The 113,650-nt window shown below is 48.5% G+C and overlaps 10 protein-coding genes, 1 long non-coding RNA gene and 1 pseudogene across 13 annotated transcripts; 3 read left to right on the forward strand and 9 right to left on the reverse strand.

Annotated features, from left to right (window-relative positions):
• Positions 1–1,637: 1,637 nt before the first annotated feature.
• Positions 1,638–2,980, reverse strand: LOC310910832 (mas-related G-protein coupled receptor member B4-like; annotated as a pseudogene). Its single transcript, XR_014592780.1, has 2 exons — positions 2,907–2,980; positions 1,638–2,660 (listed from the first exon to the last, which is right to left on the reverse strand). The product of XR_014592780.1 is annotated as a mas-related G-protein coupled receptor member B4-like (transcript).
• Positions 2,981–13,465: 10,485 nt separating this feature from the next.
• LOC310910211 (mas-related G-protein coupled receptor member H-like) lies at positions 13,466–14,829 on the reverse strand (the record flags this gene model as incomplete). The annotated part of the gene is made up of 2 exons (XM_083862659.1): positions 13,466–14,505; positions 14,697–14,829. 2 exons carry the CDS (start codon positions 14,827–14,829, stop codon positions 13,466–13,468), a joined length of 1,173 nt encoding a protein of 390 aa, XP_083718785.1.
• Positions 14,830–28,462: 13,633 nt separating this feature from the next.
• LOC310910212 (uncharacterized protein) lies at positions 28,463–38,142 on the reverse strand. The gene is made up of 3 exons (XM_083862660.1): positions 35,787–38,142; positions 29,096–29,695; positions 28,463–29,065 (listed from the first exon to the last, which is right to left on the reverse strand). Exons 2-3 carry the CDS (start codon positions 29,582–29,584, stop codon positions 28,724–28,726), a joined length of 831 nt encoding a protein of 276 aa, XP_083718786.1. The 5' UTR covers positions 29,585–29,695; positions 35,787–38,142; the 3' UTR covers positions 28,463–28,723.
• A 4,900-nt stretch (positions 38,143–43,042) lies between these two features.
• On the reverse strand, positions 43,043–51,857 carry LOC310910905 (uncharacterized protein; the record flags this gene model as incomplete). Its single annotated transcript, XM_083863978.1, has 3 exons — positions 43,043–43,552; positions 43,857–45,639; positions 51,839–51,857. Coding segments are annotated over 3 exons (1,803 nt in total). The 3' UTR covers positions 43,043–43,551.
• Positions 51,571–56,032, reverse strand: LOC310910830 (proto-oncogene Mas-like). Its single transcript, XM_083863865.1, has 3 exons — positions 55,498–56,032; positions 53,871–53,959; positions 51,571–53,624 (listed from the first exon to the last, which is right to left on the reverse strand). Exon 3 carries the CDS (start codon positions 53,511–53,513, stop codon positions 52,602–52,604), a length of 912 nt encoding a protein of 303 aa, XP_083719991.1. The 5' UTR covers positions 53,514–53,624; positions 53,871–53,959; positions 55,498–56,032; the 3' UTR covers positions 51,571–52,601.
• Positions 56,033–58,240: 2,208 nt separating this feature from the next.
• Positions 58,241–60,221, reverse strand: LOC310910930 (mas-related G-protein coupled receptor member H-like; the record flags this gene model as incomplete). The annotated part of the gene is made up of 1 exon (XM_083864007.1): positions 58,241–60,221. One exon carries the CDS (start codon positions 60,219–60,221, stop codon positions 59,301–59,303), a length of 921 nt encoding a protein of 306 aa, XP_083720133.1. The 3' UTR covers positions 58,241–59,300.
• An 11-nt stretch (positions 60,222–60,232) lies between these two features.
• LOC310910931 lies at positions 60,233–62,745 on the reverse strand. The gene is made up of 3 exons (XR_014590425.1): positions 62,213–62,745; positions 60,579–60,667; positions 60,233–60,332 (listed from the first exon to the last, which is right to left on the reverse strand). It is a non-coding gene; the product is annotated as an uncharacterized lncRNA (long non-coding RNA).
• A 2,090-nt stretch (positions 62,746–64,835) lies between these two features.
• On the reverse strand, positions 64,836–91,732 carry LOC310910961 (proto-oncogene Mas-like). Of its 2 annotated transcripts, XM_083864068.1 has the most exons (4): positions 91,409–91,732; positions 84,278–84,324; positions 70,481–70,598; positions 64,836–67,908 (listed from the first exon to the last, which is right to left on the reverse strand). In XM_083864068.1, exon 4 carries the CDS (start codon positions 67,890–67,892, stop codon positions 66,939–66,941), a length of 954 nt encoding a protein of 317 aa, XP_083720194.1. In that variant the 5' UTR covers positions 67,893–67,908; positions 70,481–70,598; positions 84,278–84,324; positions 91,409–91,732; the 3' UTR covers positions 64,836–66,938. The 2 variants fall into 2 exon arrangements, with proteins under 2 accessions (XP_083720194.1, XP_083720193.1); XM_083864067.1 differs by lacking the exon at positions 84,278–84,324.
• Positions 74,590–76,108, forward strand: LOC310910213 (olfactory receptor 4S2-like; the record flags this gene model as incomplete). The annotated part of the gene is given in 6 exon segments (XM_083862661.1): positions 74,590–74,638; positions 74,641–74,978; positions 74,981–75,062; positions 75,700–75,733; positions 75,735–76,049; positions 76,051–76,108. Coding segments are annotated over 6 exon segments (876 nt in total).
• Positions 79,183–86,381, forward strand: LOC310910214 (uncharacterized protein; the record flags this gene model as incomplete). Its single annotated transcript, XM_083862662.1, has 3 exons — positions 79,183–80,100; positions 85,295–86,251; positions 86,367–86,381. The coding sequence occupies 3 exons, from the start codon at positions 79,183–79,185 to the stop codon at positions 86,379–86,381; spliced, it is 1,890 nt and encodes a 629-aa protein (XP_083718788.1).
• Positions 91,733–98,862: 7,130 nt separating the features above from the next.
• FTH1 (ferritin heavy chain 1) lies at positions 98,863–102,290 on the forward strand. Its single transcript, XM_083862969.1, has 4 exons — positions 98,863–99,137; positions 100,478–100,624; positions 101,066–101,191; positions 101,962–102,290. Exons 1-4 carry the CDS (start codon positions 99,027–99,029, stop codon positions 102,118–102,120), a joined length of 543 nt encoding a protein of 180 aa, XP_083719095.1. The 5' UTR covers positions 98,863–99,026; the 3' UTR covers positions 102,121–102,290.
• Positions 102,291–103,115: 825 nt separating this feature from the next.
• On the reverse strand, positions 103,116–110,096 carry LOC310911168 (bestrophin-1-like; the record flags this gene model as incomplete). Its single annotated transcript, XM_083864461.1, has 9 exons — positions 109,857–110,096; positions 109,607–109,701; positions 108,880–109,113; positions 108,123–108,277; positions 107,345–107,422; positions 105,800–105,952; positions 105,291–105,371; positions 104,578–104,729; positions 103,116–104,295 (listed from the first exon to the last, which is right to left on the reverse strand). Exons 1-9 carry the CDS (start codon positions 110,006–110,008, stop codon positions 103,116–103,118), a joined length of 2,280 nt encoding a protein of 759 aa, XP_083720587.1. The 5' UTR covers positions 110,009–110,096.
• Between the last annotated feature and the right edge of the window lie 3,554 nt (positions 110,097–113,650).

Genomic DNA, 113,650 nt, shown 5'->3' on the forward strand with positions numbered 1-113,650 from the left:
ATGAATAATATGAAACTATAAAACCTCTTGTTCTGGAGTCAGATGGCAAATTGAGGAATTCCTTGCCCTGGGTGTAGCTGGGCTTGGTCAATCCTTTATTGGTCCCTCCGGAGGTCCAGGCCCAGTGGGCTGCAGGTGCAGCTCCTGGTGCTCCTCTGGGTTTTTCAGTCCAGAGCAGGTTTAAACAGTCTCGAGACAAAGGAAAAAACCAGTCGAGGAAACTTCTTTGTCTCAGCTAGCTAAACTAACTAAAAGCAAAAACCCCTCTATCTGTCCACTGTCCATGCATGTGATGAACAACCCCATCCTGGGGAAGAAGAAAACACAGAGGAGCGAAGGCTGTTTTTCAAAACAAACTTCACGTTTCTTCTTTCCCTGCTTCACTCTCAGAACCAGTCTTAAAGGTACAGAACACAACTTACAGCACATACAGAACAGAAAACTAGGATAGAAGGATCATAGCCACCCTAGGACACCTGATCATGCCTTTTATTTCAGTTAAGAGCCATCCATAGGGTATTAAAAGCTATAAATCTTGTGGAAAGTGAGAAATGAGCCATTTGTTAACATTGTTCACCAGGGACAGGCTCTGTAGCAAAGCCCAGATGTTGTTTATTTAACAAATTCTGGGTTTGGAGTTACCACATTGGAAACAAACAAAAGACATAAATTCAAAGTTAATTTACAAGTAGTTACAAAGGGACAAAGATGAGTCCAAGATGGATTTTGGCTGAAGCTGCTTTGCAGAGTCCCTGTACAGCTCCTCCCTAGGGTGGCCAGGTTGAGGATGGAGGTGCTCCAGGGCTTCCTTGGACTTTGATGCTGGGGAAGCAGAGGATGGCCCCATCCTGCAGAACAGCAGCATAACCCCCTAATTCCTGTGAAATTCAATGGTCCAAGCATCTGGTGATGTGAATTTCCATATTCCATATTCTTTTTGGTCACAGGCACAAGGGTTCAATGGAGTTCACTATCAACCCTGCACTTTACTCAGAACAATTTAATTCTGGAATTCAGAAATGTGTCAAATTCCCACTGAAAGAATAAGGGAATGTTGCTATTCCTCCCCAGCTCTGCAGCCCTACCTGGTGTCTCTTCCCATCAGCTGGGAATGGAGGGCGGGCTCTGCCAGATAGAAGGGGAAGGATGCTCCCTGTGATCCCAACCCTTGTCCTGCCATCAAGAGGCACCAGCCCCGCAAGGATTTGGGAAATCACAGCCATCCCTTGCTGGATGTGTTCCCAGGGCTTAAGGTGTCACATTCTTTGCAGGCAAGAGATCCCTCCAAACACCATGAAACTCATCTGTGTAGCCAAAGGACATGGAGTTCATTCCCTGGGCCCGAGGCAATGAGGGTCATTCCATGGGGAATCGAGCTGGGGAACAGAACTGAGCCCAGCTGCTGTGCTTGGAGCCATGTGTATCCAGGAGGGAGGAGGAAAGCCATGCTCCAATGTGCTCCCTGCAGAGCATCCCTCAAAAATCATCCAAGGCAATGCCCCTGCTCCCTTCTCCTGCAGGAATACAGGACAACAGGAAGGGGGATGCCGTGGATATTTATTAATCAAGTGGCTCAAGGAAACCTTCAGCCACTCTCCAGGGGTCCTTCAGCAGAGCAGTGGAAGGGATAACCAGGCTCAGACCCCTGTGTCCTTGTGGGCAGCATTGCTGAGGTCAGCTTCTACTTCCTGTTCATCAAAGACCCTCTGGAGGGAGAGCCGGAGGGACCTCAGGGAGCAGGGCCTCTGGAACCCTCCTGCCAAGAGGTAGATGAAGGGTTTGATGCTGCTCTGGATGCAGGTGAGCAGGAAAAAAACCTGGAAAGACACAGTGGTGTAGCCAAGCTCCTGCAGGAAATTGCAGAGGGTGAGAAGGAGAATGAAGAGCACAATGAGGAAGAAAATGATGTCACGCCTCTTGGGTTCCTGCATTTTGGAGCCCCACTTTGCCTTAATGAAGTAGACTGTGGAGGAAATGACCGTGGGTGCAGCAAACAGGAGCAGGATGAGGGTGTACATGGAGATGAGAGCTGCCCAGCAGTGCTCCTGCTGGTGTGATGGGCACAGGTTTGTCACTGCAGGAATGACAGTGAAGAGAGCAAAGAAGGCTCAGTACTGGACACGGTACACCAACCATGCCAGGCGCTCAGAAATGTTGCAGTGGAGGCAGAGCCTGTAAATATTTGCCAAACTCCTGGTGTGTGTCAGCCTGAACAGAGTCCAGTAGCAGGAGAACACTGGCAGCTGGAAAAGGAAACGCAAGTAGAGCAGGGGCATGATAGGAGAGCAGGACAAGCCCTCCATCAGGAAGAGAAGGATGGAGGGGACTGTGAAGAACAGGAGGAGGAAGTCAGCAAAAGCCAGGTCAAAGGCGTAAGCATTATGGACTTTCAGGCTGAGGAGTTGGAGGACAGCCCCATTCCCCACCAGCCCACAGAGGCTGATGAGCAGTGTCACACTGTGTATGGCCACGTTGGTGACATCTGTCTCACACAGATCATCCCCTTCAGTGGGTGAGGCAGGAGATGGGGACACAGTGGTCACCTCCATGGATGGACACTGGGCAGGCAGTGGGATGTGGCCCCTGGCTGTGGTCAGAGTGGATGGGGAGTCAGTGCTTGGAGAATCCCAGGATGGACCATGTGGCTCCTGTGCAGCTCCCTGCAGTGGGAAGGATTGAGTGGGGAGGAGTGAGATGTGCAGGGAAGGAGGGTGGTGGAAATGGTGGGGTTGGAGAGGGAGGTGGGAGGGTTGGGATGTTGAGCAGGGGATGCAGAAGGGAAGTGCAGGGCAGAGGAGGGGGGAGCTGGGGAGGGCACTGGGGTTACCAGGAGAGGGTGGCAGGAAGAGAGCAGCTGCTGGCGGAGAGGGAGGTGAGGCAGGCAGGAGGAAAAACATTGCACTGACCTGTTCCCAGTGGGGCAGCAGTAGGAAAAAGGGGTCTGTGCAGACCAGCGGCACTTCCTGGTACCTTGTGCTCCTTTGGGATCAATATCCTAAAGCAGCTCTTCCCAGGTCAATAACATGAAGGAGAACGTGCCCAGATCACCAGGAGCTCCCCACTCCCATCCTGCTCACTCCTCTCCATTCCCTATCACCTGACAGGTTTCTACCATTCCTCCTTTCTCTTCCCTGAGGGGTCATGGTCCCTCCAGCAGCAGAGGGCTGCTGGTGGTGCTGATGGCTCTGGAATGCTGGCAGTGCTGGCAGTGCTGGTGAAGCACCTGGCTGCTTGGCAGAAACAACTCCCATTCTGGGAAGGGCTCCAGAATCCTTGCCAAAACCTGCCCTGGGCTCATGGGAGCACCCCTGGGCCATGGACTCCCATTTCTCTCATTGCGATGCAGGCTCCCACAGCCCAAGGGAAGGACAGCAATCAGTTTCTTGCAGCACTTAGAGCCCATCTGAATTACTGCCAATACCCTTGATGATGCAATGAAATCTATTAGAGACCAGGAGTGTTGGTTTGAAAGACAGATATCTGTTAAGGAGGGGCAGGGCCTCCCTTTGAATGATTCTAATTTAGAACATTAAAAGGGCTTTCAGGTAGGGGTATGGGAATAGGAATAACAGTTCTTTACTAGTATATACAACAAAGGCAAACAAACAACAACTACTACAGCAATAATAATGACAGAACCAGGAACCTCAAGGAGCTTTGTTTCACAAAGCCCAAGCCAGTCTAATCTCCTGGGACTCCGAGAGCACCAAGCTGGAACGGTGGAAAATCCTGGGCTGGTGGATGATCAGAAGCTCCACCAGTGGTATCTGGAACATCGGGGATGTCCAGGCATGGCAGGGAGTGCAGGGCTACAGAGTAGCAAAAAACCTCAAGGCAGCGCCCAAGAAACTGTGGGGTGGGACAGGGCTGTCCCAGCAGGGCAGGAGGATGAGAGCTCAGCGTTCTGGGGCCCACGAACAGATGGTGGTAGATTTTCTCAGGACTGGACCCGGTTGCGACAGTGAACTTCTCCCACAGCAAGCAGCAGCCTGCCCGTGTCCTCTCCGATGGGATGCTGAGAGGGAGAGAGCGAAGCTGCCCCCAGCCCTGTCCTTATCCCCCCCTCCTGAATTTTGGGCACCTCTTTATTTTGGTCAAGCACCCTAAAGCACTCAGTACTTAGTCTCCTAGTAACTTAAGGAGAAAAATTCTTTAGAGTGAAAAAGGAACAAACCTGATCCCCAACACAAAGTCACATCATGTAACCAGTATATCAGCACTAGTCATCTTAAGAAGTTGAGATAACACATTTCTAAACTATTATGTATTTATGACCTTAAGATAAAACAGAAAACCCCCACCAAAACCACTTACAACTACTGACAACCACGATGTAAAAATTGTATCCTTTTCCATTCACAAACAAGATTTTTAGTGTTTCATCACAGCCCTTTTAGTCCAAGCCGTCTTATTTCTAAGAAAAAAAACAACTAAGCTTTGCATATTAGATAAGCATATTTTAACAAAACCTAGGATAATTTAAAACCTACATGAAATAAAACTTTAAATTAATAAAATATATGTCTATTATCCCTTAAACTTTATAAATCTTAATTTTAGATTTAATTTATACTTTACTGTGCCTAGACTTAAATAAACTATACAGAAATTACTCCTAATATTAACAGAAAATACTCTTAATATTAACAGAATACTAAAACATAACTCAGACCTAAATATATTAAATGACTCCAATTAAAAATCCACTTCTATTTTGTGACAGTAGATCTTTTCCCTATAATGTATTGGGTTTCTGCACAACGAAAGAATAAATGATTATTGCTTTTATTTCGGGTCTTTTGCTTGCGATTCTGCACCTGCTTTGCAGACATCCAGTGATTTCCATATCTCTCCTTCTGAGTCCAGGAAACTTGTAACTTTGATTGATTTGTCGTCATAAATCAAACTGTGAGTTGACTGTTGCTGTACATTGGGAGTTTTAGAAGGTGCAATATAAGAGGCGGCCGGTGGGGGCGCTGCAGGCGGAGGTTCAATGTCTCTTTGGTCACAAGATGGCGCCGGCGGGAGCACACGGCATTGTTTACGGAAGTGCGGGGGCTCCGGTATCTGGCGGTGTTTGTGTCCCTCGGGCAATGTGTGCGGTCACTGCCTGCGTAGGCCTCGTAACCTGCACAGTCCCGCTCCTGATTTCTGTGCGCGGGGGAGCCCGCCCAGCTCCAAACTCGTTCCCAGTAATTCAGAGGGTTCCCTGTTTATCAGGATTGTGCCTTCCTTTGGTTGAGCTGCGGCTGGCGTTCTTTTAAAGGCTGCGGACTTTGTCTGAGCGAGAGAAGGCGGGGTAGCTCCTCTCTCCGCTTTTCGCCTTACAATTTGCGTCTGGGAACTTTGTAGCTCAGCGATTACGTCGCTGGGATTTTCGGCGTTTCCCTGCCCTCCTGTAAGCTCCTCCTGGCCCTGGCTTGTTCCCTCCGGGGTCTGAGGAGCGGGTGAAGCCACAGCCGTGTTTTGTGGTTTTAAATGAGGCTGTGGAAAGGCCGGGCGGGCTCTGCTCGCTCCTGGCGGCGCCGCTCCGCTTGACTGGCCCGGCGGGGGCTGCCGCGCCCGCCGCGCCTGCTCCGCCGGCTCCAGGCGGAGGCCGCCGGACACCCCTGAGGGGGAGTCGGGCCGCCCGCACCGGGGGCTGCGCCGTCCCGCTCGCCTCCTGCGAGGGGGTCCCTCCGCCTGCCCCGGGCTGCGGGGCCGCTCTGCCCGTTCCCTGCGGTGTCTCCTGGCCGGGCTCGTGTGAGGGGCTGCCCCGCCCGTCCCGCCCTCTCGGCTCTGTTGGTGCCGCTCGGGCCCTGTCGCCCCGCGCTGCGGAGACGATCCGCCCGCCGCGGGCTGCGGGCGCTTGGGAACTCCGCGCTGTTGGCGGCGATATTTGCGCTGTTTGCGTAACTGCGGCAGGATGTGATGTGCGGACAGCGGCCGCGCCGTTTGCCCGAATTGAGAGATTTCCTTTACTGCCGCTTCTTGCGGTCGGAGGTGTTCACCTGGTCTCGTACTCTGGAACGTTCTCTGGAATTTCATGGGGTCCTGTGTCTACGGGCAAAGCCTCCAGAAGTTTAGAGGATGCCTTAACGTCTGAGGTTGTCCCCACCTCTTGTTGGAGTCCAGGGCATCCCTCTGGGCGCCCTGGGAAAGTCACAGGCCTCGGTAGAGAGGCCTGGGACCCGAGAAAGAGGGTTTGGGGTCTGTGCAGGGGGGTTTGCCTGGCCCAGAGCCCAGAAAGACACAGTCTTTGATTTTAGTCCATGAGAAAAACTTCCAAGCAGAGAAGAATTGCAAGTCACAAATGTATGACAGATAGTGGTGTACTTTATCACTGTGTGGAAGATTTTGTAGTTTTGGATTTTTAAAATGTAGATGCAAAGGCACAAGATGGAGATTTTAGGGCGGTGCCCTGGCTTCTTCTCCCTTGGCATCCATCTTCTGCAGCGACGTGGGCACAAAGTAGTTTCAGTGGATTGGGTCAAAGTAGAAATGAAGCTTCTAGTATAGGTGATAGACATTGGCACAGAATTGTAAATAATGGGTACGTAGTTATCTGTATAAGAGGTAGCGACCTCCCATCACAGAAGGAGTCAACTTGTGTCCAGGCTGTTGTGAACATCTTGGCTGGACACAGGGGAGTCACCTCGTGTCCGAGCTGCTGTGAATATCTTGGCCGGACACAGAGAATTGTAAGATAAGAAATAATAAACAACGCGAGAAACCAAGAAAACCAAGACCTTGAGACTCCTCATCCTTCTCGTGCCAACCACCGAGCACAGAGACACAGAATCAGACTCAAATCCTTCAGAGGTCAGAGAGGGAAAAACATTCCCTCGAGCCCACACGAACCACCAGCCTTGGAATCTCGGGAAGTGAAAACCATAAAACCCGAGAACCTCTGGCTGGGTATCCGTCAGCGACCTTGTAAGTGGCAGTGACTGCGGACACTGGCGGGACAGAGGGAGCTCCCGCCCCTGACGGGATGGATGGAGCCGCTTCTTCCTCTCCCTGTCGTGTGGGCTCAGTGTAACCGGAGTGGTTCTGTGCTTCACTTCTGTTGGTAATGGATTCACAGACAACTCTGCAGACAGTGAGAAGTTTCACAGCCTTGCCATTCTTAAAAGTGGCTTCATTATAAAGCCTTAGGCTGACGGAATCCCACAGAAATGGATTAAAAAGCATTCTGCATCTGCCTTTGGAAATCGTTCTTGCACCCAGCATAGGAGATGTCTCAGTTGATGTTTTGAGACAGAGATGGGGTGATTTTTAATCATGGACTCCAGCTCGTCCATTGCTTCTTTCTGTGATTACGCTTCCCATATTTACACTCTGGATCAACCCTGAAGGTGTATTTGAAGAAAAAAAGAGTTCCTACCTGACTTTACCTCCAGTTTCTTTTCCTCAGTGTCCGGTGTTCTCGCAGCCGGCCCACAGATACAAGTTCCTGGATCCAAGCTGTTTATTTTCCCTGGGGATTATTTTTGCCTTTTTTTCCAGCTTTCTGCTGTCAGATTTTCTGCTGATTTCTTCCTTCAGAGAGGTCCTGACTTGGCACTAGCAGGTGTTTTCCTCACATGAGAGGTGCCAGTTGTTACACTTCTGCCTGCTTTTATCTCGGCCGAGGTCAGGATGAAAGACACGGGAAACGTAGAGTCGAGTTCAGTCTTGGTTGTTTATTAATCTTATCTATTTAGAGTTGTACAAAGCATGAGCTCCAACTTGCCAGTTAAAGAAATGAGAAAAAATAGCGTGCTTCTAAGTCTTACCAAGGCTATTTAAGGATAATTAGCCAATACCAAAGTGACACCTATATTATTTATACCTTTGACCCAATAATGACCACCAAAGGTCTGCAACGAGGACATTTTTCACCCACCCAAATCTGTGAGGAAGGATAAAGAAGAAGGTGAAGAAGGAGAACCCAGGCAACGCCTTGAATCGTCCATCTTGGCCCACACACAGTACTATATACCAAAATTTCAAAGCGAATTTTTCACCCTGTGAGATCACACAACCCCACTCAAACTACACACCCACGACCCTTGTGCTATCACACAATTTTGGAAGCCAGTTCAAGCCAAATGCAGTGACTGCCTGAGAGTCAGCACCCCTCAGCTCAAAAAGCCTGAAATTTTCAGCCCCCAGGATTCCAACAGGATATCAGTAAAACACAGGTTAAATATTTGTGTGTATTCAGATGCCTGTTGATAAATATGAAATTTAAAATGTTTATCCTGTAATGTGACAGTGAAAAGCCACCTCTGTGCGCCTTACCCCTCAGACCACCTTAAAAACAAAAAGAATCTGTTCCCTTCAAAGACGCCCGACACCGCGCCCCCCCCACTCTAACGACGGGGCGAGGGAGCCGCAGCGGAGCTGCCCGCCTCAACGCGGCTCCAGCCACAAAGCAGTGAGCCGTCCGGCACGGGGAAAATCCCGACCCCCGCAGCCAGCCGCCGCTGGAGCGAGAAAGAGAGAGGAGCCGCCCGCCCCCCAGGTTCGGCGCGGAGAAGCCCCGGGCCGCCGCAGCCGCCCCGTTTCAAAAGAAAGAAACCCACACCCGCCACGTTCCACCTCCCACCTCACAAGAAACCAGCCCAAACCCCCGCAACGTTGCCGCCGCTGTGAAGCAGTGCAAGACCCTGAGACGCCATGACTGCGACAGAACTGCCACGTGGCCGCAAAGAGCCTCCAACCGCCCGCTCCAGCTGATCCCGCATGCAAATAAAGGACTCCAAGAGCATCTCAGGATGAAGTTTAACACCAAAAAACCCTTATAAAATAAAAACCAAGTAAAATTAAAACGGATAAGAACTAATGCTAAGCCGTGTGGACCCTAAAGAATCAGAAGAGCTAATTTCTCCGGTTTTGCTTACTAGCCGTAAGTTAAAAAGACCAAACCAGAGATGAGACCACAGGAGAAAACAAAGAACTGTCAGGACTCTGGGGTTGCTCCCAGCGAGGGTCAGTCCTCCAGCTCTGTTGAATTGCCTGCAGCAGAGCTGATAAGGCCCTCCTCCTCCACGGCGACCACGGGCAGCCAAAAACCCCTCGGGCAAATATTAATAAGAGCTGATCAATAAAGGCGTTTATGGAGATTAATATTTTCTCCACCTATTTTTATTCATAACACCTGTGACAAAAGGACAGTAATGATAGGGTCTGCTGGTTTAGGATAAATTAGGGGAGACCCTCCAAAAGGAGTCCCTTAAACCTCCACCACCCCTCCCCCAGCCCTGGGTTTGGGAAGGAATTCCTCGGAGGAAAAGTGGAAAAAACCGGTTTATTGAAAAATGAGAAAAAAACACTCCCCAACACAAGGGAAAATAAAACAACCCCAGATGGTACTCAAGTTACTGTGAAGGGAGGGCGCAGAGTTTCTTTCGCGGGCCCTGGAGATCCCCAGAATTCTCAGGTTAGGTCCAGAGCTGGTCCAGTAATCTTCAGGGGGCGTGGGCGGGGCGGGGGGGAAGGGATAAAAGAAAAGGGAAAAAACAAACAAACAAAACAAAAACAAAACAACAAAAAAAACCCAAAACAAAACAAAACAACAACAACAAAAAAACAAAACAAAAAACAAAACAAAACCAAAACCAAAACCAAAACCAAAAACCAAAACCAAAAACAAAACAAAAAACAAAAACAAAAACCAACCAACCAACCAAACAAACAAAACCCCCCTCCCCCCAAAAAAAACCAAACAAAACAAAAAACACGGAAGCAGCGAAAGCCAAGAGCAAGCCAGCAGCAGAAGAGAAAGCCAGCAGCAGCAGCAAAAGCCAGCAGCCGAAGCGAAAAACAACAAAAAACAGCCCCGCCATGGCAAACAACCCGACGACCGGGGTGGGGTGGAGGGCAGCTGTTAGACATAACAATGTAGTCACGATTTGGGATAGGAGATACCATCAACTCAGGAGATAAGGGTAAAAAGGAAAATGGCCTAAAAGTTTTACAGCTCTCAAACTTAATTCAGTACTTCAATTATGCATTAAATTTAGCAATTCAACAGAGGAATAACACTCAAAAGCATTTAACCTAATTTATGCCTCCTACTCCCTTACAGGCCTGAGTTCCTCAGATGTCTCAGGTACTTAAACCCCTGAGAGAGCAGCATTTCTCCCACATTGGCCACAGCAGATGCACACATGTGTGCACACAGACACACAGACAGAGTCAGTGCAAGGTCCCTGTGAGGAATTCCCCTTGCAGGCAGGGAAATGCTCACTCTGGATTTGTTTGCATCTCCTCCCTGGGCCAAGGGCTGAGCCTGGAGCAGGGGGGCATCGGCCCAGGACCCGTCGGTGTTTGGGGATCCCTGAGGGCAGCAAACGGGAGAGATTCCAGCTCAGAGAGGCCCCACTCCCAGGGAGGTTCTGGTCAGCCCTGCTGGGGCCCAGGAGAGCTCCAAGGGTCTCCTTTTGGAGCGCTGTTTCCAGGGCCCCCAGCCATGGCCTTCAGTCACAACAATGTTTCACCCTGGCCACACCTCTGGGCCGGCAACTTTCTTTGGCAGTGTGGGAACAGGGATGTTGTGGCATTCGGGGAAGTCAACTAATTCCCAAGACTGTTCCTAAAAGCCCTGATGTGGTTGGAGAGCAGCAGCTCCTGGGAGCAGAGGGTGTTTGTGATCAGAGGCAGAGGAGCTGAGCCCAGGGGCTGCTCCTCAAGGCTGAGCCCTAAGGAGCCTTCCTTAGATCCCAGAGCAGCCTGGAAAGGGGCAGGGGATGGCCCAGCACAGGGAGGGGGACACTGCAGATATTTATTTCTTGGGTGACTGAAGGAATCCCTCAGCCACTGTCCCAGGCTCACTCAGAAGTGCAATGTGAGGAACCAACACACTCAGAGCCCTGTGTCCATGGCAGGATCATTGCTGTGGGCAGAGTTTTCTTCTGGCTCCTCAAAGACCCTCTGGAGGGACAGCCAGAAGGACCCCATGGAGCAGGGCCTCCAGCACCTCCCTGCCAGGAAGCAGATGAAGGGATTGATGGAGCTGGGGATGGAGGCAAGTAGGAAAGTCACCTGGGAAGGCACAATGATCTGGCTGAGCTCCTGCAGGAAATTCCAGAGGCTGGGGGCAGAGTGAAGGGCACAGTGAGACAGACAACAATGTCAAGCCTCTTGGGTTGCTGCTGATGGGAGCCACACTTGACCTCAGTGAGAAGGACTGTGCTGGAAATGACCACGGCTGGAGCAAAGAGCAGGAGGCTGAGGGTGTACATGGAGATGAGAGGCACCTAGCAGTACTCAGACAGCTGGAACAGGCATAGGGAAAGTATCGTGGCAAAGATTAGAGGGATGAAGAAGGCCCCAGACAGGGCACACATCACCTTTGAGAGGAGCTGGGGATGGTGGCAGCAGTGCCAGAGTGGGCCGTGGATGGACCTGCCCCTCTTGGTACTGATGAATGTCAGGGTGAACAGCCACATGGCACAGGACACCAGTGACACCTGGAAAAGCAACCACACACAAAGCAAGGGCAGGATGGGAGAGCAGGACGTGTCCTCCAGAAGGAAGAGCAGAGTGGAGGAAACCAGAAAGAAGAGAAAAAGGAGGTCAAAAACAGTCAGGATGAAGATGTAAATGGAGGTGTCTGTCCACCCCTGGACAGACACTCCTTCCCAGGACAGTGTCCCATTCTTCACCTTCCTTCCCTCACCTCACAGGTTTCTACCATTCCTCGTTTCTCTTCCCTGAGGGATCATTGTCCCTCCAGCAGCAGAGGGCTGCTGGTGGTGCTGGTGGCACTGGAATGCTGGCAGTGCTGGCAGTGCTGGTGAAGCACCTGGCTGCTTGGCAGAAACAACTCCCATTCTGGGAAGGGCTCCAGAATCCTTGCCAAAACCTCTCATGGGAGCAACCCTGGGCCATGGACTCCCATTTCTCTCATTGCAGTGCAGGCTCCCACAGCCCAAGGGAAGGACAGCAATCAGTTTCTTGCAGCACTTAGAACCTACCCGAATTACTGCCAATGCCCTTGATGATGCAATGAAATCTATTAGAGACCAGGGGTGCTGTGAACGCCCTTCCAGCCCTTCACCAGAGCTGCTCCTCCTCCTCCTCAGTCCTGGGAGCACTTGTGGTTGTTTTTACCTGATCCCACACTGTCCCTTTGCCAGCAGGGACACCTTCCACTGTGCCAGGTTGCTCCAAACCCCATCCAACCTGGCCTTGGACACTTGCAGGGATGGTGCTACCACAGCTTCTCTGGGCAACCTGTGCCAGGGCCTCCCCATCCTCACAGGGAAGGATTTCCTCCCAACATCCCATCTCAACCCAGCCTCTCTCAGTGGAAAGACATTTCCTCTTGTCCTATCTCTCCATGCCCTTGTTGAAAGTTCCTCTCCACCTCTCCTGGAGCCCTGTCAGCCCCACGTGGATCATGAAGTGTTTGCCCTTAAAAGGATTGGCCTGGGGAGGAGATGTGAGATTCCATAGCTGGGGACACAAACGTGGTGTCAGCAGGGAAGAGAGGTGACAGTTCTGGTCCCAGGGCCACCACACATGCCCGTTTCCCGCAGGAGCATCCCAGATCTCTGAGGCATGTCAGCCTGGTTAGGAATCATCTCACTTCAGCTTTCGAGGAATTCCGTGACATTCACTGTAGGCTGCTGTCTGACTCCCATGGGAGTGTAGAAGATGACTCAGATGAAACCTCTAACTTTCTAAGGGTTGTAGCCAAGGGAGCAGCATTGATTTGGCTCTTCTCAGAAGAAATGACATTGCTGGAATCCTAAATCATCCCTTTGCTGTGTGCCTGTGATCCAGCTCACACACAGAATTTATGATTCCATGAATCCTCTTGGAAACTGTGTGGTGAAGGTGAAGAAGCACAGAAATTGTAGTATACAAGTAGCAAATGTAGATTTTTACCAGAAATTATAGGTTTTGTCCTGCAGGGTCCTTAAAATCCACCTGTGGAATGAAAGAGGGCAATTTGAGCCCATTCAAAGACAAAATATCAGCATTAGTCTTGCTAAAAGGAACCTGACACAGAAAAAATGCTTTTCCCGAAAGGAATGATGAGCTCTTGGAACTGTCAACAGATGGCTCATTCCAGCCATGGCAGGCACCAGCCTTAGGAAGAGCTCCAGTATGAGACAGGAACTTGCTCTCCTCACAGACAAGCCAGAGTGTTTAGAATGGGTGAAAACTAAGGGAATGAGCCAGTTTTTGGCACTGTTTCCTAGGTACAAGCTCTGCAGCAAACCCCAGATATTTATTCCACAAAATCTGAGGCCAAAGTTCCCTCATTGAAAAGAAACAAAATGAATAAATCCAAATCCAAATCTGATTTAGGGGTCATAACAGAATGAAGAAGATCAACACATTAGAGTTTATTCCCTGGGGCCAATACAACCAGGGCCATTCCATGGGGAATACAGGAACAGGACCAAGCTCACAGCCGTGTGCTCCCATACTCCTGTCTGTCTCTGAGGTGCCACGTCTCTGGGTGCCACATGTCCAGAAGTCCGGCTCACAGAGCTGTCACCTCCAGCACAGTGTCCCCAGGCCCGTGGCTCCCGTTGTCACTCCCAGCTTTCTCCTCAAACACCCTCCACAGAGCCACTCTGACGGAGCGCTGAAAGCGGCGCCGCCGGCAGCTCCCCACCAGCACGTACATCACTGGGTTGAGGGTGCAGTTCAGCAATGCCAGCAACAGAGAGGGGTCTTCTGGGAATAAATCACCAGAATCAGAGAGATGGATGAAAACCTCCATGCAGAAAGGGATGCCAAAGGCGAAGAACAGCAGCACGTTGAGCAGGATGGCCACAAAGAGCTTCCCCGGCTGCCGCCTCCGGGAGCCACAGCGCAGCTTGAGGAGCAGGAACAGGTTGGAAACCAACATCATCAGGGAAAACAGCACCAAAATGGCGAGGGCTACACCTGCCAGGATGGTCTCAGAGTCCTCAGTGTAGGTGTAGGTGCCATAGAGGGAGGACACCAGAAGCCCTGCGAGGGCCCAGAGGGCCGCGCTGACAAGGGCTGAGAGGTGCCGGGGGCGGTGGCAGCGGGACCAGATGGGGCAGAGGACGGAGACACAGCGCTCCACGCTGAGGGCTGCCAGCAGCCCCAGGCTGCTCAGGTCAAACAGGTGGCACAGGAAGCCAAGGACAAACACAAAGTGCTGATAGTGATGAATAAAAGGCCACAAAGACGTGCAAAATGCTGCTAAGGTCAGAAAAGCCAACAGAAGCAGGAGAAGCAGGAGGAGCAGGGAGAAGTCAGCAACAGCCAGATTTAGGATGTAGACAGTGAAAGGGCTCTGCTTGGTGTGGAAGCCCAGGAACCACACGACCACCCCATTCCCTGCCAGCCCGCAGAGTGAAATCCCCAGGCACACTCCTGCAAAGGCAATCAGGCTGTAGGGAATGCTCGAGCATCGATCTGAGATGAATTCCTCCCAGTCCAGAGATCCATAAAGTGTATCATTCCTGGTGAAGTTTGTTGTGCTGTTCTCCTCCATGGTGAAAGATCCTGCTCCCAGCAGCTGCCTTTTCCCTTTCCCACCACGTCCTAGGGAGGGAGGGGGAACCAGAGAGAAATAAGGGACCTCAGCATTCCCAGCACTTCCCATCTGTCCTCACAGCCCCATGCCAGCCCCAGGAAGAACCCCCACCTCTGCAGTGCCCAGGACAGGCTCCCACCCCTCCAGCCCTGACCCTGGACAGGAGGCATCTCCCACCAGTCCATCTCTGCACTCCTACCTCCAGCAGGAGCAACGCTGTCACAGCAGCAGCAGAAGAAAGTACTTGGGGATGGCTGCTGGAACCACTGGCTGTGCTTCAGCCTCAGCCCTCGTGCCTGGGTGCAGCCCTTGGCCCAGAGATCACGTTCCATGGTCACAACTTCCTCTCACAATCTGCCCATATCGATGGCAGCTTCCCCTCACATGTCCCAGGGACAGAGATCTTGTCAGGAGGAGGTGGCCATGTCACTTGCTTCCTCTCCTCCCCCCAGTTCTTCATGAGAAGCTGCTGGTCTGTTATGATCCTCATTAATGCAGGCACTCAGACTTTAGACTCTTAAACATCATTTCCTGGATCTAAAACAACAAACATGGGAGGACAGCACAGGTAATATTATGTCCCTTCAGTTGCTGGGAGTCCTGGGTGAAAACCCTCCTCTGCTGAGGGCAGATCTATGGAAGGAGTACTCCACTATGACCCATTACGTTATTACAGGGTTATCTGAACCCTTCAGAAATTCCAGACCTCTTTAGATGACAACAAAGCTTCTGAGCAGCAGCCATGGGGATGAGCATTGTCCTTGTGTCCACTTGCTGTGAGAAATCACCACTGCCCAGACACGGGATTGCACGAGGGCTTTGCCCACAGCCTCTAATCCCATCCTGTCTAATCTCAACCATCAGCCTCATCACCCCTACTGGTCATGTGTCTCCTCAGAGATGAGGTCTGTGGGTACATGGTGCTGTCAAAGTGCTCTTATCTCCAAGTGGTTCCTGCCACACAACCTCAGCCTTTCACAGCACAGGGACTGGCATTTTACTGCTTCTTTTCTGCCCCTCTTTCACGTGTTTTCCGTCTCCTTTGGAGTTGTAGCCTGTGCTTGTCATCCCCAGGACTGATGGATATGGAATGCACAAGGTCCATGTGCTCTCCAGGGTGTCCAGCCTGGAGCTTCAGGATTTGGAGCTAGAGGAAGACTTGAAACAAGGAGAGAACTTAGACTCAGCATCCATCCATGAGAGGTAGATGGAGAAAGGTGCAACTCCTGGAAGTTTCTCCCAGAAGAAAGTTGGAAGAGACTTTGAGCCCAAGTTACATGTCACTAGAGGGACTGAGCAACTTGTACTGTTGTATGTCTGCACATTAGTGATTTCTCACTCCTGAAAGCCTCTGGCTCATCTCTCTCAGCCCTCTGCCATCCTCTGTCCCTGGGAATGATTTCTATCCCTTTCTGCATTGATGGATGGACCACCTGGCACACACAGTTGTTTTGGCTTGGACAAAGAAGTATCTGCCAGGGAAAGCTGGAGTTTCCCTTGGAATGGAGAATGTGAACTTGCCCACTCCCCTTCCTAATTTCAAATTTGCAGTTAAAGGCGTTCAGGCAACGTTTTGGGGACAGGAATAGCAGTTCTTTACTCGTATATATAACAAAGCAAACAAAATCAACGACTACAACATTAACAACAAAACAGTACCAAGAGCCTTGAGGGCTTTGCTTCACAAAACCCAGGGCAGTTTGGTCTCGGTGCCCCTGCAGGACCCTCAGAGCACCAGGCTGGAACAGTGGAAAGTCCCGGGCTGGTGGCTGGAACAGCAGGGTGTCCTGGCAGGCAGGGGCAGGGTGTCCCTGACAGGGTAGGCGGGTGTAGGGTCACACTGTAGCAAAAAGAGCAGCGCCGAAGAAGCCACGAGAGTGGGGCAGGGCTGGCCCAGCTCCAGCAGGGCGGGCAGAGGAGCTCAGAATTCCAGGGCAGGTGAGCAGATGATGGTAGATTTCCCAGGACAGGACTTTGTGGTGACAGTGAACTCCTCCCACAGCAAGCAGCAGCCTGCCCATGTCCTCTCTTTCTGAATGCCGAGAGCAAAAGGGCCAAGCTGCCTCCAGCTCTGTCCTTTACCTGCCTCAAAACTTCAGTTATCTTCCCTGCTGAGATTTGGCCACCTCTTTGTTTTGGTCAAGCACCCTTAAGCACCCACAACTTAGTCTCCTAGTAACTTATGGGGAAAAAATTCTTTAGAGTAAAATAGGAAAAACCTAACCCCCAACACTATCCACCCCAATTTTTTTCCCATACTAACATATTACATTGAGTTTAACCTTTTAAATTATATACGTATATACATGCAGATATGGATACAGACACAGTGTTGTTGGTAGTTGACCTTAAAACAAGGTCCCCTTGAGGTGTGCATCAGGTCTCTCCATCCTTTTGCATCATCCACCGGGTGCAACCTGGTCCTTGAGCGATGACAACCGCACAAATGGGATTGTCTTTGCTGGAGGCAGAAACAATCCAAACAGTTTTTCCCAGCATACCTCTCATGTGTACCACTGGAACCTTATCTCCATCTGTTGTTTGCAAGGGCTCAGATTGGGCAGGACCTACTCGGTTAGTGGAACCTGGAGTGTTCACCCACCATGTGGCCTTTGCTAAATTAATCTCCCAGTTCTTCAAAGTCCCCCCACCCAGTGCTTTCAAGGTGGTTTTTAGCAAGCCATTGCACCATTCAACTTTCCTGGCCACTGGTGCATGATAAGGGATATGGAACATCCATTCAATGCCATGTTCTCTAGCCCAGGATTCTATAAGGCTATTCTGAAATGCGTCCCATTGTCAGACTCAATCCTCTCAGGGGTAACATGCCTCCACAAGATTTGCTTTTCCAGGCCCAGGATGGTGTTCTGAGCAGTAGGGTGAGGCACAGGGTAGGTCTCCAACCAACCAGTGGTGGCTTCCACCATGGTCAGCACAGAGCGCTTGCCTTGGCGGGTTTGGGGAAGGGGGATGGAGTCAATCTGCCAGGCCTCCCCATACTTATATTGGACCACTGCCCACCATACCACAGGGGCTTCACTCGCTTGGCCTGTTGGATTGCAGCACATGTGCCACAGTCATGGATAACCTGAGACAGACAGTCCATGGTTAGATCCACCCCTCAGTCTTGTGCCCACTTATAGGTGGCATCTCTGCCCTGATGACCTGAGGCATCATGAGCCCATTGAGCTAGGAACAGGTCTCCCTTGTGTTGCCAATCCAAATCTATTTTTGACACCTCAATCTTTGCAGCCTGATCTACCTGCTTGTAGTTTTGCTGCTCCTCATTAGCCTGACTTTTGGGGACATGGGCATCTACATAGTGGACTTTTACAGGTAGCTTCTATACCTGAGTGGCAATGTCTTTCCAATCATCAGCAGCTCAGATTGGTTTTCCCCTACGCTGCCAGTTTGACTTTTTCCACCTTTCCAGCCAATCCCACAGAGCATTGCCTACCATCCCAAATTCAGTGTAGAGGTAGAGCTTTGGCCATTTCTCTCTTTCAGCAATGTCCAGGGCTAATCAAACGGCTTTGAGTTCAGCAAGTTGTCTTGACCCACCTTCTCCTTCAGTGCCTTCTGTGACCTGTCCTGTGAGGCTCCACACAGCTGCTTTCCACTTCCAGTTCATCCTTACGATGGAACAGGAACCATCAGTGAAAAGAGCATAGCGTGTTTCTTCTGCTGGCAGTTGGTTGTATGGAGGAGCTTCTTCAGCTCTTGTCACTTGTTCCTGCTCTTCTTCATCTGTGAGACCAAAATTTTCACCTTCCGGCCAATTTGTAATTATCTCCAAAATCCCAGGGCGATTTGGGTTTCCAATACGGGCGCACTGTGTGATGAGAGCAATCCATTTACTCCATGTGGCATTGGTGGTGTGGTGGGTAGAGGGAACCTTTCCTTTAAACATCCAGCACTGGGTGTGCCAGGAGGAGTTGTGTTTCTGTGCCTATTACATCTGAGGCATCTTGAACTCCTTCATAGGCTGCTAAAATTTCCTTCTCTGTGAGAGTGTAGTTGGCTTCAGAACCTCTGAAGACCCTCTCAGGAATGTGCATTTTCCAAAAGCCTATTGCACTTAGGAAAGCTTCTGATTCCTTCTTGTTGGTTGGTGGAGACATCACAGTGATCTTGTTGATGACATTGGTGGGAATTTGGTGCTGTCTGTCTTCCCACTTTATTCCCAGGAACTGGATCTCTTGAGCAGATCCCTTAACTTTGCTCTTCTTGATGGCAAAACCAGCTTTCAGAAGAATGTGGATGCTCTTCTCTCCTTTCTCAAACACTTCAGCTGCAGTGTTCCCCCACACAATGATGTCATTGATGTACTGTAGATGTTCTGGAGCCTCACTCTTCTCCAGTGCAGCCTGGATCAGCCCATGGCAGATTGTGGGGCTGTGCTTCCACCTCTGGGGCAGTTGGTTCCAGGTGTACTGCACACCCCTCCAGGTGAAGGCAAACTGAGGCCTCCATTCTGCAGGCAGAGGAATGGAGAAAAATGCATTGGCAGTGTCAGTAGTGGCAGACCACCTCGCTGCCTTGGACTCCAGCTGGTACTGGAGTTCAGCATGTCCGGCACAGCAGCGTTCAGGGATGAAATCAATTCATTCAATGCGCGGTAGTCCACAGTCAGTCTCCATTCTGTGTCAGACTTGTGCACAGGCCAGATGGGGCTGTTGAAGGGTCAGTGGGTTTTGCTGACCACCCCTTGGCTCTCCAGCTCACGAATCATCTTGTGGATGGGGATCACAGCATCTTGAGTTGTTCTGTGCTGTCGGCAATGCACTGTTGACGTGGCAATTAGCACTTGTTGCTCTTCCCCATTCAGAAGTCCTACAGCAGATGGGTTCTCTGATAGTCCAGGCAGGGTGTTCAATTGCTTAACACTCTCTATCTCTACAGCTGCTATCCCAAACGCCTACCTGAATCCCTTTGGGTCTTGGGAATACCCATTTTGGAGGAAGTCTCTGCCCAAAATGCATGGGCCTCTGAGCCAGTGACAATAGCGTGTCTCTTCAACTCATTTCCTGTCAGGCTCACATCAGGTTTCACCAAAGTAAAATCCTGTGATCCCCATTGTCACACCAGCAATAGAAACAGATTCTTTTCCCACATGTCTTGATGGGATTAGTGTGCACTGCACACCAGTGTCAGCCAAGGCCTCATATATTTGTTGTTTTGAATGTGCCAGGCCAACGAATCCACACAGTCCAAAAACCACAGTTTTCTCTAGCTTCTCCCTGTATAGAGGCAGGGTTTCTCTAGGCCTGGTTATCCATCTTTCCCGGGGTAACTGGAGCTGCTTCCTTTTTGGTAGAATTCCACTCTGAGTCTTGCCTTCCAACAATTAACATAGCCATTGTGCCAGATCATAATTTTCTATCCCATCTCCTCATGTCTTCTCCACAATCACGCAGGAGGGACCACAGCTTACCTTGTGGGATGCCCCCTCGCTCTCTATCTGGAGGACATCTGTGTTTGGTGCCAGAACCTCTGATCTGTGCTGCTAAGATTTAGAGAATGTCCTCTTTAATCTCCTCCCTGAGTTTCTTGTGGTTCTCCTCTATCTTGTCTTCTAATTTTTGCAGGCATGTTTCCAGAGCTGCAATTCTTCCATGTGTTGGACCATGCATGGCATCTGCATATGCTCAGAGTTCCTTTGCCATATCCAGCACAGTCTCCCCCATACCATCCTCTACCATTCTCCACACTACTCAGGATTTTCCACACCTGGGCCTACTTCTGGGTCTACTTCTGGGTAAGACGTCTCATCAGCCCCTCTGGAATTCTCATACTTCATTCTAGACAAGCTACAAACCATAGAGAGGAAGCTCACCAGATGAAATACCAGGAAGGTGATATTTTTAACATTCAGGGGACACTGAACATTCTCCAAGAGTGAGGTCACTGACTCAAAAGAGATGTTCTGGGTTGACGGTGCCTCCTATCCCATATCATGTACTACATTGTTATGTCTAACAGCTGCGCCGTGCCCGCCCCCCCCCCCCCCCCGCCCCCTGCCACTTTGGCAAGGGCTGCCACTTTGCTGCTGTCTCTGCTGGCACTTTGCTCTCTCTGCTGCCTGCGGCCGCTTGGCTGCTGCTTCTCTCTCTGCTGCTGCTGCTGCTGCTGCCTACTTTTGCTGCTTCTGTTTTTTCTTTTCTTTTCCCCTTCCCCTGCCCCCCTCCTGAAGATTTGGACCAGCTCCAGACCTGACCTGAGAATTCTGGGGATCTCCGGGGGCCTGTGAAAGAAGCTCTACAGCCCTCCCTTCACAGTAACTCATTTTCCCTTGTGCTGGGAAGTGTTTTTTTCTCGTTTGTGAATTTACCCTTTTTTTTCCACTTTTCCTCCGAGAGAAATTCCTTCCCAAACCCAGGGCTGGGGGGAGGGGTGGTGGAGGTTTGTTTGCCTTTTTAGGGAATTCCTTTTGGAGGTTCACCCCTGATTTATCCTAAACCAGCACACTTTTTGGTGCATTGGCTGGGAAAGGGCCAGAGAAAATGGAAAAAAAACTTTAATAATAATATTGGTGGTTCTAATTGTTTTGTGGGTGTATTGGAATTTTTTTTTCAGGACTCATAATGTCATTCGGGGTGCAAGCCTGCCAATATTTCTGGTCTCTAGGGTTTTTTTAGGTTTTAATACCTTTGTGGTACCTAGGATTGTTTCCTTACCCAGAAATAGCTCTTGTAGCGCTCCTAATACGTAGTTCTTGTAGCCGTGGGGCACTAACCAGAATATTCATTGGGCTGGGCTTGTTTTTGATGTTTTATAGGAGGGTTGTTAATATGCTTGAATCTGTTCCAGGAGTGTATGGTTCGTTGTTATGGTTGGGCACTCAGTTTGTTAGGGGAGAAGCAGAGGAAGAGTTTCTTCAGCCTGTGTTTTCCCTCTTCTCCTTTGAATTGTTTACATCTCTATTAGAAAATGTTCAGTTTCCCCTGAGTGTTAAAGAGACCATCTTTCTGGCATTTAATTTAGTAAGTTTCCTCTATACTGTCTGCAGTTTATATAAAATGAAAGCTGAGATTTCCAAAGGGGCTAATGAGACTTCTGATTTAGGGGCAAAGCCAAGTAGGAGAAATCTTGAGTGGAGTGGGAAATAGGAAGATATGGGCCAAATTTTAAAGGAATTCTCTGATCCTATAGTCTGGGACTTCCCATCTGAACAAATTCAGAACCCAGCTGAGGTGGCAAAGTACTTGAAAGAGAAGTGCCATGGTAATACTAAGGAGAAAAGGATTTTTTCAGTGAGCTGGGCCCTGGCATATGTTTATCGTACTCTGCTAGATACTGAAGGGCAGCAGATAGAAGAAAGGGAACAGGGAGATAAACTAGTTACCATCCCAGTCACTCAGGCTGCAGCTAATATCCCAGGCTCCAGGCCAGCAGCTGAACCAGCCAGTAGGCCTCAACCAAGGGCTGTTGCTGCTAATACAAGAGGTGGAAAGTGTAAAAGTAAGACCGATCGCAAGGTGGAGGATGATGATGATGGTGATCCAGGAGAAGGACCTTCACCAAAATCAGAAACCACATCGAGGGGTACAGATTCTGGAGCCAATATTGATTCCTTTTCCCTAAAGGACCTTTGAGGCCTAAGAAAGGATTACAGGCAACAACCTGATGAATCTATAATTAGTTGGTTAGTCTACCTCTGGGATGCTGCAGGGGAGGCTACAGTTCTGGGTGGCACTGAAGTGAGGCATTTGGGATCTCTGTCACTTGATCCTGTCATCAACCAGGGCATGATGAGGGAGGCTAGTCCTCACAGCCTCTGGGAATGGTGTAGCAAAAAGATGCCTGTGTGCAGATGACCTCTATTTGCAGCAGACACAGTGGAGGACCATAGAACAGGGGATCCAATGTCTGAGAGAGATGGCAGTAGCAGAGCTCATTTTTTCAGATGATATAACAACTAGGAATCCAGGCCTCGTACCATGTACACCTGTAATGTGGAGGAAACTTGTGCGACTTGGGCCACCTGAATACGCTTCTGCTCTAGCAATAATGAAGCGGGAGGAGACAGATGAGACTGTGCTTCATATGGCGAAAAAGCTTTGAGCATATGCTGACGCTGTACATGGCCCAACACATGCCAGAATTGCAGCTGTGGAAACACAACTGCAGAAATTAGAAGACAAAATAGAGGAGAATCATAAGAAACTCAGGGAAGAGATTAAGGAGGACTTCCTCCAAATCTCAGCTGTGCAAATTAGAGGCCCTGGTATCCAACGCAGGTGCTCCTTTGATGGGGAGAGAAGGTACACCCCATGAGCTGAGCTGTGGTTCTTCCTGCGTGAATCTCGAGAGAACATGAGGAGATGGGATGGAAAACCGACTGCTGCTCTGGCACAACGGGTACGCAATTTGAAGGAAGGTAAGATTCAAAGAGGAAGTCTCACTAAACAGAGAAGAAGGAAAGGTAAGGCTGAAAGGCTTCATCCCCTCTTCCTCCTCTAACAAACTGGGTGCAATTATTAACAAATCCCCAAAACATGCTGCTAGAACTAGGATGCAGTGTAGGACAAAGAGACCATCAACCAAATATACCTGGCACAAACTCCAGTACCTTTATAAACTTTCTATAAATCATGATCATGGAGTCCAACAAAACAGCAATCCTAATTCGTGCACCTCTAGTGTAAAAGCTAGAGGTGTTAGGGACAACATTGGAGCTATTTCTGAATAAGGAAACAAACCTAGGGACCAGAAAGGTGTTAAAACCTCAAAAAAGCCTCAGGAACAGATGCTAATGCTCTGTAGAGATGGCTGAATCGCTGAAAAAAAGCCAACTGGCAGCGCAGAGGGAAACCCATCTGGGCCGCTGACGTTTGGCAGGACATCGCCGCCCGAGTAGAGAGACTGACCATGAAGGTTCGACACGTGGACGCACACATACCCAAGAGCCGGGCTAATGAGGAGCATCGCAACAACGAGCAGGTAGACAAAGCTGCCAAGGTGAAAGTATCACAGGTGGATCTAGACTGGCAGCACAAAAGAGAACTGTTCTGAGCTCGTTGGGCCCATGATGCCTCTGGTCATCAAGGAAGAGATGCAACATACCAATGGGCCTGTGACCGAGGGGTGGAACTTAAAATGGACAGCATCTCACAGGTCATCCACAACGGTGAGGCCTGCGCTGCAATCAAACAGGCCAAGCGAGTGAAGCCTCTGTGGTATGGTGGACGATGGCTGAAGAACAGGTATGGGGAAGCCTGGCAAATTGACTACGTCACCCTTCCCCAAACCCGACAAGGAAAGCGCTACGTGCTGACCATGGTGGAAGCCACCACTGGACGGCTGGAAACCTACCCTGTGCCTCATGCCACTGCCCGGAACACCATCCTGGGCCTGGAAAAACAAGTCCTGTGGAGACACGGCACCCCTGAGAGAATTGAGTCGGACAATGGGACCCATTTCAAAAACAGCCTTATAAACACCTGGGCTAGAGAACATGGTATTGAATGGATATATCACATTCCTTATCATGCACCAGCTGCCGGAAAAGTTGAATGGTGCAATAGACTACTAAAGACTGCCCTGAAGGCACTTGGTGGGGGGACCTTCAAGAATTGGGAAATGAATTTAGCCAAAGCTACCTGGATGGTCAACACCAGAGGGTCTATCAATCGAGGTGGTCCTGCCCAGTCTGAACCCTTGCACACAGTAGATGGAGATAAAGTCCCTGCAGTACATATGAAAGGCATTTTAGGGAAGACTGTTTGGATTAATCCTGCCTCAGGAAAAGGCAGACCCATCCGTGGGATCATCTTTGCTCAAGGACCTGGTCCACACTTGGTGGGTAATGCGGAAAGATGGGGAAACCCATTGTGTACTACAGGGAGACTTAATTTTAAGTGAGAACAGTGTGTAACATTTTATTCTCTATGTGTATGCATATCTTTTTAAGAATATATTGATTTGGATATGATGTAGATAGTAATAGAATAAGGGGTGGATTATGTCCTGGGTTGCAGTGTAGGATGTACACAAAGTATTTATTCTATCACATGTTCATGAACTGTTGCAAACAGGTAGGCTAGTGTTTTCCTAAGCCCCTGCCTTTGGGGTGTCTTCTGCTAATGGCCCATCAACGCCTGGCCCATAACTCACAGGTAACTCCCTCCAGGAGTTATCTCTGTTTAATGGGCCATCAAGGACCCACTTCACGACTCATCATCCCATTGTGAGATGCTCTGCCCAAGGGGAGGAGCCAAGCATTCTCACCTGGATATAATCTAGGGTTTGAGACAGTACAAGCAGCCCTTACCTACTGGATTCCCAGAGGACCAGATTTACCAGACCTTTCTACAGGATCACTGCTTCAGGAAGACCACCTCATCTGGACTGCTTCCACCACCCTGCTCAGGTTGTATTCTGACTCTGTCAGTGATCCTTTGTGTTATTGCATTTATTTTATTTTATTTTTACCATTTTTCCTATTAAATTGTATTTCTGACTTGGATACTCTCACTTGTTTTGCTTTCAAACCATGACATCCGGGAAAAAACTTCCTCTGAAAAAAGTGGAAAAACCAATTTATTTAACAAACAAAATGCCTACAAGCATAAAGAATGAATAATATGAAACAATAAAACCTCTTGTTCTGGAGTCAGATGGCAAATGGAGAAAGTCCTTGCCCTGGGTGTAGCTGGGCTTGGTCAGTCCCTTATTCATCCCTCTGCAGGTCCAGGCCCTGGTGGGCTGCAGGTGCAGCTCCTGGTGCTCCTCTGGGTTTTTCAGTCCAGAGCCGGTTTAAATAGTCTCAATAATAAAATAAAATAAAATAAAATAAAATAAAAAAATCAAAATAAAAAAAAAACCACAAAAAAACACAAAAACACCCCCCAAAAAACCCAAAAAACCAGTCCAGGAAACTTCTTTCCCCCAGCTAATCAAACTAACTAATAGCAAACTAACGCCTCCATCTGGCCAATGTCCATGCATCCAATGAACAAACCCGTCCTGAGGAAGAAGAAAATGCAGAGGAGTGAAGGCTGTATTTCATAACAAACTGCACACTTCTTCTTTCCTTGCTTCACTCTCAGAACCAGCCTTAATGGTACAGAACACAACATACAGCACACACAGAACACACAATTGAGGTTACAAGTATCATATTCACCCTACAACAGAGCCACCTGGCTTGCAGAGCCATCAAGTACCTGGGAGTGTCCACAGATAACATACAATAGTTCTACAATGGCCTAGGCGGAGCTATCAGAGACATACAATAGGGATGGCTCGGACCTATTATGTGACTTGATGACAGCCATTAAGGGAAGCAGAGTGGGGGTGGATGAACACTTACAGAAACTTATTAACAAAAATTACAAACATTTTAGAAAACCCAAAATGCACACTGCAACAAGTGATGACAACAAAGAGGAAGGCCCAGAACAGGGCATGCATCACCACCCAGAACAGGTGCTCAGAAAGCTGCCAACCACAGAAAAACAGGCAGAGGATGGACCTGCACCTCTCAACGCTGATGAACGTCAGCCAATACAGCCCCAAGTTGTAGGAGAACAGCGACATCTGGAAAAGCAAGCTCAAATACATCAGGGGCATTATAGCAGAGCAGGACACGTCCTCCAGCAGGAAGAGCGGGCTGGAGGGGACCGTGAAGATGAGGAAGAGGAGGTCGATGATAGCCTGGTTGAAGATGAAGTCGGTGATGGCATTAATGTGGAGGAGCCAGACAACAGCGCCGTTCCCAGCCAGCCCATAGAGGCAGAGGAGTAGTGTTACAATGTGTATGGCCATGCTGCTGACATTTGTTGGGAAAGATGAATCAGGGAAACCTTATAAATATGATTGCTTAACAAAAGATTCTGAAAATATGAAACCTGTAATCGAAATGAAAGCGTACTTTGAGTTGTAGGATACCGAGTCTTAGTTACTATATAACCTAAAGACAATAGTCTAGCCAGCTGAAGGAGAATCCCTTTTGATTGAACAATACCTTTCTGCTGGCTGAGGGATCCAAAGGTCAATGTAGCAAAACAGAAAAGTCTAAAGAGTAGTTTTTAGAGTTTAAAATATAACACATGGTAATGTAGTAGTTCTTATAGGCTGTATGTAGATTCTATAGGGGTTTGTGTCTTGTATTGGTTGGTCACTGTAAATTAGAATATTCATCACAAAAGGAGATATAATGTATTGTAACCTGGACCTCGCTCTCTTCTCTTCTCTCTTGGCCCCTACGCTCTTGGTTTGCTCTTCTCTTCTCTCTTTGCCCTCTTCACCCTCTGGTCCCTGCTCTCTTGTCTTGGCTCTCCTACCTTTCGCCCCTCTTCTCTTCTCTCTTGGCCCTTATGCTCTTGGTTTTCCTCTTTGCCCTGTCCCCTCTTCTCTTCTCTCTTCCCCCTGCACTCTGACCCCTGCCACGTTTCTCTAGCTCTCTCCCCTCTTCTTGCCAGCTTACTCTCTTGCTCTCTCTCTCCCTCTCTCTCTCTGGGACTTCCCTTCAGCCGAGGCTGGTGGCTGAAAGGAAGGCCCTTTCTACCCATGACCCTTGCAATAAAACCACGTATTCTAGAATATCTCAGGTTTGCAGAGTACCTTGTCCCTGTAAGTCACAGACATTGATCCCACACAGACCAGGTTCATCGGTCAGTGAGGTGAAAAGAGGGGACACGGTGCTCACCTCCATGGATGGACACTGGGCAGGCAGTGGGATGTGGCCCCTGGCTGTGGTCAGAGGGGTGGGGAGTCAGTGCTTGGAGAATCCAGGAATGGACTGTGTGGCTCCTGTGCAGCTCCCTGCAGTGGGAAACATCCAGAGGAGAGAAGTGAGATGTGCAGGGGAGGAGGGTGGTGGAAATGGTGGGGTGGGAGAGGGTTGGGCCGGTTGGTAGAGGATTGATAAAAACCAGAGAACAAATGTTTTCAACTCCCCTGAAGTTGCTCAAGACCTTAGTGGCCAAAAAGATAAAAGAATGTAAAGATGTGGACCCAGGGTGATAAACATGGCTGCAGCCAGTGCAGAAACAAATTAAGAGGCTTCCAGTGGTTTTTGGGCAAGTTTTGTCACAAGAAGCAACAGTGCATGGGCAAAACAAAAGTTCCAGGCAAGGTCTCCTTTAATATCACAGCACTCAGGACTATGACCACCAGAGACCCCTCTGAATGATCCTCCAGGAGCATCAAAGGACTCCGAGTAGGAAACGGATGCATGGAAATTAGTTATAGGAAAATGGTGTTTATGTACTACATAAGAAAGAGTTTTTAATGACTATGTGTGTTTCTAATGCATAAACCCCTGTAGTAAAGTCTCACCACAATCAGAAATATGGTGAGATCCTTCCGTGTGTCCTGCTGCCTCATATTTCACATTAGAACTTCATTCCTTTGGATTTTTGGTATTACTCCTAATTCCCATCTCTGCCCCACTCCGCATGGCATGGCATAGCATGGCATGGCATGGCATGGCATGGCATGGCATCCCGTGGCTGCTCCTTGGCTTGAAGCCCTGTCCGTTGGACTCCACTGCTGTCCAGTCGGGACATTTGGGATCAGCAGCATCCAGACCCTTCCTGACCACTCCTGCCCCCTCCGACACACCTGGACCCCCGGGGCCGCCTTCCCCCCTCCCGACAGCCCCGTTCCTGCCCCGCCCCACCCGGGGCCAGGGACATCTTTGCTGTGACGCTCTCGGAGTCGCCAGCGGCGAATGCTGAGCCCCTGGGCCACCCTTGCAGTGCCAGCTGTGCCGGTGGCAGCCCAGCTTTGGGCACTTGGGATCAGGTTGCTCCAGGGAGCACAAGCCATGGGTGTGTCCCCTCCCTCCAGTCACATTCCCAGCTAGTAGCAGCAGCCAGAGGAGACCGGGAAGAATTAACGAAGCTGTTTATTGATATCAGACCACAGAGGGATGCAGGAACCAGGTACCAGGGGGATTTTGGGATCACAGCTGCGTGGGGCACGGTCTGTTCGGGGATTAGTGTGCTAGGAGGTGTGAGGGAGAAGGGAAAGCCATGCTCCAATATGCTCCCCACAGAACGTCCCTCCCACATGGCCCTTGGGAATGCCCCTGCTCCCTTCTCCTGCAGGAATAAAAGTGGGAGGGTGATCTGGTGGATATTTATTAAGAGGTGCCTCAAGGAATCCCTAAGCCACTGTCCTGGTGGGCTTCATCAGAGCAGAGGAAGGGATCAACAGGCTCAGACCGACGTGTCCCTGGTGGAATCATTGCTGCTGGCAGTGTTTTCTTCTGGCTCCCTAAAGACCATCTAGAGAGATTCCGACAGACCCCATGGAGCAGTTCCTCCAGTATCTCCCGACCAAGAAGTAGGTGAAGGGTTTGATGGTGCTGTTGATGCAGGCAAGCAGGAAAACAGCCTGGGAAGGCAGAATGGTGTAGCTGAGCTGCTGCAGGAAATTCCAGAGGCTGAGGGGGAAAATGAGGGGGAGAGAGAGGAAGATAACAATGTGAAGCCTTTTGAGCTTGCCCTTCTCTGAGCAACATGAGTCCTGAATGAAGAATACTCTGGAAATGAGCATGAAGGGAGCAAAGAGAAGGAGGTGGAGGGTGTACATGGAGATGAGAGGCACCTGGCAGTGCTGTTCATGAAACTGTCACAGGGAAGCCACTGTTGGATTGGGAGCAGTGACAGCAAAGAAGGCCCACAGCAGGGCACTCATCACCACACACGACAGGTGCTTGTAAAAGAAACAGCAGCACGAGCAGGACAAATTCAAGGCTACAGAGCCTGACCCTGTGATGTTCATGAACACTACATGGTGCAGCCCCATGCTGGAGCACAAGAGTGACAGCAGGAAAAGGAAGCCCAAGTATGCCAGGAGCACAATAGCAGAGCAGGACACATTCTCTACAATGAGGCTCAGTGTGGACAGGAGCATGAGGAGGAGAAATAGGAAGATGGCAATGGCCAGGCTGAAGATGAAGTCAGAGGTGAAGATGATGCTGAGGAGAGAGAGCACAGCCCCATTCCCAGCCAGCCCACAGAGGCAGACGAGCAGTGTCACACTGTGTATGGCCACATTGGTGACATCTGTCTCACGGAGATCATCTCCTTCAGTGATAGAGAGGGAAACTGGGGACACAGTGGTCACCTCCATGGATGGATGCTGGGCAGGCAGTGGGATGTGGCCCCTGGCTGTGGTCAGAGTGGATGGGGAGTCAGTGCTTGGAGAATCCCAGGATGGACCATGCGGTTCCTCTGCAGGTCCCTGCAGTGGGAAGGATTGAGTGGGGAGAAGTGAGATGTGCAGGTGCTTCCTGGCACCCCTTACTCCTTTGGGATCAATATCCTAAAGTAGCTTCTTCCAGGTGAGTAAAATGAAGAAGAAATTGCCCAGATCACCAGGAGCTCCCCACTCCTGTCCCACTGGCCACTCCCATGCCCTATCTAAGTGTTTTTTGCCAAGGCTCATTGTGGTCATGGGGCATTTGGAAGTGGTTTTACAACTTTGGCTCCCTTGGAGTTGCACAGCCTCAGGGTTACTGATCTTGATTATTTTTTTTTTTTTTAATATTTATATATATATTTAATTTTCTTTTCCCCTACAAATCAAGTAGTCTTCTTCCTGGTGTGAGAAATGACACTCCACTTCCTAAAGTTTTAAAACCAGGAAAAAAACAAGGTCCAGAGGCACGGCCAGATGCACCCCACCCACAACAGTAACAAGCCTTAAATACTCTTGGGAAGCCAACCCCACATCCATCCATATCCCACTCTTCCCACACAGCTCCTCCTTCATCCCACCTTCCCGGAGCTTGTGCACTCCTGCCTTCGGCTCCTTGCAGTGGTCCCAGATCAGCATTGCAGCTTTCAGCATTAACACAATACTCACATTAGAAACACTCCAAATCCTAACAAAGCTTCTTTTACCATTATAACACACATAATATTCGTTCAGCATTTGCAAAAGTCAATCACCATACCCACTGTTTATAACATTTGGGAATGGCTCCTCATTTCCCTCTAATTACAAACACTCCTTCCCAGGACAGTGTCCCGTTCTTCATCTTCCTTCCCTCACCTCACAGGTTTCCACCATTCCTCGTTTCTCTTCCCTGAGGGATCATTGTCCCTCCAGCAGCAGGGGGCTGCTGGTGGTGCTGGTGGCACTGGAATGCTGGCAGTGCTGGCAGTGCTGGTGAAGCACCTGGCTGCTTGTCAGAAACAACTCCCATTCTGGGAGGAGCTCCAGAATCCTTGCCAAAACCTGCCCTGGGCTCATGGGAGCAGCCCTGGGCCATGGACTCCCATTTCTCTCATTGCAGTGCAGGCTCCCACAGCCCAAGGGAAGGACAGCAATCAGTTGCTTGCAGCCAGGTTGTCAGCACTTAGAGCCCACCCGAATTACTGCCAATGCCTTTGATGATGCAATCACAGCTATTAGAGACCAGGGTGCTGTGAACCCCCTCCCAGCCCTTCACCAGAGCTCCTCTTCCTCAGTCCTGGGAGCACTTGTGGTTGTTTTTACCTGATCTCATACTTTTCCTTTCCCAGCAGGGACATCTTCCACTATGCCAGATTGCTCCAAACCCCATCTAACCTGGCCTTGGACACTTTCCAGGGATGGCGCAGCCACAGCCTCTCTGGTCAACCTGTGCCAGGGCCTCCCCACCCTCACAGGGAAGGATTTCTTCCCAATATTCCATCTGAACCCACCCTCTGACAGTGAGAAACCATTCCCCTACAGGGGGCAAATTGGCCACTGAATAACAGAACCAACATGATTCCAACAGAAGCCATTTATTGCTTACATAACATGGCAAATATTGATTCTTGGTCTACTGTCCACGTGGGCACACATCTCTGGGTTGGCTGAGCTGCTCCTTCATGAGGCTGAAGCATTGATTTAGAAGAATTAAAGACTTTAGTCAAAATAGATATTGCTGAGGTAATGTAGCTAAAACTTCCCTTTTTGTTAACAGAAGCCAGACTGAAGGAACTGATAAATCACGGAAGGAACTGATAAATCAGGGAAGCTGTCAAACTAGGCTTTTGCATACTGAATAATCAATAGACCCCATGAATACAATACAATCATAAATCAAACAGTCCTGAAAAAAACAGGATTTAGCTGTCACTAACACTAAAGGTTAAAAAGTCAAGGGAGGAAGACCCATCTTACTTCATCATTTTGGGACCCCACCCTATAAAAAAGAACACCGACCCATTTTAAAGAACAAACTACACATGCTTAATGGCTTTTTGGGCTAATTACCATACGAAGCGGGGAACGGGATGTACCAGAGTTATGAATATGCATTTGTGTTTTGGGTATTTGATACTCCTGTACATAAAAGACCCTGTGATCATCTGTAAATTGCACATGTGTATTTGCGACCTATCCCGCACGCTGCCCGGCATCATAATAAACATACACTTTCTAATTTTAAACTGTTAGGGAGTCTTTGTCTGTCATAGTTGGATATTGGTATTAGATCAATATCCATAGTTTTTTAATAATTCAAGTTAGGCACACATCATTATGGATATCCAATTGGTCAAGCATCCATCCTCGCGTTGTGCTTCCTCTGTCTAGGGTTTAGATATTTGCAGACATTTTCTCAGGCTCTCTTCATATTTGTGATCCTGTTGTTTTTTCAGTAACCTTGATGAATTCCTGAGAGCTCTAACAACAAAACTGCAGGTGGTTTGATAATATTACTCACAACCAGTTTGGCTTGTGCATCTGAATAGCCTGTTACACAGATACATTGCTACATTCCCCCTTGTCCTGTCACTCCATGCCCTTGTCCAAAGTCCCTCTCCACCTCTACTTGAGCCCTTTCAGTTCATGGATCCTGATGTGTTTGCCCTTAAAGGGATTGGCCTGGGGAGGGGATGTGACATTCCGTAGCTGGGGACACAACTGCATTGGCAGTGGGGAAGAGAGGTGACAGTTCTCGTCCCAGGGCTACCACATACTCCAGCTTCCAGCAGGAGCATCCCAGATCCCTGAGGCATGTCAGCCTGGCTAGGAATCATCTCACTTCAGTTTTCTAGGAATTCCCTGACATTCACTGTACACTGCTGTCTGACTCCCAAGGGAGTGTAGAAGATGTCTCAGATGAAACCGCTAAATTTCTAAGGGAATGTGAAGAGCAGGAAGATGAAGTCAGCAAAACCAGGTCAAAGATGCCAATGTTACGGACTTTCAGGCTGAGGAGGCAGAGGACAGCCCCATTCCCAAGCAGCCCACAGAGGCAGATGAGCAGTGTCACACTGTGTATGGCCATGTTGGTGACATCTATCTCACAGAGATTGTTATGAATAAAAATGGGCGGAGAAAATATTAATCTCCATAAACGCCTTTATTAATCAGCTCTTATTCCGTAGTCGCCGTGGAGGAGGAGGGCTTTATCAGCTCTGCTGCAGGCAATTCAACAGAGCTGGAGGACTGACCCTCGCTGGGAAGCAATCCCAGAGTCCTGACAGTTCTTTGTTTTCTCCTGTGGTCTCATCTCTGGTTTGGTCTTTTAACTTACGGCTAGTAAGCAAAACCGGAGAAATTAGCTCTTCTGATTCTCTAGGGTCCACACGGCTGAGCATTAGTTCTTATCCGTTTTAATTTTACTTGGTTTTTATTTGATAAGGGTTTTTTTATGTTAGATTTCATCCCGAGACGCTCTCGGAGTCCTTAATTTGAATGCGGGATTAGCCGGGGCGGGCGCTTGGAGCTCTTTGCAGCCGCGTGGTAGTTTTGCCGCAGCAATGGCGTTTCGGTCTCACGCTGCTTCACAGCGGCGGCAACGTTGTGGGGGTTTGGGCCGGGGCTTGTGCGGTGGGAGGTGGAATGTGGCACGTGGCAGGCGCGGGTTTCTTTCTTTTGAAACGGTGCAGCTGCGGCGGCCCGTACGGGGAGCATGGCAGCTGCGGGCAGACGGGGCGGCCGGGGCTCTTCTCCGCGCCGAACCAGGGGGGGCGCGGCCGGGGTTTCTCCACGCCGGACCGGCGGTGGCTGACTGCGGGCGGCTCCGTGGGCTGGACGGCCGGGGAGCATGGCAGCTGCGGGCGGCTCCGCAGACCCTGGGTTTTCCCCCCCGCCGGCTCCCAGCCGCGGACGGGGCTGGGGAGGGGCTTTTCCGCGGCGAACCGGGGTGGGGACGGGACGGCCGGCTCTCTCCTCTCTCTCTGTCGGTGGCAGAGCCGGCGGCTCCGCCGCAGCTCCCCCGCCCCGTCTCCGACCTGGGATGGGGGGGCGCGGCGCCCGAGAGTTTTTCTACGGGAACGGGCTCCCTGTTTTTAAGGTGGTCTGGGAGGAAAGGTGCCACGGATGTGGCTTTTAAACATTTTAAATTTCATTTTTATCAGAGATCGTCCCCGTCAGTGGGTGAGGCAGGAGATGGGGACACAGTGGTCATCTCCATGGATGGACACTGGGCAGGCAGTGGGATGTGGCCCCTGGCTGTGGTCAGAGTGGATGGGGAGTTAGTGCTTGGAGAATCCCGGGTTGGACCATGTGGCTCCTGTGCAGCTCCCTGCAGTGGGAAGGATTCAGTGGGGAGGAGTGAGAGGTGCAGGGGAGGAGGGTGGTGGAAATGGTGGGGTTGGAGAGGGAGGTGGGAGGGTTGGGATAATCATCAGAGGATGCAGAAGGAAAGGGCAGGGTAGAGGAGGGAGGAGCTGGGGAGGGCACTGCGGTCAGCGGGAGAGGGTGGCAGGAAGAGAGCAGCTGCTGGAGGAGAGGGAGGTGGGGGTAGGGAGGAGGGAAAACATTGCACTGACCTTTTCCAAGTGGAGCAGCAGCAGCAGGCAAAGGGGGTCTGTGCAGATCAGCGCCACTTCCTGGAACCTCGTGCTCCTTTGGGGTCCATATCCTAATGCAGCTTCTCTCATGTCAGTAACATGGAGAAAGTGCCCAGATCACCAAGAGCTCCCCACTCTCCTCCCTCTGGCTCCTCTCTGTGCTCTGTCCTGTTGCTCCATCCCAATAATCAGTGCAGTCACAGAGGAGTCAGAAACTTTGGCTCTGTCAGAATTTCACTTCCTCAGAGTCATTTATCTTGCATTTGTTTTTCTGCAGAGGCAGTGTCTTTTGTCAGAAGCTCCAAACGAAATATTTTGCAAATGGCTTATCATTTCCTCCTGATTAGAAACCTGCCTTCCCTGCAGAATGTCCCATTCTGCAACTCCTTTCACTCCCCTAACAGGTTTCTACCATTCCTTGTCTCTCTGCCCAGAGTGATCATGGTCCCTCCAGCAGCAGAGGGCTGCTGGTGGTGCTGGTGGCACTGGAATGCTGGCAGTGCTGATAAAGCAGCTAGCTGCTTGTCAGAAGTAACTCCCATTGTGAAGGGCTCTGGGGTCATTGCCAAAACCTGCCCAGGGCCCAACGAAGCACAGCTGAGCTGCTCCCTGTCCTGTCCTGTCCTGTCCTTTCCTCTCCTGTCCCCATCCCCATCCCATCCTGGCCCCATCTCTTCATGCCATGCTCACCCCATCCTATCACCCCACTCTGAGTGTGGCCTGCCAGGCTCTGCTCTCCTCTGGGTTTGCCGACATCCAGACTCCCTCCAACCTCCCTCCAAGACCCTCTCCTGACCCCTCCAAAATGCTCTGATACCCCAGAACCCACCCAAGGCTGATTTTTTCCCCCTGACAGCCCCTCTCCTCCCCCAATCCACATGGGACCCTGGCAGTGTCTCCTCTCTTCCTGGCCATAGAGTTCTAGGAGCCAGGAGGGAGGAAGAAAGCCCAGCTCCAATGTGCTCCTCAGGAGCACACAGGATGATAAATGTGCCTGGAGCCAGTGCAGAAACAAAGAAGGAGACCTGCAGTGGTTTTGGGGCAAGTTCTGTCACAAGAAGCAACAGCACAAAGCAAAAGTTCAAGGCAAGGTCACCTTTAGTATCACAGCACTCAGTGAATATGACCACCAGAGACCCCTCTGAATGATCCTTCAGGATCATAACAGGACTTCCAGTAGGAGGAGGACACATGGAAAATAGTTGCAGGAAAGGGATGTTGGTGTATTAGATAGAAACACATATTAATGTTTATGTGGGGGTACAATGGATAACCCCCTTGTGTAAAGTGTCACCACACAGAGAGATCAAGGAGAGATCCTTCTATATGTCCTCTGCAGGTAAAGAATTCCTGCTTCCTAATGCTTCCCATTGTGTTAGAAAGTTGATTTCAGCCGATTTCCATGTCAAGATCCAGAGGGGATGCAGAGGGCAGAGGAGGGGGGAGCTGGGGAGGGCACTGCGGTCACCGCAGTCACCAGGAGAGGGTGGCAGGAAGAGAGCAGCTGCTGGAGGAGAGGAAGGTGGGGTAGGGAGGAGGGAAAACATTGCACTGACCTGTTCCCAGTGGGGCAGCAGCAGGCAAAGGGGGTCTGGGCAGATCAGTGGAGCTTCCTGGTACCTTGTGCTCCTTTGGGATCACTATCCTAAAGCGGCTCTTTCCAGGCCTGTAACATGAAGGAGAAAGTGCCCAGATCACCAGGAGCTCCCCATTCCTGTCCTGCTGGCTCTCTCTGTGCCCTGTCCTGCTGTTGCTACCCAAGACTTGGTGGAGTTATCCGGAAGGAAGAAATTCCATGTTTGCCTGCATTAGAGTTTCATTTCCATTGGTTTGGTGGTTTTTTTGGGGTGTGGGGTTTTTTTTGTTTGTTTGTTTTCTGTTTGGTTGGTTTTTGTTTTCTTTTTTGTTTGTTTGTTTGTTTTTGTTTTTTGGTTTTTGGTGTTTTTTTTAACAACAAAGGAAGTTAGTTTATTCAAAACTGGTCTTGAATCATAGAATAGGTCCTCTTTTCACCCTGTTATATGTGTGTATTATAAAATTGGCTTTTCGCAAGATGTGTGCTATATGATTAATAACATAGTAAGGATATAGGATATAAGTTTATTTCTGCTATTGGTAAAATAAGATTAGATATAATGGGAGTAGTGATGTAAGTATGCTTAAACTGTCTGTTTGGTTGGGATAACATCCAGTGAACATGTAAAGAAGACTCTGCTACTGATACACCAACTATCAGCATCTACCACCTGCAGAAAGCACGGACCAAGGCCCAAACTGGAAGCGATAAAAAGGACACAGCCGCGAAACCCGCATGCTCTAAAAAGGCGGACCCAAGGAGGGGCCATGCAAAACAGTTCCTGGAATATGGAAACTAGTTTATGGAATTTTATGTATATTCATATATCGATATAACGGGAAGGGTATTTAACGAGTATCCCTGAGAAAGCAAGGTGTGGACTTGGCTGAATGCCAAGTCACCCGGCCGGCCGTTCTTGGTTTTTTTTCTCCTAATTGTCTTAATTATTTTATTAAACATATTCCTTAAAATTTTTACCAAAAAGTGAACCTTGTTTTTCACAACTCTGATTAGAAACATTTCTTCCCTGGACAATGTCCCGATCTCTGATCTCCTTCCCTCACCTGACAGATTTTTGCCATTTCTCATTTTTCTTTCATGAGGAGTCATTGTCCCCTCCAACAGCAGAGGGCTGCTGGTGGTGCTGGTGGCACTGGAATGCTGGCAGTGCTGGCAGTGCTGCTGAAGCATCCATGTGCTTTTTAGAAACAACTCCCTTTCTGGGATGAGGTCTGGGATCATTGCCAAAACCTGCCCTGGGCCCAAGGAAGCACAACTGAGCCAAGAATTCCCATTTCTTAATTCTAATGCAGGCTCCCACTGCCCAAGGGAAGGACAGGAAACAGTTGCTTTGTGTTGATTTGGCACAGACTGGCTTTTCGGTAGGGGTGGAGGCCACAGAAAGTGACTTCTATGAGAAGCTGCTGGAAGCCTCCACCATGTCTGACAGAGCCAATCTCTGATGGCTCTGAGGATGGACATGCTGCTGGCACAATTGGAGAGGTTGGTAAGGCCTTGGTGATGACACATCTCAGAAGAAAATCACAGCAGCCTGCACAGGGGCGGCTGGTGGAGAGAACATGGCGAGAGATTTCCCAACATGGAACCTGGACCAGATCAACCTCTCGGCACCGTGGAATTCTGGAAGACTCTTTGGACTGGTAGAATTTGTTGGCAATGGTACCCATGGGCAGCAGTTTTTCCTCTAGGCAGAGAAGAGAGGGAGGGTGACGACATGGAAGGGAAAACAACCTGGCAGCACCAAGGTCAATGGAAAAAAGAGGGGGAAGAAGTGCTCCAAACGTCCCAGCTGAGATTCCTCTGCCAGCTGTAGTGAGGACTATGATGGAAGAAACTGTCCTCCAGCAGTCCATGAAGTGCAGAGGGGATGCAGAAATCCACTTGCAGCCTGTGGGAGAAGTGCTGAAGCTGGAGTGGGTGCATGCCAGAGAAAGCTATGACCCAGTGGGAAACCTGAGTGCAGAGAGAGGGCTCCTGCTTCCAGAGAGAGAAAGAGGTCCCTTGCTTCCAAACTAGAGCAGCCTGTGTTTGGAGGACTGCACCATGTGGAAGAGTGACCCACGCCGTACCGATTCTGAGAAGACTGTTTGCCCATGGGAAGGACTCACATTGCAACAGTTTTGTCAGGAGTGCTGCTGGTGAGATTAGAGCCACACTGGAGAAGTCCATGGAGAACTGTCTGCTGTGGGAGAGCTCCCATGTCATGGCAGACAAAAAACTTCTCTCCCTGAGTGAACAGAAGAAAATCTCAAATAACGAACTGATCAAAGCCCCATGGCCTGTCTCCCTGCACTGTTGGTGGGAAGGAGGGAGGTGCTGGGCAGAAAGAAGGTGTTTTAAAGTTTTATTTTACTTCTCATTATCATCCTCCGACTCTGTTAATAATAAATTTACTTAATACCATTAAATGTGGAGCAGTTATTTTTTACTCCTAGGGTGTTTTTTCTCCCAGTCCTCATCTCAACTCACGAGCCCTTTGTTAATTCTTGTTTCCCTCTCCTGTCCTCAGCTGAGAGCAAGAGAAGGTGAGTGAAGGGCTTTGGTGGGTGCCTGGTGCTTGTCCAGTGTCAAACTATAACAAGCTTGCAGCCAGGTTATCAGCATTAGAGCCCATATTACTTACTACCAATACTCTTGATGATGCAATAAAAGCAATTGCAGACCAGATTTTGGGGTTCTGTTGTCCCCTTTCCAGCCCTTCACCAGAGCTCATCCTCTTCCTCCTCCTCAGTCTTGGGAATACTTGTGGTTGTTTTCACCTGATCTCACTCCTTTGCAAGCAAGGACAGGTTACCAACTTGTCCACTAGACCGAGTTGCTTTAAACCCCATCCAACCTGGCCTGGAACACTTCCAGGAATGGAGTGGCCAGAGCTTCCCTGGGAACCTGTGCCAGAGCCTCAACAGCCTGACAGGGAAGGATTTCTTCCCAATATTCCATCTAACCCTGTTCTCTGCCAGTGGGAAGCCCATTCCCCCTTGTCCTGTCACTTCAGGCCATTGTCCAAAGTGCCTCTCTAGTTCTTGGAGACTCCTGATGCTCTGGAAAGGGCTCTAAGGTCTCCCTGAAGCCTTCCCTTCTCCAGGCTGAACATCTCCAGCTCAGTGACTTCAGCAAAGCCACAGGGAGGGGGTTGATACCCCGTGGAGACCATGGTGACAAACACAGATGTCACCCTGCTCCTGGAAGGGGATGGCTGTGCTGAGGACCAGGGACTCCCCTTTCCCGTGCAGCTGCACCATCCTGTGGGAAACAGTAAAAGTAAAAAGGATTTTTAGGAGCTGAAAAAGCAAGCCTCAAACAGAAAAAGCTGAGAACTCAGAATATGCTGCCACTGAAAAAGTTTGAAACTAGAAGATGTACAGTAGCACAGCAAACAAGGATATGGGAAACAAAGGCTGAGTTTCTAGGTTTGGCTTGAAGAAAATATATGCCTGACAATATAGCAGAAGGTCTGAAGCTGAAAAAGGGTATTCTGTATTGTTAATAGAAAAACATACAAACGTACAATGTTCCAAGCAGGTGTATGTCTGCTATAATTGATTGGTTAGAACAGTTGTCCATAAGCTTTAACAATATGTTGTTGGCTGAACAACTTTTAAGATGTTTTGTAACAAAGAAATTTGTGGCTGTTGCTGGCAGGCTGTCAGCTGTTGGTTTTTCCAATTGTCTCTCCCCCTGTAATGAGACTGATGCTTCATTAAAGACTGAGAACAGCTGCCTCGGCAGGCCTGTCCCATTGGTGCCCAAAGACCCAACACACCATCCGAGCCTGCTGAGGGAGAGGCCACAGCCAGGGCAGAGGAAGAATTTCTGAAGGCACAAAACAATCAGCAAAGACATCAGTAAAACCCAGGTTTAATATTAAGCAACAGCACACCAAACTGTGTGTGTTTGTGTGTGTGTTCAGGTGCGTGTGCCAAAAGGACAGTGATGGTAAGGGTAAAAGGAAAAATGGTCTAAAAGCTCTACAGCACTCAAATTTAACAGTACTTCATTTATAGCTTAAATTTAGCAAATTGCAGAGGAATAGCACTTAACTGCATTTAACCTAATTTATGCCTCCTACTTCCTTACAGGCATGAGTTCCTCAGATGTCTCAGGTACTTAAACCCCTGAGAGAGCAGCACTTCTCTCACATTTGCCACAGCATATTCACACGTGTGTGCACACAGACAGACAGACAGACAGACAGACAGAGTCAGTGCAAGGTCCCTGCTATGAATGCTAGGAGACCAGCTATTTAGGGATTTCAGCTTTATTGGAAACAGTCTGGGAAAGGGGGAACAGCGCACACCCCCGCTGTTCCCCAATACAGTGTGGAGGAGGAGGATATGGAGGAGGATGTCAGCTCTGTCATCCGGCAGGTCTGGGCCATCCTTCCTCACGAGAATCTACACCAGGACAGCTGCTGGTTTCAGGTTCAGGGTCCCCATGTCACTCCTGACTCACTGTGGTTAAGGTAACAAAGGGGAGGAGTCCTGACTAGAGCCACGATGTTGTCCAATGTCCTTTCTGGTTAAGAGTGTTACTTCAGCCCTTTACCTGCATGGGGGTCGTGGCTCGTTGTTTTTAGGGGTGTCCACCAGACGAATTCCCTCTCCCCTAAGTCCCATGAGAATCTGATATTTGAATACTTGGTGATGTCATCCTCCTTCTCATGGTCTCGGATGATTCACTGTCTCGGAGGGGACGGGAGCAGGAGGGGCCGTACCCGACGGTAAGGGAATTTACACAACAACTCACCCAAACAACCCACCATCCTCATTAACTTATAACTTTGTTATATATATTTTATATAAAGTTGGCTTTTCGCAAGATGTGTGCTATATAGTAAATAATGTGGCAAGGATATAGAATATATATATATATATATATAATATAAGTTTTTAATTCTGCTTTTAGAAAAGTAGGTATAGTGGTAATAACTGATGTAATATGCTTAAACTGTCTGTTTGGTCGGGATAACATTCAGCAAACATGTAAAGAGGACCCTGCTATTGATACACTAACTATCAGCATCTACCACCTGCAGAAAGCACGGACCAAGGCCCAAACTGGACGCGATAAAAAGGACACAGCCACGAAACACACATGCTCTAAAAAGGCAGACCCAAGGAGGGGCCATGCAAAACAGTTCCTGGAATATGGAAATTAGTTTATGGAATTTTATGTATATTCATATATCGATATAACGGGAAGGGTATTTAACGAGCGTCTCTGAGAAAGCAAAATGTGGACTTGGCTGAATGCCAAGTAACCGGGCTGGCCGTAATCAGCTTTTTCTTATCTCCTAATTGTCTTAATTATTTTATTAAACATAGTTTTTTTAAATTTACCAAAAAGTGAACCTCGTTTTTCACAACTTTGTATCAACTGTCTAACATCTTTTTCTCTGCACACCGACAGAGCCTCTTAGCCCCCCCAACCCTCTCTCCGGCTCTAGTCCTGCCCGACAGCCACACATCAGCTTTGCGAGCCCAGTACAACCCCAAAACAACCCCGTATACAAACCTCTTTCGTTTGTCGTATTATCTTCGCCGCTGTTTCCTGCATTTAACCGGCTTTCTCAGCCTTTGTGCCCGCAGCTTCCTGCATCCCCTCTGGTACCGATGCAGTTCGCAGCCGCCCAGGCACCTTGCCGACCCCCACCGTTGCTCTAACACCGGCACACCCTCCCCACTTCCCTCCCCGGCACAGAAGGGGTTTGGAACATCTCCGTTCCCGGGGATTGTTCCCCGGCCCCGAGGCGGGTGGCAGCCGACTGTCCCCGTTCCCGGAGCTGCTGGCTCTGCTGATTCCTCTGCTGCTGCACCACTGAAACAGGGGAGGGAGTTGCCATTGTTAACAATGTGGGGAGTTTTCCAACTTTTTCTAACTCTCGGCTTGGACAGCCAGCCCAAGTGCCTGAAGCCACACCCCGAGTGCCTCAGGCTGCAGTCACGGCACAGACCAGCCGATGCTCACAGCACAGATGCCTGTCCCTGCTCCTGGCTCAGGAGGAGCTAAGACACTACACGCATCTTCTGCACAAATACAAGACACTGGAATAAGCTCAGAGGGTGGTCCTGCCTTACCTAACTCTGCTCCCACAAATTTAACACAGAGTCCTGATTTGCCCCAGTCAAAGCCAGAGGCTTCCTCAGTTTCTGAAAAAGCAGGGAACCCTCTGGGAGACAATTCCAAGACTAATTCGCCACGCTTAACTGATAGGTCTGATATCCAAGGAAATCTTAGACAAGATAAGGCTTCTGATTCCTCAAATGAAAAATTCCTAGCCATGCCTGTAAGATATGGTAGAAATCATCAAAATCCCCAATATGAGACCATGTCACATTGTGATATTACAGAACTTAGACAAGCAGCAAAGGATAGTGGACTGACTTCTCCTTCTTTTAATAATGTGGTGAAAAGTCTTTTTAATTCTTCTGAGCTTGTTCCAGCAGATTGTCACAATTGGCTCCCATGATTTTATCCAATTCACAGCACATCCTGTGGGACTTAGAGTGGAGGAAGCTTCTCAACAGGTTAATTGAAGATTATGTGGGTACTCCTTATGCTCGTTTTACCAGAGCTCACCTAGCCAGAGATGCTCTGCATGATAAGCCCAAAGACCAGGCAGGTGACCTGCCGAGGGTTGTGCTTGAAGATCTAAAGAATGCTGCTAGAAAAGCCTTGCTCACTGTTGAACCAGCAGGGAGTCACATCAATGCTCACTCCACAATAAGGCAAAGCAAAACTGAGGCCTGTGGTGCCTTTCTAGATTGATTAACACCAGCTCTTGAAAGGCAGTGTGCAGATGAGCAGACACACCCCTACATCCTTAAAAGCCTTGCTTTTACTAATGCAAATGATGATTTTGAAATCTCATTTTTCTTTTCTAGTTACGCCGTGTATTTCTCTAATTAAGCTCTTTGATTTTGTCCTTGTACTTTCTATATGAGTGGATCCAATGCTGTTACTTAGTCCTGAAGTATTTTTTAAGATTCCAGAAAGAAATATCTGAACTAGGTTGACAGCTTCCTATGAACTGCTAGTCTTGTGATTTCTTCCAGTGAGCATCTCTAGGCTGAAGGAAACTTCAGAGAAAATGAGATTCTGTATGATTTGATTAATTTTTGTCCTAGATCTTCTTTGTTTACTTTATACAAATGTGTTCTAACAGTTTGCTGTGTTATAACTGTTTTATAGTGTCTTAGTTTGAAAAGACAGGAGTCTGTAAAGGAAGGCAAAAGCCTCCTGTGAAGTGGGAAAGGTAAACCCCCTCCCTCCCTCCGAATTACCACAATTTCAAAATAAAAAAAACAGCTCTCAGGCAAAGGTATGGGAATGGGAATAATAGTTATTTACTAGAAAAAAACTAAAATAGAAAAAAGAACAACAAATGTAATTAGTACAAACAAAACTACTGAGACAGTCAGAAAACCTGACACCCTGAGGAGTCAGGGTGTTGGTAAAAGTCCAGTTGGATGGTGGCTGTGCCTCCTGCAGTGGCAGATGAAATGCTGCTGAAGCAGAGATCCTGTAGAAGGGTATAGTTCTCTGTGAAGGTCTGGTGATAGAGTAGATGGGCCTGGTCCTCCTCTGGGAATCCAGCAGGGAAGAAGCTGCTTCTCTGGGAATCCAGCGAAGATGGCTGCTCCTCTGGGAATCCAGTGAAGAAAACTGGGCCGATGGCTTAGACCAAGCTTATTTTATGCAGGTAGGAATACTTGGTTCCTCCTTCTGGGTGGAGCATCTCACAATGGGATGATGTACCTTATCAGTCATGCAGTGAGTCACTTAATGGCCCATTAGCAGGAGACATCTCCCCGGAGGGAGACATTGTTCTTGGAAGAGATAAGATAACTGCCCCCCACCTCCAACAGATGGCAAATAGAATACATTCTTATCTCACAAATCCAGGACATTATCCACCCCTTATTCTATTTCCATCTGCATCACAATGAAATCTTACACCCATTTCTCACTTAAGACTAGGTTTCCTTGTGGTACACAACGGGTTTCTCCATCTTTCTGCATTACCCACCAAGTATAACCAGGTCCTTGAGCAAAAACAATCCCACGGATGGGTTTGTCTTTGCCTGAGGTGGGATTAATCCAAACAGTTTTTCCTAAAATACCTTTCATATGTACCACAGGGACTTTATCTCCATCTACTGTGTGCACGGGTTCAGACTGGGCAGGACCAGCTCGATTGATGGACCCTCGGGTGTTGACCATCCAGGTTGCTTTTGCCAGGTTCATTTCCCAGTTTCTAAAAGTTCCACCACCAAGTGCCTTCAGGGTGGTCTTAAGGAGTCCGTTGCACCGTTCAACTTTGCCGGCAGCTGGAGCATGATAGGGAATATGATATATCCATTCGATACCATGTTCTCTGGCCCAGGTGTTGATAAGGCCGTTCTTGAAATGGGTTCCGTTGTCCGACTCTATTCTCTCAGGGGTGCCATGTCTCCACAGGACTTGCTTTTCCAGGCCTAAGATGGTGTTCCGGGCGGTGGCATGAGGCACAGGGTAGGTCTCCAGCCATCCAGTGGTGGCTTCCACCATGGTCAGCACGTAGCGCTTGCCTTGGCGTGTCTGGGGCAGTGTGATGTAGTCTATCTGCCAGGCCTCCCCATATTTGTACTTGGACCACCGTCCACCATACCATAGGGGCTTCACCCGCTTGGCCTGTTTGATGGCAGCACACGTCTCACAGTCATGGATAACCTGAGAAATGCTGTCCATGGTTAGGTCCACCCCTCGGTCTCGTGCCCACTTGTAGGTGGCATCTCTGCCCTGATGACCTGACGCATCATGGGCCCATCGAGCCAGGAACAACTCCCCCTTATGGTGCCAATCTAGGTCTATCTTTGACACCTCTATTCTTGCTGCCTGATCTACTTGCTCGTTGTTTCGGTGCTCCTCATCAGCCCGACTTTTGGGGACATGGGCATCTACATGACGGACTTTCACTGTTAGTTTCTCCACCCGAGAGGCAATGTCTTTCCATATATCAGCAGCCCAGATGGGTTTTCCTCTGCGCTGCCAGTTGGCCTTTCTCCACCTTCCCAGCCACCCCCACAGAGCATTGGCTACCATCCACGAATCGGTGTAAAGGTAGAGCCTTGGCCACTTCTCCCTTTCAGCAATGTCCAGGGCCAGCTGAACAGCCTTGAGCTCAGCGAGTTGGCTCGATCCACCTTCTCCTTCGGTAGCCTGTGCAACTTGTCGTGTGGGGCTCCATACGGCTGCTTTCCACTTTCGGTTTATCCCTACGATGCGACAAGAACCGTCAGTGAAAAGAGCGTAGCATGTTTCCTCTGCTGGTAGTTGGTTATATGGTGGCGCTTCTTCAGCCCTTGTCACTTGTTCCTGTTCCTCATCATCAGTGAGACCGAAGTTTTCACCTTCCGGCCAGTTCGTAATTATCTCCAAAATCCCAGGGCGATTCGGATTTCCAATACGGGCACGCTGGGTGATAAGGGCAATCCATTTGCTCCATGTAGCATCAGTGGCATGGTGGGTAGTGGGAACCTTTCCTTTGAACATCCAGCCCAGCACCGGGAGTCGGGGTGCCAGGAGGAGTTGTGCTTCCGTGCCAATCACCTCCGAGGCGGCTTGAACTCCTTCATAGGCAGCCAAGATTTCTTTCTCTGTTGGGGTGTAGTTGGCTTCGGACCCTCTGTAACCTCGGCTCCAGAATCCCAAGGGTCGGCCTCGAGTCTCACCAGGCACCTTCTGCCAAAGGCTCCAGGACAAGCCATTGTTCCCGGCTGCAGAGTAGAGCACGTTCTTCACCTCTGGTCCCGTCCTGACTGGGCCAAGGGCTACCGCATGAGCAATCTCCTGCTTGATCTGGGTGAAGGCTTGCTGCTGTTCAGGGCCCCAGTGGAAGTCGTTCTTCTTGCGGGTAACCAGGTAGAGAGGGCTCACAATCTGGCTATACTCGGGAATGTGCATTCTCCAAAATCCTATGGCACCCAGGAAAGCTTGTGTTTCCTTTTTGCTGGTCGGTGGAGACATCGCTGTGATCTTGTTGATGACCTCAGTGGGAATCTGGCGGCGTCCATCTTGCCATTTCACTCCAAGGAACTGGATCTCTCGGGCAGGTCCTTTGACTTTGCTCTTCTTAATGGCGAAACCGGCTTTCAGGAGAATCTGGATGATTTTTTCTCCTTTCTCAAACACCTCTGCCACTGTGCTCCCCCACACAATGATGTCATCGATGTATTGCAGGTGTTCTGGAGCCTCACCCTTTTCCAGTGCAGTCTGGATCAGTCCATGGCAGATGGTGGGGCTGTGTTTCCACCCCTGGGGCAGTCGGTTCCAGGTGTACTGCACACCTCTCCACGTGAAAGCAAACTGAGGCCTGCATTCTGCTGCCAGAGGAATGGAGAAAAACGCGTTAGCAATGTCAATAGTGGCATACCACTTTGCTGCTTTGGACTCCAGCTCGTACTGGAGTTCCAGCATGTCCGGCACGGCAGCGCTCAGCGGTGGAGTCACTTCATTCAAGCCACGGTAGTCCACAGTCAATCTCCATTCTCTGTCGGATTTGCGCACAGGCCAGATGGGGCTGTTGAAGGGTGAGTGAGTTTTGCTGACCACCCCTTGGCTCTCCAGCTCACGAATCATCCGGTGGATGGGGATCACAGCATCTCGATCTGTCCGATATTGCCGGCGGTGCACTGTCGAGGTCGCAATTGGCACACGTTGCTCTTCCACCCTCAGGAGTCCTACTGCAGACGGGTTCTCTGATAATCCAGGCAAGGTGTTCAACTGCTTAATGTTCTCTGCCTCTACAGCAGCTATTCCAAAAGCCCACCTGAGTCCCTTTGGGTCTTTGTAATAGCCGTTCCGGAGAAAGTCTATGCCTAGAATACATGGAGCGTCTGGGCCGGTCACAATAGAATGTTTCTTCCACTCCTTCCCGGTCAGGCTCACCTCGGCCTCCACCAGGGTCAGTTGCTGAGATCCCCCTGTCACACCAGCAATAGAAACAGCCTCTGCCCCCACCTGTCCCGATGGTATTAAAGTACACTGCGCACCAGTATCAACTAAAGCATCATATTTTTGTGGCTCTGATGTGCCAGGCCATCGGATCCACACTGTCCAGAAGATCCGGTTTTCCCGTGCCTCTCCCTGGCTAGAGACAGGGCACCTCTAACACTGGTTATTATTCCCTTCCTGGGCATACATACTAGAGGTTCCTTCAAGGGGATCTGACACATCATACCCGGCAGCTCGGTCATGGGAGGTCGAGGCTACCTTCACCTTGGTGGAAGTTCCTCGGTTAGAGTTTCCCTCTTTGAGCTGACGCACCCGTGCTGCCAGGACAGAAGTGGGTTTCCCATCCCACCTACCCATGTCTTCCCCATGGTCACGCAGGAAGAACCACAAATTGGCCCTTGGGGTGTACCCTCTGTCTCTAGCTGGGGAATGTTGGGCACTGAATTTGGGGCCTGTAACTCGCACAGGGGCTGCATTAACTTTCTTCATCTCCTCCCTTATCTCCCTCATCTCCTCTTTGAACTCCTTAATCACAGCTGAGATATGAGCCTGCATTGGGCCATTGATCATGCTCTCATAATTCCTCAGCTTGTTGGCAACAGAACCCACGGTCTCTCGGTTAGTATCTGCATCAATCGTTGCAATAAAAGTGGTGTATTGAGATGGCCCAAGGTTTGCTAGGCTCCACAGCATTTGCCCTGTGCACCTGACTTTGTCGGGGTCATTGTCATGCTGTCCATCCCTCCCGAAGAGTACCTCCAATATTGCTACTTCCCTCAGCTGTTGGATCCCTTCCTCAAGGGTCTTCCAGCGCATCCTATGGTGGTGCTCCTGCATTCTTTCCCTGTGGACAAACCTCTCTCTGACACTCATTAAAAGCCGCTCCCAGAGAGAAAGAGACCCTGGCTCCCTTACAAAAATCTGATTCATACCTGAGTCCTGGGTCAAGGGTCCCAAGTTCCTTGCCTCACCACCATCCAGCTGCACGCCTGTACCCATAAGATCCCAGACCCGGAGTAACCAGGTAGTATAAGCCTCACGTCCCCGTCGCACAATGTCTTTGTGCAGGTTACGGAGACTTTCGTACCTCAGGGACTCGGTGATGATTGCAACCTCTGGCTCCCCTGTGGGTTGTGAGGTTCCTCCATTCCTATCCTTATCTGGGTGCTCAGCTTTCATCTTAGACCTCCTTGTTTCTACCGGGGCAACTGCTGCTGGTTGTGACTGCCTTTGTGGTTCGGCTGGACCCTGGACAGTTGTAACATCTGTGGGTTCCACTGCTGTACTATTTGGCTGTCCCTCTTGAAGACAAAGTGAGGGTTTCTCAATAGCTGGGGAAATGCACTCCTTCAGCATTTGACTCATCTCCTTAACTAGAACCCCCACCCAATCTGGGTGGTTCATTTCTGAGACAGACTGTGGGGCAGGGTCAGGCTCTGGAACAGCAGCATCTCTAGTCTCTGGGGCAGGTGTCAGGGTAGTTCTCCATGTTAATCTTCCCTTATCTCTGAGTGCTAAATATAACAGGCATATCAACAACACCACCCATTGTATGACATCATTAGCATTCAGAGTGGATCTTAACCCTTCAAAAACTGGTGGAGCAGACCCAAAAAGATGGTTAAAAGGTTGGGAGAAAATCTCCCCTGGTGTCATTTCTTCACAATAGGTACCATTATTAAGGTAACCCCAAGAACACACAGTTAGTGTATGATAGCTCTGAATCCATGTACCTGCCTTCCAGAGGAAGTTAAAGATCCATGAATTCCTCACCTTATTAACCCATAAGCCAAACTGGATAACAGCCACAGTAGCCTTAGTTATAGGACCCATATCTAGATAAGGGCCTGCAAATGGGAGAAATACAGCCACGATCACGTGCCACCCAAACCAAGGTAAGCTAGACCACATGGTGACACTCAAAGATGTTTCTATATCAGTACACACAATTAGATTACTTAAGAACTATTATTCCCTTTTTCCTTTCAATGCCCTCGAGCCCCACGTTGGGCGCCAAGATCTGTCTTAGTTTGAAAAGACAGGAGTCTGTAAAGGAAGGCAAAAGCCTCCTGTGAAGTGGGAAAGGTAAACCCCCTCCCTCCCTCCGAATTACCACAATTTCAAAATAAAAAAAACAGCTCTCAGGCAAAGGTATGGGAATGGGAATAATAGTTATTTACTAGAAAAAAACTAAAATAGAAAAAAGAACAACAAATGTAATTAGTACAAACAAAACTACTGAGACAGTCAGAAAACCTGACACCCTGAGGAGTCAGGGTGTTGGTAAAAGTCCAGTTGGATGGTGGCTGTGCCTCCTGCAGTGGCAGATGAAATGCTGCTGAAGCAGAGATCCTGTAGAAGGGTATAGTTCTCTGTGAAGGTCTGGTGATAGAGTAGATGGGCCTGGTCCTCCTCTGGGAATCCAGCAGGGAAGAAGCTGCTTCTCTGGGAATCCAGCGAAGATGGCTGCTCCTCTGGGAATCCAGTGAAGAAAACTGGGCCGATGGCTTAGACCAAGCTTATTTTATGCAGGTAGGAATACTTGGTTCCTCCTTCTGGGTGGAGCATCTCACAATGGGATGATGTACCTTATCAGTCATGCAGTGAGTCACTTAATGGCCCATTAGCAGGAGACATCTCCCCGGAGGGAGACATTGTTCTTGGAAGAGATAAGATAACTGCCCCCCACCTCCAACAGATGGCAAATAGAATACATTCTTATCTCACAAATCCAGGACATATAGCTATTATTGTTGAGAGCCTTGTTTTGAAATATGTTGAGGGACATCCCTCTAGTTTAGAGCCTGGGTCTTGGCCACATCCTGACTCTACCTAGATGGGAGATTTACCAACAGACCCAGGGGTTTTCTGCATCAAAAATTATACGATTTATTTTTTGACCTGACAGTTGGACCTTATCAACATGACAGCTGCACTCAATTTTAAAATAACCTTGGAGCATCATGATCTGGAGATGATTCACCCGATTCCTAACTGATTTATGGTAAAGATTCAGCTGTTGCAGACCCTGGGTGACAGTGCAATATTTTAGACAGACTTTGATAATTATCTACTTTTATATGTATTATTCATTATGTGTATTATTTAACTTATCTTTACTTACTTTAAGTTTCTTGTTTTATTGCATATGCTTTTTTGTTTTAAGAACGCCTATAAAATGCATTGCATGTTCTTAATTTTTTGAACTTCTCCTTGATGGATTCTAATACCTCAATTGTGAGTCACTTCAGTAGTAATCTGCAACTACAGCCCAGGTGGAAACCCCTGATGTTGAAGCTAAACTGAAATGGATTCCAGAGAAGAAGGTGAAACCGTGTCACACACAAGAAGGCGCTGACAGCCCCTCGAGCAGAGCAGCAGGAACAGAGACGTGAGCGGCACAGAGAACACAGGTTACACAGGACATGCTGTGTCCCACCTGCAAGGACTGTGAACCTGGAGTTTGATGGGAATATAAAAAGTGTGGGAATGGTTGGATTCATAGAGCTCTTTTGGCAAAAGTGTGGTTTCCGTTGTGTTTATGAACCTGTCTGATCACTCTGAATCCATTCCCAAAAGTATACAAAAGCTGAAAGATTGAATAGCTCAAATCAAGGAAGATGATGGTTAGGTGATTTGTTCAAAGGATGGAACTTTGCACGTTGGTTGAAGGAACTTTGTGAAGTAGGTTTATATGTGTTGGTTATTTTAGTAGTGATACCAGTAGTGGTGCCTTGTATACTGCAGTGTGCTCAGACAGACAGAAGCATCAAGGAAGTTCTTGTCGTTCAAGGGAGAGATGTAGAAAGTGAGATTACAGAAAGTACTCAGGATCTCACAAAGGTAGTGGATGCAAGTATAGACATAGATTAAGGTTTTGAATTGAAATTTTGGAATGGAAAAGAATTACTAGAATAAATAGCAAGAGCAATTGGATTTGACATAAACCCCTTAGATTAGACTAGATCTTTTACAGCATTAATTGTTGTGCTTTAAAACTGCAATGCTCAAAGCAAGTGAGAAAAGTGACTTAGATGAGCAAAAAGAAATAGGTATTGTAGTAGAGCTATGTAACGTAAGGTAGGAAATAAGTGAAAAAGTTAAGAAAGTTTCTTTTTAGTTAAACCCAGTGGGGGAATTCTGGGAAACACTGAAAGTAAAAAGGATTTTTAGGAGCTGAAAAAGCAGGCCTCAAACAGAGAAAGCTGAGAATTCAGAATATGCTACCACTGAAAAAGTTTGAAACTAGAAAAGATACAGTAGCACAGCAAACAAGGACACAGGAAACAAAGGCTGAGTTTCTAGGTTTGGCTTGAATAAATCTTAACACTGCAGAAAATATATGCCTGACAAGATAGCAGAAGGTCTAAAGCTGAAAAAGGGTATTGTGTATTGTTAATAGAAAAACATAAATGAGCATTTTTCAGAGCAGGTGTATGTCTGCTATAATTGATTGGTCAGAACAATTGTCTGTAAGCTTTAACAATATGTTGTTGGCTGAACAAGTTTTAGGATGCTTTGTAACAAAGAAATTTGTGGCTACTGCTGGCAGGCTGTGAGCTGTTGGTTTTTCCAATTGTCTCCACCCCTGGATTGAGACTGATGCTTCATTAAAGACTGAGAACAGCTGCCCCGGCAGGCCTGTCCCGTTGGTGCCCAAAGACCCAACACACCATCCGAGCCTGCTGAGGGAGAGGGCAAAGCCAGGGCAGAGGAAGAATTTCTGAAGGCACAAAACCACCAGCAAGGACATTAGTAAAAACCAGGTTTAATATTAAGCAACAGCACAACAAAGTACTGTCCCTGTGTGTGTGTTTGTGTGTCTGTTCAGTAGCATCTGATGAAAGGACAAAAGGACCCTCACAGAAGTGAGGATAAGGATAAAAAGGAAAACGGCCTAAAATCTCTACAGCACTCAAAAATAACAGTACTTCAGTTATACCTTAAATTTAGCAATTCAACAGAGGAATAACACTTAACAGCATTTAACCTAACTTATGCCTCCTACTTCCTTACAGGCATGAGTTCCTCCCATGTCTCAGGTACTTAAACCCCTGAGAGAGCAGTAGTTCTCCCACATTGGCCACAGCAGATGCACACGTGTGTGCACACAGACAGATAAACAGACAGACAGTCAGTGCAAGGTCCCTGTGAGGAATTCCCCTTGCAGGCAGGGAAATGCTCACTCTGGATCTGTTTGCATCTCCTCCCTGGGCCAAGGGCTGAGCCTGGAGCAGACGGGGATCAGCCCAGGACCCGTCGGTGTTTGGGGATCCCTGAGGGCAGCAAACGGGAGAGATTCCAGCTCAGAGAGGCCCCACTCCCAGGGAGGTTCTGGTCAGCCCTGCTGGGGCCCAGGAGAGCTCCAAGGGTCTCCTTTTGGAGCGCTGTTTCCAGGGCCCCCAGCCATGGCCTTCAGTCACAACAATGTTTCACCCTGGCCACACCTCTGGGCCGGCAACTTTCTTTGGCAGTGTGGGAACAGGGATGTTGTGACATTCGGGGAAGTCAAATAATTACCAAGGCTGTTCCTAAAAGCCCCGAGGTGGTTGGAGAGCAGCAGCTCCTGGGAGCAGAGGGTGTTTGTGATCAGAGGCAGAGGAGCTGAGCCCAGGGGCTGCTCCTCAAGGCTAAGGCCTCACAAACATGTATCAGATCCCGGTGTGCACCAGCACATGGAGGGTGATGCTGTGGGTATTTATTCATCAGGTGACTTAAGGAATCCCTCAGCCACTGTCCCAGGGTCCCTTCAGTAGTGCAGGGGAAGGAATCAACATATTCAGAGCCCTGTATCCATGGAGGCATCATTGCTGTGGGCAGTTTTTTCTTTCTGCTCATCAAAGACTCTGTGGAGGGAGACCCGGAGGGACCTCAGGGAGCAGGGCCTCTGGAACCCTCCTGCCAAGAGGTAGATGAAGGGTTTGATGCTGCTATGGACGCAGTTGATCAGGAAAAAAAACTGGGAAGAAACAATGGTGTAGCCAAGCTGCTGCAGGAAATTGCAGAGGGTGAGAAGGAGAATGAAGAGCACCAGGAGGAAGATAACGATGTCGCGCCTGTTGGGTTGCTGCTTCTTGGAGCTCCATTTGGACTTGATGAAGTCAATCATGTGAAAAATGACCACGGGTGCAGCAAACAGGAGCAGGATGAGGGTGTACATGGAGATGAGAGATGCCCTGCAGTGCTCCTGCTGGTGTGATGGGCACAGGTTTGTCACTGCAGGAATGACAGTCAAGAGAGCAAAGAAGGCCCAGTAGTGGACAGTGAACACCAACCACGACAGGAACTTGGGCAGGTCCCAGCAGAAGCAGAGTTTGAACATATCCACTATGTTGCTGATGTACATCAGCCGAAACAGTGCCCAGTAGTAGGAGATCACTGACAACTGGAAAAGGAAACTCAAGTACAACTGGGGCACAACAGGAGAGCAGGACACATCCTCCACCAGGAAGAGGAGGGTGGAGGGGACTGTGAAGAGCAAGAAGAGGAAGTCAGCAAAAGCCAGGTCAAAGATGCCAATGTTAGGGACTTTCAGGCTGAGAAGGCAGATGACAGCCCCATTCCCAAACAGCCCACAGAGGCAGATAAGCAGTGTCACACTGTGTATGGCCACGCTGGTGACATCTATCTCACACAGATCGTCCCCTTCAGTGGGTGAGGCAGGAGATGGGGACACAGTGGTCACCTCCATGGATGGACGCTGGGCAGGCAGTGGGACGTGACCCCTGGCTGTGGTCAGAGTGGATGGGGAGTCAGTGCTTGGAGAATCCCAGGATGGACCATGCGGTTCCTCTGCAGGTCCCTGCAGTGGGAAGGATTGAGTGGGCAGGAGTGAGATGTGCAGGCGAGGAGGGTGGTGGAAATGGTGGGGTGGGAGAGGGAGGTGGGAGGGTTGGGATGTTGAGCAGGGGAAGCAGAAGGGAAGGGCAGGGCAGAGGAGGGAGGAGCTGGGGAGGGCACTGCAGTCACTGAGAGAGGGTGGCAGGAAGAGAGCAGCTGCTGGAGGAGAGGGAGGTGGGGTAGGGAGGAGGGAAAACATTGCACTGACCTGTTCCCAGTGGGGCAGCAGCAGGCAAAGGGGGTCTGGGCAGATCAGCGGCGCTTCCTGGTACCTTGTGCTCCTTTGGGATCAGTATCCTAAAGCGGCTCCTCCCAGGTCAGTGACATGAAGAAGAAAGTGCCCAGATCACCAGGAGCTTCCCAGTCCCATCCCTCTGGCTCCTCTCTGTGCCCCCTCCTGATGCTGTTTCCCAAGGCTCGGTGCAGTCATGCGGGAGTCAGAAATTGCATGTTTTGCTACATGAGAATTTGACTTCCTCAGACTTATTTATCTTGTTTTTTTGGTTTTTTTTTTTCTGCAGAGAAAGTATTTTGTCAAAAGCTATGAATTAAATATTTAGCAAAGGTCTCCTTATTTCTTCCTGATTAGAAACATGCCTTCCTTGCAGAATGTCCCATTCTCCAACCGCTTTCCCTCTCTTGACAGGTTTATACCATCCCTCGTTTCTCTTCCCTGAGGGGCCGTTATCCCTCCAGCAGCAGAGGGCTGCTGGTGGTGCTGGTGGCACTGGAATGCTGGCAGTGCTGGCAGCTCTGGCGAAGCAGCTGGGTGCTTGTCAGAAGTAACTCCCATTCCGGGAAGGGCTCTGGGATCATTGCCAAAACCTGCCCTGGGCCCAAGGACACTCAGCTAAGTTGCCCCCTGTCCTGTCTTGTCCTGTCCTGGATCCATCCAATCCCATCCCCATCTCTGCACTCCATTCCCACCCCACTCTCCATTCCCATCCCATCCTATCACATCCCAAAAGGTTTCCCACACAGCAGCCGCTCCCCCACTCTGAGTGTGGCCTGTCAGGCTCTGCTGTTCCTCTGGGTTAGCTGATATCCAGACCTCCTCCAACCCCCTCCGAACCTCTCCTGACCCCTCCAGACTGTTCTCACACCCAGAACCCATGTAGGGTTGATTTTTTTCCTCCTGACAGCCCCCTCCTCCCCCGCTCCACATGGGACCCTGGCAGTGTCTCTGCTCCTCCTGGCCATAGTGTTCTAGGAGCCAGGAGGGAGGAAGAAAGCCCAGCTCCAATGTGCTCCTCAGGAGCACACAGGATGATAAACTTAGCTGGAGCCAGCCAGAGCAGAAACAAAGAAGGAGACCTGCAGTGGTTTTGGGGCAAGTTCTGTCACAAAAAGCAACAGCAAAGCAAAAGTTCAAGGCAAGGTCATCTTTAATATCACAGCACTCAGTGAATACGACCACCAGAGACCCCTCTGAATGATCCTCCAGGATCATAACAGGACTTCCAGTAGGAGGAGGACACATGGGAAATACTTGCAGTAAAGGGATGTTTGTGTATTTGATAAGAAACACCTATTAATGATTATGTGCAATTATAATGGATAAAGCCCCTGTTGTAAAATCTCACTACACACAGATCAATGAGAGATCCTTCTATATGTCCTGTGCAGGTAAAGAATTCCTGCTTCCTAACGCTTCCCATTGTGTTTAGAAAGTTGATTTCAGCCGATTTCCATGTCAAGACCCAGAAGGGAATGGCAGGGCAGAGGAGGGGGGAGCTGGGGAGGGCACTGCAGTCACTGAGAGAGGGTGGCAGGAAGAGAGCAGCTGCTGGAGGAGAGGGAGGTGGGGTAGGGAGGAGGGAAAACATTGCACTGACCTGTTCCCAGTGGGGCAGCAGCAGGCAAAGGGGGTCTGGGCAGATCAGCGGCGCTTCCTGGTACCTTGTGCTCCTTTGGGATCAGTATCCTAAAGCGGCTCCTCCCAGGTCAGTAACATGAAGGAGAAAGTGCCCAGATCACCAGGAGCTCCCCACTCCCGTCCTGCTCACTCCTCCTGTGCCCTGTCCTGGTGCTGTTTCCCAAGACCCGGTGCGGTCACGGGGCAATCGGAAGTGGTTTTACAACTTTGCTTTGGCTCAGTTGGAGTTCCACAGCCTCAGGGTTACTGACCTTGAGGGGGTTTTTTTTGTTTGTTTTTTCTCTCTTTCCACCTACAAGTCGTCTTTTTCTCTGTTGTGAGAAAGGACACCTCAGTTCTTAAAATGCTTATTAAAGTACAACAAGGGACAAAATAAGGTAAAAAGAACACTGTTAAGTGCTCAGAGGGAGGCGGAGGCACGGCCAGACGCACCCCGCCCACAACAGTAACAAGCCTTAGATATCATTGGGAAGCCAACCCCACACCCATACATATCCCACTCTTGCCACACAGCTCCTCCTTCGTCCCGCCTTCCCGGGGCTTGTGCACTCCTTCTGCCTTCGGCTCCCCGCAGTGGTCCCAGATCAGCATTGCAGCTTTCAGCATTAACACAATACACACATTAGAAACACTCCAAATCTTAACAGAGCTTCTTTTAACATTATAACACACATAATATTCATTCAGCATTTGCAAAAGTCAATCACCATACCCACTGTTTATAACATTTGGGAATGGCTCCTGATTTCCCCCTAATTACAAACACTCCTTCCCAGGACAGTGTCCCATTCTTCACCTTCCTTCCCTCACCTCACAGGTTTCTACCATTCCTGGTTTCTCTTCCCTGAGGGATCATTGTTCCTCCAGCAGCAGAGGGCTGCTGGTGGTGCTGGTGGCACTGGAATGCTGGCAGTGCTGGCAGTGCTGGTGAAGCACCTGGCTGCTTGTCAGAAACAGCTCCCATTCTGGGAAGGGCTCCAGAATCCTTGCCAAAACCTGCCCTGGGCTCATGGGAGCAGCCCTGGGCCATGGACTCCCATTTCTCTCATTGCAGTGCAGGCTCCCACAGCCCAAGGGAAGGACAGCAATCACTTGCTTGCAGCCAGGTTTTCAGCACTTAGAGCCCACCCGAATTACTGTCAATGCCCTTGATGATGCAATCACAGCTATTAGAGACCAGGGTGCTGTGAACCCCCTTCCAGCCCTTCACCAGTGCTCCTCCTCCTCCTCTTCCTCAGTCCTGGGAGCACTTGTGGTTGTTTTTACCTGATCCCACACTGTACCTTTGCCAGCAGGGACACCTTCCACTATGCCAGGTTGCTCCAAACCCCATCCAACATGGCCTTGGACACTTCCAGGGATGGGGCAGCCCCAGCCTCTCTGGGCAAACTGTGCCAAGGCCTCCCCACCCTCACAGGGAAGGATTTCTTCCCAACATTCCATCTGAACCCAGCCTCTCTCAGTGGGAAGCCATTCTCCCTTGTCCTGTCACTCCATGCCCTTGTCCAAAGTCCCTCTCCACCTCTCCTGGAGCACTGTCAGCCCCACATGGATCATGAAGTGTTTGCCCTTAAAAGGATTGGCCTGGGGAGGGGATGTGACATTCCATAGCTAGGGATACCAACGTGGTGTCAGCAGGGAAGAGAAGTGACAGTTCTGATCCCAGGGCCACCACATGTGCCCGTTTCCAGCAGGAGCATCCCAGATCTCTGAGGCATGTCAGCCTGGTTAGGAATCATCTCACTTCAGTTTTCTAGGAATTCCCTGACATTCACTGTACACTGCTGTCTGACTCCCAAGGGAGTGTAGAAGATGACTCAGATGAAACCGCTAAATTTCTAAGGGTTTTAGCCAAGAGAGCAGCATTGATTTGGCTCTTCTCAGAAGAAATGACATTGCTGGAATCCTAAATCGTCCCTCTGCTGTGTGTCTGTGCTCCAGCTCACACACAGAATTTATGATTCCATGAATCCTCTTGGAAACTGTGTGGTGAAGGTGAAGCACCACTGCAATTGTGGCATACAAGTGGCAAAATTAGATTTGAACCAGAAATCAAAGTTTAGCAGCACATTTGTAATGCAGGGTCCTAAGGATCAATCCTAGGAAAGAGAGGGGGCAAGTTCAGGCAGTTCAAAAGTCACGATTTTGGGATTGGAGTTGCTTTTAAACGAAAGAGAAAGCTGACATGGTGACAATCTGGTTTTCCCATTGGTCTCCCTGCTGAGGCTCTCTCCTGTTGCTCATTTCCTGGAGAAAGTCAAGACCAGATCAGAAGCAGAGCCCTGATCCCATCAGAGGAGGTGAAATAATTCCCTGTTTGTGAGAGCCCTGGAGAAGATGAGCCAGCAGGAAGAACAGGGCTTGTGGCAGGAGCTGGGACAGACCCCGCTGTGGATGCTGCTGGGGCTCAGCCCGTTGGCTTTGCTCCCCTTTCCCAAGTGACCATTCCAGGGAACCTCTTGGAGATCCTGAGCCAGGGAGAGCAGCTGGTGTGTGTGAGGTGATGTGAGTCCACTGTGGGGAAGTTCTCCAGGCTGTGAGAGGAAACTAGATCAGACTCTTCCTCTTCAAATTACTCCGTACCTCCCTCATTGGGGTAGAAAACCTGGTCATGCCTTTTTTTCGCCTTAAGAGATATCCATAGGGTATTAAAAGCTCTAAATCTTGTGAGAAATTAGAAATGAGCCATTTGTTAACACTGATCACCAGGGACAGGCACTGTAGCAAAGCCTGGATGTTGTTTATTCAGCAAATTCTGGGTTTGGAGTTACCACATTGGAAACAATCAAAAGACATAAATGAAAATTTAATTTAGGAGTAGTTACAAAAGGACACAGATGAGTCCAAGATGGATTTTGGCTGAAGCTGCTGTGCAGAGTCGCTGTTCAGCTCCTCCCTAGGGTGGCCAGGTTGAGGATGGAGGTGCTCCAGGGCTTCCTTGGACTTGGATGCTGGGGAAGCAGAGGATGGCCCCATTCTGCAGAACAGCAGCATAACCTCCTCATTTCTGTGAAATTCAATGGCCAAACATCTGGTGATGTGAATTTCCATATTCCATATTCTTTTTGGTCACAGGCACAAGGGTTCAGTGGAGTTCACCATTGACCCTGCACTTTACTCAGAACGATTTAATTCTGGAATTAAAGAACAAATTCCCAGTGAAAGAATAAGGGAATGTTGCTGTTCCTCTCCAGCTCTGCAGCCCTATCTGGTGTCTCTTCCCATCAGCTGGGAATGCAGGGCGGGCTCTGCCAGACAGAAGGGGAAAGATGCTCTGTGTGTTCCCAGCCCCTCTCCTGCTATCTCAGAGGCACCAGCTGTGCAGGGATTTGGGAAATCACAGCCATCCCTTGCTGGATGTGTCCCCTGGGCTTAAGATGTCACATTCTCTGCAGGCAAGAGATCTCTCAAAACACCATGAAACTCATCTGTGTAGCCAAAGGACATGGAGTTCATTCTCTGGGGGCGAGGCAATGAGAGTCATTCCATGGGGAATAGAGCTGGGGAACAGAACAGAGCCCAGCTGCTGTGCTTGGAGCCATGTGGATCCAGGAGGGAGGAGGAAAGCCATGCTCCAATGTGCTCCCTGCAGAGCATCCCTCAAAAATAATACAAGGCACTCCCCTTGCTCCCTTCTCCTGCAGGAATAAACCACCACAGGGAGCGGGATCCTGTGGATATTTATTAATTCAAGTGATTCAAGGAAACCCTCAGGCACTCTCCTGGGGTCCTTCAGCAGAGCAGTGGAAGGGATAACCAGGGTCAGATCTCTGTGTCCATGGAGGGATCTTTCCTGCAAGCAGTTTTTTCTTTCTGCTCATCAAAGACCCTCTGGAGGGAGAGCTGGAGGGACCTCAGGGAGCAGGGCCTCCAGCACCTCCCTGCCAAGAAGTAGATGTAGGGTTTGATGCTGCTGTGGATGCAGTTGAGCATGAATAAAACCTGGGAAGACACAACAATGTAGTCCAGCTGCTGCAGGAAATTGCAGAGGGTGAGAATGAGAATGAAGAGCACCAGGAGGAAGATAACAATTCTGCGCCTCTTGTGTTGCTGCTTCTTGGAGCCCCTCCCGGCCTTTATGAAGTCGATTGTGCTGGAAATGGCCATGGGTGCGGCACAGATGAGCAGGATGAGGGCGTACATGGAGATGAGAGCTGCCCTACAGTGGTCCTGCTGGTGTGATGGGCACAGGTTTGTCACTGCAGGAATGACAGTCAAGAGACCAAAGAAGGCCCAATATTGAACACTGTACACCAACCATGACAGGCGGAGGTGAACATTGCTTTGGCAGCAGAGCATGCAGAGCATCTCCATATAATAAATGTCGCTGGCATACATCAGCCGGGACAGTGCCCAGTAGTAGGAGACCACAGATAGCTGGAAAAGGAAATGCCGGTACAGCTGGGGCACAATAGGAGAGCAGGACACGTCCTCCACCAGGAAGAGGAGGGTGGAGGGGACTGCGAAGAGCAGGAAGAGGAAGTCAGCCAAAGCCAGGTCAAGGATGCCACCATTACGGTCTTTCAATCTGAGGAGGCCAAGGACAGCCCCATTCCCAAACAGCCCATAGAGGCAGATGAGCAGTGTCACACTGTGTATGGTCACGCTGGTGACATCGATCTCACAGAAATCATCCCCTTCAGTGGGTGAGGCAGGAGATGGAGACACAGTGGTCACCCCCATGGGTGGACGCTGGGCAGGCAGTGGGACGTGACCTCTGACTGTGGTCAGAGTGGATGGGGAGTCAGTGCTTGGAGAATCCCGGGATGGACCATGTGGCTCCTCTGCAGGTCCCTGCAGTGGGAAGGATTGAGTGGGCAGGAGTGAGATGTGCAGGGGAGGAGGGTGGTGGAAATGGTGGGGTTGGAGAGGGAGGTGGGAGGGTTGGGATGCTGAGCAGGGGATACAGAAGGGAAGTGCAGGGCAGAGGAGGGGGGAGCTGGGGAGGGCACTGCAGTCACTGAGAGAGGGTGGCAGGAAGAGAGCAGCTGCTGGAGGAGAGGGAGGTGGGGTAGGGAGGAGGGAAAACATTGCACTGACCTGTTCCCAGTGGGGCAGCAGCAGGCAAAGGGGGTCTGGGCAGATCAGCGGCGCTTCCTGGTACCTTGTGCTCCTTTGAGATCAATATCCTAAAGCAGATCCTCCCAGGTCAGTGACATGAAGGAGAAAGTGCCCAGATCACCAGGAGCTTCCCAGTCCCATCCCTCTGGCTCCTCTCTGTGCCCCCTCCTGATGCTGTTTCCCAAGGCTCGGTGCAGTCATGCGGGAGTCAGAAATTGCATGTTTTGCTACATGAGAATTTGACTTCCTCAGACTTATTTATCTTGTTTTTTTGGTTTTTTTTTTTTTTTTTTCTGCAGAGAAAGTATTTTGTCAAAAGCTATGAATTAAATATTTAGCAAAGGTCTCCTTATTTCTTCCTGATTAGAAACATGCCTTCCTTGCAGAATGTCCCATTCTCCAACCGCTTTCCCTCTCTTGACAGGTTTATACCATCCCTCGTTTCTCTTCCCTGAGGGGCCGTTATCCCTCCAGCAGCAGAGGGCTGCTGGTGGTGCTGGTGGCACTGGAATGCTGGCAGTGCTGGCAGCTCTGGCGAAGCAGCTGGGTGCTTGTCAGAAGTAACTCCCATTCCGGGAAGGGCTCTGGGATCATTGCCAAAACCTGCCCTGGGCCCAAGGACACTCAGCTAAGTTGCCCCCTGTCCTGTCTTGTCCTGTCCTGGATCCATCCAATCCCATCCCCATCTCTGCACTCCATTCCCACCCCACTCTCCATTCCCATCCCATCCTATCACATCCCAAAAGGTTTCCCACACAGCAGCCGCTCCCCCACTCTGAGTGTGGCCTGTCAGGCTCTGCTGTTCCTCTGGGTTAGCTGATATCCAGACCTCCTCCAACCCCCTCCGAACCTCTCCTGACCCCTCCAGACTGTTCTCACACCCAGAACCCATGTAGGGTTGATTTTTTTCCTCCTGACAGCCCCCTCCTCCCCCGCTCCACATGGGACCCTGGCAGTGTCTCTGCTCCTCCTGGCCATAGTGTTCTAGGAGCCAGGAGGGAGGAAGAAAGCCCAGCTCCAATGTGCTCCTCAGGAGCACACAGGATGATAAACTTAGCTGGAGCCAGCCAGAGCAGAAACAAAGAAGGAGACCTGCAGTGGTTTTGGGGCAAGTTCTGTCACAAAAAGCAACAGCAAAGCAAAAGTTCAAGGCAAGGTCATCTTTAATATCACAGCACTCAGTGAATACGACCACCAGAGACCCCTCTGAATGATCCTCCAGGATCATAACAGGACTTCCAGTAGGAGGAGGACACATGGGAAATACTTGCAGTAAAGGGATGTTTGTGTATTTGATAAGAAACACCTATTAATGATTATGTGCAATTATAATGGATAAAGCCCCTGTTGTAAAATCTCACTACACACAGATCAATGAGAGATCCTTCTATATGTCCTGTGCAGGTAAAGAATTCCTGCTTCCTAACGCTTCCCATTGTGTTTAGAAAGTTGATTTCAGCCGATTTCCATGTCAAGACCCAGAAGGGAATGGCAGGGCAGAGGAGGGGGGAGCTGGGGAGGGCACTGCAGTCACTGAGAGAGGGTGGCAGGAAGAGAGCAGCTGCTGGAGGAGAGGGAGGTGGGGTAGGGAGGAGGGAAAACATTGCACTGACCTGTTCCCAGTGGGGCAGCAGCAGGCAAAGGGGGTCTGGGCAGATCAGCGGCGCTTCCTGGTACCTTGTGCTCCTTTGGGATCAGTATCCTAAAGCGGCTCCTCCCAGGTCAGTAACATGAAGGAGAAAGTGCCCAGATCACCAGGAGCTCCCCACTCCCGTCCTGCTCACTCCTCCTGTGCCCTGTCCTGGTGCTGTTTCCCAAGACCCGGTGCGGTCACGGGGCAATCGGAAGTGGTTTTACAACTTTGCTTTGGCTCAGTTGGAGTTCCACAGCCTCAGGGTTACTGACCTTGAGGGGGTTTTTTTTGTTTGTTTTTTCTCTCTTTCCACCTACAAGTCGTCTTTTTCTCTGTTGTGAGAAAGGACACCTCAGTTCTTAAAATGCTTATTAAAGTACAACAAGGGACAAAATAAGGTAAAAAGAACACTGTTAAGTGCTCAGAGGGAGGCGGAGGCACGGCCAGACGCACCCCGCCCACAACAGTAACAAGCCTTAGATATCATTGGGAAGCCAACCCCACACCCATACATATCCCACTCTTGCCACACAGCTCCTCCTTCGTCCCGCCTTCCCGGGGCTTGTGCACTCCTTCTGCCTTCGGCTCCCCGCAGTGGTCCCAGATGAGCACTGCAGCTTTCAGCATTAACACAATACACACATTAGAAACACTCCAAATCTTAACAGAGCTTCTTTTAACATTATAACACACATAATATTCATTCAGCATTTGCAAGAGCCAATCACCATACCACCTGTTTATAACATTTGGGAATGGCTCCTGATTTCCCCCTAATTGCAAACACTCCTTCCCAGGACAGTGTCCCATTCTTCATCTTCCTTCCCTCACCTCACAGGTTTCTACCATTCCTCGTTTCTCTTCCCTGAGGGATCATTGTCCCTCCAGCGGCAGAGGGCTGCTGGTGGTGCTGGTGGCACTGGAATGCTGGCAGTGCCGGCAGTCCTGGTGAAGCACCTGGCTGCTTGGCAGAAATAACTCCTATTCTGGGAAGAGCTCCAGAATTCTTGTCAAAACCTGCCCTGGGCTCATGGGAGCAGCCCTGGGCCATGGACTCCCATTTCTCTCATTGCAGTGCAGGCTCCCACAGCCCAAGGGAAGGACAGCAATCACTTGCTTACAGCACTTAGAGCCCACCCTAATTATTGCCAATGCCCTTGATGATGCAATCACAGCTATTAGAGACCAGGGTGCTGTGAACCCCCTTCCAGCCCTTCACCAGTGCTCCTCCTCCTCCTCTTCCTCAGTCCTGGGAGCACTTGTGGTTGTTTTTACCTGATCACACACTGTACCTTTGCCAGCAGGGACACCTTCCACTATGCCAGGTTGCTCCAAACCCCATCCAACATGGCCTTGGACACTTCCAGGGATGGGGCAGCCCCAGCCTCTCTGGGCAAACTGTGCCAAGGCCTCCCCACCCTCACAGGGAAGGATTTCTTCCCAACATTCCATCTGAACCCAGCCTCTCTCAGTGGGAAGCCATTCTCCCTTGTCCTGTCACTCCATGCCCTTGTCCAAAGTCCCTCTCCACCTCTCCTGGAGCACTGTCAGCCCCACATGGATCATGAAGTGTTTGCCCTTGAAAGGATTGGCCTGGGGAGGGGATGTGACATTCCATAGCTAGGGATACCAACGTGGTGTCAGCAGGGAAGAGAAGTGACAGTTCTGATCCCAGGGCCACCACATGTGCCCGTTTCCAGCAGGAGCATCCCAGATCTCTGAGGCATGTCAGCCTGGTTAGGAATCATCTCACTTCAGTTTTCTAGGAATTCCCTGACATTCACTGTACACTGCTGTCTGACTCCCAAGGGAGTGTAGAAGATGACTCAGATGAAACCGCTAAATTTCTAAGGGTTTTAGCCAAGAGAGCAGCATTGATTTGGCTCTTCTCAGAAGAAATGACATTGCTGGAATCCTAAATTGTCCCTCTGCTGTGTGTCTGTGCTCCAGCTCACACACAGAATTTATAATTCCATGAATCCTCTTGGAAACTGCGTGGTGAAGGTGAAGCACCACTGCAATTGTGGCATACAAGTGGAAAAATTAGATTTAAACAGTAATCATAGATTTTGTCCTGCAGGTTCCTTAAAATCCGCCCCAGAAATGTGAGGGGACAGTTTGAGCCTGTTCAAAGACATGATTTCAGGATTAGGGTTGTTAAGAAGAACCTGACACAGAGACAAAATGCTTTTCCCAAAAGGAATTAGGAGCTCTTAGAACTGTCAACAGATGGCTCATTCCAGCCATTGCAGGCACCAGCTTTAGCAAGAGGTCCAGTATGAGACAGGAACCTACTCTCCTCATAGACAAGCCGGAGGCTTTAGAATGGGTGAAAACTAAGGGAATGAGCCATTTTTTTGGCACTGTTTACCAGGGACAAGCTCTGCAGCAAAGCCCAGATATTGTTTATTCCACAAAATCTGGGGCCAGAGTTACCTCATTGAAAAGAAACAAAAGGAATAAATCCAAATCTGATTTAGGGGTCCTAACAAAATGAAGAAGATCAGCACATCAGAGTTTATTCCCTGGGACCAATACAACCAGGGCCATTCCATGGGGAATACAGGAACAGGACTGAGCTCACAGCCATGTGCTCCCATAGTCCTGTCTGTCTCTGAGGTGCCACATCTCCGGGTGCCACATGTCCAGAAGTGCCTCACAGAGCTGTGACCTCCAGCACAGTGTCCCCAGGCCCGTGGCTCCCCTTGTCACTCCCAGCTTTCTCCTCAAACACCCTCTGCAGAGCCGCTCTGACGGAGCACTGGAAGTGGCGCCGCCGGCAGCTCCCCACCAGCACGTACATCACGGGGTTGAGGGTGCAGTTCAGCAATGCCAGCAACAGAGAGTGGTCTTCTGGGATTAAATCATCAGAATCAGGGAGATTAAGGATCCTTGTACCATCCATAGGAAATAAACTTTGTTGATGAAGCCAAGATTGCAAAAATGGGCAGAGCAAGGGGTGCTGGGTTGGTGATGGTGGGATTTGGTGTGTAGTGGGTAAGAGATGAGTGAAAATTAAAATTTGGGGAAAAGGAAGTGGAAAAAAAAGAGAGAAAGGGGTGAAACAGAGAGAGAGAAAATAAAAAAGAAGGAAAGAACAAATAAAGACAAATTCAAGGAAAAAGAAAAGGAACCTAAACAAGAGAATGAATGGGGGAGAAACAAAGAAGGAAAGGCTGAAAGAAAATAAGAAAGTAAGAGAGAATTTTAAAAATAAAGATTGAGAATGTCAAAGGATTTGCTTGGACAGGACTGATGGAGAAGGATATCCCTAGTGTGCCAAATCCCAATAAATAGTTGAGTCAGTCACACAGGGGCTGGTCCTGCCCCCTCTGGAATCATTGGAGGAAATGTTATTCACCTAAATACAGCAGTGTTATACCAAAAACCACCTGGAATTAGCTGTTATAAAATATACTTGGCTTTTCTGTCCTTTTTCAGTAGTCATTGACTGGAAGGTTCTTTGTGTGCCTTGAATTAAAAAAAAAAAAAATCTGCTTTTATATTCTCTATGTTTTTATCACCTGATAAATCCAATAACAACAAAAACAACAACTTTCAATGCAATCTTTATCCCTTTGGATAAAAAAAATAAACAACAAGAAAAAAAGAGACTTCTGGTCTTTTTAACAATACAAAAATGTTTTGTTTGTCCCAATGATAAAATCATTTGAAGCATCAAAAAGAGAATATTTTGAACACGAATTTGTGAGGTTTTTCAAAGAAAATTAGCCACATTGACTTCTTGTAACAATTTTGGTTAAAAGAATAAATGTTAGATAGTCTGATAGCACAAATAATCCCATTTAGCCCTTCAAAGGATTTAGTTTAGAGAATAATTTGTTGCAAATCATGGTATTTCTTTACCTTTTTCTGTCTCCTGTATTTTTCTCACTATCCTTTGGTTCATTTCATTTGGTAAAGGTGATGTAAAAGCCATGGATTCTGATCTGTCCTTTTAAAGGAAGAAATAACAACATGATGTAGCTAAACGCAGAGACTCTGCCAAGGGCTGGAGGAAATTAAAATAACATGCAACAATATAACAATACAAAAAAAGTAATCTCCAGCCATGTATTTCTTTGAAATACAAGATGAGGGAGCATGAAACTCAGTTAATAAATTTTTAAAGCAAGTTGGAAGGAGCTGGAGCCCTTTTCTGCTCTGTCGTTTAGACAAGAAATGGACTTGGTGGTTGTGAATCTTTTCAGTCTTTGAAATTCTCACCATTAGGAAGCCCAGAATGGCTCTGTGAGCCACAAAAGGCTGTGTGTGTGCTCAGACATGGGAATTGTAAATTAAGAGGGATAGTTGTATTCTCCTTTCAGGAATTTTGTGTCTGCTTCCAACAGGAGGATTGTAGGTATCGATCTCATTTTCAGAGATCTGAGTGAAAAGCAACACTGAGAATTTATGAGTTTATGAATGACAAGAATTCATCCTGAGTGGGATTTCTTTGATGTAATTGAGACACCAAGGCATTTCAACCTTATCAAATGAATATTAATTAATAGTCACTGGAAAGAAACAGGAACTTCTAATACAGGTCAGGTAAATCCTGTGGTCCAGGTGTTGATGTGCCACACATGGTGAGTTAAAATAATGACCTAAAATATCTACAAAGAGGGTACTGAAGGTCAGGTGAGATGAACCTTCCCCAGTACCTCGGAGTTCTTCAGTTCCGCCAAGACATTCCAGGCAGGGTTTTAGGAGGACATGGTTATGGTGTCCCGGGTTTCCCGCTCATCCCTGTCATCTGCCGAGTCTTGGAAGGCCCTCTGGAACGCCTGCCTGAGGGTGAGCCTGAATTTCCGATCCCTGTAGCTTCCCACCAGGAAGTAAATAATGGGGTTGAGGGTGCTGTTGACACAGGACAGCACAAAGCCGATCTCCGGGGAGTACAGGAACTTGTGGCCCAGGAAGTCCAGGAGGATGAGGATGCTGAGGGGCACGGCAAAGATGAGGAAGAGGAGGATGGTGAGCATGATGACGGTGAAGAGTCGGCCCATTTGGAAGGTCTGGGAGCTGCACTTGACTCGCAGGAAGAGGGTGAGGCTGAAGAGCAGCATGAGGGGCGCGCAGACGAGGAAATCCAAGGCTCCGATGGCGACGAGCAGGCGCCGGCAGACCCCGGGAGAGGGACAAAGGGTGCACAAAACATATCCCAGAGTGTTCAGGAGCAGGGACAGGGCCCAGAGCAGGCCAGACACCACAGCAGACAGGTGCTTGGGGCGGTGTGTCCGGCACCAGATGGGCGACAGCACGGACAGGCAGCGCTCTATGCTGATGGCGGTCAGCAGGTACAGGCCCGTGCCGTACATGAAGAGATCCAGGAAGAGGAATATCCCAAATTGCACCCCCACATTGAACTGCATCAGGTACTGCACGGTCTCCACGGCGATGCACAGCAGGTACCCAAAGTCGGCGGCCGCCAGGTTCAGGATGTAGACGGTGAAGTGGTTCCTGCGGATGCGGAAGCCCAGGTACCACAGGACCAGGCCGTTCCCCACCATCCCACAGGCAGCACTCAGCAGGCAGAAGCTCTCCATGAACTTGAGGACAGTGTAGGATGGCTCTGGTTGTCCCATGGCCCCGCTCTGGTTGGTGCCAGGAGCCTGGATGGCCATGGCTGGGGGGATTGGTATGGTTAAGGGTCTCATAGTGGGTGATTCCGACCTGGGAGCAGAGAGGGTAGAGGTGGTAATTCCAGGGTGACTTTTCTAGAGGGGTTCCTTGGTTTGTTCCCAGGCTTTGTAGCTAGAACTCGATTTAATGGAACCTCAAAATAATTTGGTTTGGAAGGGATCAAGAGCCTGGAGTAACAGGACAAAGGGTAAAGGCTTCACACTGCCAGAGGGTGGGTTTAGATGGGATATTGGGAATAAATTCTTCCCTGGGAGGTGGTGAGGCTCTGGCACAGGTTGTGCAGAGAAACTGTGGCTGCCCCATCCCTGGAGGTATCCAAAACCAGGCTGGAGCAAACTGGGATATTAGAAGGTGTCCCTGCCCATTGCAGGAGGTTGGAACTGGATGATCTTTAAGGTCCCTTCCAACCCAAACCACTCTGGAATTCTGTGATTCCATGAGAACAACTGATAGTTTTTTATAATTGATGAGTTATTTCTGTTTTAATAAAGTGCCATTTGGTGTGGTTCTCCTGTACAGCAGAACCATGTACAGTAACAAATAAACATTTTGGTCTGGTAGAGCCCTCAGCTTCTCCCTCAGAAACTGCAGGAACCACACGTAAGAAACCACAGATTATCTCATCCTCACAGGACATGGGAGTTGTGTCTCTGATAACTTTTCCACACCATTCCATGAGTTAGGTCACTGTTTCCTTCCCCATTGTACTGAGATCTGATTGAGAATATTGAGAGTGAAAAAAAACTGGGTTTAACACGGTTTTTATGGTCTGGTGGGAAGAAATACAATGGTTCTTCTGCTGTCTCCCAACCAGCTGTTTATTTGGACATGGAAGGCAGAGAAGTAAAAAAGAGGACGGGAACAAAGAATGGGGTTTTCTGGGAAGATGTAAATCACTGAACCATGCAGCCAGCATGAATCCTCTGTTCTCTCTTTGTGGTGCAGCAGCACACATGGAGACAGACTTCCAAAAGCACCCAGAAGGTGACAGACTGAATCACTGCTGTTCCATCCCGGCACCTCAGGCACGCTGATCCCATGGGCAGAGGGAAAAGAAGGGTGAGGTGCAGGGAATTTGGAGAGGGCTTGGAGCAACCTGGGCTAGTGGAAGGTGTCCCTGCCCATGCCAGGGGATGGGCCTGGATGGGCTTTAAGGTCCCTCCCTTTCCACTCAAATTATTTGAAGATTCTAGGATTTCCTTTAGGGTTGATTGAAACCAGGGAACTTCTGGCACTGCAGAGCTGGATGATCCCGTCCTCAACTCATACAGAACTTTGAGCACTTCTAATGTGAAGACTCTGAGAGCAGCCCTGTGGCTGTTCCTCCCTCACAACCTGCTTCAGAGGTGGCTACAAAGAATCACATTTTTGCAGAAATTAGCAGAAACAGTCTCAAGTTCTGCGCAGCTTTTCTGCCTTGAGAACAGAGGAAGGCCCGGTGGTTAAGTGGTTTCCTGGCTTCTGTTTCCACTCGATCTGAACACACTGAGGGTGTGAACATTTGAGTGTCCCCTAAACTCTGTCTCAGCCCACTGCAGCCTCCACAGGTGCATCTCTCTCCACTGGGGGTTCAGGGAATGACAGGTAATTATTTCCCAATGTTAAATGGTTTTCTGCCAGGGATCATGTCACAGAATCATGGAATGGTTTGGGTTGGGAGGGATCTTAAAGCTCATCTTGTTCCAACCTCCTGCCACAGCCAGAGACACCTTCCACAGACCAGGTTGCTCCAAAGCCCTGCCAACCTGGCCTTGGACACTCGCAGGGATAAGGCAGCCACAGCTCCTCTGGACAACCCATGCCTCAGCACACTCACAGAGAAGAATTTCCTCCCAAAATCTAATTCAAATCCACCATCTTCCAGTTTAAAACAATTTCCCCTTGTCCTGTTACTCCAGGCCCTTCTCCAAAGTCCCTCTCCAGCTGTCTTGGAGCATCTTTAGGCACTGGAAGGTGCTGTATGTGCATAAAGACTGCCAGGAACAGAAATGGCTGCAATGGGTAACATCAATAGTCTTGCCTCCTGCTGTAACAGAAGTTATGAAATCCTTCTCTTACTTCTACAGACTGCAAAAGTCACTCATTGTTCTCATTTATTTATCATACTCCCTTGGAGAGACAGAATTCCTGTCTCCAAGACACATTCAAGACATGATTCTACTTCCTTATGTAACTACTAAGTGAAACTCTCCTCAAACAGCAGCAGCCTGAGTCCAGGTCTTTTTTTCCCTTGAGATTAAACATCTTCCCTGTGGTTTCTCTGCAAATCCTGCCTCTAGCTCCTGAGGCAGAACAACCCTGACCCCACAAAGATATCTCAGACTATGGACAGAAAGTTATGCTGTTGTAATGCCAGGTCTCTGAGTAATGACTTTTTACATTGCAGAGGTGTGTTTAGAGCAGCTCAAGATCACTTGTACAGGGAAAAGTGTCCCTGGAATGAAGCTTTCCTTATATTGAAAATGATTATGATGAATTCCTGACCTACATCAAATTTCTGTCCAGCAAAGGAAGTAAATTGTTTTCATTTCCCCTCCCTTCTCCAAAGCCTGACAGAAACCATCAGAGCACAGTGGCAAAGACCCACCTCAGAATTTCTCACCTTTGTGCCTTCCTGGGAATTTCAGCACCTGTACCTGGCAGTGTTGTCTCCTGGATTGTGTGATATAGGGTGCAGCTCGAGTCCTTGTGTCATCCTGCTGTGCTGGACTGGGCAGCCACTGTTTAAAAAGCCATGGTGTTTTCAGCGTGACCCTCCAGGCAGCCAATCACTCATGGGGGAAATACCTCCTCTGTGTGAGTATGATCACCCAGATTTGAACCACTTCCCCCTCCCCTCTTTGCAGTCATGGAAACATTACTACTTCTCCCTTCCTCAGCTGTTCTTGCAAGAGTTGTCCATAGAAACCTTGCACTGGTGTTGTGTCCTACTCGAGGCCCTGAGATGCTCTGATTTCACAGACCCCAAAGATGTGAGGTTTTAGTGCTGCTCAGGTGGAGAAATTTTAAGCCCTCTCCCATAACATGTTTGCTGGAGGTTTCACATCCTCCCTCAGCACTTCTCATTCCCTCCTGTCCCTGCCCAGCTGTCACACACCCGTCATTGCAGTGGGTCCTCTTCTGACCCTCAACCTCTCCCAGCACAGTTCAGCACCTTATGGAGCCCCTACTGCTTCACCCAACCTTGCACCCATACTTCCCACCTCAGCAGTTCCAGATGCCCAAACCTTGCTTGTGCTGTCCTCAATATGGAGCTCTGGGGTCAGGAGCACATTTCAGTGCACCTTCACATCTCACAGGCTTTCAGCACAGTCCTTCAACACCTCAGGCACTTCCAATTTCACAAAATTTCTCCAGCCCCAGGCCTTTCACTTCCAGTTTCACAACTTCCCCCTGGACAGAGCTTCTCCTCACCTTGTGTCTCCTAAACAGACAGAACCCTCCACCACCCACCCACAACATGCCAGTCCTGTCCATGCACACTCCATGTCCATGAGCTCTCCAGATCCACTTACAAAAGGGCATGGAAACCAGGAAAACACTTTTCTCCTTTCCTGACATCCTTACAGGGAACTATCTTGGGCTGGGCAGCCAGTTAGTCCCTTGGGCCAGGGAAATAAAGGGACAAGAGTATGATGCCACCCAAATTGCTGCCATGTGTGTCAGTGGGTACAGGAATGGGCAGATCCAGCCCAAATTTGCTTAGCAGGTCAGAAATGCATTTGTACATCTTCAGCTTCTGTTGTCATCTGTTCTTCCTCTTCCTTTTACAAAGATTTTAAGAAAGTTTTTACTTTATTACCCAATCCTATTTCCTATAGTGGTTACTGGCAACCCTCATTGACCTGGCCAGGACTCCAGGCTATGGTGTAAAATGATATTTAAATTAAAAGACTATTTTTATCCACAGCACTATTTAATCTCCTCATTAATTTGAGAGTTTCCATTTTCTCTGCACGGATTGCTGGCATTCCATGTTGGAGACATTCAAAATGCCTTTGTTGTTATTGGGCCATTCTCAATTTCAGTAAATGTCAGCAAAACAAAGGGATGGGTAGTGGATGAAAATATTTATTGATGCACCTAAATCACAAGTTGAAAATACACAGTACACTTCAGGGCAGTGATGAGTTGGAGTTGAAGTAATACACAAATTCATTGAATTCTGGAATGGTTTGGGTTGGAAGGGACTTTAAAGCTCATCTAGTTCTACCCCCAGCCATGGGCAGGGACACCTTCCACTATCCCAGATTGCTCCAACCTGTCCTGGAACATTTCCAGGGATGGGGCAGGCACAGCTTCTCTACACAACCTGTGCCAGGGCCTCACCACCTTCCCAGGGAAGAATTTATTCCCAATTTCCCATCTAAACCCACTTTCTGTCATTTAAAGCCATTTCCCCTAACTGATTAGGTGAATAGATCTGTTTCTTTCCAGAGGAAAGCCTGGAATGCAAAGGCTCAACTCAGCTGACTCCTGCAGATGTACAAAAGCTGATTTCCCTCCCTCAGTTTTCCCAATATGTAAAATAAGGATTTTTTTTTTTTCTTTTTAACTTACTCTTTACTTCACTGACCTTTGCTGAAGCATGCAAGTTCTTGCAAAAGTCTTTATTCTCTGGGCTGCAAGCAATGAAATTTCAGGGAAAATAAGGAGTTGGAGGGTCATCAAGAAGTGAGCCAAGCCATCTTTTGTCTCTCTTCTACGTGGGTCTAGAATCCTCCCAGATTTTTTTTTTAAATTTTTTTTTTTTTTTTTTTTTTTTTTTTTTTTTTTTTTTTAATGAGGGCTTGTGGAGTTTTTATGGGGATATGCATTGATTTAAAAATCCTCACAGTTTTATTATTACTCACAGTGCTATAAAACCTAAGCTGTGGGATCTAAGGGGCCTTTACATTTGGGAAACACACAAAGCATGGATTAATGGCAGAGTCTGGGAATGTTAACTCAACCAGATCACATCACAGCCTTGCCCAATTTAATATTCAGCTAATCTACTGGCTGTTATTTCCAAGAATCATGGAATTGTTAAGGTTGGAGAAGCCCTCCAATGTCATTGAGCCCAACCATTCCCCAGCAGTGCCACCACTAACCCATGCTCCCAGGTGCCACATCCACATGTTTTAAATCCCTCCAGATTGATGGTGACTCCACCACTGCTCTCAGTAAACTGTGCCAGGGCTGGACCACCCTGTAAGTGAAGAAATTTCTCCTAAAATCCAATCTAAACTTCCCCTGGCAGGATGGGATTAATTTCTTCTCATTCTCACCACGGAGCATTCACACCTCCCTCCTCCAGCCCCAAGAGCCCTTGAGCTGGGAGATTTCCTTGGAGAGGGTGGAGGAGGTTTGCATAAACAGGGAATTAAACCCCGGAGGAGGACAACTTCCCTGGGGAGCTTTGAAGAAAGTTACTTAAACAGGTTTTTTTCCCTCTGGTTGCTGGCCTCTGTGTGCACCCTTCTCCCATACTCCCATGGGAGTGCCCATACTCCCTCCAAGCAGCTCTAGCATGGGCAGGAAAAGTCAGGTTACAGGAAAGCAAGGAATTAAATGAGGTGGGATTAAAAAAGGCACCTCCTAAGCAAGTGTTGAAAGCTTTTCAGAAGCTGTTCTATGTTCTTTAAAGCCTCTACCAGGAAAGGGAGATGTTGGGGACATAAAATCTTACAGCTCTTACACAAAAATTAGATCTCCAAACACAGAGCAGGTAAGTTTTCCAGGATCTTTTCCCTTTCCTCTTTTCTTTACTATTCCTGATTTCCTTTCCTCTTCCTCCTCCCTCCCTGCCTCCAGCCCATCTTCTTGACAGATATGAAAATACAAAGAGAAAATTCCCCTGAAGTTGTCAACCATCTCTCGCTCTCTTTGGCTGTAACCATGTGCAGAACTGGTTTTGAGGTCCAAAATAAGGTTATAAAATTCTTTTTCAATTAACCACCTGAGATTTTAGAAAACCCGTGCAATAAGAGGATAGTGCAATTCCTTATTCTTTTTTTTTTTTTTTATAACAGTCCACGCTGTATTTATTTCCTATTGCAATTGATTTCACTATATCTGTACCTCTAGTCACTGACTGAAAAGATGATTTTAGGAGTAAGACCTGCCTTTTATCCCCTTTCTTGAGTATGTTTTACCTCCTGCCAGTAAAACTGCAAGCACAAGAGAAGAACCAAGCTTTCCCAACTTCCTCTTTAGCCTTCACTTTTTTGAGTTTGAGAGCAATTTTGGTTTTTCTACATTTCAGCATTTCCTGTGGGTGCTTGACCAGCTTTTTGCCTCTACAGGAGTTTCTGATTTTGCTCCATTTTAAAATCATGAAATAGGAGCCTGGATCAGATGGATCCAATCCCAAAGGAATCCAATGGATGACATCCCTGCCCATGGTAGTGGGGTTGGAACTAGATGGTCTCTAAGGTCCCTTCCAACCCACACCATTCCAGGAGTCTATGATTCTATGGCTGTGTCTCATACAAGGCAAATTAAATTAAATGTAAAGGGGGGAGAACCAAACAAAAACCAAAGCTAATTTTAAAAGCACTAAAAAACTAAATTCTAATCCCATGTATTTCTTAGAGAGAATGCACTTCTGATAAAGAATTAATTCTTAAGAATGAACAAACTGATGAATCGTTTTGTCTTTATCTTCCCACATTTCCAGGCTCTGCACTGCACATTGGCCAGTAGACTGGCAAGGAAAACTCCAGCAGCATGAAGGAATTAATCCTCCTGGGCCTCTCAGAGAATCAAGGGGTGCAGAAATATATTTTGTGGTGTTCCTGCTTTTCTACATGCCCACAGTGGCAGGAAATCTCCTCATAGTTCTCGTTGTGATGAGCAGCCAGCACCTGAAGTCCCCCATGTACTTCTTTCTCTGCCACCTGTCCTTTGTAGACATTTGTTTCTCCTCTGTCACAGCTCCCCAAATGATTTCTGGCTTCCAGGTGGAAAATAACACCATCTCCTTTGCAGGTTGCATAGGACAGCTCTTTGGGGTTGGTTTTTTTTTGGCTGCACAGGGGGTTTTCATCCTGACAGCCATGGCCTACAACCACTACATGGCCATCTGCCGTCCCCTGCACTACCCTGTGCTCGTGTCCCCTGGGCAGGGGGCTTCCTTCATGCCACCCCCCAGACCCTTCCCACCACCCTGCTCCCTTTCTGTGGCCCCAACAAAGTCGCCTGTAGGCCAGATTGTAGGAGCATCCCTGGACGGCAGGGAGAAGGAACTCTGCAGACCTGAGATGTTCGAGAAATACGTGGTTTTATTGTGGGGGTCGTGGGTAAAGAGGGCTTTGCCTTCAGCCACCAGCCTGGGCTGACGGGAAGCCCCAAAGAGAGAGGGAGAGAGAGAGGGGTATGAGGTAAGGGAGATAGCAGGGGTAAGGGAGGTAAGAGAGCAAGGGCAGGTAAAAGTGGTAAAAGAGCGAGGACCTTGTTACAATACATTATATCTCCTTTTGTGTTGAATATTCTAATTTACAGTGACCAACCAGCACGAGATACAAAACCTACAGACTTTGCATGCAGCCAATGAGAACTACTATATTACCATATCATCCTATATTCTAAACTCTAAAGACTACTTTTCTTATCTACTTTTTCCCTGATGCCTTGGCAAGGTGGAGAGGGGCTACATCTTTGGGTCCTTTTGTTTTCTATCCCTCAACCTATCTCCAGCTAATCACCATCTTCCTGCCTGCCATCATCACATCTCAAAGCTGGCCTTCATTTCTATTTCACTCACAGGTTTTACATCTCCAGTATTTCCTGACAGGCAATCACATCTGTAAGCTTTTCCTGTCCCACCTTTCCCAACAGTCGCCCACTACTTCTGTGATGTCCATCCCCTGCTCCACCTGCACCAACACGTGTGCTGACCACCTGGCCACAGCGGCCAACAGTGGAGTCATCTCCCTGAGCTGCTCCCTCATCCTGGTCACGTTCTACGTGGTCATCCTGGTTTCCCTGAGGGGCCAAATGCTGGTGGGGTGGCACAAGGCCCCATCCACATGCAGATCCCACACCATTGTGGTGATCCTGTGCCTTGGGCCCAGCACGTTTGTTTACATCCACCTTGTTTACATCCCATCTCCAAGGACAAAGCGTGCCTGTGCTCTACACATCATCACACCCATGCTCAACCCCTTCATCTACATCCTCTGGAATGAGGGGAGCCATGAGGAAACTGCGCAGGAGGAAAGTGGGAAGCGGAAATGAGAAGGCGTAGGGCTGTGGTCATGTTCCCAAAGGATTGGAGAAAACCAAGCATGATTTGCTATCATTTCTTCTGATACAATGCCCCAAAATGTGCCTTTGAAAAAACAGCTGGCTGTTGGCTCCTGCTGCAATTAGGAAGGCACTAAAAGTTCTTTTTATGATGGGAAAGACATTAAGAACTCTGGCATTCCCTTCCTATTCCTTGTCAATGAGCACAGGCCCAGACCACAGCCTCCTGAGCAACTGCAACACCAGTGTTTAAATGCTGTTAAAAATACTGAAAATGTTGTCCAGGTAGAGCATCCCATAAGAAAAAAACCCCAAAACCCCCTAAGAGCTAGTTGGGTGGTTTGCTGATGAAGGAACAGGAGGGGAAACTTCTCCCCTTCCTTTCCCACTTCAACAAATCCTTTCTGCTCTGTTCCAGGCTGGCCTGGATGGGGCTGGGAGCAACCTGGTCTAGTGAAAGGTGTCCCTGCCCATGGCAGGGGGTTGGAATGAGATGATCTTTAAGGTACCTTCAAGTCCAAACAGCTATTCTGCAATTCCATAATTATCCTATAATTCATTCTACTTCACCTTTCCTCTGCCTAAGACAGCACTAAATAAAATAAATGTATTTTTTCATTCTTTGGAGGTGAACACCAGTGGGGTTTTTTTAGAGGTCTCATTTCTAGGTGCTGCTGAGCAAATATTCACCCACAGCTTATGGAAGGTGTCACGGAAATAGTGTCAGGCTCCTCTACACTTTGCTAAGAATTCTTACAAGAATTTCATACTTGAGCTCAAAAGTTGCTTCTGTGCTTTACCGTGTCAGTAAAAATACCTGGTGAGGGAGGAAAGCTCACCACAAACCTTTGTGCATTTTTTGAAGTGATTTCCTGAGTTACTTCTTGTTTTGAAGTTTTAATTCAGGTGTCTAAGGGATAACATCAGTGATATTTTTGCTTTGTGCTGTCAACACGTAAACTAGAAAGGAGTAAGACTGTAGATGAGAAATACTGGCTTAGGACAGAAAGCAAAATTTGTATCAATTTATATTAATTTATATAAATGTCCTGTGTAAAAGACATATTTACTCTGACATCTCTCTCCAGGGACTACATTAATAACTACCCAAAGAACAATTTTAGCTCCTTAGTCACTGATGATTTCTGACAAAACTCCCTTTGCCTCTGGGATCTCATTACGCCTGATAGTCTTGTGCTTCTGTTGTGTGATTTACTTGAACTATTTCTGCTACAGAAGTAATTATACTTGAAGATGCTCCTGGAGGTTGGTGTTGGTTTTTTTGCAGAATGGGAAATACAGAAGGTTGGGCTGTTCTTTTCAGGGCTCAGAGTTGGCAGAGACACAGAGCTGCTTTCATAACTTCTGAGCAGCACCTTACAGAGAGTTTCTGATGGAGCTGAGAGGTTCTGATGGAACCCCCAGAAGTAGTTTGGGGAGGTCGTCAGAGGAAGGACAGCAAGTGAACTCTGTGGAAGTGTTCTGGGATTGTTCCTTTGTTTTGACCAAGCCCCACTGAATCCTGCCTTTGCAAAGCAGCATTGCTGGTGAGTGACTTTTGTGAGGACTATTTTATGATTTAGAAAAAGGACTATTAAAGAAATCAGTTACACATTTAGAATCCCATAATGGTTTGGTTGGAAGGTGCCCTAAAGCTCATCTTGTTCTGACCCCCTGCCATCGGCAAGTCCATTGACCAGGTCGCTCCAAGCCCTGTCCAGCTTGGTCTTGAGCATTTTCAGGAATATCACACACTAGTGATTCTTGTGTTCTGCATGGGAATGCTGTAAGGGTGGATTTGTGGGTGTTTGTCAGTAAAGGAGGGCCACCAACATCTCATTAACTACCCCAGTGTCACTACAGGTGTATTTATAGGGTGTTCCACACCACAACCAGGACGGGTATTATTTCTACCACCCTCTTCAGCTAAATAATCAGAGCTTATTATTACACATCAGGGGCATATTGTGGCTTGGATTTCATTCTTAACTCCTTCAGGAAAGTGTTGGCTTTCAACTGAAATTGTCCCAAAAAGACAGCAGAAGAAATGCAGTGGATATTCAACATACCAGAGGACAATGTGTGTGTCCTATTAATGTCCCCTGTCTAATGATTTGGCCTTTCAGATCTTTTAAGGCAGGTTTATTTAATGCTGTTAGCATCATAGACATCTGGCTTCTTACTTGTAACCCCCTGCTTGCTGAGTTATAAACTCCTCACCAGAAATGAGCAGAGAAGGAATTTCCTGGAGGGATTTTAAATGGAGAAATTCATTCCTCTGCTGGTCCCACTTTAACCTCCACAGGAGTGTATTTGTCTACTGAAGAACTTCAAAAATTCCTTTAAAAAATAGAGAGGTGGAGAAACCATGGAAGGTTTTGCAGCTTCTACTGTGTTAGAAACCCAGATTTCTTTGGAACCTCCCAAACCTGGTTTCTGTCCATGTATTCCCAGTTTCAGAGTGGATAAGCTAACTGGAGAGTCCTTTCCTTAATTTAGAGGAGTGCCATTAGGATCAGAACACGGAACAGCTCATGCTTGAGAATGGCAGCATTTGCTTCAGTCATGGCACTTCAGATTTCCAGCAGGTAAAAGTACAGCACAGCATTTTTCCAGCATTCATGGCTCTTGTTATCTGAGAGCAGGATGCCCTGGAATCACCATTCCTGAAGGGATTTAAAAGCAGTATGGATGTAGCACTTATGGACATGGTTTACTGGAGGGCTTGACAGTGCTGGGGGGATGATTGGACTCAATGGCTTTTCCAACTTTAATAATTCCATGATTCTGTGATTTCTCCCTGACAGAACGGGAGCACAACAACTACATTGCAGGAAAATAGTGCCCAGAGTGAATTCAGGAGAGAAGGTCAATGTGGAGGGGCCAGAGACTGAATAGGGACAGAAGAGTGGGTGAGTGCAAACTCTGCTTTCTGTCATTTATAACACAACACTGTGCTTTCTCCAGCAGCAAATGCATCCTGCTCACACCGTCCATGAGCCTTGGAGCTGTAGCACATTCCCTTCTCTTCCTGGCCAGACCCCCACCTGTGCCATGGGAGCCTGAGCTGCAGCAATGGCACAGGACAACTTCTCCCAGGTGACTGAATTCATCCTCCTGGGGCTCTCCGACACCCAGGAGCTGCAACTCCTCTTCTTCACCTTCTTCCTCCTGGCCTACGCCATGGTCCTACTGGGCAACATCCTCATCATCGTGACAGTCAGGACTGACCCCAAGCTCTCCTCACCCATGTACTTCCTCCTCTGCAACCTGTCCTTCATTGACATCTGCTACACCTCTGTCACCATCCCCAGGGTGCTGGTGGCCCTGCTCTTGGGGCACAAGGCCATTGCCTTTGAGGGCTGCATGGCCCAGCTGTTTTTCCTGCACTTTGTGGGCTCCTCAGAGATGTTCCTCCTGACGGTGATGGCATTCGACCGCTACACGGCCATCTGCAGGCCCCTGCACTACACAGCCATCATGGCCCGCGGGGTCTGCTGGGCTCTGGTTGCCGCCTGCTGGCTCGGGGGTTTCATCCACTCCATTGTCCAGACCGTGCTCATGCTCCAGCTGCCTTTCTGCGGCCCCAACACCATCCACAGCTTCTTCTGTGACGTGCCACCCGTTGTCCGCCTGGCCTGTGCCGACACCACCCTCACCGAGTGGCTCATGGCCTCCAACAGCGGCCTCATATCCCTGGGCTCCTTCCTGGTGCTGGTGGCCTCCTACACCCTCATCCTGGCCAAGCTCCGGGCTCACATCTCCCAGGGGAACGGGAAGGCTCTGTCCACCTGCGTCTCACACCTGATGGCCGTCACCCTGCTCTTCATGCCCTGCATCTTCACCTACCTGCGGCCCGCGGGCACCTTGCCCACTAGCAAGTACGTCTGTGTCATCTACACCGTCTTCTCACCCGTGATGAACCCCCTCATTTACACCCTGAGGAGCAGCGAGATGAAGGGATCCATGTGGAGACTGTGGAAGCGCTGTAGAGCCCTCTGAGATGAGCTGGGTTGGCAGGACCCTGGAGTTACACCCAGAGTTAAACCCTGGAGTTACACTTGGAGTCACATTCCTACACAATAATGACTTAGTGGCTGAAGCCTACAGACTTTAAATTATGTATATTTATATACCCATATTATCAGTGATTAAAGGAGAGACAGGAAGACTGATTCATAATCAGAATCCGATTTTACTCAGGTTTTCCAAGAATTTATATACCATTTCAGTAAGGTTAGTAATTTCTACTACAATAATTAGGTTAAAAGATCATACAAACAACTCATGCATTTTACAACATCTTCATCTTAGGGGGTTGATTGAATCTTTTCCTTTAAGCAGGTTTAATCCCATCTTCTCATAAGCTCAAAGTTTTGTTTGTCTTTGCCATGGCATTCTAGTCACCAGACTAGTTATGCTAATTAAGTCTGTCTCACTCTCAGTCTTGTGTATTCCCACACCATATAACTGTTAATATTAAAAATAATAAAAATCCATGCTGAAAACCCCAAACTTCCCAAGCACTTTCACTCGTGTGGGATCATAATCTTCAGATAAATAAATGAATCCAGGATGAGGTTTGTTCTCCCTCTCTGACATGCTTTTCTTGTGCTGTGACACATGGTAGAGGCACATGCACCGTGTCCCCAAATTCACCCACTGACACTGGAAGATAGACATGGCACAGATTCTGCTTGTAGGGTTTTCTTTAGAAATTTTTAGTCATAATCCTCTCAGAGAAGTGAATTACTAAAATCATACAAGGCACAATATATAGAGGAAGGAGAAGGAGTGGAGAAGGACTCTGGACAAGGGCATGGAGGCAGGACAAGAGAGAATGGTTTCACACTGATACTGGGTGGGTTTAGATGGGGTATTGGGAAGAAATTCTTCCCTCTGGTGATCTGGCATGGGTTTCCCAGAGCAGCCATGGTTTCCCTGTTCCTGGAAGTGTTCCAGGCCAGATGGGATGGGGCTTGGAGCAATGTGGGATACCGGGGATAGTGAAAGGTGTCCCTGCCCATGGCAGGAGGGTTGGAATGGGATTGTCTATAAGGTCCCTTCCAACCCGAACTGCCTCTATGAGGGCAGCAGTTACATCACCAAATCCATTAGGGATAAAAATTCAGTGGTTGCCATGAGGGGAGCACCATCAGTGAATGATTTAGGATTGAATTCATCCCAGCTAAATAAAATCATGGAATCACTGAGGTTGGAAAAGTCTGCTAAGGTCACCAAGTCCAACCATTCCCCAGGGGTGCTAAGGCCACCACTAACCCATGTCCCCAAGTGCCACATCCACATAGCTTTTAAATCCCTTCAGGGTTAGTGACTCTACCACTGCCTTTGGCAGCCTGTTTCAGGGCTGGAAAACCCTTTCCATGACTGAATTTTTCCTAATATCCAATCTAAACTGCTGCACAGGAAGTAAAAGGATTTCCACTTTGCCTGTCTCTCTGTGCTGTCTTAAATTAGCCCTCACTCCTATACCTGTAGAAAGAGGAGGATTAGAAGCATCAGTGAGTCATTGATCCTGGTTAACAGAGATTTCCAAACATCTCCCATTCTTCTACAAATGAGATTTCTTTTTAATAGTGAATTTCTACTCAGGTTCATCATAGAATGGCTTGGGTTGGAAGGGAGCATTTTTTTAATATTAGATGAAAATGTTGAAAAATTAAAATGTTCTTTAGGTCAATTAGGGTAAATTTTAATTGAGACAAAATGCATCACTGTGATAATTTTTTAACATTCCAATAAAGCTTTTATAAATATTTTATTTATAAATCAATGCAAGGCAAATTGGAGCTGTGGTCCAGTTATTTTGCTGTCAGTTTGTTCACCAGGTATAAACTGAGGATATCAACAGTGAACTGATTTGAAATAATTGCTCCAATTTTGATAAAATAATTTTAAAAATCCATACTTTTGGGAGCTGAGATTTCAATACAAGGAGCTTGAAGCAACCTGATCCAGTAGAATATGTCCCTGCCCATTGCAGGGGATTGGAATTGGATGAGCTTTAAAGTCCCAACCCAAACCATTCTATGAAGACGAACAATTTAATATAATTGATTTTTTTTTTTCCCCCTGGAAACATCTTAGGAAGACTTTAACAAGGCCTCAGAAGATGCTGTTAAAAAGTTGGTGCCTGACAAATTGCAAAGGTGAAGCTTTGGCAGCTGAGTTTGGCCCTCTGTGTAAATTGGCTCCACTGCACACCATTAAAATCCTGAGTTCTTTCTCTCCTGGAAATTATCATCTCTATGAGCTCCCCCTCAGATTTACTGCCCTCACCCAGAGGACAGGGAAAAATGGCCTCAAAGGGGAAAAAATCCTTTGAGAACTCACAGGATCTCAACAATACTTTTGTTAAATCCCAAGAAGCCTGAAGAGATCCCAGCCTAATCAATTTTATTTAAAGACTATGAGACTGAAACACAAAGGACATCAGAGAAAAGGGAGCATTTTCAGCAGATTCTAATCAGTCTGGGCTCATCATAAGCATTCCTAGATGGAAATCTCAAACAATGACAAAGCTGGGTAGTCTCAGAAGTGGACAAAATCAAATCACTTTGGTTGTATTACAGTGGGGATGGCACAGGGGGGTGGGCAACAGGGCAAGAGGGGTCTAGTCCATCAATAAGTGTACATCTGGATTCTGAAAATAAAGATATTTTTCTTCTTGTTTGTTTGTTTGGGGGTGTTTAAATGAATTTTTTATAATAAAATATATTTCAATATAATTTTTATTTATTTACCCTGAGGCAGAACACTTATCTCAAAAACTATCCTGTGTTTCTACTCCTAACAACCCAGCTAAGACTATCCCGGCAAATAAGAAACTTAGATGCAGAGTTGAGAGCCTGAGTGACTGGCACCTTGATGAGGCAAACGGATCCCACCCCAAAAGAAACATGTAAGATTTATGAGAGAAACAGAATCACAGAATGGTTTGGCTTGGAAGGGAGAGGTGAGGGACGGATCTCTTTGCTGTATCTCTTTCTGGCATCTGGGTTAGTTACAAAATTCTTTGTTGCAAAACTTCATGGGAAGTGTGACACCTAAAGGTCCTTGGGCAAACTGCAGCACACAGGGAAAGGTCTGGATCATGGGGATTTATTCCAGCCACAGCTCTGCACCCCCATGGCAGGACAGGCCTGTGCTGTGTGACCCTTGGAGAATTACAGTTTATAGAATCTTGGAATGGTTTGGGTTGAAATAGACCTTAAAGTTCATATTGTTCTACCCCCTGTTGTGGGCAGGGACACCTTCCACTATCCCGGGTTCCTCCAAACCCTGTCAACCTGGCCTCGGACACTTCCAGGGATTCACAGCTTCTGTGGGCAACCTGTGCCAGGGCCTCACCACCCTCACAGGGAAGAATTTCTTCCTAATATCCAATCTAAATTCCTCATCTTTTAGTTTAGAACCGTTACCTCTTATCCTATCATTGTTTGCCCATGTAAGACACAGAATCTTTAATTTTCCAGGATTTTGCAAACAGGCTGGAAGAAGGATGGCCAGCCAGAGTCCTTTGTGTGAACAGTGCAGAGTTTATGGTCAGGTATTGCTGGAATATGAACAGGCCTGTTCCCAGTCCTGGACATCGCATGGGAAGTGGCACTCCTATAAATCACACATGGATGCTTAATGGAACCAGAGGGGAATTTTGTTACCTTCAAATAGTGCTGGTAATTTAAATTCCTTGGATTACAAGCCTCTTTTGGCAATGTTCTGTAAAACCCCTCATACACGCAATTAAGGGAACATCCAAAAAAAGTGTCAGACACACCTGTCCCCAGACACTCCCTCATATTTATAAAACCTCATTAAAGAAGAGAGGTGCCTACTCCTGCAGCCAAGCCAGCCCTTGTGCCAGTGCTGGTAGGTGTCTGTGTGAATATTCCAATGCTGCTCTATCAGGATTCATCTCTTCTTCATGAGTGAAATCATTCCTATGTCATATGCAGAAAGAAGAAAAAGGATTGCTTTGTTTCCTGAAGATACAGACAATCATAAATCATCTGTAATTAATTCTGTGCAGCAGTGAGTATTTCTATGTTGTTTCTGTGCTATTTCACCCAAATGAGCCCCCCATTTTATGAAAAAGTGATGTCCCTTTTATTTCTGCTGAATTAACTATTTATGTAGTTTAAGCCCTGACCTTGCTCCCTCTCAAGCTTCAGGAAGAATTTGAGACCACAGAGGAGCCTGGGCAGATGAAATATTTCATCAATCTATTTATCCCTGCATCTCTTACAAATGAGAATGTAGTACAATATTCCCATCATCTCAAAATCAATCCCAAAGTCTCCCAAAACTGAGGCATTTGGACTGAACTTTGCTCTCTCTCCCTACAGGGCTGGTATGTAAAGGACTTACTTACTGTAAATACTGAGCTACATTCCATGGAACAATGCAGGCTAAATGGAAAGATCCTTTAATGCCACATTTAGACTTCTTTGAACTGGGGAAACGGGATGGGAGGGAAAGTCCAGGTAGATGCTAGAGTTATTAATGGTATTGTGGAAGTCTTTAGGGTAAAATTCATAGAAAACTGGAGGGTTTTAGTGGGATGCCAAATTGTAACTTTTTTTATTATAGACTCATAGAATGGTTTGGGTTGCAAAGCACCTTAAGTTCAGCTGATTCCAACCCCCTGCCATGGGCAGGGACACCTTCCAGTAGACCAGGCTGCTGCAAACCCCATCCAAAAGCTGAAAAAAAGCCCTAAAATGCATCTATCTGCTTATTATGAGGGATTTAATTATTCTCTGATAGCATTACTCCCTCAAAAAGTAAGTTTTAGCTTCAGTTGCTAATCTAGATCTTTCTCACGATATTATTAATACTAAATAATTTATGTTGAAAGGAATTTTAGGGATCTATACCATGCTCCCCTTGCTCAGAGAACCTTTGTGTTGCCTGAGGCTGTGTCCAAGCTGGACAACACAGGGAAAGTAACTTCAACTTTCAGCTCTTCAGTCTGAGGTGGCAATCTGCAAAAACAAACATTTTGGGTTAATCACTGTGAAATTTAATACCTACATTTTGCCTTTTGCATTAGGAATATGCGGGCTTGGAAATTGTTTTGAACTTCAAAACAGACCAAAAAAAAAAAACCTGACAAGCTTTAAAATGGGAATGAAATTGTGATTAAGTTACATCTTCTTTATTCCAGAGAAACCTCTGTCTCATTCCCACAATGAGAGGGAAGATGCAGATGGCCAACCTCTCAACAGTATCCGAATTTGTTTTCGTGAGTCTCTCTGATGCTCCAGAAATCCGTTTGCTTCTCTTTGTGCTGTTTCTGCTCATTTACTTGGCCACCTTGGCAGCCAACATCATGCTCCTCGTTGCCATTAGCACTGACTCCCACCTGCACAGCCCCATGTACTTTCTCCTTGGCAACTTATCCCTGCTGGATCTCTTATGTCCCACCATCACTGTGCCCAAGATGCTGGGGGCCTTGCTGCTGGAGCACAAGAAGATTTCTTTCTCTGGCTGCCTGTTCCAGCACTTTTCCCTCATTGCTGTGGTGGGCACGGAGATTTTCCTCCTGGCTGTGATGGCCTACGACCGCTACGTGGCCGTGTGCCACCCCCTGAGGTACCCCAGCATCATGAGCACCAAGCTGTGTGCTCAGCTGGCCATGGGCACCTGGGCAACAGGGCTTCTGAACTCCCTGCTGCACACCTCTCTGGTTTTCACACTCTCTTTCTGTGGAGCTAACAAAATCCAGCAGTATTACTGTGACATTCCTCCCGTGCTGGCCCTCTCCTGCTCGTCCATCCAGAGCAGGGAGTTGGTACTCCTGGTGGTGGCCGGGGTGCTGGGGGGCAGCGCCTGCGTGCTCACTGTGGTCTCTTACATCTGTATCCTCCTGGAAATCCTGTCCAGGAACTCCCCTGGGCTCTGGCACAAGGCTTTGTCCACCTGTGGTTCTCACCTGACCGTGGTTTGCCTTTTCTATGGGACCACTATCTGCACCTACGTCCGCCCTTCCTTCACCTATTCCCCGCACTGGGACAGGGTCGTGTCCATGCTCTATGGGATGCTCACCCCGCTCCTAAATCCCATCATCTACAGCCTCAGGAACAAAGAGGTAAAATGTGCCCTAAAAAGAGTGATCAGCCAGGTAAGAAGGGCTTTAACAAGACAAGAAAATCTCGCTCAGCCTCCACCATCAGCTGGGTAGAAACTACAGTTTATGACTGATCTTTTCTAACTTTCTGATCTTCTCTAACTTTCAGACATCTAAAAATTAGATGCTGGAATTCAAATTCATTTCTCTGGGCTCAAAACTCCTCCTCTGGGCTGAAAACTCCTTCTTTTGGCTCCCTCTGCAGTTAGAAGGGAGAACTCTGCACTTCCAGAATTGCACGGCACAGCTTTAGGTCATTTTCACAGGAGGAGAAGCGTCCAGCTGGGAATGTTGTTCTCCACTGAGGAAGCTGAGGTGAGAGTAGGCAGGTGTTGTTGGATGCATATTTTAGGGCAAGAGTTCTGGGAATTCGTACTCGGGTACACTTAGATACACCATATGAAAGCAGTTTATATCTCTTTCAAAATTCAACTTCAAATACATTAAATTATGTTTTATGGCCCAGCCCTGAAATCTCTCCTCTCTCCTTGTTGGGTGTCTGCTGTTTGCTGGAATCTCTAGAGTTCCATCTCTGGAGTCATGTTTGCTGCTACCTTTTTCCTTTTTCCCATTTTTTTCTCCTTGCTGCATCAAGTCCTAATGGAAAAGAGAGGTGATGCTGCTTCCTGCAGCTCACCCCTCTCTTCACCACCTCTCTTCTTTGTGGGGAAATAATAAGTCATCCCGTAAAAACGCTGAGATTATTGTCCCTTGATTGACCTCAAAAGTTTCTGATGAGACAGGTTTAATAAAATCTCTTTTATTTAGCTACAAGTGGCTCTGAATTTTTAAATACTTTCATTTTGTGACAAGACTTTGCATTAATTGTAGCCTTGAGGTGTCTGAAATGCAAGAAGAGTCATCAGTGTGAATGAGATTACGACTGTGAGCAGGATATTTATGAAACAATTCATCTGCCAAAAAAAATTTCTTGTTCCAGCTCTTCCAGGGCTCTGAATGGCAGCACAACCAGGGCACAGGAGATGGATATGTCTTTATGCACACCTTTACTCCTGACTAGAACCCCTGGAACCCAGAATCTCTTCCAGGCTGTTGATGGCCCCCTTGGAATGTCGCAGGCACTTTCACAAGGTTCTGAGGGTCTTCTGCCAACCACAAGTTGTTGTCCAGGGGCAGCTGCTGGTGCAGCTGGTGAAGGATAATGATGAAGGCTCAATTATCCTTCAAATTCTTGCCACAGCTTCTGCACCAACCAAGGGGGGGACTGGAGAGGTGTTGGCCAAGCCATGAATTCTCCAACCAAAGTGTGGAGAAGTTGTGACAAACTGAACTGCTTTGGAAGTTTTGATTTTCTTTAAAAAGGAGGAAAGTTTCCTTCTCCTCAGTGCCTGTGAAGTTGTCCCCAGGGACTTGTTAGAAGGATGAGGGAGGTCCACCAGGAGCTTCCTAAGGAGGTTTTTAAGATCATTAGAGGATTCTTCAGGATGCCCAAAAGGGTTTGTTAAGATGAAGGGCCTTGGGTAGCTGCTCCCTGCAGGATTGAACACTCCTCTTCCCAAAGGTCATGGAATCTAAATGTAGCTGAGTGGACAGATGCCTAAGGATGGGCATCAGCCTGTGTGCAATTCCAAACCCCGGATGTCTTTTAAAAGACAAATCTGAATTCCAAGGTAACAAACTAGAGCCTGGTTTCCAATATGTGTCCAGATGGGAGATTTTTCACAGCCTCTCCTGGCTTGTGAAGGTGGAAAAGTTGGATAATCAAGTCTAATTCTGCTACAGTTTCCTCCCTCTCCACCCACACAAGACCCATGTGTTCCCAAAAAGATCCACTGTAAGGAGCTGTTTGCTGCCAGTGGACCAAGCAAGGCTCACAGCAAAAGCTGGGATAGAGTCATTGGGTAACTCAGCAAGGAATATGTTCCTTCTTTTCTCCTTCTTTCCCAGAGAAGCTGTGGCTGCCTCATCCCTGGAAATGGTCCAGGCCAGGCTGGATGGGTCTTGGGAGCAACTTGGTCTGGTGGGAAGTGTCCATTAGAGTTTCACTCTTTATCATCAGCTGCATCATCCCTTCACAAATCGAGGTGCTAATCACTAAATATTCCTCAAAACCATTACATCCTCTTTCATTTTCCTTCTGCCCAGTAACCTCTAACACTGGAAGGAGACAGCTGTGATTTTCTTTGGCAGCACTGGAAAAATTTAACAGGGAAGGATCGTAATTCACTCACTCAGTTTCTGCTCCTCTGTCTCTGAGTGTCTATTTTTGGCTATTCTCAGAAATCAATACCCCTGGACTGACTCATCACCACAGAGCGCCTCTCCTATTCCTAGAAATGGAGCTGCCCTGTTGGAACGGGGAGTGGGAGTACAGGCAGCACCAAATAAATCAAGGAAAAACACTCTATCAATGAAATTCCCATATGAATGATCCTCTGTCCATTTACACTTTGCTTTTGCCACTGAAAATCAGATTTCTCCTATTATTTGGCTAATCTCATGCAACTAGTGAGAGGCCATTTTTATTTTTTCAATTTCTAAACATAAAGGTTTCCTGAAATTCTCAATGTGCCTTCAAAAAAAAATTTAAAAAAAGAAAAAACACACAAAAAAACCACAACTTTTTTTTTCTTCCTTAAGCAAAGTTCAACTATATTATTTATTTGTGGATTTTATTACTTGCAAAAGAAACCAGGGCAGATTTTCCCTTTTCCTTTTTTTTTTTTTTTTTTTGTTGTTTTTGTTTTTGTTTTTGTTTTTTTGTTTTTTTGTATGGTGCTGCCAGATATGAAAACATGCAACATAAAAGAGGATGTGATGATTAGAGGGTGATTTATTTTTCTCCTCTAAAAATAGCATCCACTTGTGAAATTCAGGTTGGGCTACAGTTCTGGCTTTAAAATTCCAGAAATTTGGAATTTAAAATTCCAGGACTTTGGGAAGCAAAAAACAGTTGCATTTGGCATGTCAGTGCTATTTTCTCCTCCCTTTCCTCCCTATTTTTTAATTCCTATACAAAAAAAAAAAAATAGATTCATAGAATCAAGGCTCCTTGTGAAGAGACTTTGTCCTCTCTGTGGCCAGTCTTTTAATATTTGGCTTTAAATGGCTTTAAGATAAAGGAGGGAAGGATTAGATTGGATATTGGGAGGAAATTTATCCCTTTGAGGATGGTAAAAATCTGGTTGTTTATTACTCCCATTTTTGACAACTTTGTGTTATCTCATTCAGGGGTAACCACCTAAAATTCTGGAATTTATACTGCTCATCCAGGCTTCCTTTCTCTGCCCTGCCTAAAATTTATCCTGGCATCAGCAGAAATGTGTATGAACTTTTGCAAAGTTAGAGGTTAAATTATATGCTTTTTCTTGGAACGTTAAACTAATACCCAAAATTCCTTTTTTAGCAGACTGAGTCAAATTCAAGTTTCTGGTAAAAAAGAAGTGTAAGGACAATTGCTTGGAAAATCAAAAGGTATTTGGGGTTGAATGTTCAAAACCATTCTCATGGCTTGCTTTCCATCAATTACGTAAGAATTAATCAGCCTCAGGAAAATAAATGCACAAAATATTTATGAGAAATCTCAGAATCAGATGCAACATTTAATTTTTTAACTTGGAAAGCTAAAAGATTTGTATAGGGAAAACAGTTCCTTTGTTTGCCAGCTCTGTCATACCCTCTATAGAGAAATGAATGTCATTTTTATATATTTTATCCTATTTTTATAGCCTGTTCTGCTGTCACCAAACATCTTCCAGGCCTGTTCTCATCCTGCTTTATTTACAATTCCCCCACTTTCGTATATTTTTCTATTTTCTCTTTTTGCCTCTAGACCACGAGCCCTTGTTTCCCTTCTCACAACACAATTAGGTTTTTATTTCTGCTAAATTGTGTAACAAAATGCTCCTTGCTTGTTATGGGAATGTGCAGCCTGGGGAAGGGAAACCTCCAGGGAAACTTTAGTGATGAAAATTCCAGTGATGAAAAGGGCTCAGGGAGAGCTGGGAAAGGACTTTGGACAAGGGCCTGGAGTGACAGGACAGGTGGGAACGGCTTCAAAGTGACAGAAGGTGGGTTCAGATGGAATATTGGCCAAAGAAACCTTCCCTGTGAGGGTGGTGTGGCACTGGGATGGATTTCCATGGGAAGCTATGGCTGCTCCATCCCTGGAAGTGCCCAAGGCCAGGCTGGATGGGGCTTGGAGCAATTTGGGACAGTGGAAAGTGCCTCTGCCCATGGGATGTGATGGTTTTTAAGGTCCCTTCCAACCCAAACCAGTCAGTGAATCTGTGGTAATCAGGACTTTTACAAACACAGGAAATGGCGATTTCTCAGAGGAAACAAATATTGTGTGTGTGTGCCTGTTCCTTATAAAATTTAAGACGCAATCTGACTCTTCTGTTGCGACATCTTGTGTTCGGCACAGGCTGCACCGTGCTTATCTCGACGTGCGCTCCTCTTTACACAGCCCCGGGCACCGCCCTCCCTCATTCCCCCCGCTGAGGGCGTTTGTGAGCGAACCACTCCCCCCCGGCCATGACACCTCCCGCCGACGTCATCCCCACGCGACACCGGTGACGGAAACCCGCAGCGCTGCGGACTACAACTCCCGGCGTGCCCCGGGGCAGCGGCGCACGCAGCGCGCTGACTGGCCCGCGGCGCGGGCGCCCCCACGTGGCGGCTCGGCCACGCCGGGACCCCCGGGACAAACCCGGGATAAACCCGGGATAAACCGAGACAGCCCCCCCGCTCCCGTGCCACGGGCCTCGCCCGGGCTACCTGGAGGGAGCTGTGCTGAGTCTGGTGGCTGGGAACGGGGCCAGGTGCTGCAGTGGTTCCCTTCCCTTCCCTTCCCTTCCCTTCCCTTCCCTTCCCTTCCCTTCCCTTCCCTTCCCTTCCCTTCCCTTCCCTTCCCTTCCCTTCCCTTCCCTTCCCTCCCCTCCCCTCCCCTCCCCTCCCCTCCCCTCCCCTCCCCTCCCCTCCCCTCCCCTCCCCTCCCCTTTTTTCTCTTCATTCCTTCTCCCTTCCTTTCCCTTTCCTTTTCTTCCCAGTTCTGATGTCCTCTGCCTGGAAAAGGCAAATGGCTCCAGATGCCTTTCCTTTCTCCTTCCACTCCTCTTCCAGCTCTCTGCCTGTCTCCTGACACCCTAGGTCCAGGATTTTCTTTCATATTCCTATTCGTCTTGGTACCTTCCCTTATCACACTGAGCAGGAGGAGCTCCGGGACACAGCAGAGAGATTCCACCCTTTCCAGGCAGCCTCTGGCAGGCAGGGGAGGTGGAAGTGTCACTTGGAAAGGTGCTGGGAGTTGTGACCAGCCTCTCAATGCCTTGTTTGTTGACTGTAATCTTACCGCTGGAACATGATGAAAATGTTAATAAAGTTCCTGGAATCTTCATGGAGAGAGCTGTAAGGGACAGCATCCCTCACAGAGCAACTGATCTGAAATTACACCTAATTAACCTTTCGTTTATTCCCTGATTTATGTTATAACACAAGTTTTTTGCGGGTGAAATAAAGATGCTTTTTAAAAGAATCACGATGTTCTTTGTTTGGTTTTTGTAGATACCAGGCAAAGCACGTTGTCTGAAAATGGAATGTTACTTCATTCCCCAGGAGGAGGATGAATAAAATTCATATTATGGTTGGGAAGAGATCCCACCCACTTCCCAATTCCTCGCCCTCGAGGTCTGGTTGCTTTTGGAGGTGCTGTTGCTCAATCCTGATCCTTCCACCTGATGGGAAAGCAGGAGCTGCCTGAAACAGGGATCTGTCTTGTTTTGGCAGAGGGTGATATTGGGAAAGGAGCAGAACTGGCTTCTCCCAATTACTTCTGGAAAAAGCCACTTCTGAAGGACCTGGAACAAGAAGAGAAAGTTTCCAGCTGATGTAAAGCAATGGTGGTGTCACTTTCTCTTCCTATTCCTCAGCCTCTCTATGCACTGGTGCCTCTCATGCTGGATTGTGGCTGTAAAAACACAGATTCTCAGTCCCCTTCCACCTTCTTTTCCAATCTCTGCAATTCCCTGCTGTGTTCCCATCCTTGTCACTGTGGGCCTGTGAAGTAGCTGTGTGATAGTTTAGGTTGAAATAAGTTTAGGAAGTGCTGCTTTGTCTGGACTTGGGTGCTTTCCTGACCTCTGGAATACAGCAAGAAAAGATTGAACCCTTCCCACCTGAGGAATTTTGTGGTGACAAAATTTTTCACCACAGCATGGCTGGTGATTCGAGGAGAAGGGTTGCCAGCAGAAAACTCTGAAAGTGGATATTTTCTCCTGTCCAAGGCTGACAACCTCCCTGTTCCTCTTGAAATCTTTGTATTTATGTGGAGGGAAGTAAGGCCTGGTGACTCCAGAGCAGATCAGAGTAAACACAGGCAGGGAATAAAGTAGGAATTGCCTTTTCCTGGCAGAGTCCACTGCTAGTTAAACCAGGCTGAGGCAGGGATACATACACTCAGGAATTCCAGTAAAATCCTGGTAGATTTTTTTGTGTGGTCATGCTGAGCCTGCTGATCATGGATTAAGTAACAATGCTGCAATTCTGGCTTCTTTTTCCTTCTTAGTCACAGACTGTTTTCCTTGGTGACCTCAGAGTTACCCTCGTGGTTTTTGCATCCCTCTGTCCCCTCCCAGGCTGTTGTTTCAGCTGGTGTCAGCCCATTGCTCAACCTGCACCTCCTGACTGAAGAAATGCTTTGTCAGAGAACTCTTCCCCTCTGGGCCTGACTGCTCCTCCAGGTCTTGGTATCTCGGTGAAATTCTCTGTGATAGCATTTTGCTGAGCTCCTCCATGTGTCTCATAACTCTGGAGCTTTTAGACCCATCCATAGGCCAGCCCAGCCCAGCCCTACAAACTGGTCAAAAATGCTGTTTTCTGCTAAGTTCATGGCCTGCAGAGACACTCTAAGGGGTTAGCAGGATGGCTGGAGACAGGGAAAAGAGACAAATGAGGTGTGGGGGTGTTTGTGTAAGGAATGCAGCCTTTTTGGCTGTTTAATCTTCTCTCCTCTGAGCCTGCTGTGGGTTGTGTCCCTTCTCAGAGGCTTTTAGAAGGAACCAAGAGCACCAAACACCAGACAAGGAAGGGCCTGGCCTTTGGCTAAGTACGTGTGGAACAGATTTTTTTTTTTTTTTTTTTACTTGTCAGACTGGAAAGTTCCTGATTTTAGTTTCAGTCTTGGTCATCGCTGCCTATTTAGACATGACTGAGCAAGCTACTCATAGAGCAACTGTGTGGAAGATTCCTGAGGCCAGGCAGAGCATTCCTCTGGCTGCTGTTTGAAGGGGAGGCTGAGGGCTCTTTGCCTCCACAGCTTTTAGTAGGAGCATCTTCCCAGGACACTGACCACGAGCCCAGGTGGCCAAGGGGGTCTGCCTGGGGTTAAGGGTTCTGCCCAGTCCAGCAGAGCACCTGAAACAGCCACGTGTGATGGCTGAGGGGTTCCTGTGGCTGCCCTTCCCTGTTATCTCCCTGTCCCACCGAGTGAGTGGCCTCTCTGTCACTGCTTTATTGCCTGCTGGGATGCTGATATCTGTGGGCATGGCCCAACATCTGCTGAGCTGAACACAACGACTTCGACACGGTGCTGAAGTCCAGCCCCAATTTAAAGCATGTCAGTTATTCCTTGCCCCAACAGAGATGATTGTCCCTGTTTCATTTCTCTCTCTGTACAATTTCCTTGCTTTTTTTTCCCCTCAGTCTGTTCAGTGTGCAGGGAAAGCACCATCAGATCACACACCCTGAGGAAGGAGCCGTGTCCAGCTCATCCAGAGGTGACTTTGCAGGATAACACTCCACACTTCAGCACTGCCTGGCTGCTCCACAAGCAGCACACAGAGAGTTAGGCCCAACTTGAGCCCCCTGAGCTGCTTTTCAGTATTTTTACTTTGATGCCAAAGGCCTGAATGTGACTTAGGAGGAAGTCACACCCAGCAGGAAAGGTGGATGTGGGTGTGGAACCTGTGGAGTTGTGGCTGCACCTCTGCGTGAACCACAGGAGTGTTTTCAGTGTCCCCTCACTGCACAGCACAGCAGGAGCCAGCTTTTCCCAGGGAAAACTCTCCCTGTGCCTCACCTCTGCTGAGAACATCCCTCCACATAGATTTTGAATCGATGTCTCCCTTCATTTCTTCTGAATAAACCACGGAATGAGTTCCTGGAGAGACCTGTTTAGCAGTTTGGGGGGTGCCCCCCCGCCCATCCTGCCCAACAGAGATCAGCCATGGGGCACTGCTTGTTCTTGTGGTGTTTTATCAGGCTGCTGCATGTCCTTTAACTGCCAGCTCCTTGTAAAAGCTTGTTTCTTCTCCTCATGCTTGAAAGCGTTTGCTGCGAGTCCCTTTTTTGGGTGGCCGAGTATAAAAGCAGCCTCCTCTGAGAGATTTAGTGTCTGCTCAAACTCAATTCTGCATTAAATCCAAGGAACACCTTTGTGCATCCTCACAAAATTACCTGATGAACTCAGGGGGGACAAAACTGTTTGTCTCTTTGACTCCCAAATAAAACTTCTTAATTTTTTTTTTTTAAATCATCCCTATATTTAGAATCAAAGCTGCCTGGTGATCCATGAGGGCTTGCACACTCACCAGTGTTTTCCAGGGGAATTCATGCTCAGAATGAGGTGACTTTTGTGGTGTATTGAGAAATTTCCCCGTACTTGTTGACTTTAGATGGGTGGTCTATTTGCAATTTTTGTACAGTATTTGAGGAAAAAGTTCAATACAATGGAAATGGGACAGGAATGATCCTCACCCCCTTGTTTTTAACACTCTGATCTCATAGAGAGGGAAAAAAGGTGGATGGCGCCATGAGAGGATCACAACAGTAGAGCAAATGTTGTGGATTGTGGCCTGTGGTGGAATGTCAACATCAAACTTATTGTAGCTTGTGCAGCTTGGCAAATCTGTGTTGTGAAAGCTCCTGTTATGTGCACCTGGGGCACAGGCTGCCTTTGGAGTCAGGGATGGACCTTTTCCCTCACAGACAGTGGAATCTGTCTGGAAATCAGTTTAAAAAGGGATGAGACATCCAAGTAAATTCACCAGATCCTGCTTCTGGCTATGCTGACAGAATTACTGTATTATTAACATTGTTCTTCCTCACTCTCTTGGCTCTAGGTGTATTTTTACAAGTTTTCTAAAAGATATAAAAATAAAGGGTATTTTGGACAAATTAGAGAATTGCAAATCTCCTACAGCATTTGTTTAGACTGGGTGTAAAAACACTCCACAGAGAAAAATTCCCATGTCCCAACTTAGTAGAAGTTTGTCTAAAGAGGGTTTTATACTCCATGTATAAAACTTGGGACTTTTTTTCCTGTATAAAAACAGCTTCGTGTTCGGTCTCCAAAGCAAATTTCCCAGCAGAACTTCAAACATCCTTTGTCTGTCTCCCTTTGGAGACAGGAACCAGCAGCTCTGTGCACCCCAGTCATTTGCATTCTGTGCTGTAAGTACCCAGTGAGAACTCGTTGCCTAAATCCTGGGTTTCCCACTTGGAAAAATTTGGGCACCTAAAATAAACGAACTGGAAAGTTTGCGCCGAGTGTTTCGCCCAAGGAGCAACGAGAAGGAGTTTTCAGTTAAACTCCCAGAGCAAGTGGAGCCCAGATGTTTTTAGTAAACAGCTTTCAAAACTAACAGTTGAGAGCAATGTCAAATTTCCAGACGCATGATCGACCTTGGAGCCAAGTTTAGAGTTGCTTTTGTGTTGACACAAAGCCTGGAAGCTGAATGACACTGAAGTTTGTGGATGGAGTGGAGGTTCTCCATAACAAATATTTGACTGGGTGCAATTTCTCTTATTTACAGGACTTTGAGCTTTGAGGGGGGAGAAAAAAAAAAATGTTACTGTATTTTTGTTGATTTTACATTTGAGGCATATTCAGCACTTTCTTGCTCACTGGAATTGGAACAGTTGTTGATTTTTAACTGGGATCTGTTATTATTCTGGCCATTAAACCAGCAGAAAAAAAAAATCAAGTGTTTTAAAACTCGAGGTGAGCCATTTCTGCAGGTGAGAAATGGAATTGTGCACTCCTGGGCATTCTGGCTCTCTGCTCACACCAAGGCATCCCTCTCACTGAAGGTCTAATTTGATGCCTAAACCACATGCCAAGGTTTTTACTCAGGGACTGTATCAGCAAAAAATCTGTCTCAGAATTTACTTTGGGCAAATACTGTCCAGTATTTGTTTAGGAGTCCTGTTTTCTGCCCCTTTAGAAAGGCCATGCACGAGAAGGGCACGGGTACAGTCAGGATAAAGGATATTAAAGTGGGGGTAGGAGTCATGGAAACTTTCCCTTTGGGTATATCTTGATCTCTGACCTAATAATCTTCTGTATCATATGCAGACACCCACCAAAGAAGCCAAAGAAGCTCTGATTAGTTTTGCATGCTTAAAACTCAGCTTTACCATCCCTAAATTGGCGGATTTTGGGGTCTGTGCCCTGTGTCCAGTAGCTAAGCTGTAAACAAGAGAGCTTGCTCCATTGTTCCTGATGGGATATCATCCAAGGGAAAACAAGGGCTGTCTTCAACAATTCCAAGCTTGTGTAGGCAGACAATACACTGGCTTTGCCTGTGGGCAGTACGAACATGCCTCTACTTCAGCCCAAGAAAGCAGCTGAGAGGGACATGAATTCAAAATCCTCAGCTTGGGGGAATATTGGGGGATAAAAAGGTACTAAAACAAGGGGAGAACTTCTTTCTAAACGGTAAAGAATTTTTTCCTAAGGAACTTAACAGGTGTTCTTGGGAAGAAGCCTGCTAAAAGCATCACCTTACTCAGGCTGGGCTTTCCATCAAGTGACTTTAATACTTAGGAGGGAATTCTTCCCTGTGAGGGTGGGGAGGCTCTGGCACAGGGTGCCCAGAGAAGCTGTGGCTGCCCCTGGATTCCTGGAAGTGTCCAAGGCCAGGTTGGATGGGGCTTGGAGCAACCTGGCACAGTGGAAGGTGTCCCTGCCCATGGCAAGGGTGGAAAAGGAAGATGTTTAAGGTCCCTTCCAATCCAAACCATTCAGGGATTTAAATATTTTAAATAAAATTTTAATGAAGAGCAGCACAAGATAAAAGGAGGCCTGAACCGAGCCATGAGGAGACAATATGAAGTAAAGTCGAAATTAAAACAGTAATTTGAGGCAGGAAAGATTTGGGAATGGCTGAACCTAATCCCGTATGAGAGCAGAGCATTGAATTCTTCACCTTGGTCACCATGACATGACCCCCATGGCTGGGCAACCCCGTGTTTCCTCTCCTGACCACGTAAATCTGCTGCCATCAAAAACAACATGCATTGTGCAACTCCAGAAAGCAGAATTTAGGACTTCCCTAATTCTACTGACGTGTGATCATGGGGGGCACAGACTGTCCGAGCTGCAGAGGAAATATTCCCGTAACCTGCAAAACTTTGCAGCTATGGAGATTTGTTTGATGTTCCTGTTATGAAGACTGTCCCCTGTGAACAAACTAATAAAGAAAAAAAAAGTCTGCCCAGCAGCCTTGTTTTTTTTTTTTTTTTCTTTTCCTTTACATAAGCCTTTTCTGTGGGAGGAGAACCGGAGATATGAAATGTACCTGGCAGCCTGCTGAAGCATAGGTATGACCCACATTATCGTATAGATCTTAATTACTTGTGATGGTTAACCGACAGGAGCAGCAGAAAACCCCGAAACAAAGGGAGGCTGAGGCTCCCCGATCCCTGCAGGGCATTTGGAGTGTCTGGAGAAGTTCCCTGGTGCTGTGCCCTTTACCCACACACAGGCACTGGTGCACTTAGGCGTGGGGCAAAGGGTCAAAGGCCGGATAAAAATGTGTAGGAAGAACTGGTGAGAGGAAAACAAGTATTTAATCTGAGTTTATGGTCTGAGTACATACAGGAAAAAAAAATTGAGTTTTCAGGCTCAGTAAATTGAATTTCTGATGGATTTTGACAGGAGAAAATTTTGACAGGTTTGGGAAAAACCAGGGTTGAATGTTGGCTTGGGAAAAACCAAGATTGGGGCGTCCAGTGCTATGGGATAATCTCAGTTTAAGCAGTTTCTATTCCCTTGTATTCTGGTTAAGAAGGCAGAAACTAGAAGACTGCAGTGCTGATTGTAAATAAATGACTGAACTGAATGACTGAAGAATCCGATATTCATTGAAAAAAAGGAAGACATGCACCGACTGACTGGGATAGCACTAAAAGTAGCTGAAATAGTCATCTCATTGCCAACAGGTTCATTTTTTGACATTTGGCCTTCACTTTCTGGACTTAACTTGGATTTTAGGAACTTTTTCTTCTGACGGGGAGGGCGGTCAGGCATTGGCACCAACCACCCGAGGCAGCGGCGGAGGTCTCGGCCCCAGGAGGAGGGATGTAGGACGTGGGACACGGTTTGGCGGCAGGCTTAGCAGCGTAGCCGAGGGGAAGTGGCCGGATTTGGTGATTTTTGGGGGGGATTTCCCAACAATCACGGGCCATTCCCTGAGGGACGGCGGGCGCGCGCGCGCGGCGGAAGACGACGGCGTGCAGGCCCCGCCCCTTTTTATGGGCGTGGCTTGGGCGGGTGCTGAGTCACACCGGGGCAGCAGACGGGCGCCATGAGGCCCCGCCCCCTTATGGGGCGTGGCCTTGCGCGCGGCAGTATAAAAACCGTATCGGGGGGCAGGCGGTCGTCACAGTGTGTCGGCGGTGGAGCAAAGCGGGTTCCTGCGTCAACAGTGCTTGGACGGAACCGGCTGCGCTCGGGCCCGCCGCGCCTTCCCCCCCCCAACAACACCGTCTATACAGTCACCGCAGCACCCACCGGAGCACCCCAGCCATGGCAGCGCCCCCCTCTCAGGTGCGCCAGAACTACCACCAGGACTGCGAGGCCGCCGTCAATCGGCAGATTAACCTGGAGCTCTACGCGTCCTATGTGTACCTCAGCATGGTGAGGACAGCGGGCGCGGCGGGGTGAGGGAAGGCTCCTACGAGGGATGAAGGGGCTGCATGAGGGCTTTGCCCGGCGAGGGGTTCCTGGGTGCCGGGCGGTGCCTGCGGGTGCAGCTCCTCCTCCTCCTTTTTCTCCACCTCCTCCTCCCCCCTCAGCCTTCAGGCCCGTCTGGGCCGTCCCCTGGGTGTAGGTGAGGCCCTTTTATCTCGCCTGCTCGGCCGTTGCCCTTGGCGGCCCCGTTATCAGCGGCGCTCAGCGCCTCGCTGGCGGCTCTGCCCTTGGGGCCCGGCCGGGCGGCGGGAGGTGCCTAACGAGGCGCTTGGCACCTTTCCCGCAGGCGTGCTCGCCTCCCGGGCTCGGGTTTATCTCCGGGAATCGGTAGGAATCCGTGGTTTCCTTGGGCCCTGTATTTACATGTCTCCTCTGGCCCGAGGCGCCCGTTTTAGACGTTCCCTGACCTCTGTGCAGCAATCCTGGTGCTTTGGGCGTGCTGGGACTTTGAGACTTCCTAGTGACAGTGCCCTGTCCTTTAGCACTTTCTTGTAGCTTTTTTTCTGTGTTAATTTGTTTCTGAGCCCTGTTTTGAGCTTATGATGGTGGTACACAAGCACCGGTGCCTTGCCTTGAACCTTCAGGCCGTTGCTCTAAGAGCAGAGAATTCTGTAGTAGGTTGGTAAATAATTGGCAGTTGACACAAAACTTTCCATTGAATCCTGCTAATGGCTCTGACTAAGGAATAAACAAGCTATGTGACGGCTTCTAACTGCTGTTACAGGTTTCTTTTTGGCTTTCAGAAAAATACTTGCTGTTGAATTCATATTGTAGCTCAATTTATCTCTAGTATTTTAAATGTGACTTTCTTTCCTGCCCCCCCAGAAAAGTAGAAAGTGTATTCCTTAGGCTAATCCCTGGAAAGCCCACGGAAGCAAGAGAGTTTTATTGCAAAAGTAGCTAAAAGTTCTTGGCTCACCTTACCTGATGATGCAAGTCATGACCCTGACTTGCAGTGCGATTATTGTAAACAAGCTCAGGTCAACAAAGGGAAGATTTCTCCTTGAAAAAAGGCTTTTCAAGGCTGCAGTTAAATGGTGCTTAGAACAGGTATCTGAGGGCTTCCAGGTTTTTTTTTTGTTCTTTGTATTTTCAGAACTGAGCCAAGGACGCAAGCACCATTTATTTGTGCCCTTGGTAGGGATGCAGGTTAAAATTTAATCCTACCTGGAAAAATCAAATGATACTAAGAGGAGAGTTGTTCTGCACTGCCTTCCCAGTCTGGGCTTGGACTGCAGCCATCCTGCAGCAGCGGTTTAGAGCCTGTGAACTCTTTTATTTTTCAGTCCTACTATTTTGACCGGGATGATGTAGCCCTGAAAAACTTTGCCAAGTACTTTCTGCATCAGTCCCACGAGGAGCGGGAGCACGCTGAGAAGCTGATGAAGCTGCAGAACCAGAGGGGTGGGCGCATCTTCCTGCAGGACATCAAGGTGAGCTGGGGGCTGCAAAGGGATGGATTTTTCCTCTGGGTCCTCCCCAAAAAGAGCAGCAGCTGACACTGGAGAGGCACAGTGATTTGAGATGTGGAGCAATTTGATTATTTGTGCTGTTTGACTAATAAAAAAGTACTTCTTGTGTAGGGAGAAGGTGCTGAGCCTCAGGTTGTTTGCTGTGGTGTGAGGGCAGAACCAGAAGGCAGCTGGTTCATCACCATCATGAAATGTAACAGAGCAGATGTGCTCTGTGCACTGTTTTGAGAAGTGGGACTTTGAGGGTTTGCTCAGTTCTGTTCAGAGGGTGCACTTCAAATTTTTGACTTTGCATAAGTGCCTAAACTTCATCTAAACAGGCTTTGAGCGTGATCTAAAGGTTCTCCACCAGCTGGTGTGTGGATTCTTACAGCAAACATGTCCTGTGCTTTCCCCTTGCAGAAGCCAGACCGTGATGACTGGGAGAATGGCCTGACTGCCATGGAGTGTGCCCTGCACCTGGAGAAAAACGTGAACCAGTCACTGCTAGAACTGCACAAATTGGCAACTGAAAAGAACGACCCACACGTAAGTGCATGCTGAGCATCAGTGTGGCTGTCCAAGGACCTGTCATTTAATTGTGTGGTTTTAGAGCAGAGCTGTGTGCCCCTGGTGTTGTTAAAGGTGAAAAAAGGTGTGAGCCAGGGGTGCAGCCCTTCTAGAGTCCTTTGGTGGGGTTATTGCTGCTCTTCTAGGAGCATTTTTAAAGTGGCAGGGACCTGCTTTATTCCCTCTGAAGTGTCTGTGAAGAGTCTCTATGGAGACCGTTTCTGAGGGGGTTGAGTTCCATCTTTTTAAAGCTTTTTGTCACAAGGCTTTTTTTGCCACAAAATTCCGGAATATTAAAAGCCCTGATGTTTCAAAACAGTGTCTGAAAACACAGAATTGTTCTCACATGGAAGTTTTTCACAAGGCTGGATTGAGGTTGCTTAGTATCAGGAGGAGAATTCAAGCACTCTTGGGAATGTCCTGCCTAAGTTAGAGGGACTTTTTAAAACAAAACCAGAGGTGTGAATCCTCACTCCTATGAGTTTGCTGTGCAGTGGGAGTGTCTCGGTCTATTCAGAGCTTGGCTAATGCTTCCTGCTGTGAGGAAGAGGAGAGGCTTCCTGAGCTGCCTGGCTCTTTGGGGTTCTGGAGCAAGTGAGCTTACATAAGCCTGCCTCACTTTGATCTTGTTCTGCAACAAAACTAGAGGCTGCTTCCTCTCAGCTTGAAAACTCTGCATCCTCTCTCTTTCCTTAGAGAGCCTGGGTAGGATTTCAGGCCTGAACTTAAACCTCTGGTCTCCCTTTCAGTTGTGTGACTTCATTGAGACCCACTACCTGGATGAGCAGGTGAAAGCCATCAAGGAGCTGGGTGACCATGTGACCAACCTGCGGAAGATGGGGGCCCCCAAATACGGCATGGCAGAGTATCTCTTCGACAAGCACACCCTTGGGGACTGTGACAGCTGAAGCCTTGCCACCAGCCATGCTGTGGGTTTCACTGGGACTCCTACTTACTGTCCAGCCATGCATGCAGCTTCAGCTACCTAGAGAAACAGTTCTGTACTCTGTACCAAATATCTCCCTCTCTCTTTGTGTTTTGTGTACTGCCCTCCAGCCAATAAAGTGACTTGGTTCCAGCTGGCTTTTCCTGTTTAGTTTGGAGGGAGAGGCAGGCAGCTGTAGTGAAGGCAGTGGGAGGTCAATTCATTGTGTGACATGGGGAATTTGCAGCTATTGCTCAAGGCAGAAGTAGGAAAACATCTGGTTTCTTTAAATTCCTTGCAGGGAACTAAAATGAGGAAACAAAACCAAAGTCCTGGGTTTGAGCCTCACTTTTATTTTCTGAGGGTGGGCAGTAAAAATCAGCTGAGTGGTGGCTGCTGCCATCCAGCTTTCTCTGAGCACTGTCAAATCTGTGGTGGGGAATGTGGAACTTCAGAAGGAAGCAATGTGCTGGGCAGATGCTGCAGCTGCCTGTGCTGGCAGGCATCCTGGCCTTATCCCAGTACTTCCCCAGTACTGGAAAATACCAGCCAGAAAGGACTGGAAGAGGCACCGTGGGTCTGCATCACAAATGATGGGACTTTGTTCAGTCCCTTACTTTTCCCTGGAGTATCTTGTGAGGAGTGCAAGTCCTGCCTGAGGAAGGATTCAAGTTCTCATTCTTGCTGTGAGGAGGAGGGAAGCATCCATATCAAGTGTGCTCCTGTTCTGGGCTATGCCTGGCTGGTCAGGCTGGTATCTGCAATATTTAACACTCAAAGTCTTGTGCTTTTGCTACAGATTGGGTTTTTTGGTGCTTTTGTTCTTGTTGCAACACGAGTTGTGCCTGCTGCTGTATCTGAGGCCAGGAGCAGTGTGTCCTTAGTGCTGCTTTCAGCCCAGGCTGGGCTCCAGCTGTATGTCCAGCACCTCTGTTTGGGTGAGTGCCAGGATAAGGCAGGTATTCCATGGATTCCCCTTTAGCTGTACTGGTCCATCTGCTCCTCCCCTGGGCTTTCACTGGCCTCCAGGATCACCTCCATCAGCCCCACGTAGTCACCCTCAGCTAAGGAGATTCCAGAGTCATTGGGGGATGGACTCTCTGCTCTCCTGGGCTCTTTGGGAGCTGGGGGGTTAGTGTTTCCATTCCCAATGTCTCTCATGTTCCTGGAAACCTCTGGGAGCTGGTCTGGAGCACTGGCTGCATCTTCCAAACTCAGGCTGCAAGCCTCAGGGCCCAGGCTGCCCTTGTGGGACCTTTCCAGCACTGGAGAGGTGACAGGGGTGAAGGAGAAGCAGAGGGAGGTGCTGCCTCCGGGGGTTTTGTTACTGGGGGTGTGAAAGGCACTGGAATGCTCCGAGTTGGGAGTGGCCGAGGCCGTGCTCTCCAGGTTTAGCCAGGGTGGGTGCGAGGCTTTGGAGCTCTTCAGGCTTTTGAAGCTGCCTTGCTTCTCATGGTCAGGGGGCTCTGGCAGGAAGGGGAATTTGGGGCTGTTGGATGCTGTAGACTGCACTCCTGGGCTTCCCGTGATAGCAGCTTCCCTGGAGCTGCTCCTTCCTTCTTCCACTGTCACAGCCATGGAGTCGGGACCTTTGCTCCGCTCTGTTGGCCAAACAAAGGTTTCCTTTGCAGCAGAGCCCAGGGAGCTCTGGCTCTTGTCCACATCGCTGGCTCTGGAAGGGGAAGCATTGACAATGACATCCCGGAGGGAAGTGGAGCATGCAGCAATGCTGGAGAGCGCCGGCGGCTTCTTGCGCCCTTGGCGACGGGAAGGGAAAATCATGGGGATGGAGCTGATGGGCGTCTGTGGAGCGCTGTAGAACCCAGGCCTCTCATAAAAGGGGGTGGACATGAAAGCATCAAACTCCCTGAGTTTTCCCTCTTCGCTGTCCCACTGCTCCTGGGAGTCTCCCCTTGGCTGATTGATGCCACAAGGGCTTCCCACCTTCCCCATGTCCTGGTAGGTGTAATGGGAGAAGGGTGATGTGGGATCTCCTCGCCGGCGCAGCAGGTTCATCCGGGAGGAGGACCTGGAGAAGTTCGGGGACTGGACACCCAGGAGGCGGCCCAGGTGTCCCAGCAAGGGAGTGGAGTGGTTGGCCTCCTCATTCTCTTTAATCTGCTCCAGCGGCTGGAACTCCATCTCTTCTTTCTGCATGCTGGGAAAGGCAAAGTGGATTGTTACACAGCCACAGAGGGAGGGGAGGGATCTCCTGGAGAGGCTGGGAGCACTGGGAATGCAATGGCAAGCCTCTCCCTGTATTGCCATTAACCCCCCAAAACAGGGATGCTCATCATACAGATGAGTGATGAAAAGAGGTTAGATTTATCCTTTTCCTTGGAGAATGTTGCCTGTTGTGGATGAGCCTAAAAGCTCCTCAGGTGTAGTGCCCTACACAAGACCTGCTCCAGGTGTTATGAGACTTTGTCCCTGCACTCACCTGATGTCAAAAGTGGAGCCCAGGAAGGATGGACGCTTGTACTCAGCAGTGGCTGCAGTGTAGGGTGGTTGGGGATCAGACTCATTCCAGTACAGGTCCTTCTCCAGAATGGGCAAATCCTGGTGCATCTCATCCACTGCCATGAGGGAGACCTGCAGGGAACAGCAGGAATGTCACAGGGAGTGAGCAGCCTTTTGTGTGCCTGTTATCATAGGACAAATGAAGACAGAGCTGGAGGAAGTGGTACAGCACAGTGGCCAGGCAGCTGGCTGGGGTTGCTGTGGTTTCCTGTCATTTGGGTTGTTTCTCACACAGAGATTTGATTATTGGAAGGAAAACTGTGCTGAAGGAGACTAGGAGAGAAGGGCAGGAGGTGTGGAGTTACTGCATGGCAGAAAGTAGAGGAGGCAGTTTTAGATGGACACAGGGTAGGAAAGCAAGGAGGGCAGGAAGGACATGTCATTCAAAGGTGGCAGAGGCCTGAAACAAGCCTAGATCCATCCCATGAGCCAGAGCATGGACTGAAGCTGCACTCAGCCTCTGTGTACAAAGATAAGCCAGAAGCCCCTAATTCCCTAGTGTGGACTGGGGAGATCTCTCCCATTGCAGGCAGGGAGGTGGGGGCAGAGGTGTTGCAGGAGAACTTGGACACTGTCCTGCCTTGGTGTTCTTCTTCAGATGAGGCTCACTTGGTGTATCTTCCTCCCCTTTACCTGCAGGTTCCTGTCGATGAGCCAGTTGGCTTCAAAGTCATCATCGTCCTCCCCAAAAGGGTTGATGAGCTGCTCGGCCACCTGCATGTGGAGAGCACACAGCAGAGGTCACTATTGCCCTTTTCCCTACAGGGAGAAGTCAGGTGTGATGTCCCTTGAATTCCAAGCCCTATTTATCCTCCCAAAAGAGGGTGGGTTAAAAATGGAGGCATCCCAGGGGCTGGGAGACATTGGACTTTGTAATTTTCCCCCTGCTTACACAACCCTCCTGCAACTTAAGGAGCTCCTTTTTTCCCCTCTAGTAAGGACCAAAGCCTAGGAAAAGTGCAACTGGTGTCCAGAATGAGACAGTTGGAAAATTAGAAAGTCCTGGCAGTTCCCTCAGTCCTCTTGGCTTCCTATTGTTGCCTGTAGATCAAAGAACACAGCTGGGTTCCTGGTGAGCTCACACTGGGAAAAACCCTTGGCTGGGTCAGATTCCAGCTCCAGCCATGTTTTCTTGGACTTACCTTTAACCAGCCAGCATAGAAGAAGAATTGCAAAAATGTAAAGACAGGCACGAAGAGATCCAGCTCATGGCCAGGATACGCTTTCTCTGGATCCAGGAATTGCCTCCCAATCAGACAGGCCAGGAAGAAACTGTAAACAGCCACAGTCACCACCTGGGAAGGATGCCAAGGGACACACCAGGGCAGCATGAGTTCCCAGCATCTCCCTTCAGTCCCACCCCACACAGCTCCAAAGCCAGGCTCTCTAGCCTCTGGAAAGCATTGGATTCACTTCTAACAGACTTTCTGCGTTTCCCTGCAGAAAGATACAGGCATTCCCTTTTCCCTTCAGCTTTTACCTATACTGTGTGCTGTCTCTGGAATGGTATCTATGCAGGTGTCACAGGCTGGTGGGAGCAGCAAGCACATGACATCCTGCATGGGCTGGAAGCTGTCTCATGGCTCAGTCCATGCTGGCAGGCTGTTTCAAGTCCAGGAAGGGAACCCTGGCATTGCTGTTTGCTCCTTTCTTCCTGCTCCTCATGCTGAGCTTTTATTAATATTTGCCTGTCTGGATTTCAGGCTGTGCTGAGCTTTGTGTTTTTCCCTGTCACCACAGAACTGAAAACTTCTCCTTTTCAAGTTAAAAGTAACCAAGACTCTCACGTGGTCCCTTGATGCAAACAAGGGGGTTCAAAACAAGAATACTTGTTCCTCAGTAACCTCTGGAGCTGCCAGAGCAGCTCCTGTTTCATGGTGAAGGGCATCCTTGTTATCTGAGCAGCTGGATTGTAGGAGACAAAGGAGCAAGGTGGTGCCAAAGTGTCTGCCTGGGCTGATAAACAGCTGAGTACACGCCTGGCACAACCTTCCTGGGATCTTGCCTGGGATGTGATCCCTGAAAGGTGGTGCAGGGAGTGCATCCGTGTGTTCCTGTGTTTTCCATGGATCTCTGTGGATTTGTTACCCCTGGATAGAGGTTATTTCTGGAGAAGTGGATGTGTCTGAGATAGGGAAGGGAGGTTGGGCTGGGTGTGTGCTGAGGTTCCAATGGAAGAGAGATGATGTGTGCAGGTGGGGATGAGGGATTCAAGAGTATCCTGGATTTTTCATGGGTGGGTCAGGTGAGAAGCACTTCTACAAAGGCTGAGAGAGCTGGGGTTATTGAGCCTGGAGATGAGAAGGTTTTAGGGAGGCTGTGGCCTTCCAGTACCTTAAAGGAGCTTATAGAAAGGAGGGACAGGTACTTTTTAAACAGGCAGATAGTGACAGCATGGGGAACAATGGTTTTAAACTGATAGAGGGCAGGTTTAGATTAGATATGAAGGAGGAATTCTTTACTGAGGGTGTGAGTCCCTGGCATAGGTTTTCCAGGCTGTCCTATCCCTGTAAGCGCCCATGGTCAGGTTGGACAGGGCTTGGAGCAGCCTTGACTAGTGGAAGGTGTCCCTGGATGAACTTTATGGTCCCTTCCAACCCAAACCATTCCAGGATTCCAGGTGTGCGTGTAAGTGGGGATGTGCACAGGCAGTGGTGGAGCAATGGGTGTGGGGATTCCCTTCTCACCTGGGTGTAGACCAGAGGGATGCTGATCCAGTCGTATCCATAGAGTTTCCCGCACTGGCTGCGCAAGGTGTTGAGCTCCTGCAGTGGGGAAAAGGGAATGGCATGTCAGGATAACTTCCCATCTCCTTGCAGAGCCTCTCCAGCACCACTGTCCTCCACTGCTCCAGCCCTTTCCCTTCTGCTTATACCTCCTCTGGAAGTGGGGCTGAGTCCCAGCCTTGGAGGAATTCTCTGCTGCCTGGGTGTCTTCCCCTGAGCCCCCTTCCTAGCTCAGTTCACAGTTTTTCCTCACAGAATGAACAGCCAACAGGTGAGGCAAAGAAAAGAATGCCCTCAGGAGCATCCATTTCTCTCTCCTGTTTATAGATAAATATCCCAGAGGGATATTTCTCTCCCTGTGGGCAGATGAATCCTGCTCCAGGCAACAGAAACCACATGACTTTCTCTGCACATGAATACCAAGAAGGATGAGCTGCTCCAGAGCCTTTCTGTGTGCAGCTGGGCAGGGATTGTTGCCAGGTCTTGCTTGTGGAGCATGGCTTGTTGCCCAAAACTATCTAAGAGTTTTTAATAGCAAAGTCTTCTACAGGACCTCAGTTGCTGAGGATGTTTTTGACCCCTCCTAGACTTCCAGATACATTCTTCCTTGTGGCTTTCCACCTGTATCCTATAAACCTCCACTGGCCTTGGCTGTTCTGGAATGTGTCAAGGACCTGCTTCACAGGTGCCTCCTGTTCCCCAGGATGTCACAGACCTGCCTGTCCCCTCTGTCACTCACGTTCAGGATGCCTTGGAGCAGCACACTGTCCCGGATCCTCCCATCATTCCTTGCCTTTACAGCCAGGTTGGAGAACCACACGCACGGGATCCAAAACTTGTTGTGGGGGGAATTCAAGCTCTCAAACTTCTTGTGCTCTTCTGGTGTCATGAGGCCTGGATGGGAAAGAGTGCATGGGAGAAGGATGACAGAGAGGGCAGAAGGAAGTGATCTGGTCCAAAATTAAAACATCTGAATCTCAGGTGGATGCCTTGGTTCTCCCTAAAAATCCCAGTAACGAATCAGAATTTCAGGAGACAGGCAGAAGGACAAGTCTCCTTGTTAAAACATTGAGTCATGGAGGTGGGATAATGGGATTTCACTTTGGATGTCTGCAGCACATCAGATCAGAGCCATCAGGGAGATAAAGCACTGCTGAGGGTGCAGCTGCCTGATGTCCATAGATACTTGTTGAAAATGGGATATTTTGTGTCCTGAAGTGGCTTTTCTTTTCAGGAGGTCAGCACTAATCACATCTCTGTGGATTGCCAAGGGAACCCAGACAATGTGGGCAGACTGGGAACCGCTGCACCTTGAAGAGCAGCTCCCAAGAAGATTCACGGTGCCCAGCAGTTAAGCTCGGAGACCCAGGGCTCCAATTCCCACCTGCCCGGGCTCCAATTCCCACCTGCCCTGAGGGAACGGCACCGCCCCATTTCCCAAGAACCTTTCCCAGGGCCAGCTGCCCCTAGAGGAGCAGGCAAGGAGCAGTGCTGACCTGCCCTCACGACGTGCTCCATGCTGGGGAAGCGCTTGTAGACGGCGGTGCTGACGGAGCGCAGGATCAGCACGCTGACCAGGTTGCTGTAGCGCATCAGGGTGCGCCGCAGGAGCCTCCCATACTCGTCCTCCCCATCCACATTGCAGGACACCAGGTTCATGATCCGGTCTGGCCATGGGATGCTCTCGTACTGGGCCCACCAGCGGGACACCACCAGGGCCACATAGAAACCTAGAGGGGAGCTGAGAGAGTCAGGCTTCTGAAAAGAGTTTCTTCCTGCCACTCTGTCTGCTCTCTGTGGGTGCAGGAATGTCTGGAGGGGAATTCAGTCCTCCATGCTAAAAGTAAACTAGATTTCCTACTTTGCTTCATAAGGTCCCTTCCAACTTGAACTGTTCTTAAAGATGATCTCATTCCAACCCCCTGCTGTGGACAGGGACATCTTCCACTAGACCAGGTTGCTCAGGGTTCCACCCAGTGTGGCCTTGAAAACTTCCAGGGGTGAGGAAGCCACAAATTCCCTGGGCATATCTGGTGCCACTTGGAGCTTGCCCTCCTGTGCTAGGGGATGCTCACAGCTGTGACAAAAAAAGGATACATTCCACTTGAGGAGTTTTACAAAAAGCAGAAGGAGGGATCTGCTCTGCCAGCAGGGCTCTGCTGAACCAAGAAGAAGAAATGCTGTCCCATTCCCCTCCCTGCTGGATTCCAGACAGCTCCTTACCCAGCACGAAGGACACGGGGATTAGCTCAGCATAGCTGTTGCAGTACAGTGCCAACTTCTCGAACATCAGCCTTTGGCTCTCACTGAGGATCAGCCTAAAAGGGACAAACAGAAGCAGTTCTCCCTCTCCCTTCTCTCCTTCCTCCCCTCCCCTCCTGGGAAGAGGGCCTGTCCAGCAGGATCCCTGCCCTAATCCTGTGTTTCTCCTGTGTCCTGCCCCAGGCCAGGCTGTGGGTGTGAAGTTGCTCACCTGTAGACAAGGCTGATGGTGAAGTAGAGCGAGATGAAGATGAGGAACTCGGAGTAGAGCAGTTTGTAGATGCTGCCTTTCCATTGGAGCAGGAGCTGGGAGAAGGTGCCCAGGCGGGCATCGGCCACACGGTTTGTATAGGTCACTGTCATCACAGCTCCTGTGCAGGCACATGACAAACAGGGCTTGGAGCTTGAGCAGGAGGAGGGTACAGGGACATCCCAAGTGTCCCACCAAGCAAGATGGAAAGGAAGGAGAAAACAGAATGAGCTGAGACCAAAAGCCAGGTAAAATGGAGGCAGCAGCACAGAGAATCAGGAGGCAATCTTTGGCAGGCAATTAATTTGATAAGTTTCCCATCTTTTCTCTGTCCTTGAGCTGGTTATAGTGACCAAGGATGTATTTTCTGGTGGATCCATTTGTTTTTAGTATTTGATTTTTGTCAGCATTCAAGTGGGGCTGGGGAGGACAAAGCCCACCTTTGCCATCTTCTTCTACAAAACACTTGTGGTAAAATTAATCTTAGGGTCACAAACTCCAAATTTTATGCTTATCTCAATAATTTTCTTAATATAGTTTTTGTTCCAAATATGTTTCTGTAAACCTACTTGCTGGGAAACATCTTCCTGGAATACTGCTGGGAAAAAAAAAACCAACCCAAAGGAAGGGAAAAACCCCAGAAAGATTTCTTGGGACTGATCCAGATGAAGGCATCCCAGCAAGGATAGCTGTTTGCATTCTGCTGGTCCTAGTCCTGCAGGCAGAGCAGCCTTCCCTGTTGGAGATCTGTGGGATGGAGTGTGGCCAGGCCCACAGGGCCCAAATTCCAGCAACTCCACCTCCCCTCTCCTTCAACCATATGTTGCAAAATAAATCACAGTGGCTGAAAAATAGGCATTCAGGCTCCTGAAATGCTCCTCAGACATGCAGCATCCCCATTTCACTTCTAGTCTAACTTGCATAAATAATTCTTTATAATCATTTAATAATCAGACTCATAGTTGCATAAACCTGAATTTATTTTAAAAACACCCCAGCAAACAACAAGACACCAGTGTTATCCATGCCAGGCAGATTGGTGAATTATTTCTTGGGTTAGAAATAATTATCCAGTGCAAAACTATTGGTATTTTGGAATCCTAACATGTCACCAGGCATTGCTATTTAACAGAGGTAATAATGGTGATGATTATGGGGCCTTGCCTCTTCCCTGAATTACGGAGATAAAGGAGCACTTCAAGGGGCAGTTCACACCCTGAAGCAGCTGAAAGCAGATAAGTTTGGGCCCATGTTCCTCATTTGTTTTTCATTTAAGCATCCTACTGGAAGATTTGCACTTAGGTGGGGACAACTCAGGTCCCAGTAAGCTGCTGCTGTGAAGAAAAACAGCAGTCTGGATTTTCGGCTATTTCAACCAAGCAGCATCTTTGTCCCAAAGATGTCATCAAAACCAGTCTGGGTTTGTCTGGTTTTGTCATCAAACCCAGTCAGAGTTTGTCTGGTTTTGTCATCAAACCCAATCTGAGTTTGGCTTTTTGGTTCTGCTCCTCCTTTGGGTTTCCCTGTCATAACTCAGGTGCCTGAGTCCCTTCTTTAAGGGTGATATAGAGGAGCTGTCCCTGTCCCCATCCCTAGCTGCACAAATGCCCATTTCAGTAAATCCTCATGTCCATTCCATATGGGCACAGAGCTCGGAAGAGTGGGTTTTAACTGCCCCAGAGGTTGCAAACACAGGCTGTCCAGAAGAGAAGAGCATGCCCAAAACCCCAAACATTTTTGGGGCCCCTTACACAAAGCTGCATCTTTTCTCTGGGCTTTAGGGCTTGAAAGCGCTTAGGGAGATTGTTCATTGCGTAATTCAAATACAGATTCCCTTTTTTTTTACCAAAGAAGGAAAACTCCAGCTCCTGTCCATGTAAATGATGGATGTCGCCCACCTCTACTCTGTTCTGCTCCCATGTAGGATATGGGGCTCTTCCCAGGGCTTTTCCCTCCAGCTCTGAATGGTTAAGGCACCTCCCTGCCCACCTGCCAGCCTGTGCTGGGCTGCCCTGGGCTGTCCCTGGGCAGCAGCTGGCACATTCCATTTGTGGCTGAGGTCCGTGGTGGGAGGTGGCTCACTGGCATACCGGAGTTGGGATGGGCAGGAAGAGCCCACCCAGGGAGCTGCTGCCTGCCACTGCCTGCATCCCCTGCTCATCCCTCTGCACTGACCAACACACCTGGAATCCAGTTGTGGGAGCCCACAGCAAGCAAGATTCTGGGACATCAGGTGCATCACCCACCGCAAACAGACCCGAGCAGGTATCGCAAAGATGGAACAACGAGCAGACAGAGCAGAGGGACGGAGCCAGAGGAGGTCACGGATAGGCAGGAACATGGATCTCTGCAGGAGAGAGTGATCCTCCTGCTGCTGCTAAGAGGACCAGATACTCACAGTCATGGGCTCCTGAGCCGTGCTGGAGGCTGGGGAGGTTTGGTCCTGCACGTGTCCCCACTGGGTCCTTTGTGGCCCAGGCCACCGCCTGCCTCCTCGTGCCCCCTTGGTTCATAGGGGGATTGGACCTGCCCCACACGGTGTGCTAAGGAGCCTGAGACCCACTTGAGAGCTGCAGCCGGTCACTTGATGCTGTAATCCCTCCTCATTACAAAAGAGACTCTGTTGTCTTTTGCCCTGTTCCCTCCTAATCTTCTGAGTAAGCCCTGCGTGTTTATAGAGGCGGACGGAGGAGGGGGAGGCAGGGCTGGCTGCTCCGCTGTTGCTAACTCCTGGCACAGCTATGGTGGCTGCCAGAAGAGAGGCATTTTTCCTCTAATTCTTTCCTGTTTGGTCCCTCTCTCTGTGTCACAATCTTACAGGAACCCCAGGAGATTATGCAGGGCTGGAATTTTCCACCACGGCTGTAAAGCGTGGCATGCTTGGGGGCTGCCCTCTCTTCCCTAAGTCAGTGAAACACCTGCTCCATGCTCTGCCTGGTTCTCACAGGATGTTTCCCTGTCATCCCTCACTGTCCCTGGATGAGTTTGCCACCTCTTCCGGCTGTGCTTTGGATGCTGGGGATTTCCACTCTGCCACTGGCTCTCTGAGACTTTCCATGTGTTCAATTTCTTTTACTGTTGCTTTTCCAGTAGTGCTTGAGAGCTGTCACTGTGCTTCCTTGCATGACATCCTGGGAAGCATTGCCTTCCCCTTAAACTTCTACCAAGGTATGGGACTCCTTCCCACAGTCTTTCCAGGGTCCTTAGTCCCTTTTCTACTCCTGCTCCTTCCCAATTGTGACCACCCTTCTCTTCCACCACCTCCTCAATGCCTCTGGTCAGGTCTTTAGGACATTCCCCTTCCATGAGGCTCTGAATCAAAATCTCTTTGTAATGAACTGGTCTTCCATCCTTTAGGCAGCTGTGGAGAGGGAGCACAGGTCTGATCCTTGCAGGTTAGAGCAGCTGGAGACCCAGGCTCCTGTAATAACCAGCCTTCTCTTGTGCTTTGTCTTTGACACTTACTTAACATCAGTAGTTGGGATCAATTTGTCCCAGCTGTAGTTTTCTCCTTCCTGTGGCTGATCCTTGACAAGGGGAGTGGGTTTTTTCACTGCTCCTGTGGAGCAGGTGCTGCCTGGCAACTGCGTGATGTGGCATTTGTGGTGCAGTCCTGGGAATTGCTGCCAGTGGCAAGGAAATCATAATTTAAAATGTGGGATTCACTGCTCTGTGAAAGGGCAGATGAGAGCAAGGGGATCCTCTCTGAAGGCAATATGGTCTGCTTCCAGAGGTGGAATTGGTGAACAGGAGGC

Source organism: Zosterops lateralis (genome assembly GCF_965231275.1).
Source record: "Zosterops lateralis genome assembly, chromosome: 6".
In the NCBI taxonomy this organism is placed as follows: Eukaryota; Metazoa; Chordata; class Aves; order Passeriformes; family Zosteropidae; genus Zosterops; species Zosterops lateralis.

What these genes read in the sequence shown, in the direction of transcription:
- LOC310910212 (XM_083862660.1), bottom strand. Translation starts at nt 29,584, where the DNA reads ATGGAGGTGACCACTGTGTCCCCAGTTTCCCTCTCTATCACTGAAGGA. An exon ending in TCACTGCTCCCAATCCAACA is followed by an intron (nt 29,066 to 29,095) that starts GTGGCTTCCCTG and finishes TTTCATGAACAG; the next exon opens with CACTGCCAGGTGCCTCTCAT.
- LOC310910830 (XM_083863865.1), bottom strand. Translation starts at nt 53,513, where the DNA reads ATGGAGGTGACCACTGTGTCCCCATCTCCTGCCTCACCCACTGAAGGG.
- LOC310910961 (XM_083864067.1), bottom strand. Translation starts at nt 67,892, where the DNA reads ATGAGACCCTTAACCATACCAATCCCCCCAGCCATGGCCATCCAGGCT.
- FTH1 (XM_083862969.1), top strand. Translation starts at nt 99,027, where the DNA reads ATGGCAGCGCCCCCCTCTCAGGTGCGCCAGAACTACCACCAGGACTGC. An exon ending in TCTTCCTGCAGGACATCAAG is followed by an intron (nt 100,625 to 101,065) that starts GTGAGCTGGGGG and finishes TTCCCCTTGCAG; the next exon opens with AAGCCAGACCGTGATGACTG. An exon ending in CTGAAAAGAACGACCCACAC is followed by an intron (nt 101,192 to 101,961) that starts GTAAGTGCATGC and finishes TCTCCCTTTCAG; the next exon opens with TTGTGTGACTTCATTGAGAC.